This window comes from Ictalurus furcatus, chromosome 18, assembly GCF_023375685.1.
Source record: "Ictalurus furcatus strain D&B chromosome 18, Billie_1.0, whole genome shotgun sequence".
NCBI classification, from domain to species: domain Eukaryota; kingdom Metazoa; phylum Chordata; class Actinopteri; order Siluriformes; family Ictaluridae; genus Ictalurus; species Ictalurus furcatus.
In genome coordinates this window covers 24,898,449-25,006,664 of record NC_071272.1, presented here as the reverse complement: position 1 = coordinate 25,006,664, position 108,216 = coordinate 24,898,449, and the positions used below count along the sequence as shown (strand labels likewise).

The 108,216-nt window shown below is 42.6% G+C and overlaps 6 protein-coding genes and 1 long non-coding RNA gene across 11 annotated transcripts; 3 read left to right on the top strand and 4 right to left on the bottom strand.

Annotated features, from left to right (window-relative positions):
- Positions 1-3,493: 3,493 nt before the first annotated feature.
- On the bottom strand, positions 3,494-24,206 carry septin8a (septin 8a). Of its 2 annotated transcripts, none has more exons than XM_053648783.1 (10): positions 24,001-24,206; positions 17,986-18,100; positions 16,958-17,153; positions 15,969-16,155; positions 13,417-13,578; positions 12,222-12,318; positions 10,332-10,500; positions 9,801-9,933; positions 7,450-7,619; positions 3,494-3,885 (listed from the first exon to the last, which is right to left on the bottom strand). In XM_053648783.1, exons 1-10 carry the CDS (start codon positions 24,028-24,030, stop codon positions 3,714-3,716), a joined length of 1,431 nt encoding a protein of 476 aa, XP_053504758.1. In that variant the 5' UTR covers positions 24,031-24,206; the 3' UTR covers positions 3,494-3,713. The 2 variants fall into 2 exon arrangements, with proteins under 2 accessions (XP_053504758.1, XP_053504757.1); XM_053648782.1 differs by lacking the exon at positions 3,494-3,885 and adding an exon at positions 6,345-7,226 and having other exon boundaries at positions 24,001-24,192.
- Positions 22,598-24,344, top strand: LOC128622354 (uncharacterized). Its single transcript, XR_008388383.1, has 3 exons — positions 22,598-22,958; positions 23,137-23,209; positions 23,841-24,344. It is a non-coding gene; the product is annotated as an uncharacterized LOC128622354 (long non-coding RNA).
- A 1,214-nt stretch (positions 24,345-25,558) lies between these two features.
- LOC128622378 (ankyrin repeat domain-containing protein SOWAHA-like) lies at positions 25,559-28,279 on the top strand. The gene has a single exon (XM_053648833.1). The coding sequence runs from the start codon at positions 25,690-25,692 to the stop codon at positions 27,148-27,150; it is 1,461 nt and encodes a 486-aa protein (XP_053504808.1). The 5' UTR covers positions 25,559-25,689; the 3' UTR covers positions 27,151-28,279.
- A 2,298-nt stretch (positions 28,280-30,577) lies between these two features.
- Positions 30,578-53,096, bottom strand: shroom1 (shroom family member 1). Of its 2 annotated transcripts, none has more exons than XM_053649112.1 (8): positions 52,950-53,096; positions 36,833-39,372; positions 36,616-36,662; positions 35,902-36,333; positions 35,256-35,807; positions 34,665-34,800; positions 33,692-33,964; positions 30,578-32,116 (listed from the first exon to the last, which is right to left on the bottom strand). In XM_053649112.1, exons 2-8 carry the CDS (start codon positions 39,266-39,268, stop codon positions 31,862-31,864), a joined length of 4,131 nt encoding a protein of 1,376 aa, XP_053505087.1. In that variant the 5' UTR covers positions 39,269-39,372; positions 52,950-53,096; the 3' UTR covers positions 30,578-31,861. The 2 variants fall into 2 exon arrangements, with proteins under 2 accessions (XP_053505087.1, XP_053505088.1); XM_053649113.1 differs by lacking the exon at positions 52,950-53,096 and adding an exon at positions 41,276-41,700.
- Positions 53,097-55,382: 2,286 nt separating this feature from the next.
- aff4 (AF4/FMR2 family, member 4) lies at positions 55,383-85,669 on the bottom strand. Of its 3 annotated transcripts, none has more exons than XM_053648637.1 (20): positions 84,508-85,669; positions 73,794-73,920; positions 69,308-70,090; positions 68,794-68,838; positions 68,587-68,673; positions 67,785-67,815; positions 67,561-67,630; positions 67,385-67,468; positions 67,048-67,189; positions 65,772-66,566; positions 65,257-65,333; positions 64,259-64,484; positions 62,982-63,070; positions 62,625-62,688; positions 61,831-61,967; positions 61,547-61,618; positions 60,730-60,823; positions 60,496-60,539; positions 59,276-59,496; positions 55,383-58,706 (listed from the first exon to the last, which is right to left on the bottom strand). In XM_053648637.1, exons 2-20 carry the CDS (start codon positions 73,914-73,916, stop codon positions 58,579-58,581), a joined length of 3,312 nt encoding a protein of 1,103 aa, XP_053504612.1. In that variant the 5' UTR covers positions 73,917-73,920; positions 84,508-85,669; the 3' UTR covers positions 55,383-58,578. The 3 variants fall into 3 exon arrangements, with proteins under 3 accessions (XP_053504612.1, XP_053504613.1, XP_053504611.1); XM_053648638.1 differs by lacking the exon at positions 84,508-85,669 and adding an exon at positions 83,393-84,501; XM_053648636.1 differs by lacking the exon at positions 84,508-85,669 and adding an exon at positions 79,151-80,728.
- A 2,594-nt stretch (positions 85,670-88,263) lies between these two features.
- On the bottom strand, positions 88,264-91,125 carry zcchc10 (zinc finger, CCHC domain containing 10). Its single transcript, XM_053649562.1, has 4 exons — positions 91,079-91,125; positions 90,426-90,587; positions 89,126-89,170; positions 88,264-88,879 (listed from the first exon to the last, which is right to left on the bottom strand). The coding sequence occupies exons 1-4, from the start codon at positions 91,117-91,119 to the stop codon at positions 88,621-88,623; spliced, it is 507 nt and encodes a 168-aa protein (XP_053505537.1). The 5' UTR covers positions 91,120-91,125; the 3' UTR covers positions 88,264-88,620.
- Positions 91,126-93,438: 2,313 nt separating this feature from the next.
- Positions 93,439-107,364, top strand: hspa4a (heat shock protein 4a). Its single transcript, XM_053649033.1, has 19 exons — positions 93,439-93,763; positions 97,612-97,669; positions 97,801-97,941; positions 98,025-98,147; positions 98,909-99,008; positions 99,658-99,791; positions 100,278-100,522; positions 100,701-100,777; positions 100,865-101,016; positions 102,386-102,492; positions 102,611-102,744; positions 103,145-103,326; positions 103,613-103,705; positions 104,366-104,515; positions 104,598-104,723; positions 104,816-104,923; positions 105,018-105,137; positions 105,429-105,590; positions 106,275-107,364. The coding sequence occupies exons 1-19, from the start codon at positions 93,657-93,659 to the stop codon at positions 106,470-106,472; spliced, it is 2,517 nt and encodes an 838-aa protein (XP_053505008.1). The 5' UTR covers positions 93,439-93,656; the 3' UTR covers positions 106,473-107,364.
- Positions 107,365-108,216: the final 852 nt, after the last annotated feature.

Below are 108,216 nucleotides of genomic sequence, written 5' to 3'. Positions count from 1 at the left end.
CGCCTCCAAAAGTGATTGAAGTGTAATTCCTCGGTTAGTCCGCTAGATGTCGCTAAAAGGACCAAAATCCAAACTGATCAGCCTGTAAGACTGTCACGTGATCTTTACTTTGTTTGGCTGATTTTTGGTCTAATATTAGATATTAAAGTGAATTAGTTTAGTTCACCCAAACAAAACAAAAAAACCCTTAATTTTCTGTAATACTATTATTTTATATTTAAAATGTTCACTTCTGCATTGTGTGTGTGTGTGTGTGTGTGTGTATTTCTTGTACCAGAAGTGTTCACATGGACACAAAACACAAACATTTCAAGCAGTGGAGTCGTTTTATTTATTGAGGTTCCTTGTCGCAGGTGATTGGGTTACAGACCTGATGGAGCAGAGTGGATCGTCTTTGCTAAGCTGTACTCTTCATTCACAATGTAAATCATAACTGACCATGTTTCCCCCTCAGATATTTCCTTAACGCTAAACACAACCGTATAAAAAAGCACAAGAGAAAACATAACCTCTCTTTTAAACAAGTCTGTAACGACCTGCCGGATTAGTGTCCTGGTCCCTCAGATTGTGCACTGATTTAAGGTCAGTTGGCCCTGAGCCAGAAATGATCTGCGGCTAACATGCTAACATGCTAACATGCTAACACTCTGTGGCACAGGAACTAAATTTGGTCAAGGCACTGATCTGGCTTGTACCAAGTCGTTGATAAATCTTTATGCATTTGTAATGAATAAATTGTCTTTGCGTTTCATTAATAACATTTAATGAAACGTGGTAATGTCCCAAAAAGAGGGAAACGTTTCACTGTGGCGCCGTTCATTTAAAATCTCCTGCCATATGAACACCGCTCTCAGCTTAGCGTCTAGTGGATCTGGTGAAGACCTGATCGTCACTAACGTTTACGTTGTTGTAAATATAATAAAACTCGCTGCTTTGGCACACTTTTAAAATGCAGTCAGGCCCCGTTTCATTTTAGAGAGATTGTTAGAAAAATGTATACACTGATAGGAAATCAAATAAATCAAATAAATAAATATAATTCCTATTTCTTGTTCTCTCTCTCTCTCTCTCTCTCCCCTTCTCGCAATTCTTTGAACAGTGAAATATAATAATTGCTAATGAAATGAAAAAATATCTAGTAGCATACAAAAATAAATTTCCTTAAATCTTTTTCAAATAAATATCCATCATTTGCAATCTTGTGAATAAAATACAGTTAAAAAAAAGTGAAACATCTTGTCAAAGAAAGAATATCGATCTGTTCTCAGAATGTCACTATTACCTGTAAACATAACACAACACAACAGATCATTCCTGCTATGCTCAAGGAGCTTAACATACAAAATGTGTGTGTGTGTGTGTGTGTGAGAGTGTGTGTGAGAGAAAAACAAAAATGTTATACAGATCTACACAACACATCAAACTGGAGAATGGAGTTGAGCTGTTTGCTCCGGTTGGCTTCTTTTTTTTACAGCAGGGAGAGATAATGGTTCACTAAACATTTTATAAACACGTTTCGATGCCAATGTGGGTGTAAGTGTGGGTGTGGGTGTGGGTGTGGGTGTAGAGGTGTGGGTGTGGATGTAGGTGTAGTTGTAGAGGTGGGTGTAGGTGTGGGTGTAAGGGTGGGTGTAGGTGTGGGTGTAAGAGTGGGTGTGGGTGTAGGTGTGGGTGTAGGTGTGGGTGTGGATATAGGTGTAAGGGTGGGTGTAGGTGTGGGTGTAGGTGTGGATGTAGGTGTAAGGGTGGGTGTAGGTGTGGGTGTAGGTGTGGATGTAGGTGTAAGGGTGAGTGTAGGTGTAAGGGTGAGTATAGGTGTGGGTGTAGGTGTGGGTGTGGATATAGGTGTAAGGGTGAGTGTAGGTGTGGGTGTAGGTGTGGATGTAGGTGTAAGGGTGGATGTAGGTGTAAGGGTGAGTGTAGGTGTAAGGGTGAGTATAGGTGTGGGTGTAGGTGTGGATGTAGGTGTAAGGGTGGGTGTGGGTGTGGGTGTGGATGTAGGTGTAAGGGTGGATGTAGGTGTAAGGGTGAGTGTAGGTGTAAGGGTGAGTATAGGTGTGGGTGTAGGTGTGGATGTAGGTGTAAGGGTGGGTGTGGGTGTGGGTGTGGATATAGGTGTAAGGGTGGGTGTGGGTGTAGGTGTGGGTGTGGATGTAGGTGTAAGGGTGGGTGTAGGTGTAAGGGTGAGTGTAGGTGTAGGTGTGGGTGTGGATGTAGGTGTAAGGGTGAGTATAGGTATGGGTGTAGGTGTGGGAGTAGGTGTGGGTGTGGATGCAGGTTTAAGGGTGGGTGTGGGTGTAGGTGTGGGTGTAAAGGTGAGTGTAGGTGTGGGTATAGGTGTGGATGTAGGTGTAAGGGTGAGTGTAGGTGTAGGTGTGGGTGTGGATGTAGGTGTAGGGGTGAGTATAGGTATGGGTGTAGGTGTGGGTGTGGATGCAGGTTTAAGGGTGGGTGTGGGTGTAGATATAGGTGTAAGGGTGGGTGTGGGTGTAGGTGTGGGTGTAGGTGTGGATGTAGGTGTAAGGGTGGGTGTAGGTGTAGGTGTGGATGTAGGTGTAAGGGTGGGTGTGGGTGTAGGTGTGGATATAGGTGTAAGGGTGGGTGTGGGTGTGGATGTAGGTGTAAGGGTGGGTGTAGGTGTGGGTGTGGATGCAGGTTTAAGGGTGGGTGTGGGTGTAGGTGTGGGTGTGGATATAGGTGTAAGGGTGGGTGTGGGTGTAGGTGTGGGTGTGGATGTAGGTGTAGGGGTGAGTATAGGTATGGGTGTAGGTGTGGGTGTGGATGCAGGTTTAAGGGTGGGTGTGGGTGTAGGTGTGGGTGTGGATATAGGTGTAAGGGTGGGTGTGGGTGTAGGTGTGGGTGTAGGTGTGGATGTAGGTGTAAGGGTGGGTGTAGGTGTGGGTGTAGGTGTAAGGGTGGGTGTAGGTGTGGGTGTGGATGCAGGTTTAAGGGTGGGTGTGGGTGTAGGTGTGGGTGTGGATATAGGTGTAAGGGTGGGTGTGGGTGTAGGTGTGGGTGTAGGTGTGGATGTAGGTGTAAGGGTGGGTGTAGGTGTGGGTGTAGGTGTAAGGGTGGGTGTAGGTGTGGGTGTGGATGCAGGTTTAAGGGTGGGTGTGGGTGTAGGTGTGGGTGTGGATATAGGTGTAAGGGTGAGTGTAGGTGTAGGTGTGGGTGTGGATGTAGGTGTAGGGGTGAGTATAGGTATGGGTGTAGGTGTGGGTGTGGATGCAGGTTTAAGGGTGGGTGTGGGTGTAGGTGTGGGTGTGGATATAGGTGTAAGGGTGGGTGTGGGTGTAGGTGTGGGTGTAGGTGTGGATGTAGGTGTAAGGGTGGGTGTAGGTGTGGGTGTAGGTGTGGATGTAGGTGTAAGGGTGGGTGTGGGTGTAGGTGTGGATATAGGTGTAAGGGTGGGTGTGGGTGTGGATGTAGGTGTAAGGGTGGGTGTAGGTGTGGGTGTGGATGCAGGTTTAAGGGTGGGTGTGGGTGTAGGTGTGGGCGTGGATATAGGTGTAAGGGTGGGTGTGGGTGTAGGTGTGGGTGTAGGTGTAAGGGTGGGTGTAGGTGTGGGTGTTATCAGAGAGAAAAATCAGAAGAGAATGAGAAGAAAGACCTTCCTGCTCCTCTGCGTGTTAGAGAGTTGGTGTCAGGGCAGCGGAGATGTTCCTGTCAGTTGGAGCTCGTGATGTGGCTTTGCTCAGTTCTTTGATCTTCATTCAGAAGAGCCCTTCCTTCCAGGCGTTGTTATGGACGAGACACGTACAGCACTGCCACCAGCTCTGGCACTTCAGCGGCTCTACGTTGGCTTTGGCCATCATCATCATCTTGGAGTTGGCGTTGGAGGTGGAGCAGGCTGCACCTGATCCATTCTCACTTTTCTCTGAACTGCTGAAGAAAACACGGCTCAGTGAGAGAAAGTAACGGATCACTTTACTGGAAATGTTCAGATATTTATTTATTCATGCTGCTCAGGGTCTCGGCGGATCTGGAGTCAGTCCTGGGTCATTTATCTCAGACGATCTGCATACTGGCATGTTTCTGAGAGGTCGGAGGAAACCAGAGAACCCAGAGGAAACCCAGAGGAAACCCAGAGGGAACCCAGAGAACCCAGAGGAAACCCAGAGGGAACCCAGAGAACCCAGAGGAAACCCAGAGGAAACCCAGAGGAAACCCAGAGGAAACCCAGGCGAACGCAGGGAGAACGTGTAAAACTCCACAGAGAGAGTAACCTGAGCTCAGGATTGAACCCAGGAACCCCGAGACAACAACAACGTTACACACGGTACCACATCATCACACTCATCCTCGGGTCATCAACCCGAGTACGGTACCACACGTGACCCACCGTTCTAGTACATGTCAAAGTTAGCATGAGGATTCCTAACACGGCACACACACGCACGCACACACACATACACACACACATACACACACACACACGCACATGCACACACACGCACGCACACACGCACGCACACGCGCACGCACACGCGCACGCACGCACACACATACACACACACACGCACGTACGCACACACATACATACACGCACACACGCACGCACACACACCATTCGAACCCGCCACACAGCACACGGACTACGATGAAGCATAATTACGGCTGTGTGTTCTCCCCGTGTCCATGTGGGGTTCTTCTGGGTTCTACAGTTTCCTCCTGCATCCAAACACATGCATGTAGGTGGATTGAGATCTGCTAGGCGTGTGTGTGTGTGTGTGTGTGTGTGTGTGTGTGAGAGAGAAAGAGAGAGAGACACCCTGTGATGGACTGGCGTCACATTCCTGCCTCATGCCCAGCGTTCCTGGGAAAGACTCCGGATGCACGGCTCTGAGCAGGACGAAGGGTGAAGGATGAAGTCTTCTTTAACGTGAGGTTTTGATGTTTAAACGTTTACTCGAATCTACTTCAGCGATTTGACAGCAGACTCGGCTCAGGGTTTCTCTCCGTATCTGAACCTTGACAGTCTGTTCAGGTTTCAGAATTCAGCAGACAGTGAGTCAGGACCTTCACCTCAGCAGCTTCAAGTCTCCTTACACACCAGAAGTAGTGTAGGCTGAATTATTATGGGATATATTTTAGGGTTTTCCCCTGTGACTCTCCTGTCAGTATCACATGGTGTAATTTTGTTACTACACTTTGCTGTAGATTCCACCAATTTCATTATCAATACTCATTCATTCTAATAAACTTTACTACAATACGGCATCACTATTTTATATCCTGTACTGTATAATAATGATATAATACACTGAAGTGTGTCTCAGCTTCGGAGGGCGATGGAACAAAACCAGCTGCACTCCTGCGTTAGTCCTGACCTCCCTAACAAGCACTGTGAATTCGGTCAAGAGCCGAGAACACACAAAACGGTAAAGGACTTTGTGTTTTTGGGGTGAAAAAGTTACATAAAGTCATTAATCAATTATAAATTTGATAAATCATTCTGATTCTGAGAGACTTGAAATCCTTACTTTGGGTTTGAAGCAGCGGCTCACACTCGAGATTTTGCTGTTGCGAGGTGACACTGACCACCTGATTTACTGTCCGCTACAGACCGAGTGAATCTGTAGTGACGCTGTAACACAGTCCACAACATGCGGTCATCCAGCGTACAGTCGAGCAGCTGTTCTTTCCGTCAGCATTGTCAGAGAGATATATACAGCTCTGTGCAAAAGTCTGAGACGCCTGTAAAGAAATGCTGTAAAGCAAAGAAGCCTTCTGAAATAACCAAACGTTTCTGTGCAAGAAAAACTGACCATAAAGGGACGCAAACAGCAATGAACTGAAGTTAATCCTCAGGGTGAGAAAACTGCCCTAGTCTCAGGTCCACTTCATGCAGATTTAAAAGGAAGTTGTTCAGTCAGGATTCCTGGGATCCTGGAGAACCTTCCACACGGTCAGGGTTCTCTTTCATTCTGTCGAAAACGTGGTGGATTATGTAATATTTTACTTCCTTCATCGAGACAAACATCACAACTGTTTGTAAACGTAGAGGACTTTTGCACAGTACTGCAATGATATGTGTGTGTATATATATAATGTATAAATGTATTCGTGTGTGTATATAACTCTTATTATATTCTGTTTCATTTCTAATGTTAAATTAATTTGACTTCACCTCGAACTCTCTGTGCTGCTGTAAGAGGTGAACTTCTCTCTGGGATGAATAAAGTGATCTGTCTGTTCATTCTTTAAACAATTCCTCTTCAACGCATGAATAAATGCTCAGTTGAAAGGAAGTGGAGCTGATCGGGAGCGTGTGGTGTTTTAATCAGCGGTGTTTTTATGTTATATTTGTGAAGTGAAGCCCAAACAGAGTCCAGGACGTTAAATGGTGGCTTATATTTATTCGACTCATCTGAGAATACAAGAATGAATAAAAACAGGTGTCCGAAGTCACATTCCTTTATTTAGATAATCCACGGTGCATCTCGCTCTCCCTCGTTTTCACGGCTCGAGTATTAGATCATCTTCATGTCTTAAAACATACCTTTTTAACATGTATATAAACTTTGCATACATCATTTCATAACTACTAAAATAGACGAGCTACAGGCTTCGCGTTCGCATAAAACAGCAGCCAAACAATATAGATGATGGATAAAGGTGAATTTGTTGTGCCCTTGTAGGTAATATTTATCAAAATAAATGCTGAACAGCTTTATTTTTGTTATTATTGCTCTGCTGTACGGTTTGGCTCAGATCTTAAATACTACAACACGTTACGGGAGGGAGGAGAGTCCTCCTCACACACCAACCTCAACACAACCGCCTCGGCCTGCGGAGACCTACAAACAACTTCATCACAGGGAAACCACAGAGTCCAGCAACTGGCCTTGTTCTCTTCAGGAAGAAATCATAGCGAGTCAAATCCAAAGCTATAATAATAATAATAATAATAATAATAATAATAATAAAAAAGGGAGAAATTACAAATACATGAATGTGGTATTTAAAAAAAAAAATCCAAAAGAACATAATCTGAATATTCCTACAGTCAGTGGATAAAATAATGCTGGCAACACAACCGGAAAGTCGATCCTCACAATCGGACTGCGTGTCTGAGGTCCCCGGCAGTGTCTTTGGTCCATTTACAAAATGTCAATGAGGAAAACAGCAGGAGAAATAAAAAAAAAACAACAACTAAATGGCGGTCACTATGACGATGGAGGACAAGTCCGCGTTCAGCCTGCGATGACGAGCTCAAAAATTAACTGAAAGGGAAAGAAAATGAGAAAAAAACAACTAAATGAATGACAAAACGAAAGAGAAATGAAACATGGAGTGGACTCATGCATAGTTACTAAACATGATGAAAAACACACATCAATCTCCCGTGTGTGTGTGTGTGTGTGTGTGTGTGTGTTTGTGTTAAAAATATTCAGCTGCAGATAAAATATAAGAAAGGTTTAACAAAATAAAAGCAGAAGAACTCACTTCTTCTTGTCCTTGTCCTTCTTGAGCGGCTGTGAGAGAGACAGCGTCTCCGCCGCCACCTTCCTCCTGTTGAAAGTGTTCATCTCCTCCTCCAGGTTCTGCCTCTTCTCCTCCACCTTCCTCTTCTCCTCCTGGTGCATGCGCTTCAGCTGCTCAAACTTGTCATGAAGCTGGAAGAGAATCCGATAACACACTCGACTCAATCTCACACGAGCATCAGCATTCCAGAGAGACGGCACGTGACGGAGGTCAGAGACGCGGCGGCGCCGAGGCGTGAGATAGGAACGACAGAGACACCAGCTCTGGAGCTGCAGCACCTCACAACTAATAAATACCACATCTACACACTTTTCACAGACCAGAGGTCACTACAGCAGCGCAGTTTCACACTAAAAGACTAACGACAAGAACAGAAGAGAACGTTTCCTCCACGTTCTTGTGCTTCTTTCTTTCGTGTTTCTTCCGTGTTGCTCAACCTGTTAGTCTGAATGGTTCATTTATGCAAATCTGTGGCTGCGCCACACGGGAAGGAATTTCTGTCATGTAAATCTCAACGGCAAAAAAAAAAAAATGTAAATAAATAGAGAGATGCTATCGAAGGGTAAGTACGGAGAAAATCATGCAGAGTGGAGGTACATCAGGGTGCCATTATAATTTTCACACCGTGTGAGGAAACAAGGTCACCATGGTGCACATGCATTTCTCTCCCAATCTTTACAGTATATCTTATAACATCATACACACACTGTACTTAACATCATACACACACTGTACTTAACATCATACACACTGTACTTAACATCACACACACTGTACTTATACACACACTGTACTTATCATACACACTGTACTTAAAAGCATACACACTGTACTTATCATACACACACTGTACTTATCATACACACACTGTACTTAAAATCATACACACTGTACTTATCATACACACACTGTACTTATCATACACACTGTACTTAACATCACACACACTGTACTTATCATACACACACTGTACTTATCATACACACACTGTACTTAACATCATACACACTGTACTTAACATCACACACACTGTACTTATCATACACACACTGTACTTATCATACACACACTGTACTTAACATCATACACACTGTACTTAACATCACACACACTGTACTTATCATACACACTGTACTTAAAAGCATACACACTGTACTTAAAATCATACACACTGTACTTATCATACACACACTGTACTTATCATACACACACTGTACTTAACATCACACACACTGTACTTATCATACACACACTGTACTTAACATCACACACACTGTACTTATCATACACACACTGTACTTATCATACACACTGTACTTATCATACACACACTGTACTTATCATACACACACTGTACTTAACATCACACACACTGTACTTAACATCACACACACTGTACTTATCATACACACACTGTACTTATCATACACACTGTACTTAAAAGCATACACACTGTACTTAAAATCATACACACTGTACTTATACACACACTGTACTTGTCATACACACACTGTACTTATACACACACTGTACCTATACACACACTGTACTTATACACACACTGTACTTATCATACACACACTGTCTGCACTTATACATGCACAGAAATGCATTAGATTTAATTCCGATAATTGTTATGATTTTTATGGCTGTGAAGTAGTTTTTAAACTAGTTCAATCTGGGCTTAAAACAGCGATCCTGTCATTAACTGCCCCGTCCGCTCCTCCTCCTCCACTGAAAATGTTTATAACGTGAGCATGGGGCAGCGTGATTCCGGCCCCAATGGGCCTCTATTCATTAGCACTTGCTGCAGTTCCCATGTTTGACCACTAGGTGCAATAATAAAGAAAGGCGAGTGAATCAGTGGGACATCGACTTATATCTGTCAAATAGTGACTTTTTTAAAATTACAATTCAAAAGAGGTAATTAATCTTTCAATGGAATTTAAAATGTAGAGTTGTGAAGGAAGACTTTATGAAGATTATATGAATGTATATATTAGTTAAAGTAGGATTAGTTAAGGTAGGATTAGTTAAGATAGGATTAGTTAAGGTAGAATGCTGACTGTAATCTGACCAATTTTCTCTGTAAATACTGTATCAATGTTGTTAGATCAGAATTCAGTGCAGAAATAGTGTACTGAAAACCTCTTTAACTTTATTAAATATAAATCAGACCACAAAGGCGTATTAAAATCAGTTCTTGTTGGAACTACGCAGCGCCGGAGTCGTGGAATCAGCAGTGAACTCTCTCTGTTTGTTCTTGACATTTTTAGGTCTCCAACCTGTAAATGAACAGCAATAGTGCTCACCTCTCTCTCCTTTTCCTTCAGCTCAGATTCGGTCTCTTTCACTTTGTTCACAAACATCTGCCTCATCTCCTCTTCCTTACGCTGCAGATCCCCGAGGAACTCTTTCCTCTTAGCCTCATAGGTCTCCTGTAGACTGCAGAACGAACACACACACTCATTATATATATATATATATATATATATATATATATATATATATATATATATATATATATATATAATATACACACACACACCCTGCACATTTTTTTCAAATAAAATACATCACATCCTGTCTAGTTACACAGGCCAGTTCTGCATCTGCAGAGATTTAGTGCTCCGCCATCACAAATAAACTACTTCCTGTCTGTTGTTTGTCAGAATCAATAAAAAAAAGAACATATGATGAGAGAAATGAGGCAGATGGAGCTGCTCTTCAGTCAGTGATCTGTTCCAGACGGTTTCTCTACAAAATTGTTTGTTCTACTTACAAGACAGTGAGTAGCGTGATGTCTGAGCGCGGTCTGAGCGCGGTCTGAGCGAGGAACCTACCTGAAAGGCTGGCTGTCAGGGTCGGTGTCTTTGAAGCCCATTTCCTCCAGTTTGCAGCGTCTGTAGAGTTCATAATGGCGAGTGTGTGTCTGCTCCCGCAGGTCCTCCATATTCACACGAATCAACATCTCCCTCAGCTTCACAAAATCACAGTGACTCTCATTCTCCACTACACACACACACACACACACACACACACACACACACACACACACACAATCAGATTGGCATTTTAGCATTTCTAACAGTTCATAATTTTACAGTTTTGGACGATTCAATTGTTTGTGATTTTTAAAATGATAAATTGAAAGCAGGTAAATCAACATCGCACAAGCCTTCAAAACTTTCTCCAAACCACCAGGAGACAGGGCGTACAGCTTTTTCTCAGGAGGACGTAAAGACAGAAGAACGAAAACATCCAGTTTAAACCATCAGCATTCCTTCCTGTTCTGCATTCCTGCAGCTGGACCGAATCCATCACAAATTTACGGCAGGAAAAGAAAACTAAAGCAGGAGAATTCAAGCAGCTGAAAGGAAATGCACAGAGTTCCCAACGTCTCCGGCACAAACACGTACACTCCTGAGGGTTAACTCTACCGCACACGCTAACGGCACAGAACAACTCCTATTTTACACAATGAGAGCACAGAGGTGTACCGAATTAACTAGCCTCAATTACACACGTCTTTATTCTTTTAACAGTGACACCAAACGTCACTTTTTGCACGTGGATAAATTTAGCTTGGATTAGACGTGACGTGACGTGAAAAGAGACGTAAATGTTCACAGAGTGTAGGCTGAGATTAAACTGTTTATTATAATCTCCAAGCAGGAGGAAGTCATTTGGATTTGGTTTAAAAAAATGTCATCTTTGCATGTAAAACGTAGCTAGTGTTCATTTCCACAGCATTATATAAGCAGAAGTAATAATAGTCTGAAATCCAAGTGCAGCTCCAGTCACGTCCCCGGAGAGCAGACAACAACAACGACGAGAGTTTTGGGAAAGTCTGAGCGAAAGAAAATCTAAACCCACGGATTATAAATAGAAGTGTTAGGGAAGAATTATCCGCCGTCTCCTCCATCAGTGTGAGGAGATGATGGTTAACATCTCAAACTGGACATCCAGGACATGTCCATCGCTTGGAGATGGAGAAACGGAGAGATGGATGAAAGGTGTTCAAAAGAAAATATTATTAGCTCATAAAAATAATCTATTATGAGTCATGCATTTGTTTTCCTTTACACACGTCCATGCTAACAGAAACTCCAGTTTATTCTCTCCATCCTGGTGTCATCCTGCCGTCTCTCGCCGACGTGCCACAGTTAACGACGTGACCTTTCATCAGCCAGCACTTTTAGCAACTGAGTGAGCAACGCATTAATTACCTCCCACTCCGCTCGCTTCATCAGCTCCGAGACCGACAACATTGTTCTCACCGAAGAGCCGCTGTAAAAATAACCCGAAGCTTTCCTCAGGGGAGAAACAACGCCGAGGTCCAAACCCAGCTCCGATATTCTACTGATCTCTTCAGTACTGCGTTCCGCAATAACAAACACACCAGACCTGGGTACAAGCTTCTTCATCAGCAGGTCACCATGTGGTCCTACCCGGATAACTGCTACTGATTATTCAATTCCATTCTTTTTATTTATACAGAGCTTTTAAAAATGGACCTTATTACAGAGCAGCCTTACAGATTTAAAATCAGAGGTGACGGTGGAGAGGGAAAAAACCTCCCTGACAGGACATGAGACAGGAACCTTGAGAGGAACCATTCTCAAAAGGGAACCCGTCCTCATCCGATTTTATAATTCTTCTATAACTGTATATTATAGAGTATATTACAGAGTGCTGTGTGTGTTTAAAGTAAAAAATAAAATAACTCCTACCTTGGACGATGCCCCAGGGATACTGTCTGGCTCTGACCGTCTTATTCCCGACTTTCACCTCCTCAACACTGCCCACTACAGCGAAGGGTAGATGAGCCTGAGGAAAGGAGGAGCAGTGTTCAGTGTACACGCGTTTACACGATTCTCCACAACTTTACAAACATTTCTGCTTTACAGAGAACTGGAAAGTTCAATCAACCAGCAGCATAATTCCCAGTTCACATTCTCCATGTAGATCCAACTCAGTCCGATACCTAACTCGGTCTGATATCTAACTCGGTCCGATACCTAACTCGGTCCGATCTCTAACTCGGTCCGATCTCTAACTCGGTCCGATACCTAACTCGGTCTGATATCTAACTCGGTCCGATACCTAACTCGGTCCGATCTCTAACTCGGTCCGATCTCTGACATACGTGAGCTGCAGTGTGATCAGTTTCCAGATAAATCTGAATCACAGAAGCTCTCGAGCATCATGTTATAGACGATCTTTTTTCCTCTCCTGACTCAATAATACTACTTTTAACAAAATGAACTTAATTTACACTCGAACTTTAAAAAGAGACGTGTGTGGGACTGGTTTTTTTTAACCCCAGCTCCTAAAATGACAGTATTTGGGTTTTTTAAAACTATTTTAGATCGCAAAATACAGGCCTAAAAAACTCGTACTCGAATGTAACCCGGCGTGACCCGGAGTACTGTACACGTGAACACTGGAGATGTGAGCTTCAGGTTAACGAATGTGGTCATTCTTCTTCACGTGAGATATCTGATCGCTCGCTCAGATCTAACTTCATATCCAACAGCTTTAAAAACAGCTCCTGCTCACGTGACATTTTCTGTGACGTCTCGCTGGATCTCCGTCCCCGTGCAAACACAACCCCGCGCCCCGAGAACCTTCACAGCAATCCTTCTTTTAAAAAAACATGAACAGAGCATCTCTTATCCACGTCTGCAGTCGTATCTGTTTAAAACACGTGATCTGAATCATTCTGAATCACGTTTTCCTCCTAGCTTTATTACTCTGTTCTTTTACAGAAATTTCTCCAAACTGAGAACAGCAGCCAACTCCATAAGCTAATAACCGCTTCATCTCATCCCTTTAACTACCAGAAACCCGGCTGTGCGTTTGTACGTTTATTAATTCATCATCTTTCACACGCAGACGGCTTTCTGTGCAGAAAACACGACTTACGTTCATGGAGGAGTTGATCTCGGACACCGCTTCATCGTCCGTGGGGAACTGGTAGATCTGGACGCCGTTGCTCACCAGCTCGCTCATGATTTTAATCTTGAATTTGTGAAGTTCGCTCTTGGAAATCGTGTCAGCTTTCGCAATAATGGGAATGATGTTCACCTGAGGACAGGACACGACCCACACCTTATATTACCGTCAGATAAACAACTTTTAATATTTCCACATCATGTAGCAAAGATAAACGAATGGGATCTGTTTAAACGCTGAAAACATTTCAACTCTGATAACGGACATAAAGCAAACGATAAAAAGTTCAAAAAGAACCAAAAAGTTTCCCAACAGCCGTCTTCTGGTTAAAGACGTTTACGAAAACAAACGCGAGTCCGATTATTAGCTGCTGTGATGAACTGGGCGTGTCAGAGTCGATACAACACCAGGACACACCGCTTAGATCAACTTTCACATCCACACGCAAACACTGTGTGTGTGTGTGTGTGTGTGTGTGTGTGTGTGTGTGTGTGTACACACCTTCAATGTTTGCTAGAAGTGTTCTTAATCAAATGAATTCTGACAAATAACCACTAACCACACACAGACGCACACACAGACGCGCACACACAGACGCGCGCACACACACGCGCGCACGCACACGCGCGCACGCACACACACACACATTCATTCATTCATCAGCTAATCGTGTGGCAGCAGCACAATCTATAAGATCATGCAGATTCAGCACCTACAAATCCACCGTCCAGCCAAGTTCTGGAGATCGGCTCTGCCTGTAAGCAGTTCCCGACCGCACAGCCGGTGACATTATTACTCCTCCACACTCTCCTTACACCTGACTCGGTGGAAATGATCACTTTCCCGTGTATAGGGTAAAATCTATATCGCTTTAGCCTAATAACCAGTACAGTCGTGTCACAAGCCCAATTCGTTTGTCTCTACACGTTACAGAACAGTTACTGCTAATTACAGTCAGTTACAGTAGAGATCCAGGGCAGAGACACGGCTTCTGTGGGAGGAGAAAGAAACGCCCAGTCGCCGTCGTGCTGGAAATCAGAGAGCGCTCATGCTCACACTCACAGCTAACATGCAGAATTTAAACTCAGAATTATAATCTCTTCATTTTCTCCAGCGAAAACAAATATACTAAGTGCAAAACCTAACTCAGTGTGATGTTTATTCACCAGGCATTTCCTGTTTAACTTCCATCCTCCTAAACGTGGAGGACTTGTGAGATATGAGAATCTCCAGAGGACGTTCTGGCTGTTAGCCACTCGCTGAATATCACAGTACCATCTGTTCATCAGTACGTCACACGAGGTAAAGCCAGAACCCCGGTACTACACCCTGCCATTTCTCTCTCTCCATCAGCCTCCGTGTTGTCGTCGCCACGCCCCCTCAGTCCCACACGCAGAAATGATGAAAAATTCATCTCAAACATTACAGAGCGGGGAAAGCGTCCTGTCCCAGATTGTCCCGCGAGAACCGATCGATACTTCATCCAATATCAACTACATTTTACACTGCGAGATACACAGATGTGCAGATACACAGATGTGCAGATACACAGATGTGCAGATACACAGATGTGCAGATACACAGTCCCGGGCTGAGGTCACGGAAATCAACAAGTCATTTATTTCATCATAAAACAGGCGAATGTTGGGATTAGAAAATCTGAAGGATATAAAAAGTATATTTTTATACTTTTATATACGGTATAAAAGTTTCACTAAAGGAAAAATAATCACTGCCGCTACACGTGCTTTAGGTTTCCATTTTCATATTCGATTAAAACAATCAACGTTATAAAAATAAATTCATTGAAATGGAATAATAACGCAGGGTTTGTGATCCACTCGGCCGAGTACAGCTTCCTGTCTGTTGCTGTGAACTTCCAGCTGGAATTCCCGCGTCCTGGGACGAGAACTCTGACTTCTGGAAGTGCGGCTTGTTCAACAGCGGATAAAGACAGGAATAGACAGGAACGAATCTCGGAGCAGATAAAACTGTCTGGAGATCATGAGTTCCAACCCCATGATGTCACAGCTGTCCTGGAGCAAAACTGTCTGAGCTCTCTGTGGGTAGGAGGGGCAGACTCTCCCTCCCTCCCTCCCTCTCCCTCCCTCTCCCTCCCTCTCTCTCTCTCTCCCTCTCCCTCCCTCTCTCTCCCTCCCCCTCCCTCTCCCTCTCTCCCCCTCCCTCCTTCCCTCTTCCCTCCCCCCCCCTCTCTCCCCCTCCCTCCTTCCCCCTTCCCTCCCCCCCCCCTCTCTCCCCCTCCCTCCTCCCCCTCCCTCCTCCCCCCTTCCCTCCCCCCCCCCTCTCTCCCCCTCCCCCCCCCTCAAAGGTGGAATATCAAAGGTGGAAAAATTCTCACATGATTTATCGTGGTTCCTTTTTTTTCACATCAGAAAAACCTGCCATTTCTAACATGGGTGTGTAAACTTTTTACATTAACTGTACATTAAGATGTTAACCCATTCCGTGAGTTCTAATAGAAGTTAAAGCTGAATAATCTAGATATAATCTGCTGTGTATACCTTACTGTCCAGCTTCTTCATTGTGACTAAGTCCAGAGACTTGAGCGAGTGGCCTGTGGGAGAGATGAAGTACAGGCAGATGTGGATTCTGGTGTCGTGGTAGTTGAAAAGCGAGCGCTTGATTTTCAGCTCTTCCTGCAGGTAGTTTTCAAACTGTGTGTCGATGTAATCAACGATGGGCTTGTAACTGCAAAGATTAAAAAATATATATATATCAATCATTTCAATCTGCTTCTCTTTCTTTCCTTCTTTCTAGTTTAATTGGGGAATAGTTTCATTATTTTTAAATCCAACACTCATCCTTCATTCCTTCAAGATTGCTTCACATTTTCCTTGTGGCTAACACGTGTTCCTCGTATCTGAGAAAGCTATCTAACTTCACATAACCCTTCCAGCAGTGTGTTTACAGAGCGCAACCTTTCCCTTCGTTTCTCCAGGGCACGTTCCCAGCATGCATCTCTTCTGAAGTTTTAAAGCCTCTGCTGCATGTAGAATGCAATTATGAGTGGCATTCCCAACAAGAACATCCAAGTAGTCTCTCTCTCTCTCACACTCACACACACACACACACACACACACACACACACACACACACACACACTTACTTTCTCTCGCTCTTTGACCCCTTCACTCAAAGGGTCAGGGAAATAAGCCGACCCTCAGCTGTATCCCGAGCGTTTCCTCTTCCTCCCTCTTCATCTTTCATTTTTAAAAAACTCTCTCAAACTCAAATGGCAGGATTTTCTCCAGCCGTGTGTCCCCCCCGCCCCCGCGCCCCCCCTCTCTCCCCCCCTCTCTCCCCCTCTCACCTAATTAATAAAACCCTAAGGGTTTTATTAATTCTCCAAGCAGAAGGTAAAAACAGTACATTGTGTGCGGAGGTCATCAGTGATTATAATTTGGAGAAATGTGGCTCACTTTCTTTTTTTTTTTCTGGTCAACAGCAGCAGGATATCCGTGAGTGTTTTTGAGTGTTTGTGAAATCGTACCTCTCTTCTTTGTTGATCTGGTCTCCGAAGCCGACCGTGTCTACGATGGTGAGCTTGAGGTGGACGTTGCTCTCCTGCAGGTCGTATGTTCTCGGCCGCAGGTACACGCCGTTCTGGTAGTGACTGGCTTCTTCGTTCTCGAACATGGTGTTGAAAAGCGTGTTCATCAGCGTGGACTTGCCCATGCCCGTCTCCCCTAAACGACAAAGTGGTGGAGGAGTTTAACACGCGGCTTTCTCCTAAAGTAAAACATGTTTAAAACGTTGGTCCATAAGTAAACGTGAAAAGCAAAAAAAAGAAGAGTGATTAGTGATTCAACACGCCGAGATATCCCTGTAAAATGGGGTGAATGTTTATTTCAGCCTGGACCTCGAACATGTTAGTGTTAATCTCGCTGTTTCTCACAGATGGGTTCTGTATGAGAGGCGAGGGTTCCGTATGAGAGGCGAGGGTTCCGTATGAGGCGAGGGTTCCGTATATGAGGCGAGGGTTCTGTACGAGAGGCGAGGGTTCTGTATGGGCGATGAGGGTTCTGTATGGGCGATGAGGGTTCTGTATGAGAGGCGAGGGTTCTGTATGAGAGGCGAGGGTTCTGTATGGGCGATGAGGGTTCTGTATGGGCGATGAGGGTTCTGTATGAGGCGAGGGTTCTGTATGGGCGATGAGGGTTCTGTATGGGCGATGAGGGTTCTGTATGAGGCGAGGGTTCTGTATGGGCGATGAGGGTTCTGTATGGGCGATGAGGGTTCTGTATGAGGCGAGGGTTCTGTATGGGCGATGAGGGTACTGTATGAGGCGATGAGGGTACTGTATGAGGCGAGGGTTCTGTATGAGAGGCGAGGGTTCTGTATGGGCGATGAGGGTTCTGTATGAGGCGAGGGTTCTGTATGGGCGATGAGGGTACTGTATGAGGCGATGAGGGTACTGTATGAGGCGAGGGTTCTGTATGAGAGGCGAGGGTACTGTATGAGGCGAGGGTACTGTATGAGGCGAGGGTACTGTATGGTGCTGTAGAGAGAGGCGCGTACCCACACAGAGGATGTTGAAGCAGAAACCCTGAGACACAGATTTGCTGACCAGCTGATCAGGCAGACTGTCGAAGCCGACATGTCCGCCCAGACCGAGGTTCCGCTTCTGTTCATCCTGCAAGAAAGAAAAGCAAACGATTACGTTTACGCTGGACGCCGTCATCAATCTGCACACTCAGGACTCAGGACTCCGGACTCAGGACTCCGGAAACACAGAGCCACGCGTTCAGTACTACTGATCCACACCTGAAAACAATTTCACGTCTTTTACACTTGGGACAAAAATGACATCATAAAAGATTATTAAAAAGCTAAAAAAAAGAGAAAAGAGTCACCTGGTGCACAGAGAGCGAGGAACAGACGGTCACATGACGTCTAAATAAACCTAAATATATTATTTTAAAGCTAAAAACTCTCATTTACAATCAGATGAACAACCTACACCGAGCAGAAATTCACACTGATTCATCAATTTAATGATAATCATTACTCATCCCTCTCTCTCTCTCTCTCTCTCTCTCTATCCCTCTCTTTATCTCTCTCTCTCTCTCTCTATCCCTCTCTCTATCCCCCTCTTTATCTCTCTCTCTCTCTCTCTCTATCCCTCTCTCTATCCCCCTCTTTATCTCTCTCTCTCTCTCTCTCTATCCCTCTCTATCCCCCTCTTTATCTCTCTCTCTCTCTATCCCTCTCTATATCCCTCTCTTTATCTCTCTCTCTCTATCCCTCTCTATATCCCTCTCTTTATATCTCTCTCTCTCTCTATCCCTCTCTATATCCCTCTCTTTATCTCTCTCTCTCTCTATCCCTCTCTATCCCCCTCTTTATCTCTCTCTCTCTCTCTCCCTATCCATCCCCCTCTTTATCTCTCTCTATCCCTCTCTCTCCATCTCTCTCTCTATCCCTCTCTATATCCCTCTCTTTATCTCTCTCTCTATCCCTCTCTCTCCATCTCTCTCTCTCTCTATCCCTCTCTATATCCCTCTCTCTCCATCTCTCTCTCTCTATCCCTCTCTATATCCCTCTCTTTATCTCTCTCTCTATCCCTCTCTATCCCTCTCTATATCCCTCTCTTTATCTCTCTCTCTCTCTCTATCCCCCTCTTTATCTCTCTCTCTCTCTCTATCCCTCTCTCCATCTCTCTATCTCTCTCTCGCTATCTCTCTTTATCTCTCTCTCTCTCTATCCCTCTCTCTTTATCTCTCTCTCATCTCTCTCTTTATCTCCCTCTTTATCTCTCTCTATCCCTCTCTTTATCTCTCTCTCTTTATCTCTCTTTATCTCTCTCTCTTTATCCCTCTTTCTTTATCCCTCTCTCTCTCTTTAATTGAATTCATTTAAGAAGCTTTAGCAGCGTGACCGTATACATGGACAGTATTACCAAAGCATTACAGGAATGTACAACTGTTATTATGCATTTCACTTTGTGTGTGTGTGTTTGTGTGTGTGTGTTTGTGTGTGTGTTTGTGTGTTTGTGTGTGTGTTTGTGTGTGTGTTTGTGTGTGTGTTTGTGTGTGTGTTTGTGTGTGTGTTTGTGTGTGTGTGTATGTGCGTGTGTGTGTGTGTGTGTGTGTGTGTGTGTGTGTTTTCCAGTACGTGATGTAGTTTTGTTTCTGTAGTGTTAGAATTTGGTGAGGTCTGATTGGTCTGATTATTCTTGTGTCCGGCTGTTTCAGATGTAGAAGTGTGTGTTGGGGGTGTGTGTGTGTGTGTGTGTGTGTGTGTGTGTGTGTTGGGGGCGGGGACGGGGGGGGGTGTTGGTGAGCTGAGGTTCAGGACCAGGCCGGGTGAGGAGAATCTTCTATCGGTTCAGCTCTTGGCATCGTAGGGCTTTCTTTAGCTCTCTCCCTCTTTTTTCCTCTCTCTCTCACTCTCTCTCGCTCCCTCTTTCGCGCTCTTTATCTCTCTCCCCGTCTCTCTCTTTCTATACCCATCTCTCTACATCCGCCCCCTCCTTTATTTTTAATTTTCCCAGGGTGCATATTTACCAGCTGATGTCATCAGGCTCAGTGGAGCAAAGCGACGGTGTTCAGGCAAGCTGAAGTCTGACACGCGAGGAACACGCAACAAACACGGCTTGCTCTGTGCTCTGTGCTCCTTTACAAACGGAGGTAACCGGGAAAAATCACCGCGGCCCGGGTTCGACTCCGGGTCAGGGAACCGACCCCATCCCCCGGAGGGTTCAACAAGCCAGCCTTTAACCTGATCGCTCATTTCGTGCTCCCAGCGGTCTGTGCACTTTACCCTTTATGGAGTTTTGTGGGCCTCGCTACACGCTCATACAGCATGAGGATCGTATTCACCAGATCACCACACACCGGATCACCACACACCAGATCACCACACACACCACACACCAGTTCACCACACACACCACACACCGGATCACCACACACACCACACACCGGATCACCACACACACCACACACCAGTTCACCACACACACCACACACCAGATCACCACACACACCACACACCAGATCACCACACACACCACACACCAGATCACCACACACACCACACACCGGATCACCACACACCAGATCACCACACACACCACACACCAGTTCACCACACACACCACACACCGGATCACCACACACACCACACACCGGATCACCACACACACCACACACCAGTTCACCACACACACCACACACCAGATCACCACACACACCACACACCAGATCACCACACACCAGATCACCACACACCAGATCACCACACACACCACACACCAGTTCACCACACACCAGATCACCGGATCACCACACACCACACACCAGTTCACCACACACCGGATCACCACACACCGGATCACCACACACCGGATCACCACACACTTTTTTATCCTCGTCAGTTAGGATTCCAGGAAACGAAGACATGAAGCTGTTACTTCCCTGTGGAAGCTGATAAATTTATCATTTGTCCACCCACAGACTCATGGATAAAGATATCTCCCCATGTGCACGCACAATCTTACACAAATACTAAACAAACGATCAGAATTTTGTCTCAAATACTAAACCACAAAAACATCTGGAGTAGAAAAGTCCTGCGCTGATCTTCAGGAAACTCCTTCTGTCACTGTCAACGTGATACGTTCTGAATTTAACTACATTTAATAATTACATTCAATATTTAACAGCATTAAACACTCTAGCCACACCTGGGCTACATCAAATACCAACTGGCTCCGCCCCTGCTTTAAACGGGCCGTCCATCATTCTGACAGGCCAATCAGATCGGACCATTAACACAAACCCCGGGGGGAACCACCACGTCTGTGACTTGGACAGAGCGAGATCTCAGCAGATGGATACACAAAGACCTCAGATGGAGTACTGCAGCTCTCTCTCACACACACACACACACACACACACACACACACCTGACCGTGTGCCCGTGTGATTCATGTTCTGAGGCTAATAGAGCAGGAGGTGCAGATGGTCCTGATTTGATCTTACTGTGGCATCAGAGCAACACAAACTGCAGTCTGACCTAAAAATATATCAGTGTGCTTCAACACACACACACACACACACACACACACCACAGTTCCTCATGCATGTCACACACGTCTACGGTTAGAAAAACTGAATAAGAAAATAACACAAACTCTGTTTTTCCACGTCTACTGTTTAGATCTGAAAGAACCGGAAGTGTCCATCACATGTCCATTAAAAACTAACAGATATTATTACATTAATGAGCAGTTAATGACACTGCTGTGTTTCTGAAGTGAAAAGGAAGTGTGAGAACATACTGACGTTTAGTGGTGCTGGAATTACACGAGAGTGACTGAGAGAGTGAATGAAATTCATAAAGAAAGAAAAACAGCAAAAGAAAGAAATTATGAAGAAAGAAAATGCAAGAAGCTGAAACCGAGCCCAAGCACTGCGCTGCAGGAACGAGAGGATTTCAACTCCGTATTTACATCATTATTCACTCGCACTTGGTAAAGCTTTGTTTACTGTTTCCTGTTGTTATATTTCTGATTAAAGAATGGAAGAGTTCCCCGCCTGTGTGTTTCCTCGCTCCTCACACAGCATTTGTTTTTGTTTTGTTTAATTACTAAGAAAACAAACCAAACTGCAAACGAACAAAAGTATCGCATTTCCCTCTCCTTCGCATTCGCAGATCGGACTAAGAGGTGTGAAATGCCCTTAGATTAGATTTCCACCAGATGATGTGAAGCGAAAGTAACAGCTACCAGAAACACTTCGGTGTCATTTCCCCTCCACTGAACGGGTTTCTGTGACGGCTTTCGTTTAACTCACACTGGTTTGGCTGACTGCTGCGTTCAGTCGGCTCCGGGATCGCTCGAGCGAGGGGAGAAGAGATATATAAACTGTAGAACGTATTCAAACTATGAAAGCTTCTGCTATTAAAGATGGACTCCTCGTGGAGGACGGACGGTGAGCAGCACATCTGTCCGAGCACGGATCAGTATAACCTCCGACCATCAGACTCACACGTGGGGACATTTTAGCGATATCTAAAGCTGGCCTTGATATTTGACCTGAAGAGCATTAAACATGTTCTTGTCATGTTCATGTATGTAGTGTCTGTGCAGCACATTACAGACACAGGAACCGACCATAACCATCAAATTCCATAACTATCTAATACCGACGGAATTCTCACGACGTGTTCCAACATCGAAGATCTTCAAGCTGGTAAAACACCTCCGAAATTCACCTGTCACATAACCGCCACCTCGTACAAGCCCCTCCCTCTTCACAAACTCCTCCCTCTTCACAAACCCCAACTATTATTTCCCTCAAACTGAGTGACGTTTGGAGAAGGGAAGTGTGTGTGAAGACTCTCGGATAAAAACACACTGATGAACCCTAACCCTTAACCCTACAATGTATGAACCAAAAAATGCTCCTTGGATGAGTTTATAGTCAAATGGCAGGGGATATCTGGAAACGCACCAACAACTTAACGTCTACATAAGACAAGATAAGGTAATGTTTTTTTTTATTGTCCGTGGGAGACTGTTTCACCACAGCAACCATACATACAAATAAACAAAACACACACATCTAAATCCATTAATCATGACTGATGTGTCCTCTGAATGATCCTCAGATGTGTGCTTTATCTTGTGTCTTTTTGGTCGGGGCACTGCTACTGGGGGATCAGAATACTCTGAACGATGCTGGTCTTTGAGTTTGTGATCTCTTCGCCCATGGCTCTTCTTGTTGGTTGTGTGACTGTAAGTCATTCCCTTCAAATGCTATTGAGCTTTAAATAATGGTATATTTTGTGTATGACCCCATTCTGCTGTGAAATTCATGTCTAATTTACATGTGATTTAATAGCTTATTTTGATAAATATCAAAAATCTAAAAGGTGTGTCTCATACCTGACACCTACATGAACACGGTACAGTTGGTTATAGGACTCTACGTCATTCCCTTCAAATGCTATTGAAGTTAGAACCGTGTTTAACAATGTCGCATGTAACTTTAGAGTCGGTCCCTTATATACGGTTCCCGAATATCGAATATCGAACATCAAACCGACTTTAATCCGGTGTATCAGTACCTGAGCCGCACAGGACAGCACTCCGGAAAACGGTGCTTTGCATAGAAGTAAAAGATTTTTTTTTTTTTTTTTTACAAGTCAAAAATATTTGTGTTTTGAGGAGGGAAGACAGCTCGCTCTCTCCATAGGAAACGACTTTCACACCTTCAGCGGTTTAAGAACTAAACACGTTATAATTCATCAGAATAAAACAAACCGGAAGCTGTGATCAGCAACACAAACACCAATCCTTCCACAAGTCCGAACACATGACAGAGATAAAGCTGGCTTTAGGGTTTTATCTTCTTTCACTCTCACAGGGGGGAGAGAGAGAGAGAGAGAGAGAGAGAGAGAGAGAGAGAGAGAGCGAGCGAGCGCGCGCTGGCGTTCAGGGGAACATGAAAATAATAAATAAACCTGCGCCAGGAATGCAAACTCGGAGAGCTGACAGTGCTACAAGAAATATGGAGAAATACTCACAGAAAACACGTCTACATCCGCGGCAGCCATGATCAGGAATGTGTAGAGAAGGTGTTATACCGGAGATGGGCGTAAAGGAAGTCTCTCTCTCTCTTTCTCTCTCTTTCTCTCTCTCTCTATCTGACACTGTCACTACCCGAGCACCACCGCGCATGCGTACTGCGCACTAACGCCTAGGATATATTGCGCATGCGCTCCAGGAACCAGACGCTCAACCCCAGTAACATGACTACTTCCTGTCTTCATGGGAACTTCCTGTATGTTTATATTGACTTTTATTTCAAGGCAAAGCTTTAAGGTTTACTTTATAGTGACTTAATAAACAGTTTGTATATATGTATGTATATATGTATGTATGTATCTCTCTCTCTATATACACACACAAACATGACATGGAGAAGGGGAAAACAGAAAGAACAGGAGAAAAATAAATAAATGCCTCTCGAGATTTAAATAAAACTTAGTAAAAGCCTTAGTAAAGCAAAAATATTTATACAGTTTCTTATTTTGTAGAAACTCCTCACAGTTATGTAATTGCACATTAATAAATGATATGTAAGAAAGGATCTTTCTGGTAAATTTAGACTTTGGACTGAAAATAAAGTGTAGCTATTATCATTATAATTAAATTTATTATAAAACACTCGCCAGGGTTAAACAAAGGTTCGTAGAAGAGTAATAGAGTGTAATGGCTTTTAAGAGGCATTTCTTTACCAGTACTGCTTTTCATGTGTGTAAAAAGATCAGTCTAAAACAAATAAGTAAATACACAATAAAAATAAAATAAAAAAGTATTCAGTAGATTCTGTAGCACTTACATATGAACATGTGCTTAAAGTACCATTAACAGGAAGATGAAATTATGAAGATGAAAGTCTAGTTTCCATTTTCTTTGCCAGAAAACTACTAACTACAATAACCATGGTGACTGTATGGGCAAGGGAGCTGTAATGAATAAAAATTGTTCAGGGGAAATAAACAAACACACATTCACACGTACGGGTAATTTACATGCAATTTACATCTATCTATCCATCTATCTATCCATCTATCTATCTATCCATCTATCTATCCATGTATGTATGCATGTATCTATTTATATGTATGTACCTATCTGTGCCACCAAGACACTTACACCTGTTGTTATTATTATTATTATTATTATTATTATTTTTATTGTTGTTGTTGTTGTTGTTGTTGTTGTTGATTTTAGTAGTAGTATTAGACTAGTAGTAATATTGAATATTCTGTTGTTATTAATAAGGTACTACAAAGGTTAATAAATGTCTTCTTCCTGTTCTAAATGTTATTATTTCGTGCTGTTATTGGAACATTAGTAATAAAACCTTACAGCTGTGTAAGTCGATTTTATTTGAAAGAATAAAACATGTCGGTGGCAGCAGCAGCAGCACAGTGTTGGTCTGAAGCTCAGTGTGACGCAGATCTTCACACTGGAGTCCAAACTGGAGAGAAACTGAAGCTCCAGCAGCTCAGTACATGGAGCAGGTGGAGCTGTTTTCTTCACATGACGTGTGTGTGTGTGTGTGTGTGCGCGCGCGCGTGTGTGTGTGTGTGCGTGTGTGTGTGTGTCGGTGGACATTTTAACCCGGAAGACAGGTGAGCGCTTCAGGTAGCGGTGGAAATAAATCAGCGAAGGAAACGGCTCAGTAAATCCTCCCGAATCTCGGCATGGAGATCACACAGGAGTCGGTACTGTCGGTGTTGGTCGAGGAAGGTGGGAAGATTCAAAACTCGGAGTTACTGAGTAAATTTAAAGCTCCATTAAACTGCAGCGATCCGACCGAGAAGAAGCAGAACAGAGATCTGTTCAAGATGATCATCAACAACGTCGCGGTGGTGAAAGTGATAGAGGAGGTGAAATACGTCGTGCTGAGGAAAAAGTACCAGCATTTACTGAAGAACAGGTCAGATGATGGGACTGAAGAAAAGGAGGAGGGAGAAGGCGGTGAGCCGGAGAAGGTGGAACTAAACCCGGCAGCAGAACTCAGAGAAGTGTGTGAGAATGAAGCAGCTCCTGAGGAGAACAAATCAGAGCAGAAACCTCCCTCAGACAGTGGAGCTGACTCCTCACACAGCTCTCCAGCTCCTTCCTTCATCGAGCTGGCTTTACAAAGACAGAAATCTACAGACTTCAAGGTAAAGAAGTCATTACACTTCGTGACACCTCTCAAATCAGGTACACATGACTCACAGAAGCACGGACCTGCCCGCTCCACCAACAGCGAGACGAGCGAACACAAACGCTTCGCCCTGCCGTTACGCACGCCTCCCGTGGCTGTCGCACCTGTGGCACGGGAAGACTTGAGTACAATGAAAATTCCATCAAACGACACCAATCCGGTCCAAGTCCACTTGGCTCCAGTGAGCTCCACACCAGGGCCTCCCTGTTCACCTCGATATAAGAGACGCTCGTCTGTGGACAGCGTGGGGATTAGCAGCTCTCCACAAACACGCAGACACTGCAAAAGTGCTAAACCTGCAGACGAGCCCAAGTACAGTGACACCGCCCTGCTAGAAAGCTCCGAACACGAGTGGATGGTGAAGTCTGCGTCAGGACAGTGGGGCTATCTGTACGGCCTGCTGCTAAAGGACGCCCAGCTGGCGGAGAAAAAGGATTTCATTTCGGGCTTCACGGCCTTACACTGGGCAGCAAAGTGTGGAAACGGCGACATGCTGTGCAAGATCATCGACCTGTCCAGGAAGAACGGAAATGGTGTGGACGTCAACACCAAGTCCTACGCCGGCTACACCCCGCTACACGTCGCCGCCATCCATGGTCAGGAGTACGTCATAGGCATCTTGGTGAATGAATACGCTGCCAACTGTAATGTTCGGGATAACTCTGGGAAAAAGGCGCACCACTACCTGGATACAGATGCCTCGCGCTCGATCCGGGAGCTGCTGGGGGCGTTGAAGGTGGTGCGTGCTGAGCCGCAGAAGAACACCGAGGACACTGACACTCACAAACATGCTCACACCATCAGCCGACTCTTCCAGCCACAAACGATAGGCTACAAGAAGAAGCCCAAATCCAGAAGCTCCGTCTTGTCCACGCCTGAGGACGTGAAGGATGAAAAGGGCGAGCACTCGAACCCCATGCACAGGGTTCTTTCTGATGTATTTTCCTAAAATCTCTCTGTATGTAAACATGTGACCGTGTGACCTTTAATGTTCATGTAAGATCTGAAATCACTGCTCTTTTAACCTGTATCTAACTTATTCTTACTTTATTTTAATAAGACCTTTTTATATTCAGAAAGATGTGGTCTGAGGTTCAGTAATGGTGTAGATTTTGAATCGTTTATTTTCCTCTTCTCACTTGTCTTGTAGAAATACTGTCGGAAATTTTTAAACTAGTGGATTATTGTTTAATTATAAAACTAGTAAACAAATGACCCGGTTAAAACTCATGTACTGGTGTTATGGGTGATTTAGGTGAAAGATAGATAAATATATTCATTCTTGCTTTTATATTAAAATAATGCTGGTTGAGGGTTGATTAGTACACTCAGGTTAGTACACTCAGATTACTACACTCAGATTAGTACACTCAGATTAGTACACTCAGATTAGTACACTCAGGTTAGTACACTCAGATTACTACACTCAGATTACTACACTCAGATTAGTACACTCAGGTTAGTACACTCAGATTAGTACACTCAGGTTAGTACACTCAGATTAGTACACTCAGATTACTACACTCAGATTACTACACTCAGATTACTACACTCAGATTAGTACACTCAGATTAGTACACTTTGTGAATTAAAGCTGTATTGACTTGTCTTAGTGCCAAACAATATACATCTATAACTGGTACGCTACAAATGATCAATAATAATCATCTGATTCAAAACAAATGGCACCAAAATGGCATTGGATTTCTTATTAATGTACATAAATCCTGCATGTGGCACATTTTCAGTGATGCGTTATAAACACTGTGCAATAATGTGATTAAGCTTTACTCTCTAATACTCTCTGAGATCAAATGTGCAGAGTAATGTGTAAGCAGCTGAGATTTCAGTAGAAATTGGTCTATCTCTGTGAAGCTCAGCATGAATTTGCACATACGTATCTATCTGTGATGATCAGCCACACGTTCCTTTCCAGCAGGTCATGTGACTCACTTTACACTTAACTGAGCAAATGTGGTTAAGGCTAAACAAAGCGTGGACTTACTGCGGTTACTGCTGCTGTATTTACCGCTGAGCTCAGAACAGTACGAGGGGTTTGCTATAACTGCCAAGTTTAAAATTCTTCTGTGTGTGTGTGTGTGTGTGTGTGTGTGTGTGTGTGTGCAGCTCTCTCTGACACTATGGGTGTCAGGCCAATTATGCAGTCAGACCTTCAAGTAGCAGCAACAGAGTGCATAAAATCATGCAGATGTAGGTCAAGAGCTTCGGTGAATGTTCACATGAAACATCAGAATGAAGAAAAGTCTGATCTCTGTGACTTTGACCGTGGCATGTTGTTGTTCATGCTAGCCCGGCTGGTTTAAGTATTTCAGAAATGGCCGATCTCCTGGGTTAGTATACACGACGTGGGATTTTCACACACAACCGTCTCCGAGTTACACAGAGTGGTGCGAAAAACAAAAAACATCCGGTGAGGATCAGTTCTGTGGGCGGAGAGAGAGAGGGTCAGAGGAGAATGACCAGACTGGTCTGAGCTGACAGGAAGTCTATAGTAACGCAAAACACCACCCTGTACGACTGTGGTGAGCAGAAAAGCATCTCATATCACATATCAACCCATGTGGCAGATGAGCTACAGCAGAAGACCACTCTGGGTTTCTGAGGCTTCACGGGGCACGGCTCACCCAAACTGGACAGGAGAAGTTTGTGTCTAAAATAACTTTATAAGCTTGCCTAGGCTCTGTGAAAGATCACGCTTAAATGTCTATAAGAAGTGAAGAGAGATGAGTAAAGATATAGTTCATGGTCATATTCATTATCAGTTATACTCAGTTAACGCTTTATCCTGCTCAGGGTCATGGTGGAGGCGGAATTTATACAGGGAACACTGGGCGTGAGGTGGCAATACACACACACACACACACACACACACACACACACTCTGAGAACAACCCTGAGAACCCGGACCCGTGGAGAATATGCGAAACCGTACACACAGTAAATGAAGCTCAGGATCAAACCCTCTCGCTGTGAGGAAACATTTCCTTCTGCACCACGTGACGGCCATATTTATTATTTTTATATATTACATATTAAATGAAGAGCATGTTACTTTTATAAAGTCTCTTTAAGACAGTCGAAGCACTGGTGTGTTTACATGGAGAAGGAATGAAATGATTACATATGATTTTCTCCTTTTTCGCTTCTGGGTGTAAATAGAAGTGAACAGTTTTACGATGAATGCAAAAGTGAAATATATTGCAGAGGAAAGACTCTAACAGTCCGAACTATACAGAATATAAAATGTTAACACGTGAAGGATTTTCCCAGTTCATGTGCTGATATTTCATGACGTGTTGTTCTGTCTCACGGGTTCTAAACAAATCGAGTGTTCCTAATCTTTCTGCTTCTCTTTGGATCATAAGAAAAGAATCAAAACTAACAGCAGACTAAGCGGCTGTGACGCAGGGGAACGTCAGCACCGCTGCCGTGCACAGGACAGGAAACAGGCCCGGAGTCTTCCTGCAGGAATGTGCCACCTTGCTGACAGAACTTTCGTGTTTGTGTGGAAACATTATTAATCATTTCCAAACCTTCTGGCATTCCTTAAAGCCACAAACACAAACCCACAACAGGATAAGACTCATTTAACCTCGAGGGGACAAACTACACACACGCCAAAACGAGTCCTCAGGTGTTTACGCAACAGAAACAGCAAACGGCTGTAAAGAGAAGAACGCTGAGAAAAACTCATCCCGAATACCTCAGCACAGGGATATAAACACACACACACACACACACACACACACACCTCAGCACAGGGATATAAACACACACACACACACACACACCTCAGCACAGGGATATAAACACACACACACACACACACACCTCAGCACAGGGATATAAACACACACACACACCTCAGCACAGGGATATAAACACACACACACACACACACACACACACACACACAGAAATGTGTGTAGTTGGGGAGAAAGTAAAAGAGAAAACGATCAAGAGAGGAAGGTGTCCTTTCTGAAACCCGGGTCAGGATGGAAGGAGCACAAAGTAAACACACTCGAGAACAAATCTTTTAATGTTAATAAAACACACTTTTGTTGTATTTTGGAGAAACATTTCAGTTTACAGACAGCGATGATGTAGTGTGACTCCTAAAGTAAAAGACACGTGTAGTCCTCAAAACTACTAAATATACAGTACATTTACAGTCCGGGGTCGCTCTCTGGGCGCAAAAATGACAGAAAAACTCATATTTTTATTCTTTCTTTCTTACACAGAGCGCTCTCCCCCTCTCTCCCTTTCTCACTCTCTCTCCCCCTCTCACTCTCTCCCCCTCTCTCTCACTCTCTCACTCCCTCCCTCCCTCTCACTCTCTCTCACTCTCTCTCCCCCTCTCTCTCTCTCTCCCTTTCTCACTCTCTCTCCCCCTCTCTCTCTCTCTCTCTCTCTCTCAGGAGTTCACTATACAGTTGACCATTTGTTTGGAATGAGCTCATTCTTCCTCTTGTTTTGTTTTTGTTCATTAAAAAACATCTTGAATTGGCATCAACACACTCCAAGAAGCAGATTTGACATTTCCTCCTTTTATAAAACTTTAATTATTCTCATATTCCACTCCTAATTTGTACCTGCAGTATGTTCATCCGCTGTGAAAGGAGCTACGAGCTGAATTCATCCTCTCTGCAAGTCGTACATACGGACAGCTGGGTTGGTTTGGTGTTAAAACAGGAAGGAAGCGGTGTCTGACCCGAGCGCTATAAAACGCAGAGCTCTTCCTCTTTTCAAATTGTGTTATTAGTATTTGGTTTCCTCTCACTTCCTGACTTCACTGTTAGATTATTACACTTTACAGCATATATAGCTTATTACAACATTTCACTTCACGCTTCTTCTTTAAGACCTTCTCGGTTATAAATGACACATTTGCAATTTGATCTGCTAAAAAATAAATCAGCATACAGGAAGGAGACCTGAACTAAAACTAAAACACGTCCGGATTAAAATCGTGCCATTTCAATGTCAGTGAAAATCATTAGGACTTAATATCAACAAAATAAATATACATTAGTACATGTATTTAGTTATGAAATTAGAAATGTACACAGAGTTACGAGAACAAAGTGCTTTTTTCCTCTTTTTGGTCTTCATTTCGAGTGCGTTATGACTAAAATAAATTAAACTCTACAGCAGAAAGCAGAATAATTCCAAGGGCATTAATGCTCTCATTTCCAGGTCTGCTAATAACCTTAAAGCACCTCAGCTTCCGAACGACCACGAGATCTCAAGTGTAAAGGTAAAACAATAATAACACACACACACACACACACACACACACACGCGCGCACACGCGTGTGCACACAAATTACACACTCTATCTCTATAAAGGTTTCTCCTTTTCGCATGTTTTGGCTTCAGCAGTTGAGCACCGCAGTGTCAGCCTCGCACTCAGACTCAGACTCAGACTCCACAGCAGACGTCTACGTGCTCCCTCCGGCTGAGAGAGCGTCTGGAAAACTGCCTCCATTATTAATTGCTTTAGGTCAATATTACTGATCTGAAAATAATGCTCACAGAGTTTATATGAACGTATTTCACAAGTCACAGACGGAATCTTCCCCAAATGTTACAGAACGTTAGAAATTTATCCACAGAGTCGGAGGAGAAAATTCCCTCGTTCACGGAGGAATGCTGTTGAGAAGAGCCTCGAGTTGCTCCTCCCCGAGCCGCTGCTTTTCGTCCAGGTCTTTCTGGCGGATGAGGAGCGAGGCTTTGTTCTGGACGAAGCGCCGGTACTCCTGCAGCTGGTCCTCCGTCAGCTTTTTGGCCAGGAACGTGGAGACCATGCGCTCACGCCGGTCCAGGTTGTCCTTCAGGTCCTTGGCATCCTCCCTCTGTTTGCACAGGAGGTCATGTCTACTGACCAGAGATTCCTGCAGAAGGAGTGAAGAGAATGAGGATCATACACTCATCAAACACCAGACTGACCGGAAATTCATTACAATTGAAACTACGTTTAAACCACAGGTGAAGTGGATGTCTCATCGTATGCATAGACAGAGAACGCAGCTCCAGCTACGTCGCCGCGAGTGAAGTGTGGGAGTAGGTAGGTTAGTCGTCACAACGAGCGATTAACCCTGGGGTCCTGCCCAAATTCCCCCACTGACCCTTCTCTATCACCCCCTAATAATCTCCATCTCTGAACTGGCTTCATCACTCGCTCCTCTCCACTAATATCATCCAGGTGGAGGTTACAACTGTGACTAACTTAAACAGTGTTTTAGAGGCCACTATTTAAAAAAAGAAGAATAATACAACATTCTGAGAATGAAGTCGTATTATTTTGAGAAAATAGTCAGAATGTCTGATATTCTTCAAATGTAATTTTTAAAAAAAAAAGTGGCCCTTTAACGCTGTGGTACTTAAACCCCGGTCATGCGTCACAGGATAAACCAGAGTCACTACTGCAGAGTCACGCGCAAGAGGGAAAGTGTGTACACAGAGCACAGAGTCAGCTGGGACTTCGACATGTCAGGTATTTGGGGTGTAATTATTTCGCCCGTCCCTTTCTGCAAGCACACAAAAGAACACAAAGAATGTCCCTCAATTATCAACTGCTTTAAGTCAATATTATTAACAAAAATAAATCAACAAAAATGTAACTGAGGTCAAATACCGCACGGTGTCTTCTAACATTCACAGAACTTTACAGGTGACAGTTGCTCAAATATTTGTCACTAGAGGGCAGTGCAGATGTAAAACCCATCGAAACTAAACTGTGGTTTCGGTGATACACTACCAGGAACTGCTTATCCAAGCAAAACACACAACACACACACACACACACACACACACACGCTCAACAAGGACAAGTGAGCCATTCATTTTCATCTACAGCCTCGCTGAGAATACCACCAAACTCAAACACTATTTACATTTATAGCTGGTTATGAATACAAGTGGTATCGATACAGAGATGAACAGACTTTACGCTATTCCCATTTCTCACGCCAGCCTCGGACACGCCTAATTCAAATCATCAGGATGGAAATCGACTCGACGTACAGCTGCTTTGCAAACGGAAAGTTCAGACGATAATAAAATCCCGACCCAAATAAAGGGCTCACAGCACGGCGCGGTTCACTGCGCAGGTGTTGATGACTTTTCTGCTCTGACAGTAGTGCAGCTGCTCGTAAATTAAGTGATAACAGAAACTTGTTCCACAACATAAAGGAATAAAAACTGACGCGTCATGCTTGAACAAATAAAGCCAGTTGCGCTGGGACATTTGTGTGGAATTAAGGAAATAAAACACAGCTGTTACTGGAAAATAATTAACTTCAAGATGACAGCAGTTGATTACTTCCTAATAACAGCACACCTCTAATTGTTTAATTCATAACTTAACCCCTTTAACCCCGTGACAGACAAGAACGCGTCCTAACCCACAGAAATATGATTCTCATTCTACTTTTAATTCTACTTCAGCGTAAGCCGGGCTCTCACACCTTCTCCTCAGAGTCCATGTTCTCGTCTACAGTGCTCAGGGCGTTCTGAACGCGGGCCAGACGTGCTGAGAGACACAACAGCAGGCTGATGACGCGCTCCAGGTCTTCGATGAACTGCGTGTAGCGCTCCAGCTCGGCAGGTAAACAGCACTCGCGCACCAGAACCTCCAGAGAATTCCCCAGAACTCCGATTTCCTTCTCCTCGCCTTGCAGGGACGAGCGCAATCCCTCCAGAGATTTCAGCTGCTCTTCGATACGAGCCATCAGCTGCCTCTGTGTCAGGAGAATAAAAGGAGGACAATAACACCAGGTACGTGTTTCTCAAATAGAAATAACTAGTATTAAATTATATGTTAATAAATTATATGTTTCTGTAAAGCTGCTTTGTGACAATGTACGTTGTTAAAAGCGCTATACAAATAAAACTCAATTGAATATTATTATATATACATAATGCATACACTCATTGGTCACTTTAATAGGAACGCCTGCTTATTCATGCAATTATCCAATCAGCCAATCACATTGCAGCAGCGCAATCTACAATATCGTGCAGATCCAGGTCAAGGGCTTCAAAATGTTTGAACTGCTAATCTTCTGTGATTTTCACAAATAACATCCTTAGCATTTCAGTCTGCAGAACTGACGCTCGCTGACGTCTGTTGGGTTTTTGTACCGTCCTGTTTAAACTCTACAGCAGAGTTGTAAATGTTGAGTAAATGTTGTGTGTGAAAATCCCAGAACACTCAAACCAATGTGAACCTTAACCGAAACCCGTATCTGTATGATCTGCTGCACTGCACTGCGGTCACATGGTTGTCTGACTGGATAAGTGCATGAATGAGCAGGTGTACTGGTGTTCCTAATAAAGTGGCCGGTGAATGTAATGTGTTAAACTTTGAAAACCTAGTAAGACTGGACAAATCTAAAATCTAAAAAAGTGAATAAACAGCATATGAAGTAATAAATGTACCTTCTTCTCAGTGACATTCGCTCCTGTACTGTACAGAGCATGATGTCGTACAGTCAGAGGAACCGAGCCGTTTACACTCTGCTCATCATCTCCATCATCTCCATCATCATCTCCATCATCATCAGCAGCAGACGGCCTTGAAAACAACATGACGAAGCAAAGTCATGACCTCATATAGACCTAGAAAGGTGTTCTGTACATGATGAGTATAGAGTACACACGGTGAGGTCCACAAGTCTGAGATCACACTGGAAATAAAGAGGGTTTTAGACGGTTTTAATAATTATATAATTTATAAGGAAATGTTTGATATCTTAATATTCTGCACTATTTCTAGGACACTATTTACATTCGAGTAAATTATTGATATTGATTACTTTACTTTAACTTTTGTATAAAATTCCGAACGCGGATCGTGAGGTTTTTACACAAACCTGCGGAGTCTGTGCCGCTGCTCAGGTGCTCGCGGTCATTAAAGCAGGTAAAATCATTTATAATGAAATGAGAAAAGAATGAGAAATGGGAGCACTCAGACTTCTGGACCCTGTAAGTGTAGAGTGTGTATAATATAGAAGGTTCTGCAGTAGTCACCTGTATGATATCTGCTCAGGTATGGTAGCTTTCTGCTCCTGCTTTTTCTTATAGTGATCTTCCATCAAAAGATGGTCTTCAGATAACATCTGCTCCATCAGCATGACGGCTGTCTTCCGATTAGCAACAGGATACAGAACGTGAGCTAATGACTGGTCTGCTGAGACCACTTCCTGAACCAGTGTCTCCCACTGAGGCTGGTCTACAGGACACTTCCTTCCTACTTTCTTCTTCCTTTCCTGAGCTCCATCAGGTGCAGGGGCAGGAACCGCTGCTAACCGTTCACACCCTGACACCGACTCCGTGTTGCCATATAAAGCAGGCTGTGTGTTCTGAGGATGATGCTGAGGATGACGGGTAAGCGTACATTGGGAAGTTGTGCCCTCGTGTGTTTTCCCGTCATCAGTCCCCGGTGATAAAGGCCACAGACTGGGGTTGGTTGTGACCCCAAAGCCGAGGGAGACTTCGTGGATGGAGTGGACATCGCTCACGTCTCCATGTGATATTTCACCCTTCATTAAGAACGGTTCTTGAGGAACGGCCTTAGTTTTGCTAAAACACACAGAGACACAGATCTATTTCAGTGGACTGCTAGTGTTCGGAGTGATTTATAAAATATAGGGTTAGGGTTAGGGTTAGGTGATACCTGACAATCAGATTCTTCTCACTGGGTCCTCTGGGAGGACTGGGTGTAGCTGTGACTCTGCTTTCTTTACCCGATACAGGAGATGTTCTGACCCAGGGGTTGCCCACTGTAGATGTGTGTTCTGATGAACCAGGCTCCTTAAAGACCCTGTGATCAGCGCCGATCTGAACATTATTCTCAGAACCAACCCGAGGTGCATTGTGTTGCTTGATGCTGTCTCTCTTCTCCCTGTCAGACAGGACGTGTGTTCCCTGGACCTGATTCAGCTGATCCGAGCTTTTGCTGAGAACTTTAGGTCTGGAAACCCCGATCATTCCAAGCTCCTCCATCGATTTCCCTCTGGGTGCAAACACTCGGACCCTCTGCTGATCCGGAACCGACGCTGCATACTCCTTACAGACTGTTCTTTCTCCTTCCACTTTAATCTCAGCTCTAAAGACAAAGGATTTCATGTTTCAGATTTACAGTCTCCCACACACACACACACACACACACACACACACACACACACACACACACACACACATACTCCACAAGCTTTAAAGCACAAGGTAAATCACTAGATTAAATTTGGGGTTGGTTATTTGTTGCAGCCCCAGAATGAAGGCATTAATTATGAACACAGCTGTATACAGTCACAGCTGCTGTTATAGAACATGAATTACACAACAGGCCTGTGGTGCGAGTCGTATTATTCCAGCAGTGAAAGCTTACCTTGAGAGATCTTTATCATGTGTAGAGGAGTCGAAGTGTTTCTGGTTCTATGTAAAAACAAGAAGTAAAAATGTAAACAACCAACAGTAATAAATATTTATTTTACCAGTATATACGCATCTTGACATTCAGAGACTTTGGAATTTTAAGGTTTTGACCCTTATGTTTGTACACATATATACATTCCATATATACATTCCATATATACATTCCACACCTGGTGAAAGGAACGAGGGGATGAAATGCTGCTGCTTCTGTACGAGCGATGTTGCTGTCGTTCCTCCAGGAGATCCTCCAGAGAGGCAGACTTCTCTGATGGAGGTGATGCTCGTTCTCTCCAGCTGGACTGCCGCGAGTGGCCGCCGTGTTGCGCGGAGGTGAACTGGGCGAATCTGATGGAACTCAAGTCATGAATACGACTAGCAGAGAGCGGCCTAAGTGGCTTCTCCTTGGGTCCAGAATAAGGTCTAGGACCCCAGTCAGAATGCCTCCCTGCTGTGGGAACCTGTGGAGCTGGCTGCAGCTGCTCTGCTACCTTGGAGCCAGTTTTACGTTCCATATATGCTACCAAGGCCTTCTGCTGAAGGTGCTTAAGAGTGCTTTTGGAGAAGCTGCAAGCCGACATCGCACGTCCTCTCACCTCAAACATCCTGCGTCTGACCGCGACTAGACCGTGCTGAACGAGATGTTCTTCTGAGAGCAGTCCATCACTCTCACTGCCGAGGGAACGGCAGGTCACGTGTGTCGGGCCGTCTCCCAGACGGTGCAGCTTTTCCGGCTCGGAGTTGGACAGCTTCTTCTGTCCCAGGGTCAGACGTTTCCTACAGCCCACTCGAGGCACCTGCGGCTGAGCGATATTTTGCTGCTTCACCGTCTCTTTCTTAATCTCGTGGCTGGGGTTATTCAAACTATCTGTGTTCTGAAATGTGGGCACATGAGCTGGACTGGAGTTCTCTTGCGTTGGAGGCCCAGAAGGAATGACGGAGAGCTTTTTATCACAGCAGTGCTCAATGACCTTTTGCCAAGAGAGTCCGAGATCTTTTCTTCTGAATGAAGTCGCTCTCAAAACCTTGGTTTGTGCATCCTTAAGCTTTTCTTTATAATATTTTTTGAAGGAATCGTCCATGGTATTGTATAGAGAATAAAAGTCGTTCGGCTTCGACTCTTTAGACTCTTCACTGTGCAATGACTGACCACTAGAAGAAACAGATACCCGTCCTGCTTCTGGATGAGCTTTACCCCAGTCTGATCCCAGACTAGAGTTTTTCTCATTTTTTACGTTCTTCGTGACAGACGCTCTGCTGGCTCCAGTGAGGTGGTACAGAAGCGGAGTCGTGTCTTTGTTGATCTTCTCTGTGGGCATATCAGCTAAGTGTTGTCTCGTCAGTTTTTTCACAGGTTCATCTTGTTTTAAATGAACATTGTGGTTCATTTCAGTAACGACAGGAGTCACAGGTTTATGCTGAGATGATGTTGAGAAGCTATCCTCTGGGCCACAGTAGAAGATTGGGTGATTGTTGGTGTGATGTCTGCCTACGTCCATATTCATGACTTCCAAATCAGCAACACTTTGAGACTTTGAGAAATGATGGCTACTTGAAGGTTCCTCATCTCCATTTGGTGGGGGTAATTTGTTGTCTTCAAATAAGATTTCAGCGCTGCTCTGCTTCCTCGGGGGAACATTTTTAAACATGTTCTCCACGGTATTATGCGATCTCTGTATTTCAGCTTGTGCAGGAGCGTTGATGCTGTCTATCGGACATTGTGGTGGTGGAACACTGGACTCACACGATTTGTACACACCAGTGATGAAATAGAACTGTCCTTTGTGCTGAATACTTCCACTGATTGTGTTTTGTGGCATCTCCCAGGACTTGATTGGTTGTTGTTGCTCAGAGACCGTAACCCCGCACGCTGAATGTGACCTGTTGCGTCGAATTCCTGAGAGCTTCTCCATGTTCTGTTGTAAAAGTTCTGCCTGCCCTGTCGGTAGTGGCGATCGATTAAAGACGGCTTCTGACTTCGACTCTGAGGTCTTTTCCACAAGGTCTTGCTTTCTCTCATAATTCTGAGGAACCCAGAGATCATAAACGAGGTTATGCTTGGAACCCAAGAATTCAGAATGAGATGTCTGGTGCCTAAAGGGTGAAACGCCAGAAGGCAGAACCTCAGCACTCTGGCTCAACACTGAGCTTTCAAGATTCCTAGTTGTGATGAAAGTGTCTATATGGACAGGCGGTGGAAGTGGAGGTGGAGGTGGAGGTGGTAAATGGGTGGAAGGCACTGAAGGATCTTTGACATGAGAACATCCATTATGGCTCTGGTGATGTTGGTGCACAACGGCCTCCGTGGAACCATACAGATGATTCATGCTTTTGGAATCGGAGTCGAGGATGCTGGGACCATACACGGCCTTCACATACTTCAGATCAGTGTAGTGCAGGTTATGTGGGTGTAAATCATCTGCTAGGAAGGGTGAAGGGTAATCAGGGGCAGAGGAGCCTCCAGAGAAAGAGCTATAAGCAGAATCTCCTTTGCCGTGATGGTGCGTGTACTGATCTATACTACTAGTGGACTTGGATGGAGAATGTCGACTAATAGGGTGCAGGTCAAAGTTGCTCATCTTCTCAAAGTGCATATTGTAGGAATCCATCTGAATTATCGATAGTTAACTCTGCTTTTAAACAAACATCTGCGATGTCCTTAATTCAGAATCCGTTTTCCTTTTCTCAGCATCTTCACAGTAATAACAGCATCCTGGCCAAAAAAAACAAAAAGAAACACACACTATTCATTACTGAGGCCTGAAATTGTAAACTTCTGACTTAAGTTCAGCTAAAGTTCGTAATTTGTTCATAATATTTCTGACTTCTGACAAAGAAAACAAAGAAAGAAAGAGAAACCAAAGAAACTTCCTTAAGATTCCTGCTCAGAACGCTGGGAAGGTGTAAACCAACACGGCTGCTTGCACCGTCAACAGTAAGTAAAATATCAGAGATTATAGTAGTATTTACTTTAGATAAATGAAAACTGGGAAATTAGTCGGTTAAAGCTAGAACAGTTCAGAGTTTTGAGAAGGTAAATCCATCATAAACTCATGATCTTTAATGTTAGCTGACTAACAAAACACACACACCATCGTGGAGGAATCCATGTTTTCCCAACTTTGTAACTTGAACGCAGCGACCACATAATTCCCACGAGTTCAGAATTCCCACGAGTCGAACGCGGCACTAGTCTTACTGCGAACGTTTATATCTACTGTATACAAACTCAAGTGATTACACAATCTTAGAGTAATGGACCATACGTGCTATCTGGTTAATACACACTTTGAAGTTTCTCTCATTAGGCCCAGGGTGTGTATTACGACTGATCAAGTGATAATTTAGATCGAGCTTTCTTTTCATCTTTTTTACATCCATGATGCTAATTGGTGAATTTGATCAGAATTTGTTTTCCTGAGCCTAACGAGCTGACTCTAAGTGCGCCTTTTGGTTGCACCAGGAATTTACCAAGAGATTAAAACCCAAAGCTGGACACACTTGATCGAACCTGGTCTGGTGTGATATTACATCCTGTACATGTGTTGGAAAGAACAGCATGTTTGTTATGGATTCTCAGTGTTGCGTGTCCACTGGGGAAAGACATTAAACAACAACTAACAATTTGTTGTAGATAAGCATGTTTCAGGCGTTTACACTGTAACACCCACCGAAAAGTCACATAACCGCTACCTCGTACAAACTCCTCCCTCTTTAATACGAATAAAGTCCAGAGCCTTTTGTTTTCCTCGAGCTGAGCGATGCTTGGAGAAGGGAAGTGTGTGTGAAGAACCATGTTTACTGCTAATGAGCTGCTACTGTAGAGCAAGACACGCCTCCAGGGGGCGGGGCCTATACGGTTCAAGAGAGCATTTAAATGGATGATCATGAACTATAAATTTAAAATGAGAATCCCTCCAAAACCTGTAAGAATACCAAATACCTCGCTGAAAGGGTTCGCATAACCCTTTAAACTTTAAAGCTGGTAAAGCTGCTGTTATTGTGCAGTTCCTTCCAGCACCAAAGGCTGGGTTTATTACCTCGTGCCTTCAGGGCGCCGTCAGAATGACAAACTGCTGAAGTCTTTAAAGCAGACTTACATGATTATAGGATTTCTTCCCCCAGTAACAAGCTGTCAAACTTGTCACAGCAACAATTAAAGACAACAATAAAAGAAATGTAATAAAGTCATGTGAGTGGTGGTGGTGAGAAGGAACCACCGCAATGCCATTTTAACCCGAGTGAAACACTTCAAACGAATCATGTGATAACTCTTGGATGTTCTGCATTTCGGTTATGAGATTCTCATGTTTTTTATGATCAGAGATACTGTGTGTGAAGATAAAATCAGTCATAAGAACACTAATGGTGTGGGACAGTTGTGAAGGTTATGATTAGTCAGGTTACTAATCATAACAACTCCACTTATTCCACTTCTCACACACGCAGCTGCACTCCAAGCACAGGACAGAAAGAAAATAAAAAGGTTTCTACACTAATACAAACAAAGTGTGCTTCTTTTTCTTTCAGATCATTCTGCTCACGTATATGTTGAATAAAAGAGACAAAAATGTATATTCTGCAGTGCAGACAAAGCAAAAAAAATACTGCCTTACCACTTGTAATGTTCTGAAAGCCTTCAGTTCAAGCGAGAAAGAAGAGCTGATCCCATATTCCATTTTAAACTGCTTTATAAGTACATGGAAGAGCGTTCTCCCGCTACAGACCTGTCGCGGTGGGCCTCGCTCTGCTTAAACCCCGCCGAGAGGCCGGACCTGCGCGCCTGTGACGTCCACGCTGCGAGGGTACAATAGGCCCAGCAGAGGGAATATTTCACTGATGATAATGGTGTCTGAAGAGGGGGAAAAGGCCTCACATTCCAGCCCGGCTTCACAGAAAGAAAGAGCCTGGTTGCCATTCATTCCCAGACTCCTCTGAACATGGAGCGCTGCCAAACAGGATGAGAGGACGTCCCAGTACGAGCTCTGAGAAGCGACCCTCATCTCGCTCTTTATTACTCTTTTTCTAACTTCAGGCATGTCTGATTTAACACGAGGTTTACTGCCTCACTGCATTCCACGAATCCAGAGAAACACTTTCAATAAGGCCTCGCTCAGAACAGGTGGTAATTCAACTCATCACATTTTACATTCTAATATTACAATAATAATAATAATAATAATAACAATAATAATAACAATAACAACTGCACGAGGAGACGAAAAATACTGGCACTTTGTTACTACACTCGTGTATTATTTTGGGGTGTTTATGCACCTTTACTTGATTGATATTGAAACTGAATGCTTCCACTCTCATTTACATTTCTAAGAAAAATAGTAATTTTTTATTATTTAGACCTTCAAACAGTGAGGCCGGTGACTGTTCGCTATCCAGCTGTGATATTTATTCACATTTCACTTTAAGTTTCAGTTCAATTCAGTTTACTTCACTCCATCAAGCTGCATGAACTCCATCTAAAAGCATGTTGAATTCATTTTCGCTAATCTGCGAACATTAACTAGCTCTATGTAATTAAGTTAGCTTGTTTTCTTTGCTAACGCGAGGTTACACTAGCATTAAGTCCTGTAACTAACACAGTTGGCTAGGCAGCAAGTTAAATTCTAGCTAATGGTAAATATCGGTTATTTACAGGATATTTAACTTCTGATGAATTTATTAGTAAACCACGTAGCGCTCGTCATGTATACGAGCAGCAAACTCTCAGAGGCTGAGTGATGAGTTCAGACAAAACAACATCAACGAAAATCAACACTGAACAGTTTTATATAAATAATAAAAGTGTAAAAAAAAAATTGAAAACATGACGTAACCATTTAATCAATTAAACAACGTTGTAGTTTTACTTTTAATATGTAATTAGCATCTATTTTTAACTTTCAGGTGAGTACACGTTCGGCCTCCACTTTTAATGGAGTGAAATTTTAAACACATCATCTACACTTCCACGGAAGTAGAGTTTCTCAGTAGGTTTTTTCTCCTCTGACAAACGCCAGTGTGGAAGGCGTGAAGCAGCTGATCAGGATGAGAACTCCGTCTGCACTTTACTATTAGTGTTCTTTTAGTATTTATTATTAGGATTTAAATTTTCGCTTCGTATCCAAATCCAAATAAACTCCAGCAGCGGCGTGGCGCGGGATTTCTATCTGCTCTACCTACATTTATAGAGTAACAATCCTGAACAATTCTTCCCCCATCGTCACCAAATCTAACTAGAAATACGTAGAGGAGAAACCTGAGCAACGGAAAAAACTTTTCAAACAAACAGTCATGACATTGTAGAAGTTAAGAGTTAAAACATTAAGAAGCCCGAGCACATTGTTGTTTTCAACTTCCTGCCATTCCCACCTGCCAGATGAATGTCTGAGTCACAAAGACTTACAACAAACACAAAGCTATTCTTGACCTCGAGCTCGGACACCTTGTGTAAGTCACATCAACATACTGCCTGAGCACCGGATATCACCTTCTGTTCTCCACAACTAAATATATATATATATATAAATAAAAATCTACACTCTTTAAAACACATTCAACCCTCTGTACAATGTTCCCCAAATAATCTTACAAAACACTGACGTTTCAAACAAAAGTCTTTCAGCCGGTTTTAGCCCAATTTTACAGAAGGTGATTAAAGGAACTTGTTGCATACCAAACATTTTAAGGGTCATGGCGTGCCTTTATAGATTTAATAGAATAGGTTCATGGACGAGCGCCTGACAGTCCGGAGTCAGTAAGTTTGTCCAAGCTCTGTAGGAGGACTGAAAGGAATTCCATGCCTGTGTTTGAGGATGTGAGAAGGACATTTTTTAAAGTCAGGCTGCTATGAAACCTGGACCACCTGGAGCTTCATCTCTACTGAAGTACTTTATCTAGCTGAAGCACACAGAACATTCTGGGCCTGATGCCAGACTGATGTCACATTAAGGTCTTTAGGTGGACGGTCGAGACGAGGCGGCTCGGATTTCGCAGCACACGCACTTCTCAAACAGATAAAAATACAGGACGTATACGGACATATGTACAGAAACACGGACGGGAATTTCAGGATCACGACAAAAAACACGGCCAGCATGAGTATTAACGCAGCCTGTAAAAGATCCTGTCTGGAATTACAGGACACATGTCAGGGGGATTTTTTAGTTTTGAACCACGGCACGGTTGAATTCACAAACAGAAGGTGTGGATTAGTTTTATATAACATCAGCGCTGACAGTCGTTATGGTTTCTATAGTAACAGGGTATATACAGGGACGTGTGCAGCAGACGCTCCACATCATCTAAGACTAATAATAATAATAAAAATAAAAACAGAGACGTTTATGTTACATTTATGGAAGGAGTCTCCAGTGTCAGCGCTTTAACAACCCCCGAGTTTCCTGGCACAGGAGAGTCTCCAGATAGGCGAGTTTACACGCTGCGGTTTCTTGCTAACAGGACAAGCTGAGAGAGAGAGAAAGAGGGAGAGAGAGAGAGAGAGAGAGAGAGAGAGACAGAGTGAGAGAAAGAGAGAGAGAGAGAAAGAGTGAGAGAGAGAGAGAGAAAGAGTGAGAGAGAGAGAGAGAGAAAGAGAGAGAGAGAGAGAGAGAGAGAGAGAGAGAGAGTGAGAGAGAGAGAGTGTGAGAGAAAGAGAGAGAGAGAGAAAGAGTGAGAGAGAGAGAGAGAGAGAAAGAGAGAGAGAGAGAGAGAGAGAAAGAGTGAGAGAGAGAGAGAGAGAGAGAGAAAAGAGAGCGAGAAAGAGAGAAAGAGAGAGAGAAGAGCAAAGGGTGAACTGGTTATGTCTCATTTCAGCGCACAAGAGCCAAAGCAGGAAGGCCTGCGTTACACAAAACCCGAGGATACGGAGAAGAAACCCCTCAGGAAATGATCCACTTCCTACATCCAAGCCTGAGGTTCTGAACTCTACCTTCGACAGCTCAGAGCAGACTCGCACACAGAGACCGAACCAGACCGAACCAGACCGAACCGCCACTGAAGACGTCTGTTCGAGCCCGCAGTCCAAAGTGTAAAATCTATAAACAGTCTCATGTTATAGAGTGGAAAATGAAAACGTAGTGAAAACGCTAACGTACGATGGTCACGTGATCTCCACACGTCCCGGATGGCTGAATATACCGTGCCGCAGTTTACAAACTCCACGTCTGACTGCTGTGTATCATCTACAACACAACGCTGAGGGGTGCATGTCCTTAAAACAAACAAAAATGGCAGAAATGGTTTAAAGGTCAAAGGTCAGACGCTGACCGTGCAGACGGCGCGCTTGCCGTTTACATTTTCATCATTTTTACATTTAATCACAAACAGAAACCTCGAGCGCGATGAGGTCGGCTCAGAGAGTCAGCGATACACAACTGACTCCCTGCAGTGTAACACAATCACCTCACACACGTTCTCTACACCCTGAGCATACATCACCGTCCCTCCTGCAAACCAGTACTCCGACTGGACGCGTGCGTCAGGACTGGGACCCGAAACGGACACACTGGAACACTTGCAGGAGCAGACGGTCAGGTGCGAAGGTTCATTAACATGAGAGCGTATAAGCTGCTCGTGTTACTCATTTATTGCCTTCGTTCAGTCATGTTCAGTAAATGCTTCATCCTGCTCAGATTATGGTGCTTTAGACAACTAATCTGTTCATATTCTGACAAACACAACCTGCTAAGTTCGTCAGAAATGATAAAAAAAAAAAAGCACGAACAGCAAAAACTGTGCATCAGGAGGTCAGGAGCAACAAGTGAGTGATTAGTAACCGGCAAAGTCTGACTGAGTGAGGGGCGTGGCTGGAAGAGGGCGTGGCTGAGAAGGGTGTGGTCATCTTTGAGGGATTCTGGTAGCTCTCAAACTAGACTTATTCCATAAACATTAACGAGTTCAAGAAACAGCCGCCTGTTCAACACTGAAGCTGCAAAAACGGATTCGTTCTGCTGTCAGTATGACGTGGAGACGCGCGGCCGAGTCAGAACCAGACCCGGTGTGGAACCAGACCCGTGATGTGCCACTTAAATCACTTAAATCAGACCGTAAGATTCAGGAACACTTTCTACCCCCAAATCATCAGACGCTCAATACGCAACAAAAACAAACACTTCAGAAATACAAACATGTTCTCTTAATGTTCCTGTTCGACTTCTGTCGCACCTTTTTCCTAGAATTACGACACGTACTTAACATACTTAACATTTCACTGCAAAAGCAGTCACTTCTGTCACCAACTGTATGAAATCCCACCCGGAGGACCTAAAGGTCAATAATGCACTTTCCCTGATGTCTTATCAGCACTCTGGAGGTAATTACACACAGAAAGGAATGTGCACGATAAGCTGACAGGTAAAGCAAATAAGAGCCGAGCGTTTCTATCTGCAGCACGTACCGAGTTACCGAGTTACGTCACGCACCTCGGTACGACAGAAACACGAGCAGGCCCAGGAGACGAGAGGACAAACACTGGGTTCACTTAATATTTTAATTATTATACTTTTATTTTCATTTCATTTATTACCCAACAGCAGAAAATGATCTTCTGGTAATTGGTTACTGGTAAAATCTCGACCGCTAAAGCTAAAGCTAAAGCTAACCGACCTCATCGTGTTGAAGACTACACCCAGAATCATAAGAACGATGGTTTTTATAATCTTACATCATATAGAAACGCCAGAGGCGTGGCACAAATAAGTAAGAAAACTCTTGGAGACTTCAACATGTATGTTGGGGAAGCTGAGACAAAGCCACGTGCGTTTTGGTTCTTCTGCAAATCCACATAAAACGAGCAAGCGTCAGACAGACGATCACGCCTGGAACGCTTCCAAAATCTCACATGATTATTAACCGGGTGCTCCGGCCGTGCAGTCGTGTCTCCCGCGGAGCCGGCCGATGAAACATCAGATCACCATTCTCACAGATTTACTCACAAACTCAGTTACACAACTATTCTCCACAAAAATACACATTTATTACTCATCAACACCATCGCTGGACTTATTTTAGATTGAATAAATAACATTTTTATTTATAACAACTCATAAAAACAATGTTTATTTATTTTGTGATTTTAAATATTAAGCACATTTACTTATTTTAACATCACATCACCTGCATCAGTTTTTAATCCACGATATATCTGAATAAATCCAGCATAGAGAAATTATTTATCACAGTACTGATATGATATAGACACGTCGCCAAGCCCTGGACACCTGTCAATCAAATTCACTGTCCGTTCCTCCCATAATAAAGCAAACCCCAAGTTCTTTTAGAGAACATGCAACTAATATCCTATCCGATATGAATCATTAATCCGGTGTGTTTGGATTTAACCCACGTTCAGCCGCCTCTGGAACCTGCAGACGCACAGAGACTCGTTTAGCCGTGTTAAAGTTATTTTCCTTGTCGCGGTGGCTAGGAGTTAATAATTAAACGGAGGCCGAGAACACAGACTTATGCATTATTTACTCTCTTCTGCAGCTCTGCCAAGGTGCATTTGGTGAATTCGAGCACACCGGCGCTCGCTGTAGAAATAAATGAAGTCGGTTCCCTCCGTCTCCAGCTCTACGCGTCCCATCCGCCCGACGCTACTCCAGCAGGCGAAGACGTGACCTCATCCCTGAGTACGGTCGCAGTCGAGTCATCAAACAATCAGCTGCGTACTTAAACAACAAATCTAAAACCGTGACCCGGAGCAGACACCAGACCTGAGTGACAAGCAGTTATAGATTTACTTTATAGATTATTATACGACTTTGTAAACAGTTAAAGCCCTGCCCAAGGTAAGACAAATAGAAGTACAATTATAAACTCGTCTGGACCAGGAAAGAGCATACACACTTATATATATATATATATATACACACACACACACATACTCATACATACAAAGAGCATACACATTAGTCATATATGAAATGAGATGTGATATGAGTGGATATCAGAGAATGAGTGAGATTTGCATCGTCCTATCAGATATTTGACTAGCAAACAGACTCCATTTCTGCATACTACAGACCCCGTAACACACATCTCTCGGTACTTTCTCACTATAAAGTGGTGTAATGGGACATTTTTCTAAGCCAAGTGTCAGTACCTAAATATACAACAATTTAGAGATTGAATGATTTGGAAAATAAAGCTCAGAACTGCTCCGTGGCGTCTGTGAGCTTCAGCCTGCGCGTCGCTGAGTTTCTCTCTGGCTCGCAGGAGTTACTCTAATGTTGTGCTTTTTTTTAAACTTAAGTGCTTTTCCGTCTTACTAGAATTAGAAACTGAACTCCGGCAGTAATGACAGGGAAGAAAAATGACCCACACTATTCTCCTGACTATTAAGTTTTACACAAAGCCTCTTACAGAACCATTTAAACCCCGTAGTAGAAGATAATGTACACTATTAACGTCCTAACGGTGTGCGATATGCAGGAGCGTGTAGCGAGCGCTTCTCACACCTCATTATGCTCATTGTAATACTTCTCCAAACTCGAGATGATCAAAGAGCACTCATTAGAGCTGGTTCTCTATTCAAGCTGAGCGAGCGAGAGAGAGAGAGAGAGAGAGAGAGAGAGAGATGTAATAAAGCACATAATGATTAAACTTCAGTTTTAACAACTCAACACGAGTGTAGTGCTGAACTTTGTGACTTGGCAGCGATGCAGAGGTGGATAACAAGAGAGAGGAGAAAAAAACCCAGAAAATGAGAACGGAGAGTTAAAGCAGAAGCAGGAAGGAAGGGAAAAGATAGAAGCGCTGATAATGACCGGAAATGTTGATGTAAAGTAAAGCCTTTGTTCGGCCAGGCTGTGAAGGAACAATCCTCTCGGCGTCAGCGTTCGAAACAGAACAGTCCTGCGCTCCAAACACACCGTAATTACACGATAAACTCCACACTCTTCCACACAGTGTACTGTAAATACCTCTTTTATGAGCTAATGTGATAACTGTATCACTATCTCAAGCCACACTGACGGCTCGTCACACACACTTTCTCATCACAGGCAATAAGACTGAAACCCGAGCACACGGCTAAGGGCTACGCTAAACCGTCCGACTGCTTCATGCTAGCACTGTATACACCAAACCGCGAGATGAAACCTGAGGACGGAACCTCTGAGTGACGCGACGCTACCGAAACACATGCCACGTCTTTCCGAAACAAGGTCTTCTAGCCTAGACACTACGACTGACCAAAGCATGGAACTTTTCCACGTACAGCAGGGTCTAAACGTCTGCGAGCACTTCAAACACATCATTTTAAACAGGAAATAAACAGAGGCGTTTGAAAGATCTGGAATATTCCAGTTTCTGCACTATTTCCAAGTCACAATTTAAACGTAAGCAAATCTGTGATCTTGACCAGGAGTTTAAACCCCAGGCCCCCACGTGATTATACACTACTGCGATAAAAAAGGCAACGATTTGATATGTGAGGCTGAAACTGAATCTGTTTACGTTACAGTCTGATCCGTTTTATCATCCTACATGACGTGACCAACTTCGTTCAGAATCTGGCGTGGACCTTCCGTTAATTCTCCATGAACAGAAAAGTATTCAGAGACGCACAAGTCCAGTCCTGGACGGCGTAACCCTGCGGTCATACTAGCGAGCGACAGAGTGACGTACGCGTACACGTGTGACACGGAGCCGTGATTGCAGCGACAAGCACCGAGAGAACCGGGATCTTCTCAACCCCAAAATTCCTGTTTAATGTCTGATGCACAAATGGAAGAAAAACATAGAAGCGTGGTTTTATCGTCACCGGTCACGCACGACCCCTCAGTAAACGTGTCTAGTGACACTAGGAAGAAAGAAAATAAAGTTTTGATGAAAGTAGCAGAAACATTTAATGAAGGTGATGTGTATGCATCCTATACATCCTATACATCCTATACATCCTATACATTGTATACATCCTATACATTGTATACATCCTATACATTGTATACATCGGGCTGTAGGCTGTACTTTGAGGTTAAGTGATAACAGAAGCAGTCACTACACACACACACACACACACACACACACACACACACACACACACAAGACACAAACTACAAGCAACATGAGCGACTCGTCACCTGCTAGCGACCGCCGGGGAAGTCTAGCACAGTTTGGCGATTTCGCTCCTCAGAATAATTAATCACCAGCGTCAGGAAGAGAACCTGAACTTTCTACTTAAACCCTGATTTAATGACTTACACGCTACTTTCCAGTGAGAGAACAACTACTTTTACACTGAATGAAAAGACCCATATTGTTTTATTAATGAGATCACACACACACACACACACACACACACACACACAAACACGATACACACAAACATGCGTACACTCCACTGTGTGTCAGTAAGCCTTAGTCACGCTTCAGCATTCTCTTAATCTCCCAGAAACCCTGGAACGAGTCCTCAGACCGATCATCAACACCACACACACACACACACACACACACACACACACACACACACACAGAGCTCAGGATATTCCACTGCAGGACAAATTCTCTACCATATGTTCATACAGCGCACTGATCTGCTAAAGTTCCTCGAGGTACAGTGGATATTAAAAGTTTACACACCCCTGTTCAAACTGCAGGTTTGTGTGATGTAAAAATCAAACTAAGATAAATCACATCAGATCTTTTTCCATCTTTAACGCGATATAGCACATTAACCAACACAATCCGGGTGAAAAACTAATAGAAAGGAAGAAATAAAAGAAAAAGTTACAATAACCTGGTTGCATAAGTATACACACCCCTTTATAATGGAGCATGCGCTCAGAACGAACTAATCACGGACGCGGGACATTAAGAGTAACTACGGGTGCTGTAGGGGTATAACCCCGGTGTCCTGGCGAAATTCCCCCACTGGACCTTCTCTATCACCCCCTAATAATCTCCATCTCCGAACTGGCTTCATCACTCGCTCCTCTCTCTAATATCTGGTGTGAGGTGGGAGTTCTGGAGCACTACGGCTGCTGTCGCGTCATCCAGGTGGAGGATACACACTAGTGATGGTTGAGAAGACCCCCCCAATACAATGTAAAGCGCTTTGAGTGTCTAGAAAAGTGCTGTATTATATATATATATATATATATATATATGTGTGTGTGTATAAAAGTGTAACTACACTACAGTATACACTGAGGACACAGTAAACGGTAACTGGAGGGTTTAACTGTGCAAATCTTTTGTGTGTAAATAAAACTAAAATGTGTTCCTTTGGTTGAGTTTGGGAAGCTCGTCACCACGTTAGCCCGATGCGATATTGACACTGACAACATCCAACTACTCAGATGTCTTTACAGAAACTATCGTTTCCTATTACACACACAGGAATCTACAGAGTTTACCATCAACAATAAAGCCCAGAAAGCATGACAAAGCACTCTCACTCAAGTCCAAAGATTTCTAATAATCACAGTTCCAATCTAATAAATAAATAAATAAACACTTAATAAGCCGTGCTGATGTCTCATTACAACATCCGCGACACCAGAAATGAGTCTGTGGACTGATTATTAACGCTGAGAGCTTCAAAAGCACGGGCTTTTACCCGGTGATGCGTCTGCTACTGATGCAAACACAGTCAATAAGGAATAAACCCTGACAGGTGTGCTGTTATAGGAAAATAATCCACGATGGAGAGGTGAGAGCAGCAGATTACTTTCCTAACAGCAGATCAGCATGATTTCCCTCTTAGGACTGTTTGTCTTTCGTGTAGTTTTTGAGATGCAGATTTTGCTGAAACCTGGCAGACACACCTGATGTACAGAACACACCTGAATAAAGGTGCGTCCCAAAAACGAGCTGCTAGACCGTACGCTGGAGGAACGGATACTCCTGATTACAGGGTTTCTCAAAATGTTTTAGCCTGTAGCGGAAGTTAAGTGTGATGGCATCGCCACTGCGTTCGGTCTGAGGCTACGTGGTCATTACTGTCGTCCTGCCACACCAAACTCTACCATCATGACACGCTGAACTTCAGACTCTGTTAAAGGTTCCAGTTCCTTGAGTGATTCAGTAGTTTCAGAGTGTGTGTGTGTGTGTGTGTGTGTGTGTGTGTGAGAGTGTGTGAGAGAGAGAGAGAGAAACACAATGCAGGTGTGGGGTGGTGTGTGTGTGTGTGTGTGAGAGAGAAACACAATGCAGGTGTGTGTGTGTGTGTGTGTGTGTGTGTGTGTGTGTGAGAGAGAAACACAATGCAGGTGTGGGGTGTGTGTGTGTGTGTGTGTGTGTGTGTGTGTGAAGCCGTTGGACTTGACGTCAGCTGTGTACACGGACCTCTCCGAGGAGTCCTTTTCCACGGCCCGGACTCAGAGGACACGCCGCGGCTCAGCGTTCACACTGAAACGGCGAGTGATTGGATTTCAGCTACGTCGGTGTCTGATTTCCTCCAAACAAAGCACCAAATACTGGCGCTTCTCCTGGACTGAATTAAACATAACCGTCGTTACCGAGCCGAGTCTCACCGGGAACTGATCCGTATTCTCACAGAAAACAAGTCTCCACACATTTGAAGAACAAAACAATAAAGTCAGCTCACACTCTCGGTTTAATAAACACATCGTAGTCATTCTTTTTTCCATCTTTATGACCAGAACATCTGTAAACATCAGCATGAGACGAAGCCGTGAGCATTTCTCCTACAGACTCACTGTAAAGATGATAAAGATCCTACATATTATTCTTCTTCTTCTTCAACATGCCCAGACGAGTCCGACTCACCTCAAACAGGTTCCGCTAAGCTTTTTGTCGTTGTTGTTGTTGTATTCCTGTTTCCTATTCTCTCACACTGCATTACTGACTCTACTTCTCCTGCTGATGAGGAACACACACACACACACACACACACACACACTGCCTGTGCAAAGCTGAACACCTGGCTGATGAGCTCATAGTCTAATGTATACCTTGTCTACAATATAAACTGTCATGTATGTGTAAGGTGTAGTGTAAGGTGTAGTGTAAGGTGTAGTGTATGTGTAAGGTGTAGTGTAAGGTGTAGTGTAGGTGTAGTGTAGGTGTAGTGTATGTGTAATGTAGGTGTAATGTAGGTGTAATTTAGGTGTAATTTATGTATAAGGTGTGAACGTTTCGCTCCGTTAATCTAAAGCACTGCTGAATAAAGACACACCTGTGGCGCGCGACACACTGACACCACAACCTGTTACACACAAACACACTGAGAGAGAGAGAGAGAGAGAGAAAGGGGGAGAGAGAGAGAGAGAGAGAGAGACACACACACACACACACACTTCTATCCGCTTTATAAATGTTCCTCACCTGTATGGACTTGGTGAAAGCTGTCAGTCCGCGGTGTTAAGTGCGTCGCTTTCTCCTCAGTGCCATGTCTGAGAGGAGAAACCGGAAAAGCGCGTTTCTACACCTTCACCTCGACCGAGTCCGACTCCAACCCTGTACCGAGAGCTCGCGAGAGAGACCTCAGAACCAACCAATGAGCGAGCAGAGGGGGCGGGGCCTGAGGCTTCACTGGAAATGACTGGATGTTGGTTAAAGTGAAGGTGAAGTCAGCAGGTGAGCAAACTACTGACACTGTTCTAACTGAACACCTGCAGGTTTTTATATCATTTATACTCTTGCACAGTATATATATATATATATATATATATATATATATATATATATATATATGAAACACCTGTAACACCTGGTCTTTATCCGATCTCCATCTGTCCAGTCTGGGTGACTGTCTCCACTGCAGCCTCAGGTTCCTGTTCCTGGCCTACAGGAGAGGAACCCGATGTGGTCTTCTCTGCTGTAGTCCGTCCACGTCAGGCTTTGATGTGTTGTGTGTTCTGAGATGCTTTTCTGTTCGTCACGGTTGTACAGAGTGTTTCTTTGAGATAGCGTAGTCTTCCTGTCAGCTCTGGACGTTCTCCTCTGTGACCCTCTCTCTTCAACACGGCGTTTCCACCCACAGAACTGACGCTCGCTGGGTGTTTTTTGTTTTTCGCACCTTTCTGTGTAAACTCTAGAGACTGCCGTGTGTGAAAATCGCAGGAGATCGGCAGCTTCTGAAATACTCACACCAACACCCATGTGACAGTCTCTGAGTCTCTGAGATCTTCTCCCCATTCTGGTGTTCGATGTGAACATTAACTGAAGCTCCTGATCTGGATCTTATTTTATTGATGAGAGTCTAAAGTAAGAATTGGTCCATGTTCCAGTGTAACACTCTGTTCCCTGTGTATATGACCATAAACTTTTGAATTTCGAATGTTTAGAAAGTACTGCAGGTTTTTTTTGAAAACAGAAACCTTAGAGCCGTCATTATTATAACACAATGATGCACTCATTAAAAGTACGCAGCAATTTCTAAAATCCTTACTGGTTTAGGAGAGAAGCACAACAATGTGAACTGAAGCAGCCTCATGAGCTTTAAGAGCATTTAACTGCTTTCAGGAATGCGACGCTTCAGCCAAGCAGCTTGTCATGTTAAGAGTATTATAGCTGAAGGATTCACTGCGTATTTGGGTTCTACTCCAGAAAATACTTACAATTAATTATCTAGATCAGTATGTATATCAAAATTTATTATGGAGATGACCTTGCCTTGCATTTGATTAGAAATATGTGTGTGTGTGTATATATGTATATATATATATATATATATATATATATATATATATATATATATATATATATATATAGATAGATAGATAGATAGATAGATGTATGAAACCTTGCACTGTAGACTCATTATGAAATGCATTCAAGTAGACATTGTAAAGTAAAATAACTTTAATAGCTTTTGAAATCAAATGTGACAACAGGAGAAAATATCAGAGTAGACCTAAAAAAGTGGACGTTAAGTTGAATGAATGGATCGATTTTTAACCCAGATTTAGAAATAGTTAGAATGCCTCCCACAAGCCCCCTCCCCTCCCTCCCACCTCCCACCTCCCGTCTTCAGACTCTGAAGGAAAAAAAGCTCTTTCACCTGCTGCAGATTTCTTAACTCTGGGTATGAGCAAGTCTTAAACAGAACAGGGGCAGGAGGGGTATAAGAGGCCACACGCGTTCACACAGATTTTAGGCAGGAGGATTACGGCTTTGCGCCGTTCTGACAAAACCAGCAACGTGTGTCGAGCACAAAAACGTCCGTCGTTCCAGATTCCCTCGAGAATGAGATACACTGCAGCAGCCTATAAACTGTGCAGTGCTTTACTGTTTCCTAAAAAAAATGTAAAGTAACTTCAATCTCGATCTACAGCGGTTAATATTTGGCTTTAACTTGTTCCTGGGCATTTCTTCAAATAAAGCATCACTCTTTTTATCCCCAATTCACCTCCAGCTGTTTCTTTTTACCAACACGTACTTTTCCAGGCTTTGATGCCCCGTCCCAACATTTTTGAGATGTGTCGTGGCCATTGAATTCACCTTATTTCCTTAAAACAGTACATTTCATGGGTTTAAACATTTGATGTTTCCTATGTTCTATTCCGAATAACATACGGGTTTATGGGATTTGCAAATCATCACATTCTGTTTGTATTTACATAGCGTCCCACCTTTTTTGGAATTGGGGTTGTAGTTCATAAAGTTACAGAAATAGAAAATCTACCTGTCGTAAGGGCTTTGATCTGGGAGAAAGGTTTGTGATGGAGAGAGCAGTTCATTATTTCAGAAACTAGAAATCTCGATCAGGTCTTTGAACAGTATTTACTGTCTTACAGGAGAATGAAAACACAGATGTTCAATAATCATATATATTTTATTCTCAATACAGCAAAATACAAAGACTCAGAAAACCCATTAGTATCCAGTAATACTCACTTCACAAAAAAAGTGTTTTTTAAATTACAAGTTAAGGATAATCGAGGCTCATGAGAGTACCTTTAAATGGTAAATCATATTGCATCCATTATATAATATGTAAATTTCTCTGATCAATCTCTTCAATACTTTAAACTGATTTGGATTATAACCGACTGCAGAACGTTTGCAGAAATAATCTGCATTTTGTAAATCCTAAAATGAGTACGACACGAACACGTAGAGAACAGCTGAACGTACACGTCAGAAACGTCGCGGAAAGACAGCGGCTACGGCCGTGCTAAAGGGTTCACGTCCAACATCTCATTCCGACGGGATTAAAAACTCCCAAGATCACTCCATCACAACGATCCGCATCACATAAGACATACAAAGCCTTTCTAAGAAGAAGTTCAATGATAAAACAGCACTACGGATAAAGATTTAGACCTTTAAAAAAAACAAAAAAAACAAAATAAACACACAGTATTGATGTGATTGGGGGAAATCCTGATGTACAGTGTCGATAAAAGAGAAGTTCAGCAATGATGAGTCTAATATTAACATTCTATTTACAACTTCATACAAATGTTAAACTGCCATAAAAATTTACCCTAAAAGAGACGTTATGTACATTTTATACAGCGGAGCATTTAAATACAAACATGCAAGTGTTTTCATTTTGTAGAAGGTGTCAGAGAACAGTTTTACCCTGGTTTATAGTTACAAGTGTATTATTATTCCATTTAAAAAAACTCTTAAAAAAAATTAAGGAAAAAAAAAAAGCTAGATGTTGCTTAAAAAGGACATTTTATTTATATATATATATATATATAAACAAAAAACAAATTAGCCACAGCAGTGAATCAGCTAAAGTTCTGCTCACCTTGGAACTTCTAATGAGTGTAGTGCGCAAGTTAAAAATGCAAACAAGTAAACCCTGTTGATGATCTTTAGGCTCTGTGTAACGGTCATTTCATTCAAACCAAGTTTAAAAATAGAGTCTTAAAAATTCCACCCGAAGCTCTTGGTCACGCGTCTGCATTCGCCTCCTAATATTCTGAACCGTAAAAATGCTACATTCCTTTCCACGCCAGAAAAAAAGCACACGTTATTGAATCAATAATAATAATAATAATAATAATAATAATAATAATAATAATAATACCCTCCAACATCGTTTTGGCAATTTAACTTCGACAAACATGAAGCACGATTTCTCCGCATCAGAAAAGTCGAGAAATTCACACAAATCTGAACGAAGGCAAACGCAGAATATCTTTGGGTGCGTTGTCCCTTACAAGAACCGTATATATTACATATTATATTATATTATATTATATATTATATAATATAGAAGGAAGTAGCTAGAGTCACGCTTTAACGTCGATGTTTAATACTTTGTGAAAACACAGCAGAAGTAATTGCTGAACTACTGCCCGAGTTAGCCGAGAGAGCCGATAAAAAAAAGCCTGCATAGACTGATTTCTCCCTCGACTCTGAACGAGTGCAAGAAGAAATAACAGTTTGTCCCTACAGAGAAAACCGGGAGCCGACAGAATAAAAAACAAAACAAAAACATTTCTAGTGCAAAAGATGGTAGATTTCCAGCATTTAATACGCTGCAGACTGACGAGATATGAATCCTCCTCTCCTGTACCACGTTAGTTTGTACACATTTAGCTTAGACGTACTGCAGCACGGACAAACCCTTACGGAAAAATACACTTTCACTTCTTTGTTGGATTTTTTTTTTTTCCTTTCTTTTTTCTTTTTAAATGAGTAAATCTGCTTATATTTTCTGGCCAGAACAACTTAATATGCAATATACTGTGTACTGTGCTGTACGTAGAAACTATAAATATAAAGTATGTGTAATAAATATATTCCTTATGTGTCTCCTTCCTGTTAAATGATTTGTTATAATAGACAATCAACTATGATGCTATAACGAAAATCCCGAGAGTGGTATTAAATACTTAAATATGGCAATTTCATATACATCCCATAATACAACCCTGTAATCAAGGCGAAGACGACGACGAAGAGCATTATTCCGTGAGTGAAAATGTCATTCAGACAAAGACAACTTTCTGTATCTAAATAAAATATATATACTGTGTACACACGCGCGCACACACACACACACACACACACACACACACGGTTGAGAAGTGAAGCGGCAGTAATAAAATATTCATGTGCTTAGGAAGAGGATAAACAGATTCTTCTAGAAATCTAAAAGCGAGTAGAAATCACGTCTGTTACGATCCGGGGAAAAAAAATAACCGTCCACGTGAAGAGGAAGAAAAAGGGAAAACGACGGAGGATGGGGGGGGTCAGTCTGGGGGTTAAACTGGTGATGCTTCAGGTCCTTTTGGTCGTCGCTGACGTGTTGAGAGACGACACGCTCGAGACTCGGCGTCTGCGTAGACGGATGATGTTTTGTGCATGTTATGATATTTCTCTCTGTGATGCAGCTCGGCCACGCCGGTTTCCGTGCACCGAATGGAATGCTAGCTTTACGGATTAAGTCATTAGCATTCCGCAGCCTTGCCCCATGTCACACACTTCCTGTCTAACAATTCAACCCGGTTCCACAACCGGCCCGTGTGCACAGACAAGATTCCTGTATATCATATACAAGGCACAAAGAGAGAGAGAAGGACAAACCCTTATTATTTAAAGCACCTTTGGTTAAAGGGAGGTACGCTGGTTAAAAAAAGAAAGAAAAAAAAAAACAAGAGAGAGAGAGAGACAGAGAGAGAGCGAGAGAGAGAGCGCGCGCGAGAGAGCGCGAGAGATACCATAAAAAGTGTTCACAGCTGTCAAGATTAAAAAAAAGAAAAAAAAAAAAGATGGCTTTTTTTGTTTTCCAGCGGGACGAGACGCTGCAGCCTGACGACGCTCCGCTGATGAAGACGTTTGGTCACCTCGCCATGAAGGAGTAGCAGAGAGGGGGCGGGGCTATCCAAATAGCACTCAGTGTTGCTTTGCTCAGTTTTTTGTTGTTTTTTTTTTGGCAAGCTGGTATTGATAATGGACACAGTGTCACATATGTCTGAGGCAGATTAAATAAATGTGAGTAAGGCAAGAAAGGGAGGAGAGAAAAGAAGGAAGAAGAGGTGGGAGAGTGTTATGAGACGAGCTTGGCGTCGAGCCGTAGCCAGTGGAGACCTTGCCGTGTGTAGTGGACCAGTTCAGTCATGCTGCTGGTGTTGAAGATCAGCGGGCCCATCGCTTTATCCAGCTCAGTGAAGAACTCTGTGTGTGAGAGAGAGAGAGAGAGAGGGGGGGGGGGGGGGGGGGTTAGGGTTTCAGCACGAGCCATGATTTGTTTGGGTGTGAATCTCCGGAGGTCTTTTAGAGATACACAATACGATAAAAATGATAAGTAATGATTCGATACACTTTGATCCACTTCTGATTCAGCACCGAAGTGAATCGACTCACTTCTGATTCAGCACCGAAGTGAATCGACTCACTTCTGATTCAGTTCAGATAAATGTAACGTACTGACGTGTGCTAGTTTTGACAATTTCCAAACATTTCTTTACGGTCTTTTTGCTTGAGAATCAGTACTACATAAATTCTCTCCCGTTTTGTTTTCGCTGCTGAGGGTTTTGTTGAAATCAAAGTATTTCTCTCTCCTTCACGCAGCCGTGAACCAGAGAGTGTACAACGATTTTCGGCAGCAGTATCGGGTTTTAATCCTTCATCTTATAAATCTATGCAGCAACATAAAACTTTGAATCCAAAATCTAGAATACTGAATATTAATAAAACACAGGATCTGAGGGTTTTGGAAAATAACTCTGATGTCCTGCTCGTACCTCTCTGCTCCCGGGCCAGCTGCTCGGCCTGCTCCCACACCTCGGTGGCGTAGAGGAAGTTAGAAGTGACCTGCACGTAGCTGGCGGCCATCTGGTGGATGCGCTGTGGGATGGTGACGGAGGAGCTGCTGCTCTGACTCGAGGAGCTGCTGGAGGAGTAACTGCCTGCGCTGCCTGGAGACACTTTGGGCGACACTGGGGACGGCATACCGACCGCTTTACTGGAGGACAGGAAGAGGAAGCGGAAGCGAGCAGAAAGGCCAGAGTTAATGCACTAAAATTCACATGAAATGGTGTCTTAGCTGTGATTTGATTCTGTATGTTGACATTTATTTCTGAAACAGAAAGTGATGTGTTGAAGTGTTTGATCTGCACAACAGCCAATAGCGTTTGAGATAGGCCACGCCCCCACCCAATCTAAACAAACCTGACCGTGAACTAGCTAAATACGAAGAACACTGAAGAGATTAGGGAGAGTCTTTTACTGAGTCTTCAAGCTGGTAAAACAGCTTCAAACATCACCTGTCACATAACCGCCACCTCGTACAAGCCCCTCCCCTCTTCACAAACTCCAACTATTATTTCCCTCAAACTGAGTGATGTTAGGAGAAGGGAATGGTGTGTGTGAAGCCTCTCAGAGAGAGAGAGAGAGAAAAAAAACCCACACACTGATGAACCATGTTTACTGCTCCAGGGGGCGGGGCATATAAAATGATCATGAGGTATGAAGTATGAATCAAAAGGTTTTTTTTTTTTTGCATTTTCCTGGAAACGCTAAATTATAAACTTAAAACAAGAATATCTCCAAATCTATTTCTTGTAATTTTTAGCATCATATAGCTACACACTCATGTGACCGGTACGATGAGCAGTTATTACTTCTCAAAAACGGCCAGTAAATGAGCGAGTTTAACTGAAACCCTTCTAATTAGCATACAAATGAATAATACACGTCTTATCGCTAATGTAATCTCTAATTTGCATAACCGCAGCATAAACCGATCCTGTGCAGTGAGAGCCACTCCATCATCAGGATCAGGGAACAGCATAATGATTTACTATCACCAGAGAAAACAAATATAAACCTTCACAGAACAAAGGGGAAAAATCCGTAATAAAGAGGTTTGAAAGCAAGAGAGTCATTTAAAACTCATCAGATGGAAACACTGACGACTCTGAACGTAATGAAAAGGAGTCAAATAATTAAAATAAGGTCTTACTTTCCCATCCCAGGAGACGGCGCCTGAGTATTACTCAATGAATTCTGGAAAATAAAATAAAAATAAATAAAATACACAATCACAATCACTGCGTAAGAGAATGCAAAACGAGCGTACACGAGTGTCATATCCGAGAAACAACGTGCTCAGTTAAAGGGGAGATAACGATGACTGGAAAGAGTCAGGACACGAGCATCCTGCAGCTGCATTCAGAGCCATGATGAAAACATTTACCTTCAAATGTTCAGTGAGTGTCTTCGAGTACTTCAGTGCACTTTCCTTCCTCAGTTTAAAGAGCCTTAAGTAGAGGAGAGACTGACATCTCAAGCTACATGGAGCGAGAGAGAGGGACAGAGAGAGAGGGAGAGAGAGAGAGAGAGAGAGAGAGAGAGAGAGAGAGAGAGAGAGAGACAAAGAGAGAGAGACAAAGAGAGAGAGAGGTTACAGATTTGGTTCTTCTTTAATAAATGTAGGCGTCGCAGCTGAATTATGAATTTCTTTAATATTTAAATCCCGTACAGCTCGACTGGGTTCATAAACATGTTTTCTCTAAATACCAAACGGAAAAGTTGTAACTAGAGACGACACAATACCACTTTTTCTTTTCCCCCTGAACACTGAAGTATCATCTGATAAAGATTTTAAAAACTATTATTCTTTTTAAAATAATTTTTTTTAAACTGAAATACGTCACTTAAAAAATACTTCGCTAAAAACACGACAGTCAAAACCGTAGCGCATGTTATATATATATAAAACCGTATATTAAACATAATGTAGTTCTAATATAATACAATTAATCTTAACAAAAAAACAGTCATGGTTACATGCAAACATTTTCAGTTCCAAAAAATATTCCCATTCCAATCTTTCCTCCGATTTCCATCCAATTCTCAATACTGATCCTGGGAATCGGATGCGTGTTACATTACGACTGCTGGTGCTTTCTGTTTGCTATAAATATTTAAATCCCAGGCTCTGTGGTATCTACAAAGACTAAACCTGCAAGATGAACACATTAAAATCACGTATAAATCACGTGTTCACGTACCACAACACTGCCAGCCTTTTGTCTGCTGAGGTAGCGTCTGGTGCCATATAACTCTTTAACTTCATAGTGTACCTACAAATAAAATCACACAATCACATGAGGGGGAAAAAACCCCACAACACCTGAATAACTTCACACTGATCTTTTAAAGAAACTCCACTTAAAACGTTCAGAAAAGTGACATGGTGTAATGATGACACCTAGAGGTTGGAGATGAAACTGCAATCAAAAATGCACACCCGAGAGCAAATCAGAAGTCAGAAGTGTAGTTCAGGAGTACGTACTTAATGAGTTCCACAGTTTCAGCATACATGGGGAAAGGGGACTTTGCTTCCTGCGCACTTTTCTCCAACGCATTCCCACACTCGATGAAGGACACTACAGCATCCAAGTAATACACCGCTTTCTCAAATCTGTCCATCTTCAGGAACGAGGAAAAAACAGCATTACAGGAGATTTTAAAACTTGCAGAATCACACTGACACACACACACGTTTAAAACATCGTTAATAAAAACATGTGGAGAAAACCATAAACTGAAACACGGACTTGATTAATATTAATACACATTATACCACAGCACTGTTCTCAATTCTGATTGGTTGATTCATTTAACTAGAACAGTGCCTCAGACAAGAGTTTCGGTTTCTATAGTAACAGATCACACAGATTTGTACTGCGGACGCAACACCAACATCCATAAAGGAGTGTAATCACTAACGTGACACGCTTTGTTTTTCCCTCTTATTAACGTCGAGAGAAGGAATGCCGGTTTATACCTGCTGTAACGTACGTGAGCACCGGACCAACATTAAAGGTAACTATAAACAGATAAAAATATAATGCGTCGCTCTTTAATACATTTAAATTGGTCATTGTTGGCAAACGCCTGTGGTGTAAGAGGAATAAAGCACTCGTGTTACAGGACATCACGCCATCCTGTCATTTCTTATTCTCCTCAAACAGCACGTCCTGAAGGGTTTTATTCCGGAATTAACATATATTAGACCAGTTCTCTTCTGTCTACCTAATAAGACCAGGAGGTGAAACGGTACAGGAATAAACAACACGTCCTTACCAGAGCGTCTGCATTGTGTTTCAGCTTCTTAGCTTCTTGGAGGTAATGGTCGGCTGAATGAACCCTAAAAACAATAAATAAAAGTATAATAAAACCGCAGGGTTTGTTTTCTGTCTGAGTCGTGAGATCAGACATCATAAAACACATGAATCCCGTTTTGTTTGACGCAGATTAATCTAGATCTTCTAACAAGGTTCCTGTCAGTTCCTGGATTTACAGGCGAGGCTTTCCACACGTTAAACCGTCAGCTACGTTTGTAAGAATCCGCTGTTGTTTTTTTTTTTTTGAAAGAATGAAAACAGGTGAAGAGTGAAGAGTGGAGAGAGAGAGAGAGAGAGAGAGAGAGATCTGTATTACCGGTCCTCAAAGTGCAGCTTGGACCTCTTGGAATTGTCCGAGGAGAGAGGAGGTACAGCCAGCTGATTCTCTGTTTTACAGCTTTTATCCTGGAGAGGAGGGAGGGGGGAAACGGGTAAAATTATTCATCATCATCATCATCATCATCATCATCATCATCCTCCTTCATTTATGAAGAACATGGCAGGACAAAGTGGACAAAAAAACAGGAACACATTTTGAAACTTTAAATCAGAAAGTTTTAGTTCTGAAATCCGATTGGCTGATGCATTTACGAAGCAAGCGCTTGCGTTAGCAACTAACGCTTACTGTGAACACATTACGTATTTAACATGATGTAAAAAGTGTTTATTGCAAACATCAATAATAAACTCAATTTAATGAACAGTTTTTATTCAGATGGTTATCACAATTTTTTTTTAAAAAAAAGTCACGCCAATAAACATTGAAAATGGTCAGTAAATTTATTATATACGTCTTTTATATGTTTTTATACGTAAATATCATCACACACACACACACAACTGAGTTCACTTTCTAAAAATATCCCAGGACGATGAAATGTAGAACACAGATGTTGTGTCATGGAGGCAGTTATGTAAAACACATCCTCCTCATGACATGAAAATTTATTTATAGGGTGAGGGGGGCGGAGTCTCGAACACGACACTCGGATAAATTAGAGGGAAAGAAAAAAAGAAAAACGTATTATTTTCATATGTTGAACGCACGTCCGTACACACTTATCATTCACTCGGCTGCTTTCTAGCTTACTTTTTACATTAAAAACAAACAATGCTGTATATAAGAGTAAATAAACTGGCATAGTGTGTTTTTTTGTGTGTTATTCATAAAATAATGAATAATTTATAAAAATAGGATTCTTCCTTATTCTTTTCCCTCAGCACTGTCGCTTGCTCGTTACAGAGCTAAACCCACACCTACAACCTGATTTCTGTAAACGGAATAAATCTGATCATTCTGTGTGTAAACACAAAACACACTTCAACAGCTCTCTCTTGTAACTTCTCTTGTTGAAGTTTTTGTTCGGTTCGTCTGGTTTTTTTAATGAATTAAACACATCATATTTGTAAACAGGTGTCGACTTACACAACGGAATCAAAACAAACTGTTTAAATTACACACTGAAAACCTGTTCATGTCGCCTGCACACACATTTACACAAGCTCATTATTCACCCAAGAGGAGGATAGCAAACAAGGACACTCATACAAACAAAGACACACACACACACACACACACACACACACACACACCTTGGTGTCTCGGCTGCTGCGGCTCTGCTTGTCCTCGCCCTTGCGGTGTTTGGAGCTGGAGCTGCTCTTGGGGACGTCCTTGCTGTTGGTGCTGATGGGCAGTGAGCTGGACGACTGACTGGCCGTGCGTTTGCGACCCTGGTGCTCTGACTTGGGCGTGCGCTGAAGGCTCAGGGAAGGAGACGGGACAGGCTCTTTATCCTTATCCACCACACGCTTCGATGACCTGCAGCGAGGGCCATGTTCCATACATTAACATCCAGGACATTCAGATGCGACCCAAATCCTACAGAACAATGAGGGGAGAAAATCCCTCAACTAATCCTGTCTCTATTACTGCACAAACTGAACTCCCCTCTAAAGCCTGGGTCATACGTCGTGTACAGACGCAAGGGGCGTTGTTCTCACACTCTCTCTCACACACACACACACACACACACACACACACACACACACACACCCCTGTGTACTGTACGTACAATCTCATGTCAGACTCAAATCATCCCTGTTTAACAGGTTTCCAATCCGAACTGTAAAATGTTTAGCATTCCATGCACAGCGACGTTAAACACACTGCTGAAGAGCTGCCTCTCTTTCTCCCACCCTCATGACCTGTCTCCAATCCAAACATACGCCCTGACATGGAAAAATATTTACTAATCTAGAAGATCCAGAAGAACGGTACTGTTGAAGGCTACGTGAGAATTAATTGACACGATAACGTAAGTTTCTGACAAAAGACCGTAGGATACGTACGGCAGCCATCTTGTGTACACACACGCGTAGTTAAAAGCAAGTATAATCCAGGTTTAATAAGTGTTCTATACCAATACACTCCGCCCTATGTGCACTGAGAATGAGATGTGTCTGATGGAGACCATAAAGCACTTCTGTCAGTTTCTCAGGATCAGGGCGTCTGTTAAATGCTGTAAATATTATATTATATATATATATATATGAATGAGATAATGGCAGTTTGGTGTGTTTTTAGCACTTACTCCTTATTCGGTTTATGGTGCGAAGACTTCTCCTCCATCCTGGACTTCTTGCTGTCTGGTTTAAGGCTGTCATCATTCTACAGACAGAACAACTCGGTTAATCTGAGCAGATCGTCAGTCTTAGCCTCTTGGCAAAAATGTATATTATACTGTATATGGTAGTCATATTTTAGCCATTTGCGTATTGTTGTATTAGATTTAGTTTATAAGAAAACTACAGAAAAGTTATTTAACTAAAGCTGAAAATTTTTTACAATTTTAACCTTAAAAAGGTATTAAACCCTTTTCTCCCCCTCATCAACTTTCCCCCTAAATGTTGTTTGTCAGTTTGCTGTAATTTCCAGAGTTTTAATTCATTCTTGAATGGACAGTCTCATCTATTCATCATTATTGCCTTCCTAAGCCTTCATCTTTATTTGATGCGTGTGCATTATATGAGAAGCTAAGTTGCTAAGGCCATCAGCCACACTACCCAGTTTTAATCAATTCACAAAAACAAAAAAAAACCCACTCACCTTATGTTTCCTCTTGCCTTTATTAGCTTTACTTTCCCCCGGCTGTTTCTGGAAGTCCTTGCCGTCGCTAGCCGAGTCCCGCTCCATCTTCACCTCTGCGTCTTTATAAACGCGGCCCGGGACTCGGCTCAGCAGGCTGAGGTCGATCGAGACGAGCAGCTGCCTGGGCGCCATTAGTTTCTCGTCAGACTCGCTAAGCGGAGAGAGGAGGTCTTTCTCTTCCATGGGGGAGAAAACGTGGGGGGCGTACTTTGGAGTGTGTGAGGAAGATGGAGCACTCTCCTCTTCTTCCTCGTCCGAGTCCGAGGACGACGACGGCTCCGTTTCCAAAAACTCTCGCGACTTCTGTTTGCCCTGAGGCTTGGATTTGCGCTTTTCTGGAGGGGCTCGCACTTCTTTCTTGGGCTCTTTCTTCGCAGCAGGTTTGCGTGGACCCTTGTTGGGCGCTCTCGCACGGTGCTGCGGCGTCTCGGCCCGGGGCTCGCTCTCCACCTTCAGGCTGCCTTTCGGCTCCTCTGCCACGGCTGGCTTCTCTGACTTTTTGGGTTGCTTCTTGCCCACCGAGCGCCTCTGGCTGGTGTTGGCACCACCCTCAGTGCTCTGCGCCGGAGACTTCTGCCTCCCCCGGCCGCTCTCAGAGCCCTTCTGCGTGGTCCGCTGGTCCCGGCCCGGCGCGGGGGCGGAGTCTTTGGGCCCCTGGCTGCCGCTGTAACCGCGAGCAGCGTTGTTGTCTCGGTCCTCTATCTTGGATAGCCAGTTGTCCAGCTGCCACTTATTGGCTGGAGGCTGTTCTCGCTGGAATACAGACCGAGAGGTATTCCTTTTTAGAAAATCAGAGCTCACTCACGGTCAAAACTCTTCATACTGAAACTCTATTATTCAATATTATAAACATATACACAAACCCACACTACTGTATTACAAATAAAATGATAAAAATAACAGACCACATTTACTATTCACACGACTACTACTCCTCCTACTATTAATAATAATAATAATAATAATAATAATAATAATATAATCTGATTCTCTGCTGCGCCAACACACACAACACTGAAATGACTTATTTCATCACACTTATTTAGGCAATGTAGGATATATTAATTTAAATATTTATGGAATTGAAATAATGTAAGAATGATAATCTGTTGATTAAAACACACAACAAGACTCCATGTAACAGAGTCTACTGCAGGTCTAGACAATCTTGTCTAGGTCGATCATGATATATTGATTACATGGCAGCGGGCAAGGTGTGAAGGTGTGTATGTACCTCAGGTGAGGCAGCGCGAGGCGGTTCGTTGGCCTCGCTGTCCGTAGAGCTGCTCTCGCTCTCACTTTCTGATCCCGAGCTGCTCTCTGAGCCACTGTGGCTACTGGAGTCCTCTCTCTCAGCTACTTCACTATTATTATTACTGTGAAACAACACACACACACACACACACACACACACACACACACACACAGGTCAGTATACTGTACACATACATAGTGGTTCTCTAAAACCTCAATAAATATTAGTTATAAATTTTAACTAACTGACTCTGACACTAAGTAATCGGGAAGAAAAAGGACATCGGGGTCTTTTCAGGTTCTTTCTGGATCAGTACCTTGCCGACGTGTTTCTTTTAGCGGACTCCTGTTCTGCATCACTGTCTTCACTGCTACTGAGTTTGAGATCGTCATGAAGCATGCTGGAACACAGTCACAGGGACAGGACACTTTAGCCTGAAACCATTTCATCTAAAAATGTAGTAAAACTATTGAAACAGACCCCGGAACTCACTTGGACTGGTCTCCATCGCACGCCTTGGCCTGCTGCGCGGCGGACGAGCCTTTTCCTGAGATGCTTTTTTCTGACAGGGATGAGGAGATGTTTAATTACAGTAAATATCGGACATTTTTCTAACAACAACCTTATATTGGATGTGTATAATCTGTATGAAAGGCTTAAATTAAATACATCATACAGATACAGTACTAAATCATATTTATTTCTGGAACACTTACTGAGTCCTCCAAAACCGGTGTGCTGGCCATCCTGCAACACAAACACAGCGTTATGGAGGCAGCAATAACACACGCATTCGATACACACATTATCAGATTATAAACAACTCCCAGCTCTTCTACATCATTACAGCCACGAGGACATCCATTACACTCCGTCTGTCTGACGGAACAAGCTGACTCAACCGTGACTCATTCCTCCCAACTGCAACGGCTCACTTAATATACCCTGCTAAACCCAGATACAATATAGATATCGTAGGGGGGTATAGATTAGGGATAGAGGAGGTGTAGGGGGGTATAGATTAGGGATAGAGGAGGTGTAGGCGGGGTACAGATCAGGGATAGAGAAGGTGTGGGGGGGTATAGATTAGGGATAGAGGATGTGTGGGGGGTATAGATTAGGGATAGAGGATGTGTGGGGGGGTATAGATTAGGGATAGAGGAGGTGTGGGGGGGGGTATAGATTAAGGATAGAGGAGGTGTGGGGGGGTATAGATTAGGGATAGAGGAGGTGTGGGGGGGTATAGATTAGGGATAGAGGAGGTGTGGGGGGGTATAGATTAGGGATAGAGGAGGTGTGGGGGGGGGTATAGATTAGGGATAGAGGAGGTGTGGGGGGGGGTATAGATTAGGGATAGAGGAGGTGTGGGGGGGTATAGATTAGGGATAGAGGAGGTGTGGGGGGGTATAGATTAGGGATAGAGGAGGTGTGGGGGGGTATAGATTAGGGATAGAGGAGGTGATGGTGATTGAGTAAAATTCCAGACACAATGAAGGAATTTCAGTGTTACTGTCTGACCTTTGTCGGGAAAGGAAACTTGGAAGGCTCAGTCTTGCAGGGGGTGTGTATGGCTGTGAGCGGAGGAGGCCAGGACTGGGTCATTTCCTGGAAAACAGAGAGAGAGAGAGAGAGAGAGAGAGAGAGTAAATGATCTATACATCCTAATATATATATAGAGTAATAACACATAATAAAAGTATAATTAATAATAAACACTGACTGTACCTTTAAAATCTCATCCACGCAGCTCACGTCTCCCGTCAGAGCTCCCTGCCAAAGTAAACAAAAGTTCATAAATAAAACAAACAATAAAGATATCCAGAGCAATAAAGTCTCTCAGATACGCAATTCTGGGATGTTGTTTTGGAATCAGGATGAAATCGTATTTTCCACAGAATCATTTTTTTCTGTTTGTCTAATAAAAACTCTTGAAAGGTTTTAGCTGTGAAACTGAAACCTCGGTCAGTTCGTGAAGATATACGCGGTGTACAGTCAGGGCTGGGCCATGTGACCATCAGTTATCACGATATCGATAATGCCACACCACACTTCGGATACGTGGTCAATATCGTATATATTTGTATTCATTTTTAAATGAATTTTATTACAACCTGATTGACAGTAGCTAAGAAGATGAAACTGTCAGCTGTTTATTTCTACACAAATTCATTTCACACAGTTAGCACACGTGATGAGATTTATATTAACGTTCCCACGGGGATAAATATTCTGATCTCACCTCTACCGGTGCCGGGATCTTGAGCTTGGTGAGCGCCGCTTTTCCATTGGCCTTCATCTCTCCGACGCTGCTGCCATGTGACTGGCCTCCGTACGACTCCGAGGAGGAAGCGGAGCAGGACGAGGAGGTCTTGGGCTCGGCCGTCTCCTGACCGTCCATCGGTCTGACGTAAGCAGTGGGCTTCTGCAGCATGGAGCCGGGTTTGGACATGAGCGAGGGAGGAAAAGCCTGGCCTGAGTGCTGCCCGCTGGGAAAGGCGGACGATGAAGCAGAGGCGGAGGAAGCGGAGGAGGAGGAGTGCACTCTGGATGGCGAGTCCCAGTTGGCCTCGCGGTCTCTGGGCGATTTGGAGTGGTAGCGCTCCTTGCCGTGCTGCTCGACCGCTAGCGAGCGCGAGTGTCCGCTCGAGTTCGTGGAGCCCTTGTGCTCATGTTTGCTGGATTTCTTGCTACTGAATTCGCGTTCGTGCCGCTGGCTGTTAGCACCGCTGCGCTGGCTCGTGCCGTGGCCGCTCTGATTGGACGAACCTGAGCGGTTCTGGGACTTGGATAAAGATGAGGAAGAGGTTCCGGAGTTTGAACCGATAGGAGTCCATTTGTTGCTCTGATTCTGGCTGACTCCGCCTCGCTGCTCGGCGTACAGAGACTTCTCCTCTGAGGAGGAAGCGTTCGATCCTTTGGCCAGGAGTTTGGACATAGGAGGCTCACCGATGATTTCTTTCATTTCGTCGTAGTTTCCTAGCATGCTCTGGATGCGACTCGAGAGTTTGTCTTCCTTGCTGGACTGCGTGAAGAAACAAAACACAAGCTGGTTTTTTTCAAGAACGTGGTTCGCGTAAATGCGCAAGAATAAATAAATCTGTTACAAACTACAGAGTCTCCGAAACACATCTTCAACCCAGCGTTAAGGAGGTACGGAGGCATTATATCACATCACATGACCTGCTAAAACATCAGAAACTCCAACCAACATAATTCAACATACATACGTGTGTATAAAAGTGTATGAACACAGTCTCAGTGTAACTACAGGACGTATAGAATGTTTCATGTGTTGAAGAGGATGAGGATGAGGAAGAGCAGTGAGTAAACAGTACAGGTTTGTGTAGTAGTGTACTGACCGGTTGTGCAGGATATCAGACAGTACGCTTCTGTGTAAGGTGATGAACTGGTGCGTCGTTCAAGACGCCGCGTCAGCGTATAAACATTCAGATCGATGGTATATATCACGTACCGTCACGTAAACGATGAGAACGTGATCAGGGCGTATCAGGTCACCCGAGTCCCGCTGCAACTCTATAATATTTGATGATATATAGATATTTTTTAGTTTAATGGTGAGGAGGACTTTGAGAACATTCGTCTATACAAAGAGTCCTTGCACGTGCAGCCGTCTTCAGGTCACGTGACAGCACTTCATCTGGGCTGATGTCTGGTTGTCGTGTTGTTCTCGGTGACGCTGCAGGTGACGGGCCACTGGCCTGATATTCTTCTGTGAACCTCAGTGAGGAACCTGATCAAACCCTGATGCACCATGCTTCACAGCTGTGGGTGAGGGTTTGGTGTATGTGAGCAGAGCCCGAGCTGCCCCCCCCACCATCCCCCACACCACCACCAAAACCAAACCTAGCATTGTTTATGTTTGCAAACGTTCTCCTTTGTTCTCTCTGTGCACAGAACTAAACGTATGTGGTCTTTTATCAACTGGAGACGTGCAGATTTATTTTTGGAGAGCAGTGGTTTCCTCCGCTGTCTTTCTGTTAACACCCGTTACATTACTGACTGTTTTTCTTACAGCAGACCCATGAACAGAACTCGCTCAGAAGTTCTAGCCATTTCTGCAGATCTTCCTCCATTACACTGGGGTCCTTTTCACCCTGATCGCCACTGCACCATGCAGGGATATTTGCGGTAGTTCTCCATTTTGTCAACAATTTGTCTTTCTGTGTATTTAGACACGCTTTAGTCTTGCGTAATCATCGTGCGTATCTACAATTCTTCTTCTGAAGTCCTCCAGGTTTGTTTTGAACAGATTTTTCTTGAAGAGACGAGACTGATTTCGGAGAACACGTCATGGTGTTTACGTGAACGGTTCTAACGTTACAGATTACCGAGCGAACTGAAAACACAGACACGCAGATGTATGAAGAGAGATTCTCTGAATTAAACACATCACAATAACTATTTTCTGTGCGTCAGGGCACGTCAAACGATTTCATTCACATTAAAAGCCTAAGTGTATTACACGGCTGAGGAAACCCAAGTTCAAATAGCATTAAAACACTTTATTCAGCTTCCCCTGTTTAACCTTTAGAGACCTAATCTTGCCAAAATCTGACCGATCTCCCCAAGTGCAGGTTTAAATATGAGAACGTCTGATGTGGAAGAAGTTTTGGTCATTTTTTTTCATCCAGGGGACATCACCTGAACACCACTACAAAACCTCTGACCCCCCAACAGTGTGCTACGGGATAAAATGTGAACAAACTCACTCTGTAGATGTTCATCGCTTTCAGCAGCGTGTGTATGTGGAGCTGTAATGCTGTAATGCTGACTACATGGTGATGAAGATCAGACCGTGTTTTATGAGTAATGCAGGAAAAGTTCACAACGTTTCTTCTCTGCATCTCTGCGCTGATTAACACTTAAAGCTGTAACGAGTAAAAGGGGATTTCGGTTATTCAGAGTGAAGAGTGTGTGGAAAGCACCCGCGTGACCTTTCCTAACCTTTCGTGACCTTTCAGAGAACAACGTACAGCTCATCTCCTACATTACTCTCTTATTCTCCTCTTCTGGAACCGCACACGTATTCGGTTCCACCGGTCAGTGAAGTAAAGAACCCGCTCCGGTGTAGATTAGATTAGAAGATTAGACACGAGTCTCTCTGAAAGCTCTGCATCTGATTATACTCCAATCTCAACAACTTTCAGCTGCGATCAGACCGTTATCTGGAACGGACTTCAGCCAGAGACACGGATTTAAATCCGTGTACGGCGCACGCTCCACCAAATCCAACATGAATCATAAACCAATTTTAATAAAACACATTAAACAAAGGAAAACTTATAATCGTCCATGCGGTGACTTTAATAAACCAGGAAACCTTTATTTAATGCTTATGGAAGGAGTCTCCAGTGTCAGTGCTTTGTGAAGTTTAACAGCACAGGAAAGTGTTCAAGACGGAGGAGTTTACACTCTCAGTAAAATGACGAGCGGAGAGAGAGAGCGAGATACAGAGAGAGAGGCAGAGAGAGAGGCAGAGAGAGAGACTGTTTAACGCTGAACACTGTAAGTGAGAGCAGGAACTCGTCTCTCGGACGTTCCACAGCGTTGTATCTACACTAAACCGTTAAACAGCGCGGGGTGTCGTTCGTTAATAAAAGCAAACAGTGTAACTGTTGGTAAACGGCTGTGGTGTGAGCGGAACAAACCACTTCAGCGAGGTGACCTCACAGCACCCCGGTGCGGATCATTTTCCTATAAGTGCATGCTCTGGAGTGCGTTATTCCTATAATATACTCATTATGGAGGTCACTGAAGTGGTTTTTGCAGAAAGAGGAATAAATTATTTTGAGATTGAGAGATTGAATATTCCTACAACAACGTGATCTTTCATTTTTTTTTTTTTAAAGGGCACGTCTGGTTTTCTGAACTTTTGAAAGTGAAATAAAGGCAAATTCTGACCTGAAAACATCATAAATTCCCACAACATCAGGGTGTAATGAGTAAAGAAATAAACGTTAACAGGGATGATGAATAGAAAGTGATTAGAAACGTGGGTTTTTTCGCTGTGCTGCACGGGTCGGCACTCGGACATGTTCAAACGCTTCAAACGTAAAAATGTCGGCCATGTGGACGTTACACAACCGATTTATAAAAGGATTTATACACAAAATGTACTTCTTTTTTTTAACTATAAATCCACCATTCAAGCAGAGCTTGGAGTTTTGGTGATTGGCTCTGCCTGTAAGCAGTTCCTGACCGCACAGCTGTGTTATTACTCCTCCATACACCCGACATGGTGGAAATGATCACTTCCTGTCTGTTCTGGATGATCACATCTTTTGTCGAGACTTTTTTAAAACGATAAATTGCGAGAACAGGGAAAAAACAACAACAACAAAAACAACAACAACAACAACAACAACTCAGTATCACACAGTCCGGGTGTAGTTCAGGAGTTTAATGAGGGGGATGATGAGAGAGAAACACTTACGAGGCATTACAGGAACAGGAAAAGGAGAATAATCTGTTAGAGAAGCTCTGAAACTCAATCTCAGTGCAAAGCTCCAGGTTTCTGAGCTTCACAGCAGCTATTTAGGTCAAAAACAACACGGCACTCAGACTGGAACACTGAACTACGACACTCACCGTGTAATAACTCTCACGACATGATCATCATAAACACCAGCAATCTTACTAAAGATCAAAATAACTCATTACAATAAAAATACAAAGAGAGAGAGAGAAGGAGCGAATAAACTTACCACTTTATAAGGTTCGGGAAAGAGGGGGGAGCTGGCTGGAAAGGCCTCTCCTCCCTGCTGGATTTCTTGATTTCTCCTTTCTCTTTCTTTCATACGGAGCACATTCCGGTCTTCACGGTTCATGTTGCTAACAACAGAGACACAGTCACTAAGCGTGGAGAAGAGGGGAACAGCAGCTTTCCAAAAACTCGGCCTACATTTAAACCCTGAACCAGTCGCGTGAGAACAAGGAGCAATATCACAATATCAGTGTAGAAATATCACATCATATAGAAATACTGATGATACTGTGCCCTCCATTAATATTGGCACCCTTGGTAAATATGAGCAAAGAAAAATTCTTTATTGTTCAACCTTTTGATCTTTTGTTTAAAAATGTCACAAAAATACTCTGCGCTCATGGATATCAAACAATTACAAACAACACAGGTTTAACAAAAAACAAAAAAAAATGTTAAATATAGGTGTGCAACAATTATTGGCACTCTTAGTCAGTAATATGTGCTACCTCCCTTTGCCAAGATAACAGCTCTGAGTCTTCTATAACGCCTGATGAGGTTGGAGAATACATGGCGAGGGATCTGAGACCGTTCCTCCATACAGAACCTCTCCAGATCCTTCACATTTGGAGGTCCACGCTGGTGGACTCTCCACTTCAGTTCACCCCACAGGTTTTCTATGGGGTTCGGGTCAGGGGACTGGGATGGCCATGGCAGGATCTTGATTTTGTGGTCAGTAAACCATTTCTGTGTTGATTTTGATGATGTTTTGGATCATTGTCCTGCTGGAAGATCTAACCACGGCCCATCTGAAGCTTTCTGGCAGAGACAGTCAGGTTTTCATGTGTGCTCCAAAACCACCGAACTGAAGACGCTCGAGTGTGTTTTTGGATGAGAGTAGAGGCTTTTTTCTTGAACCCCTTCCAAACAGCTTGTGGTGATGTCGGTGACTTCGGATTGTAGTTTTGGAGACTTTCTGACCCCAAGACACAACTAACTTCTGCAGTTCTCCAGCTGTGATCCTTGGAGATGTTTATCCACTCGAACCGTCCTCTTCACAGTGCGTTGAGACGATAGACACACGTCCAATTCCAGGTCGATTCATAACATTTCCAGTCGACTGGAACTTCTTAATTATTGCCCTGATGGTGGAAATGGGCGTTTTCAATGCTTGTGCTATTTTCTTATAGACACGCCCCATTGTGTGAAGCTCAACAACCTTTTACTGCACATCACAGCTATATTCCTCACTCTTAAACATTGTTATGAATGACTAAGGGAATTTGGCCTGTGTGTTACCTCATATTTATACCCCTGTGAAACAGGAAGTCATGGTTGAACAATTTCCTGCTCCTTGTCACCCAGGTGTACAAAAAATGTTTTTGTTTTTTTTTGTTTTTTACATATCAGTGGGAACATACTTCAAATATATTGCTCATATAAATTCAATGGGGTGCCAATAATTTTGCACACCTATATTTCACAAAGATTTTTTTTATAAACCTGTGTTTGCAGTTGCATGAGAGCAGAATATTTCTATGAATATTTGAACAAAAGATTAAAACAATAGAGAATTTTTCACAGCCTACTTTGCTCATATTTACCAAGGGTGCCAATATTAATGGAGGGCACTGTAAATGTGATGGACATCTCACAATTTATCATGATATCGATATTAAATCTTCGTATCACCAAGCCCTACTGTTAAACTGTACATGTTTTTTTTTTTTTAAACTGTTATCTTTTTTATTTCCAGATGTGGACCTGATCACAACAGCTGGATGTGCGCTATAAACGTAAATAATTGAAAGGAAAGTCGGTGTTATCTCTGCGTTAATAACAGAGCTACACGGATTAAAAAGCTGTAGGTGTAACGTGAGACTCGTTTCTGTTTATTAGGCCAGTCAGGGGAAATTGCATGTTCAGTGACTAACGCAGCAACTTAACACTCGGGGAAATTTAAGAAGACCGAGAACAATAGTTTGGCGAGCGTTAATCACGTCGGCGGTGGATTTAGGGGACGATAAGTGAGGGGCAGCGTGGCCCGGTCACTCGAGATCCCCGCGGTGGGATCCAATATCCACAGGGCTGAAGGGGAACCTGACACTAGGCAGATACCAGCGGTTTGTGCTGACACACTTTCAGTTAAGCCGTGCAGACAGGAAGTGAGGCAGGAAAGCAGGGATTTCTCGCTACCCAAGTTACCCAAGAACCGCGGTACTTTCCTTTCTCGAGTGCAAAAATAACCCGAGAGCACACGCACAACGTATACCTGCAACATACACAACGTATACACACACGTACATGCGCTATACATCCCGATCCTACTGTAGTCACGTTCAGAAAGTAATCACGTGCAGCTGACGTGCGCAGGCGAACGTGACAGTGTATTACTCGTTGTGCAGTCGAGAACTGCTGACCAGGCAGAGCCAATCACACACACTCAGAGCCAAAACATTCTCCGTGTACACCGTGACAGAAAGCGAGAGCGCGCCGCCAGTCCAGTCGAGATCACGAGAGATGGAGCGGAGGGGGCGGGGCTTCCAGGTGGTGTCAGTTAATATCAAACCGGTCAAAACACTTATGCAACTGTCAATCATCTCAGATTCACGTGGATCATCTCCCGTTTTATCAGGGAGAAAAAGACGGATCTTCTGGAGGATATGTGAATGAGAGAGAACCCGTGCTAGCGTACTCCGATGTTCAGCTGTGGAGCTCCTACACAAAATACATAAACATCTTCCTGTCTGATAATAATAATAATAATAATAATAATAATAATAATAATAATACAGAATTGATCATTATCATTAGTTATTTTTAGTACTATTATTATGAATAATAAGTCAGAGAACGTGTTCAAGAATTTTCTAACATGTATACGGGGTTCATGATCCGCTACCAACAGAGCACCGTGTTTATGAACACAGAAGCGCAAGTATTAACGTCTTAAAACTTCAGATGAGCGCGAGAACGACGCAAACGCAGACAGAGCCGCAACTACCATCATCATCATCATCATCATCCATTAACCGGATAGGAACAACGACAGATATCCAGTACCAATGTCTCATTTATTTAAAAACTTTACATTAACACAACTGCTTGTCCAATATATAAAACACACACACTCGCGCTCGCGCGCACACTCACTCACTCTCGCGCGCACACTCACTCACTCGCGCGCACACTCACTCACTCTCGCGCGCACACTCACTCTCGCGCGCACACTCACTCACTCTCGCGCGCACACTCACTCACTCTCGCGCAGTATCTCATTGCTCTACTCTAATAATATCTCTATTATTTTAATTTGATTAACAGTGACCATGAGCAGAGAGCTTACATTTAACTGTTTATGACGGACCTCCTGATTAAAGCTTAAATAAAAAAGATTGGTATCTGGATCGGTATCGGCTGTAAAAATCCTGATCGGAGCGTCAGTAATGAACACCATTAAACTAAAGCGCTGTGCATCTGACGGGTAAATGAACTCACCCAATCACATCCTATATGAGATTATTCAGATATCTACACAATACACACAGAGCGGTTCGAGAACTGACTCCAGCCCAGAACCATGACAGTGGAAATGTCTAATAGTGCAGCTTTAAATATATTTACGAGGAGCAGACTTCACACACTGAACACTGATGTTTATTGTATTTGTTTACAAGGTGAACAGGTTAACGGTTGTTTTTTGCATACAGTCTGTAAAATTATCTGAAAATATCAGATTTAGTTTATCAGAAGGTAAATTAATGTGTCACGGCTCACACCGTGTTCCTAAATTCGGTCATAATTGACCAGCTCAAGTTCTCTCATGCCTACTTGTGTGTTATATTGTGGCACATTAATGTTACCATCTCAAAAAATAAATAAATAAATAAATCCTCAACTTCAACTGTGCTCCTAAATTGTTGTAATTATTATTAAAGAATCTGTCTGCGTCCCTCCTCCTGTAAACACTGTTACTGACTTTTCTGCTTTCGCCTGAATTGTCTTCATTTGGTTGCATCTTGTTATATTTGATTTCATATTTTCATTTGGTTGATGGCATTTTTAATTTTACTTCTCCTATATTTTGGTTACTATTTTATTTATGTTTTGCTTCTACGAGATGATGCACTTTAAGGACCAGTCTAATTTGATGCAAAGATTTGTACATTATCAGGAATGTAGCACAACATGGAGATGAAAGCAGCGTGCTGTTCATTTAAATGTGAAAGTGCAATAAAAATGTTGCCCCTAAAATCAATGAATAATCGTGATAAATAATCGAGATCTCAATATTGATCAAAATAATCGGGATTATCATTTTGGCCATAATCCTGCAGCCCTAGCGTTAATAAACGGTTCGGATTTGCAGTCACTTTCGGACTTCTGCACGTTAACAAAGTTGGAAGTGGCAACCGGAAACGCTTCCGGTCGTTACCAGATATGACGACACGCCGTTGTTAAAAACGTCTAAATTGCTCAAAAACGCTGAATAAAAACGAAAGCCCTATTCGGACGGGATTAAAGGCTCATGGGGTCGTTTCTGTTTTACAGGAGCTCCTCTGTGATTTTATTTCCGTCCGGATTGGCGGTTTTCTCCACAAAAACAACGGAGGCTTTAGAAAAGGCACTCAGACGTAGACTCTGTCTGGGTGGAAAACCTCGTCTCTGCTCTTGGAGACCACGTTGTGAACATGACCACGTGACACAAACATCCGGGATCAGAGAAAACATCTCACTGGAAGCTGGAGAGAGTTTCATCACTGAGGAGACGTGTACAACGTTCATTACAGACGTCCTGACGATGAAAGAATCCGATCGGAACACGACTAAAGATGGAATGTGACTCATAATTTACTGTAAACACACGCTACTACTATTACTGTTATTATTAGTACTTACTAATAATGATAATTACATCCAAAACTTCTCTTATTAAAACTGAAATAATGATTATGTAAAGAAAAGCCATTTCACGTCCATCCTCGACATGATCCCGGTACAGGAACCCGGTACAGGAACCCAACACCCAGCACTATACACCACGAAACTCATCACTCCGGATTATCCTACTGAACACAAAACATGACACTAACCCCAGCAGCTCCAGAACCCTCCAGAACCCCAGTGGCTCCAGAACCCTCCAGAACCCCAGTGGCTCCAGAACCCTCCAGAACCCCAGCGGCTCCAGAACCCCAGCGGCTCCAGAGTTCTCAGATAACGTGGCGCTCTCTTAAATGACCTTATTGTTATAGACGGAGGATACGGATACGGCCGGTCCACGAGTCCATCAACACCAGTGGCCGAAGTTATTAACCAGAAACACGTCTGAGAGTGAAGGTCCACTGCGCTCCTGCTTACCCTGACTGAGAGGCCATGGTCTTAACCTCAGAAACATTGGAAATGGAGGAAGAAGAACATGAAGAAACTGCAGAAAAAGGTCACATTCCTGCTAGAGTCCAATCAGTTATCGAGCAGAAGCTCACACACACTTCACTGTGAGACACAGTCATTTCCTAGCAGTGGAGATAAATCAGATTTAGGGAGGGGGTATGAGCCGCCTGTGGGAGATACCATTCTCATGGGCCTAGAGGGGAGCCAGGGACAATACAACAAAGCTGCAGAGAGAGAGAGAGAGAGAGAGAGAGAGAGAGAGAGAGAGAGAGAGAGAGAGAGAGAGAGCACTAAATGCATGCTTGTGAGAGAGAGATCTTGTCAGGACTGAATTCTGAGAACTTCTCCGTTTCTCTCATCTCTGAAAGCAGGTCAATAATCCGCTCAGGTTCCACCTCTGGAGGAAATGGTACGGTCCGCCTCGCTCTAAATAAGGACATGTTATTTTATGCCAGACGAGAAACACCACCTTCTGACGCGAAAGTTCAGAGAGGAGCTCGGCCAATCAGACGGCATTTCACCGGCACCTCTCCCGCCCCCGCTCCAGGGCAGATTTCTTAAAGGGGCAGCGTCTGTTCTGCGCCGAAAAGTCCTTCAAATAAGCAACACACTCATCGGGAGGCGCGATGAGGCAATCCGCTGTAACGTGTAAAGACTCACGGAGTCTGACGTCACTGATCACAGGAGCGTTTCCACAGAAATACAACACAAAATGGAGATCTGTTCAGTACTGGACGTGTGTGTGTGTGTGTGTGTGTGTGTGTGTGTGTGTGTGTGTGTGAGAGAGATGTTAAAAATGGCAGAGAGCAGACAGAAGGCCAGATTCTGAACTTTTTGTCCTGAATTGTCCTTCACAGGGTTTTGTTATGGTTCCACCATCATCGACATCGCTGCTGACTGACAGATTAAAATTCATTTCCTTCTTTTTATTAATATTATTATTAGCTTGCTCTCTATTTGAACTTTAGAACCATCAGCAGCTGTGAAACGCCCTACACACACACCAACTACACACACACCAACTACACACACTAGAAGTTGTTCAGAAGTATTTGTTCCTGAAAGAAAAGGACATGGTGTAACATTGGTCATCGTCGCTCCTTTCTCTCTCTCTCTCCTCTTTAATAAAAAAATCTCATGAAAATGACACGTTTTTCACGTGTGGACGAGAATTTCTCCCAGGATTTTCTTTCTATTATGTATGCGGGTTTGTTCCCCCCCCAAACGTCCCTTCATGTCTCCGTAGACGAGGCAGTGACGATGTTTACTTTGAATATACGTAAACGAGCACGTAACAGAACCGGTCTCACGTCAGCACTCGGGTTCTCGGGCGATGCAAAACGTTTTGTTTTACAAATGATCTCTCCTGTGGTTCTCCCCGCGCTTCTAATCCGAGAGGAGACGTGACAACACGCAAATCAGACACAGGTCAGATGCAGGTGAGACGACTCGGGCGGATCTTCACTTCTCTAACGCAGACAAAAACTCCGGGTATTTAAGAACGCGCGGAATTATAACCTCAGGACTTTCGCGTCCTGTTCCAGCAAGAAGTTATAATAAAGTTATTATAAAATTAAAAACCACCCCGTGCGACTCCTCCAGCGTCTCCATCTGAACTGCAACAGACGCGAGGAACGTTTCATCGCCTTTATTTTTGCCCCGAAATATCCTGGTGCTGTCCCTAATAAATAGATTTAACCGATGTTTCATCTCTCATTCGTTATTAACGTGTGTAGAAGCGAGCGGCGACGGGGAGAGATCAGATGAGGAGAGATCAGAGCGAGCAGTGATGAGGAGAGATCGGACGAGGAGAGATCGGACGAGGACGGCTCACGCTCCTGTTTGGAGAATAGTTTGGATGTAAAACCTGATGAAAAGGTTCGAGCGCTTGATCCGAATCCCACCAGCAGCAGCAGTCGTTAGGGCGGGACGATATTTCCGTATAACATCCATATTGTGATAAATTATTACGTGATGCACTTTTCCGAGATATCGTCCGTATAGTGATTTTTTTATGCTTTTAATAATTACAAATGAAACAGTACTGAACAGATCCCACTGATTTCATGTCACTTTTATTTAATGCCTACAGACAAAAGTCCTCAAACTCAGTTTAACGTTGTATTTATTTATTTATTTACTTGCTTACTACTGTTTCAGACAGTTTATCAGCTAAATTACAGACGGTGATGCGCACGTGTAGTGCAGAAATATCCTCAGGAATCACGATATGATATTTTTGCCCTGCCACTAGTCACAAAAGACTCAACTCAAGAACATGATTTCCACACGTCTGATAAAGTCTAATCTCCAGTTATTGACCAGAAAGGAAAGAAAAACGAATATTTCGCTCAACGCCACCGTGGTTGAACATTTCCGTCAGAGACTTCAGGATTAAAGCAGCGAGTAAAACTCTCGCCCCTCGCGGGGTGGGAGATAAATAACGTGAATTCGCTTCCTGTCCCGAACGAAACCGAAACGTCTGTCATGGAGTTGATTTCTTCACCACCACACAGAGCTGTAGAGGAAACGGTTAGATGAACTCATGGAGAAAACGAAAACAGGAAGTGGAGCATGGACGACGTGAAGCGGTGTTTATAACGTGACGTCGTGCGCTGGGAAGCGGACACGTCTCACGATTCTACACCCATCAGCAGCTACGATCGAGCTTATGCAACATAACACACATCCGCTTCCAGGAGAACGCACGCTCGCCGTGTGTGTGTGTGTGTGTGTGTGTATTTATTTATCACCACAAGGCCTAGAAAACTTGCTGTCTTGCTGATTTTCTGATGCAGAAACAAGCTGACTAATTAAATCTACTCCTCTACACCCTCTTGCTTCATTTCCTTTAGTTAAATTCGTTACAAAATGGCCGACGCTCACCCAGCGTTCCCGGGATACACTCGGGATCCAGCGTGACCCTGACCGGGATAAAGATGAGGGGATGTTAAAAGCACAGGAAGTCAAACTGACGGTTAATTGCTGTACACGTTTATACAACAGCGCAGCTGTAGACTGCGAGATTGGATCGTGAAGTCGATATCGAAGGTGGAGCGGCGTAGACGTGAGCGCTCACAGAGAAATGGAAAAAAGCTCTGCGATGACGAATCCCGGATCAGAGCTGGAAAGACGGAAAACCAAAATAAAGCGATTTTAAAATACCGTATAATATCGAAGGCGGAGCAATCCTGCGTGTTAATAACGTTCAGGTGTAAAGGAGGAAGGTCAGTGAAACAGGACGAGACGGTTATTTACACGTCGCATTATAAAGCTCTCGGATGCGTTCTCCATCTATTCTGATCAACTTTAACATCACGAGGATAAAATAAACGCCATTTCCTCCACACGCGCTTTACAGGAATACTCCAGCACTTTCACTCGAATCTCAGCAGCGTCAGAGAGACTCGCGCGGTTCCACTCCGACACACGAAGCCGTGTACAGCCCCGTTCGGACGGGATTCGTTTCTCACTGGGGCGTCTGGAATCAATATTAACATCAGCACTCGAGCGCTCCACACAGCCACGAGGAGCTGGGCTTTTCTAGCAGGTTGTTTTTTTCCTAGAAGCTGGATGTTCACGTCACGTGCGTCGTTAGATATTTAAGGAGCCGTCAGCGTCGGTGGTTATTTATAGAAAAGTAAAAGTTGTGTGATATTGTGCGTATAAAGTAAATCTTTACAGAAGACGCTGTAGCTGGAGTTATAATAATGGTAAATTGTGGCTCCTTTACTCAGACTGCAGGATCTCGTGTTTCTTCATGATTTTATTCCCTTTTTCACGCTGAAAACTTTCCCAGAAGAGCGCGGTGGCGAGGTTTCACCGCACAGAGCGAGCGGTACGGCGCGAGCGGTACGACGGGGCGAGCGCCTCAAGCTTCCGCTTATCGTTTTGTAATTCAGGAAGTGTTTAATATATAATACGTCACTGATACACGTTTGAGGTTTTGTGTGTGTGTGTGTGTGTGTGTGTGTGTGTGCGCATGTAATTTCCTCAGAGGAGGACGGAGAAAAACACCGGCACTTCCGATCCGGATGGAAATAAAGTGAGCGAGCAGCTCCTGTACGAGAGGACACGACCGCGTGCGTGTACATGTCTTCCTGTCCGAATAAACACAGCTAAAGTGCGTTTGGGGTCAGAGAGAAGGTTACAGCCGGGAACCTCGAGAACATTTCTGATAGTACCAGAACGGTCCGATTTTGTTCTTACCGTGACTAACAAAGCACACGTGGCTCGGTGAGGTTCCTGCCTCCTCCTGGACTTTCCTCCTGTAGACAATCCCACCCGAACCTCACACCGTCACCACCTCGCACCTACATCACCACACCGCCGGAGCGAACAGGAACGAGACCCGTCAACGACGTTACTATCAGACCGTCTCGATGCGATACAGCGTCTGATTCTTTCAATGACGATCGGATGAAAACCACGCCACGCTTTTCCGATCTCAACCCGTCCGATCCGAGCGAGTCCGTCCCTGACGCAGACTCGGATTCCTGTTCTTATCTGACAGCAGCAGGACCTGAGGTGCTCGTCCGCTGTCCTACATCAGCCTGAAGGCTGGACACGCAGAGATGCTTTTCTACTCGGCGCGGCTGTTCAGAGTGATTATTCTCCTCAGACCTTCTCTCAACACCGTGCGTCCTGCAGGACTGACCGAGAGATGACCGGGTGTTCCTAATAAACTGGTCAGTGAGTGTGTATTACAGGGAGAGAGAGAGCGAGAGAGAGAGAGAGAGAGAGCGAGAGAGAGAGAGAGAGAGAGAGAGATCTGATAGCTAGTTCAACACTTCTGCTGGGTTATTTTTGGATAAAAATGGCTGTAGGATTTCATTTCAGCTCACAATTCATCACAGAATCAGCCTGAAGACTAAAATAACCTTTGATTAAAAATAAAAAGTGTGTGTGTGTGAGTGTGTGTGTGTGTGTGTGTGTGTGTACTCCTGAGCTAGGAAATAGGTTATAGCTAAACAGGAAAGCTAACAGTAAACTAGCGATAAACAAACAAAATAAACAGCTATTGTATTTATATAATGACAAACCAATAGCGAGTAAATGTAATCGTGTCTCCATTTTAAACCCCGTTAATCAAGTTGTGCGTTAAAGTGTTTAGCTTTAGCTCATGCTAACCTCCACCAATAATAACAACAACAACAGCAGCCCCAGCTAGCACTGTGTGCTAACAGAGCTAACAATCCGCCTCTTTACGGAATAAAAACCGCAGCTGAATCACACAATCAGACCCACAACATCCTCCTCCTCCTCCTCCGGGAAATAAAACACACTTTAGAAGGTTCGAAGTGATAAATTTCTTTGCTTTTTACCTCTTGTCTTGTTTTAGGCCCAAACCATCGTAGCTTCTGAAAGCCTTTTCTCTCCTTTGTCTTTTCTGCTCTAGGACTCACAGCTCCAATAAATGTGTCATCGCGGAGAACTGGTCTAAAAAACTATCAAATAAATACAAACTTCTCTTTAAAAACTCCTAATCTTGTGTTTATCCCGCGGGGGTTAAGTAAGCCATGAGTCCGAGCTGTGTTTTATCCGCATTATTGTGTGAAATAAAATGTTGAGTAACCTGCAGCGCATTTTGAACTGATTGGGACTGAAGCAGTTCCTGAGAGGAAGGGGAAAAAGGAGTCACGTGACAGACACACGAAAGATTTCTACTGCTCTGGTACTCCACGAGGGGGCGGAAAAGAGCAACAAAAAAAAAACCCCTTCATTTCATTATCGAGTTTAAGATTCGAATCTGTGGCCGCGTTTATTACATTTACACTACATTACATTTACATTTACATTTACACTACACTACATTTACACTACATTACATTTACATTACACTTACACTACACTACATTTACACTACATTTACACTATATTACATTTACATTTACACTACACTACACTACATTTACACTATATTACATTTACATTACATTACACTACACTACATTTACACTACATTTACACTACATTACATTTACATTACACTACACTACACTACATTTACACTACATTTACACTATATTACATTTACATTTACACTACACTACACTACATTTACACTACATTTACACTATATTACATTTACATTTACACTACACTACACTACATTTACACTACATTACATTTACATTACACTACACTACACTACATTTACACTACATTTACACTACATTACATTTACATTACACTACACTACACTACATTTACACTACATTTACACTATATTACATTTACATTACACTTACACTACACTACATTTACACTACATTTACACTATATTACATTTACATTACACTTACACTACACTACATTTACACTACATTTACACTATATTACATTTACATTACACTTACACTACACTACATTTACACTACACTACATTTACACTACATTTACATTTACATTACATTTACACTACATTATATTACATTGACACTACATTACATTTACACTACATTTACACTACATTACATTTACATTACATTTACACTACATTACATTTACACTACATTTACACTACATGGTTCAACTGCCCCAATTCCGATTTGTTCCTCCCACGTGGCACAGATCGGATATGACCCATGAATGTGTAAGCAGGAAAAAAGCACATGGATTCCGATATTCTCAGATCCGTCTCAGGCCTCATTCATATGTGGGAATAAATCTGATATGAATCGGATATGTGCATATGTGTCTGCTATGTAAACGGGCAGATCGGATATTCCCCTGTCGACGCGAGTTGTACGTCATTAAAAAAGCAATGGTGGCGAATGACTTCAACTCAGATGGACACCGACCGCGAAAACACAACTCTCAACACGGCTCTCTTCTTTTTCTCCGCCTTAAGAGGCTGGAGTTTTGCTCACCTTTACATATGCTGCAGACAACAAAAGCTTGTGTTATATTTTCATCTGCGGCTGTTGCAAATTGTTCTGTTTTTACTTCCTTTTTTCAAAAAAAATGAAAACAGAGCAAGTAACAAACGTAACATAGCATACAGTAGTACAAAACAAAGTGTGGCATTAACTGGTAACGTCCATCCATCCATCCATCTTCTATACCGCTTATCCTTTTCAGGGTCACGGGGAACCTGGAGCCTATCCCAGGGAGCATGGGGCACAAGGCGGGGTACACCCTGGACAGGGTGCCAGTCCATCACAGGGCACAATCACATACACATTTAATTGGTAACAGGGAATCCGAAAATCAGATTATAATATTTTAAACATGCTAATTCCTTTTTTTGAATTAACATACTTTTATTTATGTATATAAAATGCTGCCATTGGTATAAATAAATAAAAATAAATTCAAGACTTTTATTAACATTGTTTTCATGATACACAATCATATCCTTTAATGTAAAATAGTATTTAATCTTTACTAAATGAAAGTTAAATTCTGCCAATTCTCTCCAAAAACTTTGGATAATTTTACATTAAAAAAAACAAATGCGTCACCAACTCTTTCTCACTTTTACAAAAAGAGCCTAAATCATCAATATCAGAGTATCTTGAAATTAAAGATTTAACAGCGTAGAAGGTATGCAACATTTTAAAATGTATTTCTTTTGTTTTATTATTAATACAATACTTAAAGGGGATTAATTGCACCGTTTTTACTTCATGTTCAGCCTACGCGTCCGGTGACTTCTACCTCGTGTTTCACGGGTCGTCAAAAAAAAATCAGATATAGTCAACAAATCGCAATTGGGCATCAAGACCTGCAGCGTAAATACAGCTTATAATATATAATATATAAATACTTATACAATCACAATCTTTTTTTAAAATGACATTTTCTATTTGTCAATAATTTAGCAGGAAGCTGAGGCTACAACGGACACAGACATTCCCCCCAATCCTCAGTCCAGGGATGGCTCAACATTCTGGGTTATTTATTAACAGAAGGTCGGGGGTTCAAGCCCCAGCACCGCCAAGCTACCACTGCTGGGCTCTTGACAAGGCCCTTAACCCTCTCCGGTCCATTCTGCACTCTGACCCCAACTTGCTAACAAAGTTGGATATGCAAAGAAAAGAATTTCACTGTGCTGTAATGTATACGTGACCAAATAAAGGCTTTGAGTCTGTACACACTGTTTTCTCACACAGATTCCTGCTTAACAGCAGAGCAACCTGAATGTAGTCTCTCCACCTCAAGTTTCACTGTGTTCTGACATGCTGGTTATTTGAGCTCCTGTTAGCTCTGACCCTCTCTCGTTAACGCAGCGTTTCTGTCCGCAGGACTGAGCCGCACTGGATGTTTTTGGTCTTTCGCACCATTGTGTGTAAACCTCTAGAAACTGTGTATGAAAATCCCAGAAGATCAGCAGTTTCTGAAACACTCAAACCAACACCTAGGCCACGGTCAACGTCACTGAGATCTTTCCCATTCTGATGCTGAATGTGAACGTTAAACAAACCTACTGACCTGGATTTGCATGATTTAATACACTGCTTAGTATTTTTTTTTAAATGCCCACTTCATTAGCAGATAACTGGATAACTGCAAGAATGAACAAGGGTACAGGTGTTCCTAATAAAGTGGTGGGTGGGTGAGTGAGTATGGTAGAGTATGGTAGAGTATGGTAGAGTCATGAGCTTTGTAAAAACACATTTTATCAGAACCAAGTCCCTTAAGTAAATAAATGATCCTGTTGGTTAATACAGTTTATATGAATGTAGTTAAAACATTAGCACGTGTGTGTTGGACGATGGTGAAGGGAAGTGAAGCCGACGTCGAGAAATACAACCTTTAATTTATTCTTAATTGTCTCCAAAACAAAAGAAAAAAAAGGAAAGGAATGAGAGTTTCATTAAGATTCTTAATCAAACAATCAGCTTCCTCTGTTCAAACGAGCCGTCTGTGTCTGCGCTAAAGAGTTCGTGTGTAGAAACTAAACCTCAGTTTATTTCAGAGGGTCTGGTCAGATCAGCACACACACGCACACACACACACACACACACACACACACACACACACACACACACACGTGCGCTTTAACATCATGTTACATACAGCGACTCAGGAATACAGAGCTGATATTCATTCATTCATTCCCTGTGAAATATAAATAAAACAAGCTGCACCTTTATTTCCAGAAAACAGAAAAATGCCTCTGCATTTACTACATAAACCGAACGTCTACCAAAAATAATGAAAGGACTGGAGAAAACGAGTAAAGGAAAAGGTAAAGAAAATGTCTTTCTTCTGGAAGTAACAAATAACACAACAGAAAAATAATCAGAGCTCTGATCATTCGGTGTCTTCTCTGCAGATGAAATGATCCAGTGTTCGTCTCATTTCTGTTTACAGCCACTGCTTTCCGAATTACAGCAGCGAAGGAAAGGTGACAGATTTGATTATTTTCCCCAAGACAATCAGAGAATCATAAAAGTATTAAACACTGGAGATACACACAGCTCAGTTCTTTATTTCTTCTTTTTCCTTTTCTTTGGAGGACCCTGATCAGAACTGCTGCCACTGGAGGAGTCCGAGTCAGAGCTGGAGGAAGAGGAGGATGAGGAAGAGGAAGAGCTGGAAGTGTCCTCACTGTCACTGCTGCTGCTGTCTTCATCCTCAGAGGACGACAACGAGCTGGACGAGTCGCCGCTGTCTGACGAAGAGTCGCTGGAGGAGCTGTCTGAATCGCTGCTGCTGCTGCTGCTCGACCCGCTGGAGGATTTAGACCTGAACAATGACGACGGCCAGGAAAAGGTTTGTGGTTGCACGCGCACACACACACACGCACACACACACACGCACACACACACACACACACACACACACACACACAGAGAGACAATGTGAAAGATACACAGACTGAGTGACAGACTCACACATAAATAAATAAAAAAACTAAAGAAAATCAAACTATCAGTGTATGAAATTTATATCAAAAATAATAATAATAATAGAATAGAAACAAAGCTGCACCTTTTTTTCTTTGTTTTCTTTTCACTCAGAGCCACTGGTCCATCTCTAATAAAGACAAACAGAAATCAGGAGTCAGGTGTGAGGAGTCAGTTCATATGATTCTAAGGATTTATAGATAAAAACAAAGTGCTGCTCACTTTGTGCATCAGCTTTAACACAGCTCTGATCATGTGACTTTATACCGTTAAACCTACTCTGTGTAGAATAATAAACTGTTTAATGTGCTTTATTTAAAAAAAAACAACAAAAAAAAAACTAAACTACAAACTGGACTGAGAGTACGGATCTTTATCGTCATTAAAAATGCCAGGATTTATAAATATGCACCCCCATGTAGTAATACAGGGACAGATCTAGTTAAACGCTAATAAACAAGATTAGATTTAGCACAAGAGCAGGATTTCTGCATCAGACTCCATTTCCAGTGTCTATGTTCTCAATTTTTATTATTTTTAACAACAGCCAAAATATGATCCTTAAACCACAAATCTGTTCATCACTAACTGATCCAGCTGAACACGCAGATTCTGTGGCTAAAAGTGTAAATCTTTATTAAGCGCTTAATCCTGGTCAGGGTCACTGTGGATGCGGAGTCTCTCCAGGGAACGACACGGGAGAATTCACCCGGAGGAGACGCCGTGTCCATCACAGGGCTCTCACACTCTGTTCTTGGATTCAAACTCTTTTCTTGGTGAGATTTACAGTAGTAAAAGCGAGTTAGTACATCCATAACCATCTCCGTCATGTCTGTTTCCCAACTCCTCCTTAATTCTCCTGCGTTGTTCATAGAAATGATAGAATTTTTGTAAACACAAACAGCTGGGTTGTGAGGCCATGAGCAAAGAGGACGACTTTTTTTTTTAAATAAGAAATGAGTCATTTCTATTCGTATAAAACTCTTTCCTACTTCTAAAATGGATAGTTCACCCAAAAATGAAAATTGTCAGTCATCATTTACTCGCCCTGATGTCGTTCCAAACCTGTGTGCATTTCTTTCTTCTGCGGAACACAAAAGAAGATATTTTGAAGAATGTTGGTAACCAAACCGTTTGGGGCCCATTGACTTCCACTGTATGGACAAAAAAATACTGAGACATTTCTCAAAATATCTTCTTTTATGTCCCACTGAAGTCAGTCAGTCATACAGTTTGGAACAACATGAGAGTGAGTAAATCATGACAGAATTTTCATTTTTGGGTGAACTATCCCTTTAAGTGTCCTCTGAGAAACCTTCCTTCTTCATGTAGCACGTTTTTCTATGCACATGAACGTGTCGATTTAATTCATAACGGTATGGTACCCGGGACCACTGGCTGCTTTATCAGAACCATCTTTCAGCTTCTTTTTCAGCTCAGCGGTTCTGGAAGGTCTGTACAGATATTTTCTTTTCCCAGTGCACTCGTAGGACCAGTGGCCGTGCTCCAGACACTTCTGACAGCGAACATGCTGCTTGTTGGCCTCCCTGGAGTCAAACCACACACACACACACACACACACACACACACACAATTAGGAATAAAATAAGACAGACAATTAGGAATAAAAACAATAAATTAAAGCCAACAGCTCTTACAGAACATCCACAATGATGTCGTACCGTGACGAAAAACACGTCTTTTCAATGTTTAGAAACACTTCCTGAGATATTACTGAACACATTAAATAACATAACGCGATTTAAGCTAACATTACGGTTCGCTCCAAACCGCTCCCTATTCTGTAGATAAGTACACTACATAGAGATAGAAAATAATCACTTGAACATCTTATGTAGTGCACTAGTTGCGTAAAAGAGAGCCGCCTAGCCACTAGCCAACTAGCTAACTGTCCTCACACACACCTTACTCAGAGTGCTGCTGATTTCTATAAAGTGCACGAATATTCTAGATTCCATATGAAGTATAAGTGTTGAACAACGGAATAAACTTGATTAGAATATTAATATAAACTCACGCTTGTCTGCGAGCAATTAATCGATGCATAGGCGTCGCCATGTTGGTTGCGTCAGTACGTCAGTACGTCTGCGTCAGCTCCTTTTTTTTTTTTTTTTTTTTTTGCTTCTTGAGTTTACTGTGTGTGCCCCCTGCTGGGCAGGAGGCAAAGTGCGCCATTTTGGATTCTTAGCTGGTGTGGCTGTGTCCTAAATTACACATTATTCACTCTGTAACAGCACCGGCTCAGCATTAACCTTTATAAAGTCCACATTCACAAATCCATACATTTTAAACTCAGTTGAAATACTTCTGATCGGAAGGTCGTGAGTTCAAATCCCAGCACCATCAAGCTGCTACCTCTGAACCCTTGAGCAAGGCTGTTCAGTTGTATAAATTAGATAAATGTAAGTCACTCCAGATAAAGGTGTCTGCCAAATGCCTTAAATATAAATGCAAATAGTGTTGTTATTTGACAGTCATTGTTCTGCTGATGTTCAGTAAGTGCACTGTCCCTAGTGGTCAAACATGGGAACTGCAACAAACTGTCCTATTGGGATGGGAATCACGCTGCCCCATGCTAACTCTATAAACGTTTTCAGTGGAGAAAGAGAAGACAGGACAGTTAATGACAGGGTTGCTTTATTTATTATTTATTTATTTTTTTACATTTAATTGAGCGAGTTTAAAAATACACCACAGCTGCAAAAATCTTTTCTAAGCGAATAATCAGAATACAATCTAATTAGTGTCTTTAAATAAAGGCACAGTGTAAGTGCAGATAGTGTGTGTATGATGTACGGAACCATTTATGTTGTATGATATATTGTAAATGTTATGGAGTGGATAATATCCGTACATCAGAAATGCGTGCGCACTACAGTGACCTTGTTTCCCCAAAGTATAGGCTGATAAAAAGAAGAAAAATGTATCTCTCTTTTCAAATGCATGGGATTAGTTGGACTATTAGTGTAGTTACTGATTTAAATTTGGGCTTGAAATTTTGTTGAAACCTAGTTAATGATAGTTGCTCTTCAGGAATCACACCTGCTGTATGGAACATACATGAACAAAGGTGCATGTAAAACCGGTCAAACCTATATTCTGGATGACTGTATGTTGTCGAATCTCAACTGCCTTTTACAGGGTTACTCTAAAAAATCATTAGATATTAGCCTATATTTATTGTTATTCATGACCTAATTGGTGTGCAGGTCAGCAATTATCTGTCCCATCCTGAGTGTGTTCCCACAGTGTTCCTCGCCTTCACCAGGGTAAAGCGCTTACTGAAAGTGAAAGAGAGGGTACAGTTGGGTAAATTCCAAATCAGTATGACAGCATTGCTTCTACATCTTCAACATTAGTCTATAGTACACAGTTATAGAAGAGTAATGATATATAATCGCACTATCCGGTGTCACCTAGGTGAGGATGGGTTCCCTTTTGAGTCTGGTTCCTCTCAAGGGTTCTGTCTCATATTGTCTCAGGGAGTTTTTCCTCACCTCTGGCTTCTTTATTAGTTATAAATCTAAATCTATATCTGGATTTCTGTAAAGCTACTTTCTGACTATGTCCATAGTTAAACGTGCTATATAAATAAATTGAACTTAATTGATTACCTCTATGGACCTTGGAAGCTGACAGAAGGATCTAAATTTTATTTATATACACGTTACATTAATAATTATTTTTCTGTGGTGTATTGAATATATTTACATTTCCTGGATGGTTCACCTTCAGCATAATTTACATAAAATCTATATTTCAGAGAATTGAATTTATGTTTAGATTTTTTAAAATCTCAAAACAGTAACCTGTAATTTTGAATAGATAGATAGATAGATAGATCACTTTATTGATGGCCAGAGGGAAATTCACACATTACAGCAGCAAGTAAGTCATATGAAAGAGCAATAAAAAAATTCACATATTCAGTAAAAATATAATAAATGTAGAAATATAAAGTAAATATAACTGTATTATATGTTTTAAAAGACGAATCTTAGCCCTGGCAAGTTCAAAACAAAGAAAAACACTGGCAAAATGTAAAATTATTAAATACACAACAGAAAAAAGTGACATGTATCATTAAAATACACGAAATTCATATTTAAATTGTTTTGTCAGCTTCCAAGCTCCAGAACTAATAACCTCCACCTACAAATATAAAAGCTTGTGTATTGTAATTGAACATAATTTACTCATGGAAATGATATTAAATGAATAAGAGTAAACGTTTGTGAGGACTCTGAATTGTTTTAGTTGGAAAGTTCTGGAAGTTTCTCGACGTGAACAGAACGCACGCGCACCGCGCTCTGATTGGTCGCGGCTCCCCGAGGAAAGCTCGAGAGAAAGCTAGAACCGTCGAGGTCTCGCGAGAAGTCAGGAAGGCTGTGTATTAGTGAAGGAGCAGTCACCGGCGCGCTGCTCTGCACTTACAGTCAGTCAATGGAGCGGCGTGGATTATTATTATCATCAATACCGACATCATCGAGTCCGTGCTTCAGGTTGTAGCAAGAGATTGCGAGCTAGTTGTTTTTTCTTTTCTTTTTTTAAAGAAGGCACTTTAAGGTCCTGTGGGGTATCCTCAGTGGTGAAAAATGTCAGTAGTGGGATTCGATGTGGGTTTTCAGAACTGTTACGTAGCTGTGGCCAGAGGCGGTGGAATAGAGACCATCGCTAACGAGTACAGCGACAGATGCACACCGTGAGTACAACTTCTGCTTCTAATTCACATTATACTACACTATATTAACGCTCACTCTCTCCACACATCCTCCTCCTCCTCCTCCTCCATGATATCCCGTCACCCCATTTTAATCTCCACCAACCCGACATGAATATATGTATATATAAATGAATGAAATACATTTTAAGTTATAACGCGGCCTAGAATGTGAATTTGGACAGCTGAGACATTTTAGATTTTCACCAAGTGACACATTTCAGAAATGTTTTCTGACTAAATAAAAAGTTTAAAGTAAAAGCTGCCGTTTCAACCCTCGTGAGCAACCCTTTCTAGCATTTTCTAAACACTTCCCGTTCATCTCTGGACAGTTAGCTTGATGCTAGGTGATAAGCGTGGCCTGTTCTGTGCTCGTGCTCTGTCAGTATCTATGGCGACCCACGACTAGCTAAAGCTAAGCTAATGCGAGCTGCGTGACGACACTGAGAAGAAAATTCTAGCATAAAAATAAATAAATAAAAAAGACACCTTTCTCAGTAACTGCTAGGCGTGTACATTTTATTCTGATTGTTATTTTAGCTCCGTTTGTGTTCGAGTGTCTTTTCACCTCAGGATTTATCCGCGTCATGGAGCTTTATCTGAAATGACAAAACTCCTAACTGCCAATCTGTAGTTTGAGTATTATTATTATTTTTGTAAATAAAACTTAATTTGTGATTGCATAGGCTGTTTCGAGAAAGACCATCAGAACGTGAACGTCTCAAGTCGCATACTTGTACTCGCCGGCCACTTTAATAGGAACACTCTCTCATTCGTGGGATGATCCAGTCAGACAGTCATGTGGCAGCAGATTCAGGTCAAGAGCTTCATTTAATATTCACATCAAACATCAGCTTGGAGAGAAAAACACCTTTAAACAATAGCCACGTTTCCATTCAAAGGTTTTTTTCTGCGATAAAAGGTTTAGCGCATTATGTTGTCGACGTAATATTTTTTAGTTTAACTTTAGCGCATAAACTGTCGGTATTTTAAATGTTTTTGTCGAGAAAAAATGGCATTCGGGCAAAAAAAAAGTGTCACATGACAGAATTTATCCATCTGTCGGGGAAGAGTGTGTGTATGTATGTATGTATGTATGTATGTATGTGTGTATGTATGTGTGTATATACGTGTGTGTGTGTGCCACCCAGCCACTGAAAACCTGTGACACAAGATGCTCCAGGGAATTATTACTGCATGTAGTTTCATTGGCCTCGGCTTCATTCAGCAGTCTGATATCACACACATGAACTTGTCTGTAATAGCTATGCAGTATATACACATCCATGGACAGTCTGTTTACTAACCCCGAACGTTTCCCCCCACTACACTGTAGTCGGTGAAGGATGTCAGCTTGAGCAGGGCGATCCGCTTTTGGGTTGGAACCGGTGGTCATTGGCAACCTGCGATGGGCGCAACTCTCCAACACTACCTCCAGCAGGGCCGCTGTAAGGGGAGGGGGGATATAGGACGATTCTAAGGTCCCTTTTAGACAGGGGGCCCAGTTTTCGTCGATAACAGAAATGTTCAAAAAGTGGATGGAAACTTGGCTAATGTGACTGTGGCATTGGGTATGGTTGTAGATCTTTTGAGTGTTTCAGAAACTGTTGATCTGGGATTTTATGTAGCGTTAAAGGTGCAATAGTCTCCCTCTTTTTTCTTTTTTTTTATTATAATCTTTTTTTTATTCCTGACTTGTGCAAATAACCATATGTAGAACAGGATAAACAACAATGCATTACATTCAGCCATTTTTAACAGGGCTTAGCAAAAGTTTAAGTTGCTGAGAAAACCCATTTGGAAAACTGACTTCCGGTCCAGAATACTTGTTTGTGTTTGGGTGCACCTCCTTTCAGTCATTTTATAGACTCTATACTCTATGGGAACTCTGAAGATAATGGGGGCAGGGCTTTGTGGATATGGGTGGGAATTATTATTCAAATATCGAACCCACTTATCTATTAGAGACCCAGTCTTGGGGGGTCGCCCCTCTGTACAACCGTGGCGAGCAGAAAAGCATCTCAGAACACACAATTAGTCGAGTCAGATTTTCTAATTACAAAACTTTTACTACATGTTTAAGGTGTTTTGACTAGGGTGTGCTCCTCAAATCATTATTCAGGTGTTCTTTATATCCTGCGTCTACACGAATGATGTTTAATACCAGTTTTAAACGACAGCCGACAGAAATAAAGTCTCTTGGGTTTAAAGATTAATCTTGTTTTATACCAGAAGCGATGCTGTACACATGACTGGTCTTAACCACGTCCCAACATAAAAAAAAATAAATACATTTTACATTGAGTGGCTCGTTCATTTCTGCTTTCGTTCACTGCTGTAGTAAACACAAATCTGCAAATATCTGGACTGATTATCAGAATATTATAAACATGCACTACCACTCTGTATTTAATCCAGTGAGGGGTGTGTGTGTGTGTGTACGTATTTGCATATAGCGACTTAGGAACATATTTACAATAACTTATAATTGTAAGAAGTACTTATAGTGATGACTAAACTGTGAAGGATAAAAACCTGCTCAGCATGTCGTGGAGTTTCATCATCAGTCTCATAAAAGAACATTCCTTCTTCTCAAATTTTCCAGCATTGTTTTTCCACTTCTTTTCTACTTCTAGTTTACCTGGTGTTTAACCCATTATGGTTACAAGCCTGAATTAAACCGCTCGGGCTTTAGTTAAAGGTATGTACACTTGGATTGTACACTGAGGCCTCCGACAGTGACCGGAGCTTCAGCTAAAGATGTGTGTGTGTGTGTGTGTGTGTGGGGTTGCCCATGGGAGAAATGCAGCTGCTTTTCTGTGGATTGAGCTGTGTTGCTGTAAAAGTTCTGGGGGCCACCGGTCATGTCCATTTAAACTCCCTGCACATGCATCGGTCCTATTCATGGCTCAATCTAATGTTTCTTGCGCTGGTAAATCCAATTTACACCAGTATCTCACACTCAAAAATATCTTGAGTCAGTTGTCACTTTAGGTGTGGACAAAAAATACAAACCTCACCAAATTACCAGATTGTACCAGCTCATATATTGTCCTGTATTGTGCTTGAAGCTTGTGTGTGTGTTTTAACCTCAGTCTGCACGTCCGTCTTTTCATCAGGACATGTTTAAATTCTGATGATTCCACAAGCATCCGTGGTTAAGATGTTTACTCTCCCCTGGCGTTCACACTAGCAAACGATGAGGCAATAGACAGACGTTTCTACGATTTCACTGAGATGCTATTTGAATTCAGATTTTCTGACTTCTCTGCCAATTAAGTATGACGTGGTAAAGTGACAAATCCAGACGATTAGCTGGAATGATCCCTCAGACCAATCCTCTGGCATGATATGTCTATGTCCTGTCATTAGGAGAATTTTAAATTCTGATTTCCACATGCATCCTATTACAGCGATTCTAGTCAGTCCTGGATGTGTGTTAGATCATGTTAACAGAAGACGACTGTTGGTGTTCTCCTCAAAGCGTATTATTATGATGTCGTGGTTTGAGGAGATGCAGTGGTACATGCTAGTCTTTGCAAAGCAACGCTGCTAGGTTGTGTGATATTTGAAACTCGACTGATGGGTGGGATTTTTAAACTAAATTGATAGGGGAAAAAGCAAAAACATCTATTTCCTGCAATTCTTAAAGAAGTCACACATTCGAGAAGTTATATTTAATTTATTACATTAAATTACAGCAGTAATCGTAATATCACTAGCCAGAGTGGGAAAATAGAGCACACGGATCATGTTGACGCTGATGTAAGCTCACCTGCATTCATTAACCAATCATTCTGCTTAACGTGTGAAATTTTAAACTTTCTCAGGGCCTTTGTATCTTTTGGACCTCGGAATCGGGCGATAGGCGCAGCCGCAAAGAGCCAGGTAAGACAATTACTTATTTATTTATTTATTTATTTATTTTAACTATTTGAAAAATTTGACAATTGTGTAGAGTTTCCTCGTTTAACAGACTACCACGTTATTTTATTAATGTTTTATTCTTTTGCATGAAGGTGGTCACAAACTGCAAGAATACCGTCCAAGGCTTTAAGCGATTCCATGGCAGGGCGTTCACTGATCCGTATGTCCAGTCAGCAAAGTCCAACCTGGTCTACGATCTCGCTCAGATGCCCTCAGGGACCACCGGCATCAAGGTAAACGAACACTTTGTGGTAATTTGCTTGAATGTTTTTAATGTCCTGAAAGGTTTTCTGACCTTCCCTTTCCTTGTGTTTAGGTCATGTACATGGAGGAAGAGAAGGTGTTCAGTATTGAGCAGGTCACCGCTATGCTTCTGACCAAACTGAAGGAGACAGCTGAGGCTGCGCTCAAGAAGCCAGTGGCAGACTGCGTCATTTCTGTAAGCAATTTTACTGTCTGCTAGGCTTGTACGATATAACGACTTGATCATTTCTACATGATGTCCAGACGTGTTTCATTCTTACCCTGACTTTATTATATTATATAATGTTAGCAGACCTGCCAGCCTTTACACAGGTTGTGTAGGAGCTCCGCAGTTTAACATCGGCGTATGCAAGTATGAGTTATCACTCAGCCCCGCCCACTTCCCTCCATCTCACATGCTCTCGACTGAACTCGTAGTGCGCTCTCACTTTCTGTCTCAGTAAACGAAGAATCATTTGAATTCATTAATGTGAAATAAAATCTATCAGTGAACTAAGCGAACATTACACACGTGTGTATATGGTTAAGACGAGGTACTGTATGTATGTATTTATTTATTTATTATTCACATATTATCGACAGTGTACAAGCAATGAAGTGTTAAATCTAACGCTTTATATGTAATGTTAACGATGGTGATGATTCAAAATTTGTGCCCTGCCCTTCTCTCCTGCGCGTTCAGACCCGCTCAGACGCATTCACACACTTTGAGCAGCAGATCAACAGTGAAAATGACTGCCATGTGGACTTTATATATCATGTAATAAAAGAAAATATAAAAAAATTTACCATCCAGCTGAGTTTTCATTGTTGCCTCTGACAGTTGGTAAAATTATTACTCCACAACTACTCTTCTTAACCCTGAAATGGTGGAAGTGATCACTTTTCTGTCCCCAGAATATTATAAACATGAACCCCCCCCCCCCCCCCTTTCAGGTTCCCAGCTTCTTCACTGATGCTGAGAGAAGGTCGGTTATGGATGCTGCGCAGATTGCTGGCCTTAACTGCCTGCGACTCATGAACGAGACCACTGCAGGTAATGATCCTGAAACATACTGTGACTGAATCTTTGGTGCAACTTAACGACACTGTTTTAAATTTGTATGACAAAATTGAGCTACTCTATAGCAGCTTGCACACGGAGTCCACCGACGTGTCGGTGTATTATATTTAATTTTTTTTAGTTTTCTTGAATTAACTTAAAAAAATCATTAATTAAAAAAATCATATGATGTACAGTGCGAGATAGTTGCTGAGTCTTCTTGTGTTTCTCAGGTTTATAATAAAAACCAACACACAAATACTACAGAAATAAGCATGTTAACGAAGAACCATGTGTGTTGATGAATTGTGGAAACTATCCTAACGCCGATGCAGTTCACCATAGTATGATTTTGCTGCTCCAAACTTGGGTGGTGGATTTACATTTTTTTCCTCAGACGTTCTAACATCGGAACAAGTGCCAGCATGTCTTCCTTCGTTAACGGATCAGCAAACGTAAAATGATTGATTTTACTGGGTTGGGGGGGGGGACAAACGATGGACTCTGAATGATATGTGGCATTCTTGCTAAAACGAATAAAGCGTGCTGGTCTCGGTGAGCGATGGCCATTACAGCATGTAAACTGAGAAAGTGGTCCAGAGTTAATGTATTTATTTATGGTGCTTAATTATCTCTATTCCAGTTGCCCTGGCATATGGCATTTACAAGCAGGATCTGCCTGCCCCTGAGGAGAAACCCAGGACTGTCGTGTTTGTGGATGTTGGTCATGCTGGCTATCAGGTTTCTGTTTGTGCCTTTAACAAGGGGAAGTTAAAGGTAAGGAGACGTCAGACATTTACATATCGATCTCCTTTTTACCTTTTATTCGTTTACTTCTACTGTGAGTCACATTCAGACAAGTCACCAGAGTGTATGTGATATTTTCTAACACGCTGTACCAGTGTAGGTGTTTAGCAATGAAAATGGACAAATCTCTCTGTCTGTCCGTCCACCTACACTCGTTCCTCAGCAGCGCTGTGTAACTCTGGCTGAGCAGGACAAGAGAAGTAAAGAAAATTAATATGCCAAAACGTTTATCGGATATGTATGTACAACTGTGATGGTAAATAAATTAAAAAGGACAAACTTAATTGACAAAGCTTGAGTTCACAGAAAGTTAGTAATGTCCGTTTTGTGGTCGTCAGCCCAAAAAATGTCGTTCCTATGCTTTATTTTTTTAGCGTTATGCTGTGGTCATTGTGTATTTGATGTTTTTATGTATGTGTAAAGATTTTAAAAGGGTTTGCCTTGATTTTTCTCCAGGTCCTGGCCTCTGCATTTGACAGCGAGCTGGGTGGTAAAGGCTTTGATGAGATACTTGTTCAGCATTTCTGCAACGAGTTTGCCAAGAAGTACAAACTAGACGTTCGTTCGAAGCCTCGCGCTCTGGTGCGCCTCTACCAGGAGTGTGAGAAGCTGAAAAAGCTCATGAGCGCCAACTCCTCCGACCTGCCGCTCAACATCGAATGCTTCATGAATGACATCGACGTTAGTAGCAAACTCAACAGGTCAGTCTCCCAGCAACCCTTAATTTAGCAAGCTATGTGGGCTATATCAGGCTCTGACCCGATCCACAGGAGAGCTAGGTTACGTTTGTATTCACCCTCGCATGTGCAGCATGTTGTAAGCAGCCGCTTTGGTGCGAAAGCTGCGGCTAAAAATAACCCGATGATGCTGTTGTTCCAGAGGCGAGTTTGAGGAGATGTGTGCGGCGCTGCTGGCTAAAGTGGAGGGACCCCTGCGCAGCGTGCTCGAACAAACCAGTGAGTAAAACCTCACTTCCTCTGCTCTCATAGTGTATTTTAAGTCCTGAACCTGACACCTGATTTTTGTCCTTTGCTCTTCTCTAGAGCTAAAGAAAGAGGACATTTATGCAGTGGAGATTATAGGCGGTGCCTCTCGGATCCCCGCCATCAAAGAGCGAGTCAGCAAATTCTTCGGGAAGGAGCTGAACACGACGCTAAATGCAGACGAGGCAGTGGCCAGAGGCTGTGCACTGCAGGTCTGTGACTCAAATCATCAGTCCCCTGTTAAATATTCGTCATAATTCATTACTCATTGTTCCCTGCGTGGTACAGTACCTCCTCCTTCATACAGAATGACCGTCAATACTTACACTGAACTTGATCAGATGCTTCACGATTATTACTGAAAAACGGACGAACAACTGTGTACAAAACCATTTTTAAACTTAAAAACTGAAGTATTTATCAGGCTAGTAAGGTAATGCATTTTAAAGAATATATAGCACATAAAGCATACACGTAGATCGACAACAAAGCCACTATTGTGCAGTTCTAACAGAAACCTTTTCCCTTTTTGGCAAGAAACTACACAGCTGCTTAAATTAATGAAACATGTAGATGGGTATTCCTCATAAAAATCTAGGCTTATATGAAGTATCCAGACTGTTCACTCCGGGCTCAGTGTGTTCCACTAACAGATTCCACGTGTGATGCGCTTCTGCTAATCCACGTATGTACACGCGATGTGATGTACACATCACATATAAAATATAAGACCACGAAGAAGGAGCAACTGAAATTGTTGATTAATCTCTACAAGACACAACTATGAAAATAACTATGAGACAATAAGTAAGAAAACGTTATCCTATTTAAAACACATATGTCCTTAGACTCTGCTTTACTGAGTAGGCTATGACCGACCCAAGAAGATGGTGATGAATTGTGATCAAACCCAGTAATCTAATAAGTGGATTTAGGAGCAACATGAGCGGAGAAACAAACATCTCTACAAGTTATCTTGAGCTAACCAACTGAACTCACGTAAGTTTTTAGTCAGTAGTTACAGGGCTACAGGCCAGAAAGAGATAGATATATTTAAGAATTCCTACTTTCCAGTCATTAAACACAATAAATACACCCCTCTTGAAGAAGGACAGAGCGATGCAGACAGTTTGTGACGTTTGTTTTCAGTGTTTCACGTCTGAAATGGATCAGAGGTCACAGTTTTTGATTTGCAAAATTTAATTGTTTTTGTGGAGGTCAAAATTTTGCGTATAGAAAATCCCACGTGTGTGCATGCTTAAACTGAACACATCACTTTCTGCACGTGTTGCTATTTTTATATTATCTTGAAGAGTAAGAATAATTCTGTCACGATCATTATAAATTTGTAAGGAGTGACCTGAATTGGATGACTGTTTGTCATTGAAGGAATTTCTTTATGCATGACTGGTGAATTCATAGTGAATCTAATCGTTCTGTTCCTGTTCTTCTTCTTGTGGTTTAATCAACACCCCTTGGGATGATGGATGTGTGGACGGTTCTGGTTTAGTATTAGCAACCTCCAGTGTTTTCTTGGTGATGAAGTAAGCACACTCTAACGTTTCTCTTTCTCCCGCTCAGTGTGCGATCCTGTCTCCTGCCTTCAAAGTGCGAGAGTTTTCCATCACAGACGTGGTTCCGTATCCCATCTCTCTGAAATGGAATTCAGCAGCCGAGGAAGGCTTAAGGTTGTTAAACTTGTCGTTTATACGTTATTCGTTTTTATCGATAGGTCTAGTTCTTAGAAAATAACGTAGTGTAAATTAAATGCGTGGACTGATTGTACTCTCTTCTTTTTCCCTGCAGTGATTGTGAGGTATTCCCTAAAAACCATCCGTCACCTTTCTCTAAAGTGTTAACCTTCTACCGCAAGGAGCCTTTCTCCCTGGAGGCCTACTACAACAATCCGAAGGAGCTGCCGTATCCCGATCCTACCATTGGTACGATCGTCCTCGAACGTCTTTCTTTATTTTGTCTGAATTCACACGAATAACAGTTTGTGCTAATTCCCAGATCAGATTCTCTCCCTATAAAACTTTTGCATGCAGATAGGTTACAGTTATAAAAGTTCAGCCTGTTCTATTCAAACCATCCTGAGAACAACAACTGGCTGCTGACGGTTATTTTAATCGTTGCAATCGCGTCATCTATCTAGTTGCAGCATCAACTATCACTACTACAGAACTCTTAACTAGTTTTAATTAAATAACAGGTCTTTAATACAACATTGCTCTTCAAATTTTAGTGCAAATGAAGTGACATAACACCACAGCGCTCTTCATAACGCAGTCCAACTAATAGTTTAAAAAAAACCCCACTAAATCCTTTCCCTGTCTTCAGGTCAGTTCACTGTCCAGAAGGTGTTGCCCCAGGCATCAGGCGAGTGTTCTAAAGTGAAGGTGAAGGTGCGTGTCAACGTGCATGGCATGTTCAGCGTGTCCAGTGCCTCCCTGGTTGAAGTGCTAAAAGCTGGAGAGGGAGAAGAGCCCATGGACACGGAGACTGCTGCAAAAGAGGAAGAGGTGATGCCCTCCCATTGACTTAAGATTTATAATGTTTTTTTTATCGGAGCCTGGACGACTCACCACAGAAATATGCGCTCTGCTAAACAAGAAGAAGAACCGTGGCATGTCTAAACACAGCTTAGCAAATAAAGCATGGCTGTCCTGTCTGCTGCTGCCACGCCAGCGTGGAGCATGTTCTGTTCTGATTAATTATTGTACTTCATCTCTGTAGAAGTTGCATAACTTCATTATTCATGTAACTTATCGTTCTTTTTCTTTCTTTTTTTTGGTGGGGTTTGTAAAGAACAAGATGCAGGTGGACCAAGAGGAGCAGAAAAACCAGAGCGATGGGCCGAAAGAGAACGTAGATAAGAAATCTGACACTGAGGACATGGAGGTAACTAAAAGAGTCTAACATACAACGATGGACTCCAACACTGTCATAAATCTCCTTCTGCTTACTGTGCAGCGTTCCCCAACGTACCGAACGCTACATGTACTTTTATTTGGACAGGTGCTATTAGTTTTACTTCCTGGTTCTGTCTCCACCCACCTGCCTCAGAGCATGTGACCGAATAACCAATGACAGGCAGAGACAGGATCAGGAAGCAAAACCAACAGCACCTGTCCTAATAAAAGTCTGTGTAGCACTCAGTACTCTGGGAACTGCTTTGTGCTGAGGGGGATTTGTGATCTTATAGTCCGAGTAAACGAACAGTGTCCACCTTCTTTACTTCTGTATGTTCAGTAGCAGCTCTAGAAAATATTTGGCAAATTAAAAAAAAAAAAAAAGAAGAAGAAATCTGTTGTTGAATATAATTTCAGTAATTACTTAGTTCGAATAGCTCAGTGAGAAGACACTGTTTAAATGAGCATTAGCCATTTTCTCTGGCTTTTTAAAGCCTTAATGAGTAGATCAATAGCGCACTTAATAACATGTCTACCATGAGTTCATTTGGTTTGTAGAGGAAAAGACTTTGTAGTGATATTGAAATGTAGTTTTTGTTTTACACTTTAACATGTATCTCCACCCCGCGCCCCCCCCTTTTTTTTTTAGACTGAGGAAAACAAGCAGGAAAAGAAGAACAACCAGCCTCCACAAGCCAAGAAACCCAAAGTGAAGACAAAGACTGTAGACCTGCCGATTGAGAACAGCCTGCACTGGCAGCTCACTAACGAGCTGCTCAATCTGTTTGTGGAGAATGAGGTAATGCAAGTTAATCCACAGACACCTCGAGGGGGGGTGTGATAAGTGCTCTCTTTACATTTGTTGTTGTTTGTGTTATCAGGGGAAGATGATCATGCAGGACAAACTGGAGAAGGAGAGGAACGACGCTAAGAACGGTGTTGAGGAGTACGTATATGAGATGAGGGACAAACTGCATGGAGTGCTGGAGAAGTTTGTCAGTGAGGAAGTAAGTCATTACTTATAATTAGTTAATAATGCTGCGTTATAGTTTATAACGTCTTACCTGTGGTAGTAACCCGTGCTGATGTATTCGTTCAGGATCGAGATGCTTTCAGTCTAAAACTTGAAGACACAGAAAACTGGCTGTATGAAGAAGGAGAAGACCAACAAAAGCAGGTGTACATTGATAAACTGGCAGAACTGAAGGTAAATACAAGTGTTTTCACTGGATTCAATTACAAACTGTTATTTAGATACCAGAAATAAACAAATCTGGGTGTGTCGTCGTCCCCCCACGTAGAAACTCGGACAGCCCATCCAGGAGCGAGCGATGGAGGCAGAAGAGAGACCAAGAGCCTTCGACGAGCTCGGGAAGCAAATCCAAAAGTACATGAAGATTTTAGAAGCATACAAAGCAAAGGTACGTACTTGTTTAGCAAGCGTTTCTTAGTTTCTAGTGCAAAACACTTTCTACGATGGCCATGTGTGTAATTATAGACCGAGTAATTTCTCACCGAAAGCATTTCAGTTTAATTAGTGTTTAAATCAGCCAATATAGACATCTGCAGCAGGTGTTTAAAAAAAAAAACAAAAAAAAAAAACGGAAATGGAATTCATGTGGGAAAGTCTGCATACCTCTGATATGCAGGATCTTAAGAGAAAGTGTTTTCTAAGACATTACAAAGCGTTATTTGTGCATTTTCATTTTCAGGACGAGCAGTATGATCACCTGGACGAGTTGGAGGTGATGAAGGTGGACAAGCAGGTGAACGAGGCCATGAACTGGATGAACAGCAAAATGAATGAACAGAGCAAACAGAGTCTGACGCTAGATGCTGTTATTAAAGCCAGTGAGATTCAAGCCAAAACCAAGGTACTGACAATGTTTACATTTTTAAAAACAAAACAAAACAATGTTTTATACTGTAAAAGTTCACCTGTAATCAAAATCAGTGTTTCAGAGCTTTTTCAGTCCCTTAATGTTCCAGACACTGTATCTGAAATGAAAATATAAAGAAAACAGTTTTGGAGGGTTTAATTTTATTTAATTCTCAATTTAATTTTATAGTTCCAAATTTCGAGATGCTGTCAAGACCCTTATATGCCCTGCCCACAGAAGTCTTGCTCTATAGTAGCAGCTCATTAGCAGTAAACATGGTTTGTTGTGTTTTTTGTCTGAGCGTCTTCCTGCACACTCTTCCCTTTTCTATCCATTGTTTGGTTTGAGGAAAAAATGATGGGAGTTTGTGAAGAGGGAGGAGTTTTCAGTCTTTATACAGCGTCAGGGATTCTCCTTCAGTAGGAATCAGTAAAAGGCCCTCGCTAATCTCTTTACCGCTCTCTCTATTTAGCTAACATTATAGTCAAGTTTGTTAAGATTGGCCGGGGGTGTGGCTTATCTTATATTATTACAGCTGTCGCGTAATTCAGTCGAACACTTTAACGTCACGTCACTCTGACTTCCTGTTTCAGAAGGAAATGCATCAAGGGAAGCTATTTCATGGAGACTTGAATGTACTTGTGCTATGTTTTTCTAAATATCGAATGTTGTCTTCAGGAGCTGTCCTCCACCTGCAACCCCATCATCTCAAAACCCAAACCCAAAGTTGAACCACCGAAGGAGGAAAAGACGCCCGAACAGAACGGCCCGGTTAACGGACAGGAGGGCTCAGAGGCCCGGACCAGCAGCCCTAACAAAGACCAACCGGCTCCGGAATCTACAGAGGCCAAGCTGCCGGAAATGGACATCGACTAACTCTTCATCCACTCCAGTGTTCTCTCGGCTCGCTTCCAGTTCATCACTGAAACAAGCTAGCTTCCGTTAGTTTTGCTTTCAGAAGGCAGCGTGAATCCTTCCTGAACTCGTCGTGTATGGCTTCCTTTTCTTTCTTTTTTTTGTTTTGCTGTATAAAGTAAGGTTTCACATTTGTTGGTCTTTTTCACATTAAAGAAAGCTGAGATTGAAGATGGGGATTTGGGTTCTGTGTCACTTTAACATGTTCATGCTTATTATTGGGGTGTTCGAGTTACACAGGTGGTGAGGAAGATGTCAGACTGAGAAACTGCACACGTTTTAACTTGATGGGATTTTTATTTTTGAGAATTATCCTTTACTTTTAGTTTTGCATTGTTTGTTTAAAATTTGTCATGTCACTTGACTTCTTTCACATCTGCGAATCACAATGAAGTATATAAGCACTGAAAAGGAATTTAAAAAATAAATAAAAAATATCAGTGATGTAGAAAGGCCTGCTGTATGTTGAAGCAGATCTGTTCCTGTTCGCCGTATTTCACTGTTTCACTGATGCATCACTTCATGGCTGAGCTTTCTGTGTGTATGGTTGCTTTCTTGGGTTCCCAGGAGGTTTTTTTATGGAGTGTTTAACGCCCAGTACGAATAGTTGAGACCAACTTTTCCATGTCAACAAGAATCAAATTCATTTTTGGTACACTGATACAGAAGCTGTTTGAAATGTGATTCATTTGGATGTAAAATCTTCTGCAAACCCTGTACAAGGTGCTACGATCTCATCATCCCTTCATGTTCTTTCAGAGGAAAAGCAAAAAGGTTGTATATAATGATTTGGTTTGCAGAATATTTATGCTTTCCGTTTTGCTGAGATGTAATAAAGGACTTGTAAGGATTATTTTTTTTCCCTGATTCAGTAATTCTGACGTAACGGGTCGAGTGAGGCAGCTGATGTTCGGGGTAAATTGTAATGCTGGTGAGAATGCAAATGAAAGTGACATGACAAAAATTCTATATTGCTGTGCATCTAGGAAACTATGGAGAAGAGTTCATAACAAAGTAATGCAGTTGTTACAGTAAGGGGCAGAAAAAACAACGTAGTGCAGCGTGCACACAGCAGTAAATGTTATCGGATATAAAAAAATTCCTCTTAACATCAGCCTGGTTTAGAGACAAAAATAATTATTACTTTATTTATTTTCAATGCAATACTCCTTGATAACACATGATGCATTAAAACAAAACTGTAAACATGGATGACAAGAGATTCAATCTACATGATGTCCAAAGCGTCAGGAAGTGAAAGGAACATGTTGGACAAAATCTGTTAAAACACGATGCAGCAGCTGAGTAAATGTGTAGAGCGTAGTGGTGACTGTGTAGAGCAGATGTTAATAAATATGTAATAAATACAAAATGAAGTATATTTAGCTTTACTCTCACTGGTTCCTGACTATTCCTGACATGCGTAAAGCAGTGTAAACTTAACAGTTTTTAGACTTTCCTTATTCACTGTCCTAAAAGTGCTTATTAGTGAAGTAAAGATTAATAAATAACATCAACAACAAAAAAGATTACATCTGGGGATCCTTGTGAAAATTAGATGCTCTATTAGGAACAAGATCAATTACCACAGAAAATGATCTTTTAGTAGTATTTCAATTATTTTAAAACTCTTAATAAAAACATACACACTGTATGGTCAAAAGTTTGTGGACACCTGACCATAACACCCATATGTTCTTGCTGA

Excerpts from the sequence above, each read along its gene's own strand:
- septin8a (XM_053648783.1), bottom strand. The coding sequence starts at position 24,030 with ATGGCTGCCGCGGATGTAGACGTGTTTTCT. Across the intron at positions 17,154-17,985 it reads CTTCAACATCCTCTGTGTGG|GGGAGACGGGCATGGGCAAG; the intron begins GTACGCGCCTCT and ends TTTGTCGTTTAG. Across the intron at positions 13,579-15,968 it reads TGAAGAAGCTGGACAGTAAG|GTGAACATCATTCCCATTAT; the intron begins GTATACACAGCA and ends TCCTGTCCTCAG.
- LOC128622378 (XM_053648833.1), top strand. The coding sequence starts at position 25,690 with ATGGAGATCACACAGGAGTCGGTACTGTCGGTGTTGGTCGAGGAAGGT.
- shroom1 (XM_053649112.1), bottom strand. The coding sequence starts at position 39,268 with ATGGATTCCTACAATATGCACTTTGAGAAGATGAGCAACTTTGACCTG. Across the intron at positions 36,663-36,832 it reads CCCCTCGTTCCTTTCACCAG|AACCAGAAACACTTCGACTC; the intron begins GTGTGGAATGTA and ends GTTTTTACATAG. Across the intron at positions 33,965-34,664 it reads CGAATGTCACTGAGAAGAAG|AGGCAGCTGATGGCTCGTAT; the intron begins GTACATTTATTA and ends CTCCTGACACAG.
- aff4 (XM_053648636.1), bottom strand. Across the intron at positions 68,839-69,307 it reads AGATCCCGGCACCGGTAGAG|GGAGCTCTGACGGGAGACGT; the intron begins GTGAGATCAGAA and ends TTACTTTGGCAG. Across the intron at positions 68,674-68,793 it reads GCGTGGATGAGATTTTAAAG|GAAATGACCCAGTCCTGGCC; the intron begins GTACAGTCAGTG and ends TCTGTTTTCCAG.
- zcchc10 (XM_053649562.1), bottom strand. The coding sequence starts at position 91,119 with ATGGCGACGCCTATGCATCGATTAATTGCTCGCAGACAAGC. Across the intron at positions 89,171-90,425 it reads AAAGCAGCCAGTGGTCCCGG|AGATGGACCAGTGGCTCTGA; the intron begins GTACCATACCGT and ends TGTCTTTATTAG. Across the intron at positions 88,880-89,125 it reads AAGAAAACAAAGAAAAAAAG|GTCTAAATCCTCCAGCGGGT; the intron begins GTGCAGCTTTGT and ends GTCATTGTTCAG.
- hspa4a (XM_053649033.1), top strand. The coding sequence starts at position 93,657 with ATGTCAGTAGTGGGATTCGATGTGGGTTTTCAGAACTGTTACGTAGCT. Across the intron at positions 104,516-104,597 it reads ATCTGTTTGTGGAGAATGAG|GGGAAGATGATCATGCAGGA; the intron begins GTAATGCAAGTT and ends TTGTGTTATCAG. Across the intron at positions 105,591-106,274 it reads AGATTCAAGCCAAAACCAAG|GAGCTGTCCTCCACCTGCAA; the intron begins GTACTGACAATG and ends TGTTGTCTTCAG.